The sequence below is a fragment of the Perognathus longimembris genome, chromosome 8 (genome assembly GCF_023159225.1).
Source record: "Perognathus longimembris pacificus isolate PPM17 chromosome 8, ASM2315922v1, whole genome shotgun sequence".
NCBI lineage: Eukaryota > Metazoa > Chordata > Mammalia > Rodentia > Heteromyidae > Perognathus > Perognathus longimembris.
In genome coordinates this window covers 53,907,754-54,051,932 of record NC_063168.1, presented here as the reverse complement: position 1 = coordinate 54,051,932, position 144,179 = coordinate 53,907,754, and the positions used below count along the sequence as shown (strand labels likewise).

General features: G+C 42.4%; 1 protein-coding gene across 1 annotated transcript; it reads left to right on the top strand.

Moving 5' to 3' along the window:
- The first annotated feature begins 42,198 nt into the window (after nt 1-42,198).
- Nucleotides 42,199-141,138, top strand: Vit (vitrin). Its single transcript, XM_048353594.1, has 13 exons — nt 42,199-42,221; nt 60,657-60,726; nt 68,031-68,096; nt 80,551-80,707; nt 84,875-85,008; nt 89,739-89,816; nt 97,375-97,566; nt 111,373-111,435; nt 117,100-117,247; nt 131,680-131,783; nt 133,688-133,914; nt 137,057-137,570; nt 140,530-141,138. Exons 2-13 carry the CDS (start codon nt 60,669-60,671, stop codon nt 140,706-140,708), a joined length of 1,920 nt encoding a protein of 639 aa, XP_048209551.1. The 5' UTR covers nt 42,199-42,221; nt 60,657-60,668; the 3' UTR covers nt 140,709-141,138.
- The last annotated feature ends 3,041 nt before the right edge of the window (nt 141,139-144,179 follow it).

The following is a 144,179-nucleotide window of genomic DNA, read 5'->3' as shown; positions in this document are numbered from 1 at the left end:
TTTTTTCTTTTTCACATCTCAGTCTCTTGAGTATCTAGTGTTACAGGTTTGAGCCATTGACATCCATTTTAATTTAGGAATGAAAAGTGTTACTAAGCTACCCATTACCTAAGCTAGTGTCATCGATATTCTTCAGACAAAAGTATGGACTGGTGGTTAGAACATATTAAAAGGCACTAGAACATATGTAATAAACTTGGACTTCCACCCTGAAGACATGATGTAGATACTGTATCTAAAGCTTGAAGATGCCAGCAATATCTTAATTTTTGTGTCAAGGCAAACCTATTCATACCAGGGACTCAGAGCTGCACACACTGCTCAGAAGTAGCAAGACATTCCTCATGGTTTCTTGATACACACCATCTGGTACGTGGCTACTGTAACTTCCACTTCCCTACTGCTCAAGAAAAATATCCAGACACACATTAAGCCTCGTTGCTCGACAGCAGACTTGGGCGTACACACCAAACCCATGCCAGAAGCATATCTTTGTGCAGTCTTTTGGGGTTTTTTTTGTTTTTTTGTTTGTTTGTTTGTTTGTTTTTGGCCAGTCCTGGGGCTTGGACTCAGGGCCTGAACACTGTCCCTGGCTTCTTTTTGCTCAAGGCTAGCACTCTGCCACTTGAGCCACAGCGCCACTTCTGGCCATTTTCTGCATATGTGGTGCTGGGGAATCGAACCCAGGGCCTCATGTATATGAGGCAGGCACTCTTGCCACTAGGCCATATCCCCAGCCCGCCTTTGTGCAGTCTTAAAGCGACAATGGTTTTTATATTTGTGAGACAAAGGAAAATACAAGACCCAGGCTATGACTGGCCTATGAAGCACAAAATAGTTTCTGTCTCCAGAAGGCTGATTCTTGTTCTAGAGTGTCAGGTTGCTAAGTATGATTTGGGGGGAAGAAAAGTTGTTGTTGTTGTTGTTTAATGAATAGTGGAGCACAGATAATGCTGAGCCCCATGGTTTGCCTTTTTGAAATGATCTGCATTACCATGGGTTTACTAACACAAGATGAATAAACTTGTACCCAAATGGAGAGACATAATGCTGCTAAGAAAAGCATAAAATCTCCATGTGAACTTGAATCTTGAATTACAAAAAAGGGAAAAATCTAAATAAGACTAATTTTCCTTGGACTCAGGGTCTGAGCACTGTCCCTGGCTTCTTTTCTTTTCTTTTTTTTTTTTTTTTTTTTGCTCAAGGCTAGCACTCTGCCACTTGAGCCACAGTGCCACTTCTGGCCGTTTTCTGTAAACGTGGTGCTGGGGAATCGAACACAGGGCTTCATGTATACGAGGCAAGCACTCTTGCCACTAGGCCATATCCCCAGCCTCCCTGGCTTCTTTTTGCTCAAGGCAAGCACTCTGCCACTTGAGCCACAGTGCCACTTCTGGCCTTTTCTTTGTATGTGGTGCTGGGAAATCAAACCCAGGGCTTCGTGTATGTATACAAGGCAAGCACTCTTGCCACTAGGCCATATTCCCAGACCAAAAAGATATTTTAAATAAGGTATATTTTCGTGAAACACCACCTCACACTTATTAGGGTAGCTATTATCAAGAAGATAAGAAATAACAAGTGTTGGTAAGGTCCTGGAGAAAAGGGAACTTTATATAGTGTTAGTGGGAATGTAAATCAATACGGCCATTATGGAAAACAGTATGGAGATCCCTCAAAATTAAAGCTAGAACTCTCACTTGTGAGCCTATGTCTGAAGGAAATGAAATCAAAACCCTGAGACATCGGTACTACATATTTGCTGCAGTATTGTTCTCAGTGGCCTACATTTGAGAGCAACTCAAAAAACACTGGTGGCAGCTGGGCACCAGTGGCTCACACCTGTCATCCTAGCTACTCGGGAGGTGAGATCTGAGAATGCCAGCGGAAAGCCGTCCCACGTAGACAAGTCTGTGAGACTCTTACCTCCAATTAACCATCCAAAAGCAGGAAGCAAGGCTGCGGTTCAAGTGGGAGAGCGCCAGCTGTGAGTGACAAAGCTCAGGGACAGTGACTAGCCCCTCCGTTCATCCCCCAAACCAGCACATGCACATGCACGCGCGCGCGTGCACACACACACACACACACACACACACACACACACACACACACACACACACACTGGAACATTATTCATCCATAAAAACAAAGACGTCTTGTTATTCTCAACAACATAAACGAATACAGAGGACATTAGGATAAATAGAATAAACCAGACATAGGAAGATAAACATCTTATTTTTGAAAACTCTCAAGTCAAAGATTTATATAACCCTATTGCGTTTTTAGGTGATGACTCTGGATGTTTTGAGGAAAAAGGAAGAAGGAGATTAATAGAGACAAATTGGCTATGATTTTTTTAAATTGGGAAATTATTGCAGTAAATCTTGGAGAACAACTTCTATACAACTCTGGGCTATGTGAGATCTCTGTTCTGTTCTAGTAATTTGGTTTCTAATGTTTAAAGTTATCTATACCAGTCTTGGTATAAGCAAACATTTTGATTTGTGGTTCAGTAACTTTTCTTTTTTCTTTTTTTTTTCTTTTTGCCAGTCCTGGGGCTTTGGACTCAGGGTCTGAGCACTGTCCCTGGCTTCTTTTTGCTCAAGGCTAGCACTCTACCACTTGAGCCACAGCACCACTTCTGGCCATTTTCTGTATATGTAGTGCTGGGGAATTGAACCCAGGGCTTCATGTATACGAGGCAAGCACTCTTTGCCACTAGGCCATATCCCCAGCCCCAGTAAGTTTTCTTATACTCCATCACTAACTCAAAATTTCTTAAATATTCTTGCATGTTTACTCTTCTTTTTGGCCTTTGTGATTATATTGAGAAATCTTGCAAATATTGATGGGATTTTTACTGGGATTGCATGAACTTTACAAATTAATTTGGAAAGTAATAATGTTTCTATACCACCAAATCCTCCTATCACTCTGAAAACAAAGCATATCTTTATATACATTCCTGTTTTCATTTCCAATCCTCCATAGTTAGTTGTAAACTAATTTTATTTAGGTCACTTCTGTACATTTCTTTTGAAGTTTCTAATTTTTGTTATTGTTATTACTTTAAGGACCATTTGGACTACGTTTTATAAAATAACTATTTCCTATTTCATTATATTTTTAGTGAAAAGGATACAGGTATTGGGGAGAAATGCTCCTACCAGTATCTAGTTTTAGAATTGAAAGTCAAGAGTTTGTAGCTTTTGTTACCTGATTTCATGACAGTTTCCCTTGGAGATACAGAGAGTCTCTGTCTCTAGACCGATTTTGGTTTTTGCTTTTTTTTCTTTGCCAGTCCTGAGGCTTGGACTCAGGGCCTGAGCACTGTCCCTGGCTTCTTTGTGCTCAAGGCTAGCACTCTGCCACTTGAGCCACAGCGCCACTTCTGGCCGTTTTCTGTATATGTGGTGCTGGGGAATTGAACCCAGGGCTTCATGTATGGGAGGCAAGCACTCTTGCCACTAGGCCATATTCCCAGCCCCTCTAGACCCATTTTGGAGGAATGATTGGGGGTGAAAAGAACAGTGAGAAAAAAAATAAGTAAACTTAAAGCTTCAAAATGTCACTCTACTATATTACATATCAATTATGCATATGTATACAAAAGCAATGTTAAACTGGACTTTGTTTCTTCCTATATTATCACCTCCAAGGATGCATATCCATATACTCAGTGAGACATACAGACATATTCTTAAAACTCACTGCAGTGTAACACACACCACACACACACACACACACACACACACACCACAGTACAAAAAATACAGAGAAAATTTTTAAAATTTTATTCACAGTACTCCTATGTATTTTTCAAATATTTGCCAGTGGATCGATTTTACTTGTGTATGATCAGAAAAGGATGTAAGTAACAAATTTAAGTGCACTTCAAATAAAGCAGGGAAAAGAGGTGACAGACTGCATTCTGTGATTAGATGTTCCCAACTTCCAAGTAATACTTGCATCTAAACACTGACGCATCTGACCATCATAAGATACTCTGTAATTCCAAAATGACTAAAGGAGAGAAGTGAGGGAAAGGAAGAGGATGAAAAGCGAAGAAACAAACTCTCCTTGTATCTCTACACAGAACTCTTTGATGGCTGCAAAAAACCAGGACTTTGTTGTCTCTTGTCTTTTAGTTACCGGAAACTTTTTCAAATGGAAAATACAGCCTTCAACAAGAGGCGTGGTGAAGGTAATATGCCAAATGACTTGATCCTGGGTTCAAATGACCAGAGTGCAGAAGCAACCTGTCAATGTCATACCAAAGCCACTTCAGGTAAGAGTAACAAGATCATGGATCATGGGAGGAATGTCCAAGGATGAAGACAGACAACACAGTCTGAACTTCAAAGAGGAGCACTAATTAGGCTATGAAAACAACAGATGGATGCTCATGATATTAACTTTGGGGAATCAAATATAGTTTGGATTATTAAAAAGTGGCTGAAATCGCTCCAAAGTGGTAGCATTTCAGCTTTGCAGTCCCTGGAAGACATAACTCTGGCTCTCTTTCTACCCATTAAATTCATGGTCGTTGGTAAATGTATCTGATATTCTTAAAGGAAAAGCTCCACTGTGCTCTGATGAGAAAGCAAAAGAATGATGATGGAGAACCTAGAATTCTGAGCCATACCAGCCCCCAGAAATGCAAATCCAGCCCCTGGCATTTCTTTAGGGGTTACCATGTGCCAGGATATAATGAGGTCTTATCTTTGGGATATTTGAGAAGGGAAGCTAAGTGCTTAGAGATCTTGTAGCTATAATAGTACTCACAGATTGAAACAAGGCAAAAATGACATATGACCTTTCAAGGCTAGTGAGGAAAGACTTTTTCAAAGTCTATTTAAAGAGGTGGTCCGGAAGGGCAAAGCATGGACCTTCTCTACGTGCAGGTATCACCAATCAACTGTCCTTCTTTCACGGATACTCTAGCTCCCTCTTTGCACAAGGAAAAATTAACTGTCACCTGAAGCCTCTTGTGTCCCCAAATAGCATATTTCCATAGGATAACTTGAAAATGGAGGAAGCCCTGGAAGCTTCTGGGAGGAGCTGAGACTTGATTGGGGACACAAACAGACCTAGAACATTATAACCTTAATGAGTTTTCCTCACCAAACAAAAGCCAAGCAAGTTGGGAAAGGAGTTTGTTACTAGATAAGCGCCTAAAGGAAATGTTCTGCTACAAAGACTTAATGACATACCATTAAAATTCTCATGCTTGCCAGGCCCCTGTGGCTCCTGCCTGTAATCCTAGATACTCTGGAGGTTGAGATTTGAGGATAATGGTTTGAAGCCAGCCCCAGCAGGAAAATAAATTAACCACCAAATTATCTCCAATTAGCAACCAAAATGCAGAAGTGGAGCTGTGGCTCAAGTGGTAGAGTGCTAGTCTTGAGCAAAAAAACTCAGGGATAATGCCCAGGCCCTGAGTTTAAGCCCCAAGGTGGCACAAAAAAAATCTCATGATTTAAAAAAATCACTGTACATACTAATAGCATCATCTGATATGTGGTGTTTTCCTCCTGACAATCTTAGTGAAAGAACACTAGGAGTGAAGAGATTACATTATATCAAACAGTCTTATGCTGGTTAAGGCTGTTGAATATGAAGCCAGAGAATTAAGTCTGAATCTAGTTCAGACATTTGATCTTGGCTCAAATTGGACACATTTTCTGAACATATAAATATGAAGTGCAAGTATTTCTTAAGATTAGAGAAAGGACTCTACTGGATTGTGCACATAAGTGCCTTAGGTAAACATATCGCATAGCACTTGGTAGACATGAATTATTATACTGTCTCATTACAAGGATCAAGTCCAAGCCAGGTGCTAGTGGCTCATGCCTATGGTCCTAGCTACTCAGGAGGCTGAGATCTGAGGACCATGGTTCAAAGCCAGCTTAGGCAGGGGAGTCCTTGAGACTCTTATCTCCAATTAACTTCTGAGGAACTGAACTATGGCTTAAAGTGGTAGAGAGTTAGTTTTGAGCACAAAAGCTCAGGAAGAGTACCCAGTCCCAGAGTTCAAGCCCCATATTACACACACACACACACACACACACACACACACACACACACACTTCACAAGTCCTAAAATTCTAACAAATAGTTCTTTTTTTCTGAACAATTATTTATTTATTGTCAAAGTGATGTACAGAGGGGTTACAGGTTCATACATAAGGCAGTGGGTACGTTTCTTGTAAATTTGTTACCTCCTCCCTCATTTCCCCCCTTTTCCTTCCCTGTTGGGGTCCAGTTCAGTTGGTTTACACCAAATGGTTTTGTAAGTATTGCTTTTGGAGTCGTTTGTAGTTTTTTCTACCAGCTTTAAGCAATTCAGTGTTGCCTAAAGGTGGTTTACTTGCTCTATTTTGCTTAAATCGCTTTCCCTTCTTCTGCATGTACAGACAGTGGAGGACTTGGGTTATGTGCACCTGGACCTTCATTATCTAATGAAGATCCTTTCTCTGATTGGGGAAAATGCCATGGTCCACTCTAAGGTAAATATCAGGAGTCAATTTCCTGCTACACTTGATGTGATGTGTAGCAGACACATGGGCAGCACCAAACTGACGTGATAAGCAAATTTCAGTTTAAAATAGGTGAAATGAAGGCACTGACTTCCACTCCTTGGAGCAAGGAGGATGGGAAGACATATTGGGATCTTTGAAGCAAGACTTGGTCCAGGCCTGCGGGTGACTGGCTTGAGCTGTACATGGCAGGGGGCCCAGGCCTTTTAGGTGTGCTGCAACCCTGGTAGTGGAGTTTTTACTGAAGCTGTGGGATAGAGTGCATTCTGGCTCTTGCTATAACTCCATGAGCATCCCAATATTCTCTCTCTCTCTCTTTAAAGTTTGTTGTGCTTAAGTTAACCAAAGTGCATTCTGTTATCCCATTTATTAACTTGCCTATTGCATTGACTCATGAATGAGCTCGCTGATCGTGGGGCACACCTTGACCTTGCCTTCTTATCCCCTGAGCTCATGATGTGTCAGCGAAGATGGTGAGGACTCATTGACTGTGATGTCGCATGTCATGGGAAAAGGACTTATGAAATATTTCTACTGTCTCTCACAATGTTAGATTTTTATTTGTATTTCTTCATTGTGTTCATCACTAGATGGGTGATTTTTGCCAAGAGGCAATGATAGATAGAACAAAACACCGCCAAAGTACCTGTCTACCCTCTTTGAAGCGCTATATAAGAATGAAAGCATGTTTGACCTAGTACAGGCTTTTCAAAATTGCTGTCTCATAGAACTGCTATTTCATCCAAAAAGAGACAAAAGCATACTTAAATACACTTATGAACTCAGTATAGACAAAATAATAACTTTGAGAGACAACAAAACCAATCACTTTATCATTTGGTCTATGCACACAAGACCAAAAACCCCAGTGCTATTTTCAATGAATTTATTGAACTCACTAGCTGCTTATACCCACATCATCTTAATCAAATCTGGAGTAAAGCATTGCATTAAAAGGAGTTGGGCACTGGTAGCTAATGCCTGTAATCCTAGCTACTCAGGAAACTGGGATCTGAAGATTGCTAATGGCCAGCCCAGGCAGCAAAGTCTGTGAGACTCTTATCTCCAATTAACCATCAGAAAACCAGAAGTGGTGCTGTGGCTCAAGTGGTAGAGTGCTAGCCTTGAGCTGACGAGCTTAGGAACAGGGCGCAGGCCCAGAGTTCAAGCCCAACAACAGACCAAAAAAAAAAAAAAAAAAGGAGTACAAATTAATGGGACTTTAGGCTTTCTTATATAAAAGTAATCCAATAATCCCCATATTCACAGATGCAAAGCCTACCATATTTGAAGATTTCTCTCTGTGGGTTCACCTTCTAAAGCATTCAAGTGTGATTGGCAGGTTGGCAATTTCTAGGCCACTGTGTCATTTGTGAAGTTAGATAATTCAAGTACATATACTCAGCCCTTTATTGAGGACTTGTTGTCTTTAACTAAGGAACAATAGAGATGGCACAATTCATTTATGAGAAATCAAAGCCTTACCTTCCACTGGCCTTTCCCCTTTCTGCCCCCTGAAAAGGCAACTTGCAAAAGTCAATAGTGCCCCGTTGTGGAAGTGGAGACAATTGCCACTTGATCCGGGCTTTACAGTGTAATTTCCATTTATCTTATAATGATTCCCTTGTCCTAGGATAAATATTCTCTACTTTAGAAACAATAACTATGTTTCATTAAGCATTGACAACTGCGAAGAACACCTCCAGGAGTGTATTAATAAAGGGTCCTAGAAACAGAACACCATTTGCATTCCTAACTTGCAGTATTAATCCAAAAAGTTAGGAGAAGATAAAAACTATGTGTGCAAAATCCTGTCTTATATTTTTCACACATGAAGTCCCAAAGGTAATTATATTTAAATCATAAAAAAGATTGTTAAGAGACATCACAGAAAAAAATCTCTTTTCTAAGGGCAAGGGAAAAATGGGCATAAAATATGACACTCAATGTCCAAGTTTCCTCTCATGATTAAATCAGTTAAACGTGAAGAGAATGTGTGTATGTAATAATTCACACACTCACTTTTATTCCCATTATGGAATATATATTACCCAGTTCCAAATGAAAGTAAAACCTGAGGTCTATACTTGAGATTTGTGCCTGATTCTTCAAGTCCTGTTGAAGTACTTCATCTACAATTTTACCTATTTGTTGTATGGGTCTGATTAATATTATCTTCTGCATATAAAATCTAGAACAACTGTGTGTTCACTCTCCAATGTTGTGGCTTAGATTTTTAAAAAAAATGATCCCAAAGATTTTGTTTATTAAAGCTTCAATCTGGTACTATGGAGAAGTGATTAGATTATAAGAGTGTTAAATTCAAAGGAGTTAATCCATGATAATAAATATTATACTGAATAGTCTATGAGTAGGGAGGTCTGAATGGATGACATGGGTTAAAAGGACTGCACCTTGGAACCTTATAACTTCTTGTTCTCTCTCTCTCTCTCTCTCACACACACACACACACGCACACACACACACACACACACACACTCTCTCTCTCTCTCTCTGTCTTTCTCTCTGTTTCTCTGTCTCTGTCTGTTTCTCTCCCTTCTCTCTGGCAGCCATGAGGTGAGCAGCTTTCTTCTGCCCTGCCCTTCTGCTGTAATGTCTCAGAGTAGAAAAGCTATGAAGTCAGCTGACCATGGACTGAAAACTCTGAAACTGTGAGAATAAACCTTCCTCCTTTGAGGTACTTTATGTCAAGTATTTTGTCACAGTGTTGCAAGGTTATCCCATTATCCCAATATTTGAGGACAACCTTTATAGCTTCACTGGGTCTTCTCTTTTCAGATAGCCCCATGATAAAGAAATACCTTTTTTTTTTCATGGTACTAGAGATTGAACTCAGACCTTGAATAATTGCTCTACCACTTGAATCATGCCTTCAATCCTTTTGGCTTATATTTGGATTTTTAGACAAATACTTGAAGTTTTGCCCAGGGCTTGCCTCAAAGATTTTTCTGCCTAGCTAGTATTACAAGTTCAGGCCACCATACATACCTTGTTGTGTTTTATTTGTTTGTTTGCTTGCTTTTTGAGACCAGATAACTTTTGCCTTAAACTATAATTCTCCCCACTCTACCTCCAAACTATCCAGGATTATAGGTGTGTACCACTAAGTCAAGCCCAACAGCAATACACTTTTTAAAAGGTATGAATGAAATTGCACTGTCTTTCAAAAGAATAAATAATACATGTTCAAGTGTGGTATACTGTGATGCCTGAAGAACATACAATCTTTGCAAACACTACAGAGACCAAAAGCAAGGGTGGAGCAGTAAAGAATCAGAAGAGCACTGCAAGACATGACAGCTAAGAAACTAATCAAGAGATGACCACAGTTAAAGAAAATTGAAAAATAAAAACTAAAAAGTACCTATAACTTCCGATCACAGGTATATTAGAAAAGTCTCAGAATGCTATCCAGGTATAAAACATACCAGGGAAATTTGAGAAAGACAAGGCCATAGCTGACACGGATCTCCTGGTTTAAAGGTTGGTTTCAGCATGTTATTCTTTAGCACATGAAAATAAACAACATTTAGTTCAAATTATAAACATTATTTAGTTCAAATAATCCTCATTGACATGCCCTTATCAGCACCATAGCTTCCACTAGGGGCGGAGTTTCAGTGCCAACAGAAAGAGCCAAGGAAAGAACATTAAAGATGGAAGGAAAAAGGCGTAAAGCTGAAGTTTCATTTTAGACCTTTGAAAAAATGAAGAATTTTATAGAAAACTACTTGGGAGAAGAAACAAATATTCTTTACTGATTTGCACACAACATAATGGATTTTTGAAATGGAGAGACAAAGGGTAAAAGGTTAACCAATGCAGCAACGATACTTACAAAACAATATACTGTAAACCAACTGTATAACTGGGGGGAAGGAATTTGGGAGAGGGGAAGGTGGGAGGAAAATGAACAAAGAGGTAACAAGTTTGATAAGAAATGTACTCACTGCCTTACACATGAGACTGTAACCCTTCTGTACATCACTTTGACAATAAATAAATCAGTTTTTTTAAATGATAGATTTTTGCTGTCACATGTGTAGCAGCATGCTTTGAACTTATTACACAACCCCATCACCTTCTCCTAGACCTCTTCCTTCCATCATTTAGGAAGAAACCAGTCTTGAATCTTCAAGGAATTTGATCTGCTCAGTAACCTGAGCAATCTGCATGGCTGACTTGTTCCCCAAAGCACACTTAAGTTTTCTTCTGCTTTCTTCAGCCAAGTGCCAGGAGCCTCATAGCTAGATTGTTGTTGTTTTTTTGTTAATTTCCCACCTTAGGGTTCCCTTGAACTCAGGCAGTACAAATTTGTGCCCCAAATGTACACGAGTTACAGGTTTCTGATTACAAACTCTCAAAATAGATTTCTTTTTTCTACCCAGAGACTAAACCAAGACAGAGTTGAATGTCACCTCTACTGCAGAGCAGAATTCTGAATTCACCCTCCACCTAACGTCACAGTCCTGCTATATGCTAGGGAACCAGTTACATTTAATAAACTCTACTTCTTATTTCCTGTTCCCATGTATGAAACCGTACATCCCTAGCTTACTGAAGCTCAGCCTTCTCCTGCCTCCATCTCCCCAGGACACCACTTCCTCCATTCACTACTCTGATTTTTCATTCTTCCACTCCCCTCATTCCCGCCTTTAAAAAAAATCTGGTCCCTGTAGATTTCCCATATGTTCTGCCTATTCAATGTATTTGTGCATCATTTAAAATAAGTCCACAATCATTATGTAGATGTCTCATAATTTCTCACCCTACTGAACTGCTTGCTGTTTTTATAATTACAAGTGACACTTGAATAAATATTTCCAGGCCTAAACTTTGTGGAAATATGCAAGTATTTTCATGGGCTATATCATTGAGTTGACTTTCTAGACATTCACTTCCACCACAGACAACATTCTTTACTGCTTTTCTTACTATATTTGCCTATTTCCTCTTTGTTTTATACTTCTTGATACGTTTAACTTGTATTACCTATGAGATTTTAATGATGCTCCGTAAGACCATTCGGTTCTGCTAATCTGAACAAAGCACTTACTAAAGATCTTTTGGCCTGAATTAAACCAAAATTAGTAATATTAATAATTTTAAATCGACATGAATGACCTTATCATTGAGTTCAATTATCATTTGAGTTTCAGCATAGAAAACTACTTCTCAATACAGGTTCTAACTTGCCAGGTTTGTGCTACATTTCCAGGGACAGGACTAGATGAAAGATTGAAAAATAAGACATTCACTTATAGAAGAGAAAGGGACAGAAAAAAAGGACTGACAACAAGTTTATTGGAAGTAAGAGTCTCCTGGACTTTCTTGGCCTGGCTGGCTTCCAACTGCGATCCTCAGATCTGTCTCCTGAGTAGCTAGGATTATAGGCCTGAGCCACTGGTGCCCGGATGTCTCACTTTTTTTTTTTTGTAAGACTCATGTCCCATTAATTACCATCCTCATGCATATTCAGATCTCTCTCATTGATTCAAGAATAGTCAGATACTTTCCTCCAAGTACTAAGAGATATACTCCCACTTCCTCCACCTCATTCTTTAAACTGCTGCTTACTTCAGCACTGTGTACCCATCCTTAGCTTTTATTCATTATTTTTTGATCATGCAGCTCTGCACTGTTTGCTCTGCAGAGAAATTTATTGCCATGTCCCTTAGACTTTCACTGTTGAACAGCCTTTTCTTTACACTGCCTGCCTCTTCACTAAAGTCTTTGAGAACAGGAAGACAAGGGGTGTTACTCTTTTATGGTGTATTCATAAACTTTTGCATATGCCCAAAGGTTATGCTTTGTCACAGAGTGTAGCTTTAAAACACACAACTTGGATGACAAATGTTAATGTGTGTACCATTTCTGAAACACTGATCTTACATAAGAAGCATTATTTCACTTAGTTACACTCAACCCCAAAGATATAATTGGTAAATAGTCATAACCAATCATTTGTTGGAGAATACAATTTTTAAAAAATAACCACGCAGATTTGGCCAGGTGCTGGTGATATACCCTGTAACCCTAGCTATTCAAAAGGCTGAGATCCTAAGGAATGAAGCTCAAAGCCATCCAGGGCAGAAAAAGCTGAGAAACTTCATCTCCAAAAATAACCAGCAAAAATCCAGACCTGAGGAATGGCTCAGGTGGTAGAGCACCAGTTGAGCAAGCAAACCAAGAGAATACAAGGCTCTAAGTTCAAACCCTGGACCAGTAAAAAAAAAAAAAAATGTAAAAAAAATAATAAAACAAAATAAACAAAAATTGCATTTTGATGGGATAGGGGACTTGGTCCTAAAAGGAACACAAAGTCCCAACAAACACAGTAAGTAGGCAAATACTCTACCTGAAAATATTGGTCCTAAACCATCCCTCACCTCCAGCATTCACTTCCATGGTGCTAGCCTTCCTAGTTCTCCTTAACTGAAGCTTCTAGCAAATCTCAAGGTGATATAAAATGATATCTGTTCTACTATATGATCATATCTTTCACGTGTGAGCACTTCCAAAGGAATCTCCCTGTTGGTTGGGTCAGATCTTGGAGGACAGGGAGTGTGAGCCTCTCTCCCTTGGCTTCAGCAGTGCCCTCCAGGGGAGGACAGTGGTAACTGCATGGAGATGAGCAAGGGGACAAAGAGCTGGAGAAAAAAGTGCAACCTGGATTTTGTGGAGCCTGGGAGTTTCAATGGAGAAATCTAGTTTTCTTTTTAAAAATCCTTACAAACCTATTCTTAGAAAGGCTATAAATTCAGCCAGCCTGCAAAGTGACTAGATTTAGTTTACTTTTTTCCCCAACCCCCTCTCACCCAGCCCTCTCTTCTGTTTTTCTGGGTTTATGTATGCACGTTGATATTGTTCTATGCCATATCACTGTTTTTTCTCAAGAATCTACTCTGAGCCATGAAGTATAATGACAGGAAATGTACATTTCTTCAAGATAGCCTAGAAGTGCTTCCCATTTTGGCACTACTTTGCCCATGAAGTTATTTTTCCTTTTTAGGTGTTTCCAACTACAAAATGAAGGGAAGAGGCAGAGCAGGCCACACACGAAGAAATCTGCTCTCTGGTTGACTTGAGTTCGCTTTTAAATTTAGAGCCAGGAAGCTTGAAAGTAAAACAAATGGAAAAAAATTGTGGCTGTATGTGGTAGGAAATGACCTTTCTGATGCAGAAATCATAAACCAATTTACCATAAGAAATCCTTCTTAATGATAAGTAATCATCTTTTCAAATAAATGTCTTATTTTTTTTGACTGGGTTTCCAAAGTGATGTCTCAAGACAGATCCTAATTTGTTAATTTGTAGTTGTGGTAGGGGAGAAAGAGACCAAAACTTAAACACCCCCAAACTGGGATCAGAAGTCTGTGGTTAGGTGAGAGATCCTCACATGTGGAAGAGAGGTTATTGGAGAACAGGTGAAGGGAAAACCATAGCTATAGGAAAGACATAAAATATAGAAGAAAGTCCCTATGAATGAGCCCTGGGCACACCAACAAAGAGGAAGCAAAGAAGGAAACACCAGCAGAAGAGACAAAGAAGCAGTCACCAGGGAGGCTGAGCAGCATCAGAGAGAGTACCACCAGCAGAGAGAATAAAATGGAAAGCTAAATGAACTCAAGCAGTGGGCAGTGGCCATTTGATAGGAGCACAGGGAGAATTAAAGCCCCATAACAAGAAGCAGAAGAGAAAATGAGGACATAGAGCCTGCATATAGAGAACATTCCCACAGTTGGTTTTGAAGAGGAGCAAGAATTTGAGCTATGGCTTGATAAGAATATTAAGTCATAGAAGAAAAACTTCTTTGGTGTCTTTTTCAAGACAAGAGATCCTAGAACATGCCAGTAAGTGAATGAAAATGTTCCAGAAGAGGAAAATGTGGTGCTGTCAGACGAAGAGGGTGTAATGCCAAGAGTAGAGTACCTAAGAAGAGCAGATGGCAGAAGAACAGATACAATTTTTGAGACAGAAAAGGAAAGGGAAGCTCTAAATGAAGATACTTTGTCGATCTCACTGTGAGAAGATAAAAGTCTCCCATGGAAGAAAATGTGAGGCAAAATCAACAGGTGCTAGTAGAGGTTGTGTGTACAGGGCAGGTGATGGGCACGGTTTAAGACGGAGTGGCAACTGTCAGAGTGTCTTCTTGAAGAGTGAAAAGGAAAATTCACCAGGGCAGAGGAGTTAGTCATCTGTAAGATGTGTGTTGCTAAATTTAGTAGGTCAGGGGCTGGGAATATGGTCTAGTGGCAAGAGTGCTTGCCTCGTATACATGAGGCCCTGGGTTCAATTCCTCAGCACCACATATACAGAAAGCAGCCAGAAGTGGCGCTGTGGCTGAAGTGGCAGAGTTCTAGCCTTGAGCGAAAAAGAAGCCAGGGAGAGTGCTCAGGCCCTGAGTTCAAGCGCCAGGACTGGCCAAAAAAAAAAAAAAAATTTAATAGGTCAAAGGCCAGAAGGTTGTGTGTTCTTCTTGGGCTACCTTCAGCAGTTGGGTAGTTGGGCTTAGTCAGTCTTGGAATTCAGCCAGATGATTTTAACGAGCAGGAGTGAACTGAGGAGTTTAGGATGCATGATCCTAGAATGCATTCATCGTAAGGACAAAAACGAAGGCATAGAGGTGGGAAGGGGAAAAAAGAAGAGTCAATGAGATTGAAACTGAAATTTTGAAAAAAAAATGAACATGGGTAATAGAGTAAGGAGGGAATGAGGGAGGAGGTAACAAACAGTACAAGAAATGTACCCAATGCCTAACATATCAAACTGAAACATCTCTGTACATCACTTTGACGATAAATAGAAAAATACAAAAAAAAGATAGAAGACTAAGGAAAAGAAGCTAGAGAATGGAAATGAAATGAGTGTTTAGAAATCTTACAGACAATGGTGAGATGATGGTCAAGTGCAGTTTGGAGAAAGAATCTTCTTGATTTCCACCACCCCTCCAGAAATGTGTCTATTTCCTGTCATGTCTCAGGACCATTCTCATCATCCAGACCACCACTCAATGACCTCGTCCTGGAGCCCGTGTGCTGCCTACCATACTGCTTTTACAACATCACATTTAAATTTCATTTTTAGGTGTTTTTTTTCTCTCTCTCAAGACCCAACTTACAAGAAACAAGACTTCCTTTTCTCCTGTCTGAGTCTCTGGCTAAAACAGAAATGTGGTAATGTGGCCATTCTCTTTTGTCACAGCATTATCACCAATGGGAACAGAGCCTGGTTCACAGTAGATATCCAATGAATATTTGTTGTGGGAGTGAGTAGGAAGGTCATATCTGATCCTAAAAGAAGATATGTCCAACCTTCAATATTAAATACTAAAACTGAGTCTCAAATGTCATTCTTTCAAATGACAACTTCTATTAAAATACAACTGCATGTAACATACCCACCCGGACATAGTTTCACCAATGCTAACAGAATTCCAGTAGAAAGTACGGCACCCAAGCTAATCTTCAGCAAAACTCAGGCAAACCTCATGTGAGAAATCTCTTGAGAGAGAGAGAGAGAGAGAGAGAGAGAGAGACAGAGACAGAGAGAGAGAGAGACAGAGAGAAACAGAGAGAGAGAGAAAGAGAGAGAGGGAGAGAGAGAGACAGAGAGACAGAGAGAGGGGGAGCATCTTGGAAGACGTGACCATTGTAAAAAGCCATAGAAAAGCTAGCAAAATGTTACAGATTTTTTTAAAGTGTGCTTGACAACAAAATGCAGTCCTTGACTCTGGCCTGCATCTTCACTGAAGAGGAGAATATTCCCAAGGACATAGCATATGGGTGGAAGGTTAGATTAAAACAGTGTGTCAATGTAAAATTACAAACCCACCATTATACGTTGATAAAGTACAAAACTATCACTATTCTACATGCCCTCAAATATTTAGGCTACATACATGATGTAGGTAGTTTACTTTCAAATAGTTCAGGACATATTCTACATAAATAGTTAAGGGTGACTGTGGATACGTAGATACAGGTAGAGCCCCAAAAACAAAGCACCTGGGATAAATGTGAACTATAGGTAAGTTTAGGTCAGAGGCACCTGGGTGGCATTGGCTTTCTTATTTCAGTGACCCAACATCTGTCAGAACAATTTGAAGGAGGTAGTACAAGCATGTGGTGGGGGAGGTTCTTCCTCTTGTGGCCACCAGGAAGCAGAAAGAGACAGAGAGATAAGCTGAGAACAAGTGACAAGCTCTAAGGACAGCCTCCTGGGACTTACTTCCTCCACCTAAGCTCTAGTTCCCCAAATTATTAGAGCCTCCAAAATAGGGCCAACAAGCCTTCGACACATGAACCTTTAGGGAACACTTTCACATTCAGCCTATAGCAGGAGTATTTGTACTACTTACCCCCGCCTTTTTTTTTTTTTTTTTTTTACTTTTTGCACGTTTGATGTTATTTTCAAATAAATAATTAAAGACAAATTCTATTAACAGTAAATAGTAACTACTTAAAAGGATAATTATAGAACCAGACAACAGAAGAATCTTCAGAGATTAAGTATCCAAATCTCCCCTTTTGCAGATAAGAAGACTAAGGCCAAAATGAAAGAACTGAAATTCATTTGTAAACTTAGACCCTGTAACCTAGCAATCCCATTTCCAGATATTTACTAATAGCATTAAAAATCCATGTGCACAAAATCCCTGGCCTAACAATGCAAACAGGAGCTCAAAGTTGTAATCAGCTCATGTAAGGACAGGCTGAGTCCCATACTTGGGATTCTGTCTCAATTGCTGAGTGTCCCTGCCAGGCTCAGACTCCAGTAACCGTAGGAGTCCTCCTTAGGACAGCAGAATACCTAAAGGCCAGGACCCCCTCCAGCCCATGCAGGACTGTCATGGCAGAGAGCAGTTAGAAGGCACTGAAATCCTACATCTCCTAGTGAGTAGAATCTGGCTTCCCACTTCATGAAGTCAGTGGCCTTTGAGGATGGGGCCACGCACTTCCGCCTGGAGGAGTGGGCTTTGCTTCAGAACGTGCTGTGTAGAGATGTATCACCTTCAACCACCTGGTAGCTATGGGTTGATGTTTGGGAATGAAAAAAATAATGAAAATCATGAAGATTTGAACACTGGAATAACTACAAAAGACACAAAGAAATCAGAGCCAATTTGTCCTCACAAGAGAAACCAATATCTCTCAACAGTCTTAGCATTGCAGGATTTAAAAACAAAAAAGATTGGGGGGGAAAAAAAGAGAGCTAATGACACAAGAGCCCCAACCCCAAGTTGACCTAATCTCAAAGGTAGTTCTCCAAAACTACATGAAGGCAGAGCCTCCATATTTGGGGGGAAAGGAGGGCAAGGTCATAGGAGTACAAGAATGAAAGGAGAAAGGGTACAAATTGCAGGCAAGAATTCATTGTATATAGCACAGAATTGAGAAAAATAAGGGAACAGGTGGGCTGAAGTGGGGGCGACGGTATTGAAGGGATAACACAATTATAAAGATGCATTGTACACACAAACTGCTTTGTTATATGGCAAAAAAAATTCAAACATAATCTGAAAATTATGAAAAGTGAGGGAAAGGGTGAGTTGGGAGGGTTGGGAGGGCTGAGAGTGGCATCGATCAAGAGGCACTCTATAAACTGTTTTCTTGAATGCCAACTTGCTTGTACAACTACTTAAAGATAATAAAGATTTTTTTTAAAAGGAAAGAAAATCTGAAATCCAAAAGTTTCAATACTGAAAATACTTGAGGTAGCATCATGATGCTACAAGTGACATATTCTGATGATTTACTAAACACAAACTGGGTTCCACAAATACAGTTGTCAAAAATGTTGCATTCAGGCTTTGGGTATTAAAGTGTGTATGAACGAATAATAAAGTTTTAGTTTAAACTGACACCAACTTCAAGATATCTCATTGTGTGTATACATATACATTATGTATATACAAATATTTTGAAATTCAAACATCTTCTATAAAAAATGTCCAACCGGATTTAAATATGGTATTGATATTCTGTCTTTATAGTTACCTTGGAAATGATTGTGAGAAACCAAACACACATACTACTGATTTATCACAGTCCTCAAGCCATCCTGTAGAGCCTCTATGGCATTTAAGTTCACAAGTTTTTATAGAACCTAAAACCAATACCTCTTGGTATTCATGAATATACAAAACTGTTGGGGTTCAGCTTTGGCCTTGAGGGGGAAGGGCAGAGGAGAGCGCTCCCGAGACGCCGCCCTTCCCCCAGCCCTGGGGGAATGCGGAAGCAGGTCACAATTCTCTGGGTCCGGAACCAGAAGAACTGGCTTTGCGCCCAGCCCCCCAACTTTCTCGCCAGCCCATGTGCTCCCCATCTTCGTGGGCTTTGCCCATGGGGTGGTGCTATCCAGGTGATGTTAGCTCATGAGGGGGTCTTATGACAAGCTCGCCAGCCTATTGCCAGCTCTTGGTCAATCACCCCTTTTCTCGTCACCCCTACTATATCAACTGCTAGCCCCTCCCTTATTAAATCAGATTTGCTCTTGAAGCGTCTCCGAGACCCGCGTACGCCTGGCTTCCTTCGTGGGTAAGGAGGGAGGACAAGGGATCTCGTATGGCTGCGTGCACCTGAGGTCTTTCCTGAGACCCCCACTCCACTCTGGCCTTACCTGTGGGTCAGGCGACCAGGGGAGAGGGTAAGAAAGGGAGCGATTAGAGTAGAGTAGAGCCTGACCCCCGTGCCAGGGGAGGCGACCCGAGCCCGGCACAAAACCCTTGTGATGTGTTGCTCATCTTGTACAGAAGTCAAGTGGTATAGAGACTTGGTGAACATCAAGAAGGTAGCCAGTAAGGTGGGAAAAAGAATCTTCAGCTGTTACTCGAAGCGATTACAGACAGAATAACTGCTCCTGGATTTAAGCCATGTGAAAGCCATGTGGGTATAGAAATCCTCATTGTTCATTATTTCCCTAAGTGTGTTTGTGTTCAGTTGTTTCAGACTGGAGACAAACAAAATGGGTATCAAAAGAAGGAATGTGGCAAACTCTTCATTATAGCTTATTTCAAAGACTTAAAAGAAAGTGACGCTGGATGTAAACAATAAGGAAAGCCTCCATTGATCACAGTTCCCTCCCAAAACACAAGATTCATGGTGCAGAGAAACCCTGCACCCTTACTTTCCTGGTTCTCTTCACACTGGAGAGAAATTTGATCCATGGATATGATGTGGGAAAACCTTCACTCATTCCAGTTCTCTCTGATAACATGAAGGGATTCACACTACAAAGATTCCATACACATAAAACCTGGAAGGAAATATGACCTGCCATTGCCAGGGGACAAGAGAGAACTCCTCTCATTATGAAGTATGTGACAAATCCTCTGGCCACCGTGGTTCAATTCAAGTTCACTCATTTCTAGTCACATGTCTTCAAGCTTATTCAAGTGCTGTGTCTTACTGAAAGGCTTATTCAAGTCTTTGCTAATCCCACTCCTCCATTTGTTATTTCAGATACTGGACTTTTCAGTTCAGTTCTTTGCTTTCAATGGTACCATTTTCACCTGGTCTGACATTTTACCTACATGTTTCTATAGATTCTTCAGCATATTTATCAGAGTTATTTTGGACTCTCCATCCACTTTTTTCCATCATCAGGCTGTCTGTCAGTCTATTGCTCGTAGCTGTTCACTACCACCTCCACCATGCTTCTTACCTGCAGACTGCATTTACGTATGGTGTTCATTTCTGTGCCATTATTTTATTCTATTTTTACTATCTTTAAGTAGTCGTACAAAGGAGTTACCATTTAACAAAGCAGTTTATGAATACAATATATCTTTTTTTCTATATTCAATCTTTATTTTTTATTTTAAGTTTTTATTGTCAAACTGAATTACAGAAAGGTTACAGTTTCATACATTAGGCATTGGATACATTTCTTGTACTGTTTGTTACCTCGTCCCTCATTCCCCCTCCCCCCTCCCCCTTTCCCTCCCCCCGCCATGAATTGTTCAGTTCATTTACACCAAACAGTTTTGCAAGTATTGCTTTTGTAGTTGTTTGTCTTTTTTTACCCTGTGTCTCTCAATTTTGGAATTCCCTTTCAATTTCCTAGTTATAATACCAGTATACACGGTTTCCAATATACTCAGATAAGATACAGAGATAGTACAGGTACAACCACAGGAAGGTGATACAAGATCATCAATAATAGAAGCTACAGTTACATATGGCATGTTGAAAGTAGTTACAACTGTGATATAACAATCATTTCCATAACATGGAGTTCATTTCACTTAGCATCATGTTATGTGTTCATAAGGGTATAGCTATTGGGCTCTTGTGATCCTCTGCTGTGACCTGCCTAAACCTGTGCTAATTATTCCCTATAAGGGAGACCATAGAGTCCATGTTTCTTTGGGTCTGGCTCACTTCACTTAGTATAACCTTTTCCAAGTCCTTCCATTTCCTTACAAATGGGGCAATGTCATTCTTTCTGATAGAGGCATAAAATTCCATTGTGTATATGTACCACATTTTCCTGATCCATTCGTCTACTGAGGGGCATCTGGGTTGGTTCCAGATTCTAGCTATGACAAATTGTGCTGCGATGAACATTGTTGTGCTGGTGCCTTTAGTGTGATTTTGTTTATTGTCTTTTGGATAGATACCCAAAAGTGGGACTGCTGGGTCCTAGGGGAGTTCTGTTTAGCCTTCTGAGGAATCTCCATAACACTTGCCAGAGTGGCTGAACCAGTTTACATTCCCACCAGCAATGAAGTAGGGTTCCCTTTTGGCCACATCCCCTCCAACAATTGTTACTGTTAGTTTTCTTGATATAGGACATTCTTACTGGGGTGAGATGGAATCTCAATGTTGTTTTGATTTGCATTTCTTTTATGGCCAATGATGTAGAGCACTTTTTCATGTGTCTCTTGGCCATTCTCATTTCCTCATCAGAGAAGTCTCTTTTTAAGTCTTTAGCCCACTTGATGAGGGGGCTATTGGTTCTTTGTGGTTTTGTTTTGTTTTGTTTTGTTTTGTTTTGTTTTGGCCAGTCCTGGGCCTTGGACTCAGGGCCTGAGCACTGTCCCTGGCTTCCTCCCGCTTAAGGCTAGCACTCTGCCACTTGAGCCACAGCGCCGCTTCTGGCCGTTTTCTGTATATGTGGTGCTGGGGAATTGAACCTAGGGCCTCGTGTATCCGAGGCAGGCACTCTTGCCACTAGGCTATATCCCCAGCCCTGTGGTTTTGTTGTGGAGGAAGGTAATTTTTTTAGTTCTGCATATATTTTAGATAAGAGGCCTTTTTCCATTGAATGGCCGGTAAAGATCTTCTCCCAATCTGTGGGCTTTCTGTTTATCTTGCGAGCTATGTCCTTTGCCTTGCAGAAGCTCTGCAGTTTGATGTAGTCCCACTTGTCCAACCTTTCTTTGATTTGCAGCCTTTCTGGGTCTTTGTTAAGGAAGTTCCGTCCTGTGCCAAAGAGCCCAAGTGTTTCTCCTACTCCTTCCTTTAGTGTTTTCAGGGTGTCTGTTTTGATTTCGAGGTCTTTGATCCATTTGGAATTGATTTTGGTGCAGGGTGATATATAAGGATCTAGTTTTAGTTTGTTGCCTGTGTTGAACCAGTTTTGCCAGCACCATTTGTTAAAGAGGCTATCTTTCTTCCAAACTATTGTTTTAGCTCCTTTATCAAAGATTAAGTAGGCGTAGTTCTGTGGGTTCATTTCTGGGTCTTCAATTCTGTTCCATTGGTCTTCAGGCCTGTTCCGGTGCCAAAACCAAGCTGTTTTTATTACTATAGATTTATAATACAGCTTGAAAGTTGGGTATTGTAATTCCTCCAGCACTGTTCTTTCTGTTTAGGATTGTTTTTGCTGTTCTAGATCTTTCATTGTTCCATATGAATTTCTGGATTGCTTCCTCTATTTCATTAAAAAATGGTGTTGGTATATTAATAGGTATTGCATTGAATTTGTAGATAAACTTTGGCAATATTGCCATTTTGATTATATTAATCCTCCCAATCCACAAGCATGGGAGGTTTTTCCATTTCCTTAGTTCTGCCTTAATTTCATTTTTCATGTTTTTAAAGTTCTCATCATAGAAGTCTTTCACTTCTTTGGTTAAGGTTATTCCTAGGTATTTTATGTTTTTTGAGGCTATTGCAAAAGGAGTTACTTTCCTGATTTCAGCCTCGGTCTTTGGGTCGTTAGCATAGAGAAAGTCCGTTGATTTTTGAGGGTTTATTTTATATCCTGCAACTTTGCCAAAGTTTTGGATCAGCTCTAGTAGCTTGGGGGTAGAGTCTATGGGGTTCTTTAGGTATAGGATCATGTCATCTGCGAAGACAGAAAGTTTAACTTCATCTTTTCCTATTTGGATCCCCTTTATATTCTCTTCTTGCCTAATTGCTCTGGCTAGGAATTCTAGTACTATGTTGAAGAGAAGGGGAGAGAGTGGACATCCCTGCCTTGTTCCTGATTTTGAAGGGAATGGTTTTAGTTTTTCACCATTTAGAGTTATGCTTGCTGTTGGTTTGTCATAAACTGCCTTGATTATATTCAGGAATGTTCCCTGGAATCCCAGTTTTTCCAGGGCTTTTAGCATAAATGGGTGCTGGATTTTATTGAATGCTTTTTCCATATCGAGTGATATAACCATGTGGTTCTTTACCTTGCTCCAGTTGATGTGGTGGATTACATTAATTGGCTTGTGTATATTGAACCAACTTTGCATCCCTTGGGTGAATCCAGTTTGATTGTGGTGTATGATTTTTTTGATGACCTGTTGAAGTCGATTGGCCAGGATTTTGTTGAGAATTTTTGCGTCTATGTTCATCAGGGAATTCGGTCTATAGTCCTCTTTTCATGATGAGTCCCTGCCTGGTTTTGGGATGAGGGTTATACTGGCTTCATAGAATGTGTCTGGTAGTGAACGTTCTCTTTCAATTTCATTGAAGAGTTTGAGAAATATTGGTGTGAGTTCTGTTTTGAAGGCCTTGTAGAATTCTACTGTGAATCCTTCTGGACCTGGGCTTTTCTTGGATGGGAGATCACTTATTGCCGTTTCTATTTCAATACGGGATATGGGTCTGTTTAGAAGGTTTAAATCTTCATGGTTGAGTTTGGGGATATGAATTTTTTCTAGGAAATCATCCATTTCTTCCAAGTTCTCGAATTTGTTGGCATAAAGGTTTGCAAAATAGTCCCATATTGTGTTCTGAATTTTGGTTGTTTCTGTGGTGATGTTACCTGTTTCATCTCTTATCTTGTTTATTTGAGTGTGCTGCCTTCGTTTTTTGGTCAGGTTTGCTAGTGGTCTGTCTATCTTGTTGATTTTTTCAAAGAACCAACTCTTTGTTTTGTTGATCCTTTCAATGTTTTTTTTCATCTCTAATTGATTTAATTCTGATTTGGTTTTAATTATTTGCTTCCATCTATTGACTTGGGGTTTGGCTTGTTGTTCTCTTTCAAGGAAATTAAGGTGCTTCCTTAAATTATTGAGTTGCTGTTTCTCCAGTTTGTTGGTGTATCCACTCAGAGATATAAATTTTCCTCTGAGTACTGCCTTTGCTGTGTCCCAAAGGAGCTGGTGCTTTGTGTCCTCATCTTGGTTGAATTCCATAAACATTTGAATTTCTGTTTTAATTTCTTCAATGACCCACTGATGGTTCAGCAGTGTATTGTTTAGTCTCCATGAATTGTAGGATTTTCTGTGGTGGCTGTTTGAGTTGAGCTCTAATTTTATTCCATTGTGGGCTGAGAGAATGCAGGGAATGGTTTTGATACTTCTGAATTTGTACAGATCTTCTTTGTGCCCTAAGATGTGATCTATTTTGGAGAATGTTCCATGTGCTGTGGAGAAGAATGTGTATTCTGTTGTTGCTGGGTGGAATATTCTGTAGATGTTGGTTAAGTCTAGTTGGTCTATGCAATTATTTAGTTCTGTGGTTTCTTTGTTCAGTTTTTGGTGTGTTGATCTGTCCAGAGGTGATAGTGGAGTGTGAAAGTGCCCAACTATCAATGTGTTTGGGTCTATGAGTGTTTTTAGAGTCAGTAGAGTTTGTGTGATGAAGTTGGGTGCTCCTGCATTTGGTGTGTAGATATTTAGAATGGTTATATCTTCCTGTAGGAGAGATCCCTTTACTAGTATGTAGTATCCTTCTTTGTCTCTTCTTACCTTTTTTAATTTGAAGTCAATTTTGTCTGATACTAGGATTGCAACTCCAGCCTGCTTATGGGGGGCAAATGATTGATAGATTTGATTCCAGCCTTTCACTTTTAGAAGATGTTTACTTTTGCTGGATAGACGTATCTATTGGAGGCAGCATAAAGATGGATCTTGATTTTTGATCCAACTTATGAGCCTATGTCGTTTGATTGGAGAATTAAGTCCATTAATGTTGAGAGTTAGGATTGAGAGCTGATCATGTTAGTTTCATTATCCCTATCCTGTTAAAAGCTGTGTCTTCCTATTTGTTGATCTGATATTCTGGTCTACTATTTAGTGTTCATTTCCCCGTCTGCACTGGGATCTTGATTATTTTCCCTGTATAGTACATCTTTGAGGATTTTCTGTAAAGCTGGTTTGTTTCAGTTTTTCCTTACTGTGGAAGACTTTTATTTGACCTTTGGCTATGAATGAGAGTTTAGCTGGGTACAGTATTCTTGGTTGGTAGTTATTTTTATTTAGGGTTTGGCATACCTCAGTTCAGGCTCTCCTTGCTTTCATGGTCTCTGTTGAGAAGTCTGGGGTAATTCTGATTGCTTTTCCTTTATTTGTGATTGTTTTCTTCTCCCTGACAGCTTTAAGGATTCTTTCCTTGGACTCTACTGATCCTGTTTTGATCACAATGTGTCGGTGGGATGTCCTATTCTGGTCTCGTCGGTTTGGAGTCGTAAATACTTCTTGTATCTGTATAGGCCTATCCTTCTGGATATTTGGAAAGTTCTCGGCTAATATTCTGTTAAATAGGTTGCCTATTCCATTAACTTCCTTCTCCAGGTTTTCCTCAATACCTATTTTCCTTAAATTGGGCTTCCTGATTGTGTCTTGAATCTCCTGGAACAATCTGTTTTGTCGATCGGATTGGTTTTATATTGATTTTATCTTTCTCCATAGATTCTAGGGAATCTTCAGCTCCTGAGATTTGATCCTCTGCTTCAGTTAGTCGGGACTGTATGCTAGCTACTTGATTTTGAATCTCTTTTCCTTCTGACTGGACTTTCCTGATGCTCTCCATGTCCTTGCTATACTTATCTATTAGGTCCTGCATGGACTTCTTTACTTCATTTACTTCATTAATTTGGTTTTGAGTGCTGTCTCTCAAATCTTTTAGCTGGGTAACTATCTTTTCGTTTGACTCTTGAAGTTCAATTATCTTTCTATTTGTGGAGGCCATGAAATTCTCCATTAATTTTTGCTTTGCCTCCTCATGCTCTAGAATAGTTGACTGAAGAGATTCAAACATTTCATTTATCATTTTTATCAGTAGACTTTGTAGAGCATTTTGAGGGTTCTCTTCTATGTCTTTGATTGGCTGCTCTGCTTCCTGCTTGTTTTGAGTGGGAGATGAGACTCCATTGTTTGCTATCTTTCTTGTGTTTCTTCCGCCCATTTGGATTGGGAATGCCAATCTACAAGCACTTGTGAGCACCATTTAAGACCCAAAGCAGACCTTACCAAGCACTGTTGTGTAAATCTTAGAAGTTCACAATTATATACAGATACCTTTTATACCTGTATATAAAATTAGATTTGGTGTTCCCAAAGAATACAATTTTGATATAACAACCACTTCTGAGCCCTGTATTTAGTAGTTACTTATTTACTGTTACAACCCTATGAGCAATCTTTGTTCTTATATTAAGTTCTTTTTGGACTGTATGGCTTTGTCTTTGAATCCCTTTGATTCACTCTGTTTGAGCAGAGATACCCTCTGTCCAATAACCAGGGGTCAATGGAATCTGGAGGTCCTGGAAGTAAGTCAGGAGGGAAAGTTAGAGACAGTAAAGAGAATAGAGTAAAGTGTATTAGGGGTGGGGTGATGATTTGGTTTCATTTCAGTGACGTGGAAATGTGAAGAAGAGTAGAATCAGTAGAATGAACAAGGTTAAAATGATAGTCAATGGAGTGTTAGCAGAAAAGAGTAGAGGTGATATTCATAGGAAAGTAAATTTTTAAAGAAAAAGAATGTGAATAGATAAATAAAGAAAAAATACTGGAAGACAAATTCACAAAATAGAGAAAAGTTATTTAAAAAAAGAAGAAAAAACAGTAAAATGAACAACCAAAAAAGAAAAAAAAAACTTGATAAAACAAACAGGTAAAAATGGAGAACCAAAAAACCAATGATGTTTCAGAAATGAAAAAAAAAATGCTTAAAAATGTTTTGAAAAGAAAAGAAAATGGAGTCTTCCTTGTTTGGGGGGGGAGGGCTTTCTACAGTCTCTGGTTTCCTTGCGATGGTCTGCAGTCTATTTTGCTGCTTGGCTGGTTTGACTTGCTTTCAGTTTGCAGGGTGTGGATCTGTTCTGACCTTCCTCCCCTGTTAGTGAAATCCTGGGGCTCTGTGGTTCACACAGCTAGCAGGTAGCCTTGGGCATCCACTGTAGATGGGGCACATGAACAGTTTTGGGAACCATGGCTACTCCCGTCTGCTGTGGGGCTGTTGCCTTCAACACCTGGCTTTGAATAGGCTGTGGACTCAGCAGGGCGTGGCACCTCTGGCCTGGTTTACCCGGCTGAGAGACACTTGCCTGGGGTATGTTGCTCCCTCCTGGACGGGGCGACCTCCTGGGCAGACCTGGCTATGGAATTCAGCTCTGTTTTGGCTTTGATATCAGGAACTGGCCTCGATATCAGGAATTGACAACAGGTGGTCACTTAGCACTGATGCAGGGGGTTAGTGCAGGGGGTAGAGCAAGTCACAAATTGGTTAAGCAAGCTGTTTACAGAAGCAGAATATGTGGTTAGGCTGACATAGTACCAACTTTATTTTAACAATTGCGACCATGTTTCCCCATGACCACTAAGCAAGCTTGAGCAGGCTAAAACAATCCAGTACTCAATCATAAGTAAACCAACCCAACAGTTACCATGGCATTTCTACTACTATTATGGTTATTTCTATAGTCTATGACTATGATCATTTTTTACTGTCTGTTACCATGGTTGCCACCCAGGTATAGAGGTGAACAAGTACTTCCTACATTTTTAAATGTCAAACTACAAGAAACTAGTCTCACAGGTGGGGGTGTAGCCCTCTATCATGGAGTCATCACCAGAGTTTAGAAGCTGTAATAATTTTAACACTAAAACTTATATTTAGTTACTCCAGTTTTCAGGTCAGCCCTTACAATTTGAGAGCTGCCTGTGAGTGAAATGGAGAGAAATGTATAGAGCTTTACTAATAATAAGTTGAATTCTAAGATCCATTTAGTTTATTGAAGTAATTTTCCAGGAGAGAATGAAAAAGACATAGGGAAAAGGAGAAAAATGATTTTGATAGATACCTTGACTTTTTTAAAAAAACTAAATCTTTGTTTATTTTCTGAACTTCTGAACTTACAATTTAACATGTCCATCTAAGTAGCCAATGCTTCTTGAAAAGCATCACCCTTTCTACTGCACCCATTCCTCCCTCAGAGTCATTTCCCATTTCCTTGATCACATATGTACATTGAATATTCTGACTGTATTTCCCATAGTCCTTTATTATGGACATTAGTATTCTGATGGTATTTCCCATAATCCTTTATTATGTACATAGAGTATTCTGACTGCATTTGTCCCTTTCCCTTTTTCATTCATCTCTCCCCCCAGCGCGCCCCCCCCCCCCCCCGTTTCACTAGATCTTGATGTTTGAGACCATCATGTTACTAAGGGAACTCGAAGCCATCTTTGGGAATCACATATATTGTGAACCTATTGGCAAAAAAAAGAATTAACTTTCACAATCCCATGATGAGAACTCCAAAAGGACATTCTAATGTGAATTCAGTAAACTCAGCAAACCCTACAAAATTGAAATGTTTTTAAAGTCCTTGTGAGATAATAAGCCCCCTCATGGGAGTTAAGCCCAGGTTCCAATAGATACTCATCACTCCAGTCAGGACCAGTCACTCAGGGCAAGGGACAAACTCTGTTCTGTCTTCTTGGATTTATGGTGTGGCAATATTCTCGGCTCGACCTTTTCAGTTATCCAAAGTTCATTGAGTGTGGTGTGAAAGGCATTTTGTGCTGTGAAATTAAAAAATGAGCTCTTTCCATGAACCAGTTATTTACAGAGATCCTTGAGCCATTAGTGTCAAGGTAAAATAGAGTGGTCAGCAGTTCATCGAGTAAATTTTTGATAAGTATACTAAGCCATTTGCAGGCAATAAAATATTGATCCATTTAAAGGTAGCTTTTCTATTTCTTATTTATCTCAGAATAGTTCAGTATTTGGTTACCTCCATTTTTATACAAGTACTCAGATAAAAATCTTCCAACTTTTTATTTCGTCCACTATCAGGAATATTTAAAATTTTACCTTTCTTTTCTATCCCTGATTATTTATTTATTTCAACATTTATCAGGTTCTTCCTGTATTTCAAGCTCCGTACTAGAACCCCAAAACTTAGCTCTGGGACTCCAGGAGTTAACAGAGATTCACAAATAATTAAAGCAAGTGATACATGCCCTCACAGAATTGTTTTCCAGATTTTGTGGAGACCCAGAGGAAATGGCATGTAAGTAGCAAAGGATGGAAGACTGTGCTCTGGGTCAGATCTGAGGGAGAACATTGCCACGAAAGGAACTCAACCTGCAGTATACAAAGGCGTTATCCCGCACCGGACAAGCAGAACAGCTAATCTCCAACATGCCAAGGGCACGAAAGCAGATCAGTGCAGCCATCTGAGAACGTGCTACCTCCAGGACTCTGATCTTCTTACTACCAGCAGTAGGAAGTCATTAGAAGATTTTAAGCAAGACAGGGTCCAATTTATACTTATTGACTCTTCTAAAGACAGTTGGAGAGGGTAAGACTCAAAGCAAAAGAACCTAATTGGGAATTTGTTGCCCAGGTAAGAGAAGATGGCAGTTGAATATTATTTGGCCTTAAAAAGAAATAAAGTACCGCTACAACAAAAACTCTTTGGCTAAAGAAAAGAGGCACCTGATCACAATGTATGTATCTTACATCACCACATTGACAGGAATGTCCAGAATTGACAAATTTATAGACAAAGAAAGCTGATTCATGATTGCTTAAGGCTAATGGCCAGAAGGGAATGAAACATGGATATAGGTTGTCGATTCTTTCTGAGATAACAAGAAAATTCTACAGTCAGTTGTGTTAATTATGCACAACCCTGAATATATGAGAAACCATTGGATTGCATACTTTAAAGAGGTGGATTTTATGACTACTTTTAAGAGAAGAAGAAATAATGAAGCCCGAGCAAGCGAGGCATCAGTAGTCCAGTTCTGGCCTACTACCTGAGTGGATGGGGCATGACCAAGCAGACCTGGGGAATGCACAGGGTAACAAGTCTCTGTGAATGTTAGCTGTGAGGTACCTGCGAAGTTCTATTAGTCAGCCCAAGTGCCATAACAAAAGATCATGGATCTGATAGCTTAAAGCCCAAGAATGTATGTTTTTTTCTACTTCTAAACGTCCACGTAAAGGTGCCTTCAGATCTGTTCCTAGTAAGAGTCCTGCTCCTAAAATATAAAGGGCTGCCTCACATATGAGAAAGAATGAAAGAGGAAGAGTGTTCTGGTCTCTCTTCCTATAAGGGCATTAATCACTTGGGGTCTTATCCTCATGAACTCCTAAAGCTAATTGTCTCCCAAATATCTATCTTAAAATACCATCACAATGAAAGCTAGGTCTGCAACACTTTGAGAATGACAGGAACATTCAATCCACAACAGAAATATTAAGATGATAGCAAGTCATGATGACAAGAACTTGCAAGACAAAGTCCAAAGATAAGAATTTGAAAGAACTCAACACATACTTTGTACTTAAAATTATGAAAGGGACTAAAACGAACAAAGGTGGGCAAACAGAGGGAAAAGAGAAAACTGAGGTAAGACCACTAGGGAAGAAACAGACAGAAGGGGTGTGTCCTTGGGGGGTGTGTGTGCAAAAAGAAGCTACCAAAAAGCCAAGAGGTAAATAAATAAATATACTCAAAACCATAGCCTGGTGGCTCACCTGTAATCCTAGCTACTAAAGGAGGCTGAGATCTGAGGGTTGTGGTTCAAAGCCAGCCTGGGCAGAAAAGTCTGCGAGACTCATATCTCCAATTAACCACCTGAAAACTGGAAGTGGAGCTGTGGTAGAGCACTAGAGCAAAACCAAAAAGAAAAGCTCAGAACAGTGTCCAAGCCTTGCATTCAAGCCCCATGACTGACAGACAGACAGACATGCATGCATGCATGCATGCATGCATACATTTAAAATTTTTTAAACATACACTCAAACCACCAAGTCCAATCATATCACTGTGTTTTGAAATAATTGGAACTGTTTCTAAACACTAATTTACTTACTTGGGGAAGTTCTGGTTCGTTGGCTCGTCCTGGAGTCTGTAAGACTGTCACCATGCAGTGAAAAGGGCCTCCAGCTAAGTGCTGATCAACAGGCTTTTGGGCTCTCAGGGAACACAGAGTCCTGCCTTTGCCAGCTTGTCCATGGCTGTGGCTGTGGCTGTATACAGGTTCATTCTCACTAATTTGCTAGTGGAGTAGTTGTGTGTAGCTATCAACCTAATTATGGCACACTTAGCTCTAGTGCTTTGTAATTAATCTCTTATGCTAATGATTCTCCATATTATATATTAATATATCACTAAACATGTGAAAGCAAAATATTTTCCTTACCAACAAATTGAATTAAGCTTCTTCAGTCTGAGAGCAGGATAGAAAGAGGAAATCACATCAGGTCATAGAACTCTGCTAAGAAATTGTCTCTCTGGTCTACATTAAAAATTTGCCCTTGGAAAAGAAGAAAATGCAAATTTATCCAAACCATATCTTTCCCACTCTTCTCAGGGAGGTATCCTTTTTCAATTAGCTTGTGGAAAAGAAGGAAGGAAGGAAGGGAGGAAAGGAGGAAGAGAAGGAGGGAGGGGGGAAGGGATAAAAAGAAAGGAAGGAGGATGTCTCATTAGCTATTTTCATATCTAGTTAGGACTTCTGCAGTGTGTGTGTGTGTGTGTGTGTGTGTGTGTGTGTGTGTGTGTGTGTGTGTGTGTGTTCACAGTCTTAGGGCTTAAACTCTAGGCCAAAGTGCTGTCTTCCTTAACTTTTCTGCTCATAGCTGTAGCTCAACACTTGAACTACTGCTGGACTTCCAGTTTTTTGGTGGTTAAGAAGAGATAAGAGTCTCATGGACGTTTTGCCTGGCCTGGGCTTGAATCATAATCCTCAGATCTCAGCCTTCTGAGTAGCTAGGGTTACAGCCTGAGCCACCAATGCTGGGCTCTTCATTTTAGTTTTAAATGGAGCAAAAGCGAATTCTGCCAAGGCAGAGTCTGAGGCCTGTGTCTTTTATTCTTATGGCCAAGGAGAAGACAGGCCTCATGTGTACACTCTAATTTATGATTTTAAAAAATAAATGTCGAGGGCTGGGGATATGGCCTAGTGGCAAGAGTGCTTGCCTTGTATACATGAGGCCCTGGGTTCAATTCCCCAGCACCACATGTACAGAAAACGGCCAGAAGTGGCGCTGTGGCTCAAGTGGCAGATTGCTAGCCTTGAGCAAAAAGAAGCCAGGGACAGTGCTCAGGCCCTGAGTCCAAGCCCCAGGACTGGCCAAAAATAAATAAATAAATAAATAAATAAATAAATCTCTTTTGTTGACTCCACCTGCCCTGGCCTTCCCAGTGATTCCCAGAATCAGGGGACAGTGTTTGTGGTCAAATCCTGACTTCGTTGTCCTAGCTGCTGTCACCAGCGTATTGCTTTGTCGTTCTGTTTATGTTTTCTCATTTCTAATGTTTGTGACTCATTAAGATTGCTGAGGATTCAATAAATTCTATAGACAAAATAACTAGGCCTTGCCAGGTGTAATAATAAATGTATGAATAATGCAATTACCGTGAATCCAGAGAGCAGAGGCACAGAAAGGAAAGCTGCTCAAGTCAGTGGCAGAAACATTTGGACTCTTGTCTCCCTCTGTTAACACTCAGGCTCTCCACCCTGCCACGGTGCCAGTAATCACCAGGGCTGTGCCACGCAACAGAAAACATACCACGGGTGTTAATTAGTAAAGTGCTGGACCAGCTCCTTCGCACTAACCTGTGTGAGAGGCAAGCTTGTGGTCACCAGGGTTAGAATTTCTGTTGGCTGCCTAACCTCTGGCTTGGGGATGCAGCCCGTGCTATGTGCTCCCTTGTGTTGTGCACACACACACTGTAACACACCTCTGGGTTTCCTGTGAGGATAGTGCTCTGGTTTAAAGCATCCTCCAGCAGCTTGTATTTGGAACTTAATTCTCAATGCAGCTGTGTTAAAATATGAAGCCTCTGGAAGGATCTTCCCTCAAGAAAACAGAATGCTGATGAAAAGTTCCTTCTATCAGCCTCTCTCAGACTCGCTCCTAGGCAGACTCCTTCACTTTGCTATTGGTCTTCCCAGATTCCAGAACTGTGAGAAATTAAGCAATTAATTTCTTTTAAAAAATAAAGTATCCAGACTGTGGTATTTTGTTACAGCTGCCCAAAGCTCTAACAACTTAGTCTGTAGACAAAGTCAGATTTCCAAAGACTAGGGTCAAAGATTACATTTTTCATTGAGGGGGTGGGGGGTGGGGAGAGTTCATAGTACACTTGCCAAACTGCTTTCTGGAGAGGTTTCTGTTAGCAATTTCTGCTGCTTGCTAGCCATGAGTAGTGCATGAAGGGACAAACCTAGACCTATTCTGGGGTTGGATAATTTTTAGAATTAATATTTTTTATTATTATATATCAATTATATTCTGGTCATATAGTAATTGTACCCAGTGTCAAATAGGCCAGATGAAAATGGTATGCACTGTCTTTATCATTTGTATTTCTTTCATGTTTAGATAGATGCTTGTGGCCGTCTTTTAGTGTGTGTGCGCATGTGTACGTACACACACACACTCATGTACTCATGCTATGTATGTATGTGAATTACTGCTTATGCTATTGGCCTACTTTTTCTCCTTGCTAGTTTTTGTAAGGGTTTCTTATTGACTTTAAGGATTTGTGTATTTAAGAATATTCACCCTTTCTCATATTTAATACAAATACATTCTCCCATTGGTCATTTGTCTTTCAATCTAAACAGTGCATGTGTAGATTTCTTCTTCGTTCAACTGTATTATAGGTTTATGCTAATGTTGTTCAGCTATTGTTCTTTTCTTTTGTGATTTCGTCTAAGACTTCCATGCAATTTCAGTCACGTTCTCTCCCAGACTGGGGCCCTTCCAAACAGAGGTCCTATTCATTGCACTCTGGATGGCATTCAGCCACGACTCTTCACAGTGTCACCACCACTGCCCCGGCCCCTCCGCCCAGACACAGGGGTCACCTGTGCATGTGGCTCCAAATGGCAAGCTGCCATTTTCTTCCCCTTCTATGAAGACTAACACATTAGGGTCTGTGTGACTCGGCTTTGAATCCTAACTATAATGAGACCCAGGCTTCTTTTGTGTCATTGAAAAGGCACTCCAGGCCTTCCATTCAGGCAGCCAAGGAGAGCTTGTTTTCCCTCAGATGCATCACATTCCATTGCTCCCCGCCAAGGAGAGCTGCCATTTGCTTCTCATTCATGTAAATTTACAAACCTGAAGAGCTGAATGATGTTGGAAATCATTAAAGTTTGTCATGAATTTCTCCTCTAAGCAGCAATATTTTCCTCTCTCCTTACCGTTCTTGAGCATATATCTCAAGGAGTATAAATCAATGTGCAAGGGAGATATTTGGAGATCGGTGTTCATTGCAGCTCTGTTCATAATAGTCAAACTCTGGGATCAGCCAAGGGCCTGACATTAGATGAATGGATAAAGAAAATATGAGACAGATGGATGATAGATATGTGTGTATGCACGTGTATATGTGTGTGTGTTTATATATGTGTGTGTATGTGTGTATACACATAATATTATTAAGTCAAAAAGAAAAAGGAAATTGTGTCATTTGTAGAAAAATGGATTGAATTGGAAATTATAATGATGAAGAGATTAATCAAGCTCCAAAGTCAAACCTATGTTCTCACTCATTTGTGAAGTATAGGCCTAAACAATGATGGTGGTGGTGGTGGTGGTGATGATGATAGAAGCAACAATGGTAGCGATGGAGTGTCAGTAAATATTAAGAAAAATATCTAATTCCTGAATACTCTGATCTTATCCAGAAAAGATATGTAAATTCATAAGCAATACGAAGAGTTGACACCACACTTACAGACAATAAGGTGTTTAACTTAAAGACTTTTACCCCATTTGATCAGAAGAGTCCAGCACATTATTTTTCTCCTTTTACAAATGAAGAAAACTTAGTGTGCAAAAGCCCAGGGACACAAATATGAACCTCCTAACACAAATCTAAAGTCATTTCTGCTTAAATTTGTTTTATTATTTCTGAAGCAATTTTCCACTCATGATGTTATCTTTTTTTTCCTTTTGCAATGTTTGTTTTTTTATGGGAATAATTTCAGAGTTATTCTCCCCCCCCAAAAGAAATTATAAAAAGTAGTACAAAGAGTTTCTGTATACTGCATACTTTTCACTAAATAATAACGTTTCTCATGCTTGTAATATAAACATCAAAGCAAAAATTTAACACTAATCTAACCTATAGACTTAATTTTTCTAGTCTATAGATTTGATTTGCATTTCACCAGTTGCTGGTCTTCAACTCTAAGATCCCATGTTGTGTTTTACTTGCCATACCTCTTTATACTTCTTTCATCTGTAAGATCTTTAGTCTTAGGCTTTCATGACTTTCCCAATATGGAAAACATTAGCTAGTTAGTTGGTAGATTGTTCCTCTATTTGAATTATTCTGGCATTTTCTCAATTATGGCAAGAACATCATAGAAAAGATGTTGCTTTCTTCTTAGTTTATCATGCTGGAGTTACATAATATCAATTTGTCCAATTACTCATGTTAACTCTACCCACTTGGCTACATGGTCTTTTCCAGGCTTCTCCACTATAAAGATATTATTTTCTCTACCTAACAAGTAGTTCTGGTGTGGTGGTACATGGCTATAACCCTAGTGCTTGAGAGGCTCATATGGGAAGATTATGAATTTGAGGCCAGCCTGAGCTATACAGCAAAACCCTGTTTGAAAAGAAAATAAGAAAAGTAAGAAATAAAAAATATGAATAAAATAGGAAAAACAAGGCTTTCTTGAGAGATATTTTCTTGAAAGATATTTTCTTACTGCATAAGACATATGTGTTATTCTTATCTTGTTTCTCATCAGATTTCACTTCCTGTTATGTTATTTGCTAAATACTAGTCTTCTATTTTTTGTTTTTTGGCCAATTTTTCTTTTTTACTATTTGGAATTCCCTTGTAAGGAAGAATTGTCACCATTCCTTATTCATTTAGCCATTTGTTTATCCCAGTATGGACCCATGTGATGTGTAATTTAATTAGTGTCACATTCAATTTGTTGTAAAATTGCCCTAGATTTGGCCATTGAGGATTTCCTTGAATTGGTGCCTACATCTTTCTGACATTTTTCAGCATTTTATTATTTTGTAGTGCAGCACCACAGCCAGCTTTTTTTTTTCTTCTGTCAAAGTGATGTACAGAGGGGTTACAGTTTGATATGTAAGGCTGTGAGGACATTTCTTATCAAACTTGTTAACTCTTCCCTCATTTTTCTCCCACCTTCCCCCCTCCTCAATTCCACCTCTCTCTAAGTTGTACAATTGGTTTACAGCATTTTGTCTTGTAAGTATTGCTGTTGCATTGGTTTGCCTTCTACCCTTTTCTCTCCGTTTTGATGTTCCCCTTCCCTTCCCTAGTTCTGATAAACGTATATACAATACCCAGGGTACCAAACTCAGTTACAGTAACATCAAGCACAACCATCTTTTTATTGGTTGAAATGAGAGTCTCACAGACTTTTTGCCTAGGCTTACCAAATCACAGCATTCCAGATCTACCTCCTGAATAGCTAGTTTGTGAATCAGCCAAACCTGGCCTGAATGAAACCTTACTGATTGCCCTCTTATAACTTTGCCATTGTCAAGAGAAGGTCTTCTCTTGCACAGCCACTGTCCAGTAGCATAGAAACTAAAACACTTGATCACAGATGTCCCTGACCAATATGCAAGAAGCAGAGCTGCCCAGCCTAGCCCAGCTGAGATCAGCAGAGCCCTAGCTGCCCAGTGTTCTGTGAGCCAATCTTTTATTTTAGACTTCATGTGCCTACTTGGCATAATAGGGAGCTCTAAGGCCTATAATCTCCTGCCCGCCATGTTGAACCCGTGTTTTGGACAAGGTACTTTTGTATTTTGCTAATCTGCCAGCTAGTGCTCTGTGAGGCTAGGATCTATGGGAGAACTGCAAATTCCTGCTATTATCCTTTAGGTCTTTCTGACTCTTTTATGCTCTTGCAATCACCTTGGCTTATTTGTATTTGTTTTGGTCAGTTTCATCTAAGAATATCTTTAGTGCTACCTACTACATGATACGGTAGTTCCAGTTTATTTGATTGGGGGGAAATTTGGGAGCATTCAATGTTTTCAACAGTCATCTTTAAAAAAAAAAAAAAAAAAGAACCTGAGGAAGAAAGTGAATTTACTAATCCACCATCCCTTTTCCTCCACTGAGTTTGGCTCTTATTCATAAATAATAGCCCTTAATATTTAATCATTTATCTCTCAGGTAGATATAGATATATAGGTGTATATAGAAGCACTGGGGTTTGAACTCAGGGTCTTATGCTTGCTAGGCAGGTATTTATTATTTAATCCATACTCCCAACCTGATATATTCTTAAGAACCTCTTCCTTATACTCTTGGGTGTTCTTACTTTGTTCCTATAATCTTCTTTGTTCATTCATTCTCTTTTCATTTGTAAGTTACCCATGCTTTCCATTTAAGTCTCACCATTCTTAGATACATTTTTCTTGTTGAAACCTCTTGATTACAGCAAATAATGATGATGCAAATTTACAAAAGGGTAATTTAGGTTGGTGAATTCCCCATTCACATGGACACAGCACGTGAAACATTTTCACTTAGCAATATTCAACAATATCCAGGGCAAAAGGGCAATAACATCTGATCATTACAGTCCGTTGCTTCCAAAGTACAGGAAGAGAAAGGGGAGGAAAAGTCTCAAAACTATTGTAGAGAAGTTCCAGGCAAATCATATTTCTATGAAAAATTGATGTAGCATCAAAGATAATATAGCCTGAGCTATTTCAGTAAGCTTATGTTATGAAGGTATAACTCTTGTGTTTTATGCCTGCACACGATAAAAGTATCAGGGGTGTCTGGAAAGGCTGCTTCATTACATAGAACCTGCATTTTAAAAAGTCACATAAAAGAATGGATTTGTGATATGAGGAGTGCATTGATTTCCCCACATTCTGTCTCTGGAGAAAAAACAAAAAAAATGAGGCAGTAATTTAAAGAACTATCAAGTTCAATGTTTATGACAGTAATAAAAAGTTTTAATAGAGAATGTTCTAAAAGAGATTTGAGTTTTTGTGCTAGATACAATATAAGACTAGAACACTGAGCTTAGGTTGTGACAGTCACTTGGGAAAGAACAGATGTTTTCAAGCAACAATGAGTGATTTATAAGCAAAACAGTCTCACATAGAGATAGCAGACACCATTACAATTTTTGTTCTCAAATAATCTACAAATAATAAGCTACAAATAATCTAGCTCAGTTAATGACAAGTAGCACATTCAAGGCCAGTCACTAGAAAGTAAGGGGGTTGTGTTATTGTTCTACCCTGAAGTGTTAAAAGATTCCCTAAAGATCATGAACTTAATTAATATTGTTGAAAGTGTTGTCACTGATGTCAGATCCTGTTCCATCATCCCAGGATGGCACAAGGTTCTAGAATTTTCTCTTTCCTCACTCTCATTCCCCTTTTCTGTAGGTATCATTTCTAATGTCATGCACTTAGTTAATAGATACGGTATTCCCAAGAATCCGTCCATGTGTTACACAGATGGAAATGACACACCTGAGCCCATAGTTAGTTTTAGTAGAGGATGTTCAATTTATTTAAATTAAGCAAGGAAAATTATTACATGCAGCTTTGATCAAGTATGGTAAAAAGAAATAAGGAATGTGTGGATGGATGGATGAATACTTCAAAAACAACAACAACAACAAAAACCTCCAACTCCCAGCATGCATTCCACCATTGAGTGGATGTGATGAGCTCTCAGTGAGGCCCATGCTATCACTTTGTCACTTGTTTTCCAGCCCTTAGTTCTATGACAGTATAGTTCCCCCCAAAAGCAAAATGATACCCCCAAAGCGGTGTTAAAGCTAGTGTGCTTAACCTGAGAGATAAAATAAAAATTCTAGATTTATTGAAAGGCAGCATATCTTCGGCAGAAGTTGCACTGTGGGAGAAATGAAATCAAGCATCTGCAAGGCAATACTGACCCGCGCGCATGCTGAACATCTGCAGTTTTCCCTCCTGCAGAGTTCCCTTGGAACCTTATACCCATATGGATACTGTACCTTGTTCTACTGTCTTATTAAAGGGTAATAACCACCTTGGAGGGAAAAGAAGAAAACAGAGAAAAAGAGGAACACTTGGGGACAGTGATGGGTGGACAGGAGAGGTCTCCTTCAGGAGGCAGCATCTAACCAGACTCCATGGTGAGCATGAGAGCCCAGCAGTTGCCAAGCCCCGGGCTTTTGCTTCTAGCCGCTGCAGCCTATTCGCATCTCCCATGCTTAGCTCATGAACTGTCCGGTATGGTCATCTCCAAGCCCTGTGTGAATTGTTCAGAAGAGAATACACTCCAGGAAGAGTTTGATGGGTGCTCAGGGTACACAGCAATTCAGTCATTACTTCTGGATCCTTCTCTAAAGTGGCCATCTTTATCTACCGTCACTAACCCAATGGGGCCACAGTATGTCTACCACAGGCCCTAGATCTCTAATTGTAGCAAATGTGTTTTCAATAAAACAATACTGCATTGCATTTAAAAGGAATTGTTCTTTCTTAGTGTTTTTATTATAGCATAAATATATAACATAAATTTGCTGAAGCGGAAGGGAGGGGGTGTTGTTACAGTACTGGGGCACTGTCCCTTAGCTTTGTTGCTCAAAGTTGATGCTCAACCACTTGAGCCACAGCTCCACTTTAGACTTCTTGATAATTTGAGATAAAAGTCTCATGGAATTTCCTGCCCAGGTTGGCTTTGAACCATGATCATCAGATCTCAGCCTCCTGAGTGGCTAGGATTATAGGTATGAACCATTGTCACCCTGCTAAGTTTGCCATTTTAATAGGCCATTAGTAGCATTAATTACTTCGTGCAGATGTCACTACTATTTACAAAACTTCTTATCATCATTTTTAAATTTACAGTATCTTCGAATACGTCTTCATATGCTTTTCTTTTTTTTTTTTTTTTTTTTTTTTGGCCAGTCCTGGGGCTTGGACTCAGGGCCTGAATACTGTCCCTGGCTTCTTTTTGCTCAAGGCTAGCACTCTGCCACTTGAGCCACAGCGCCACTTCTGGCCATTTTCTGTATATGTGGTGCTGGGGAATCGAACCCAGGGCCTCATGTATACGAGGCAGGCACTCTTGCCACTAGGCCATATCCCCAGCCCCTTCATATGCTTTTCAACACATTCATAGTCCATTGTTTTTATCTACCCAAAGCAAATTAAACCTGCAAAAGAAGAAGTTCTAATATGAATACAGCACTATTGATTTGGAGTCACAAAGCCTTGGATTTGAATCCTAGATCTTGATTGGGTGACTTTGGGAAAGTTGCTTATTCTCTCTGAGCCTCCGTTTCCTTATCTGTGGACTAGAGCTAATTAGTACTGACTCTTCTAGAGTCTTCTAAGAATTAAGTAGGATGATATACACAAAGGGAAATGAATAGTCCTAGTGAATGTGTCTGATGACCAGAAACTAGCATTTCTATAATTAATGTTAAAATGGTCAGTAGTCATGCTTACCTGCCATTTCATCTAAACTTCCCCTGACAGAAGAGTAGGACAAGCCAGTTTACAGGTGATACCATTGCCCTTGCTCTCAGGTAGGGTTTGGTGTTAATTTGGTGAGAGAAAAAAACAGGATTGAAGAATAATTTCAAAATTATAACAATTTCAATGCACAGAAAGAAGGAAAGAAAGAAGAGAGAAAGGAGGAGGAAAGGAAGGAAGGAAGGAAGGAAAGGAGGGAGGGAGGGAGGGAGGAAAGGAGGGATGGAGGGAGGGAGGGAGGGAGGGAGGGAGGGAGGGAGGGAGGGAGGGAGGAAGGAAAGCAAACTAGGAAAGATAAAAGAAAAAAGGAACGAAAGGAAAGGAAAGAAAAGGTTACATATGACCAACACAACCATCTTAAATCTGGGCCAATCCCAGTATCAGCAGATGAGGCAGAGGCACAGGAACAGAAGAAAGTCCCTCCCCACTGCCTGAGTGCGCACTCCCCAGCAGGAGGAGAAGTGGCTCTTTGCTACCCTCTGCCCTGCTGGGAAAAAGATGCTCTGTCATACAGAGTGACACTGAACCTCAAGGACTGCCCAATGTATTTGTGTGTGTGTGTGTGTGTGTGTGTGTGTGTGTGTGTGTGTGTGTGTGTGTGGCTTTAAAACAAATTATTTCAGAGAAAAACTCATGTACATTTTGGATTTGAATCTCTCCAATCCAATTGATGTCTCATATGTAAACAATGAAGACCATCAGGTTTTCCTGATGATGTCAGAGCCTCAGCAGTAGTTTTGCCTGAAATGAGTGAAGTTTGGCTTTCCAGTTTTGTCATATGGCATCTTGTTATCAAAAGCATTTGCTTCCATTATTTCAGAAAACTTGCCAAAACGTAGGAAGGACAGAAGCAAAGGCAGGCACTTTGCACGTACATGCAAGGAAAAGTCAGTATTCTCAAAGCAAGAGGGGCAGACAGCCTAGCACAATAAGCTGCACAATATTCTCAGTGTTCTGTCTTAATGTAGAAAAAAGTTTGAAATGTTTTTAAACTAATGTTTGAAAAGGAAAGAAAAAAAAACAGTTACCTCTGCTTAAGTAATACTTAAAGAGTACTTTTAAAAATTTTTTACCTATCTAACAACATGTCTTCTTTTCAGAATATCTAGTTGTAGAATTTGCTTGCTGGAAAATGTGTGCTTTGGGTTAGAAAAGAATATTTAGAAATGCCTTCCAAAAAAAAAAAAAAAAAAAGAAAGTGGGAGTGGAAATTTGAAAGAAGACCGCCTAATTCAGCACTAAAACCAGTGTGAGAAGCTGTGTGTGTGTGTGTGTGTGTGTGTGTGTGTGTGTGTGTGTGTGTGTTTTGCAAAATGAGCTTTTCAAAGGGCCGAGGAGAGGAATGTTTGCTTAGCTTCTGTGAGAAGAGAAAAGGTGGCTGGATCTCCTCTTGTTTCTTCTTTGGAATAATTTGGGTGGGATTTATGATGCAGAAAAGCCTAAAGAAAAAAGGATATCCATTCCGTGTGATGGAAAATTGAACAAAAAAAAATTGCTTTTTTCAACCAAGGTAAGTCTGACGCATTACTAAACTATGCATATAGTAGCTCTCCATTCATTATAATGAAAACATTGAAATTTATCATTACTGGAATGCATACCATAATCAACTAACTAATCAATCTGTGTACATTTCAGTTTAAAGAGAGTTAGGATAGAAGTGAGTGGTACTTTGGCATCTTCGCAAATATCTAGTTATAAATAGACATGTTGGTTATAAATAAATAATGCTAAGATATTAATGTTGAAACCAAGTCTTTACTGTTTCTTTAAGGCAACTTAGTTATGGTTAGAATGATTTGAGAAGTAAGACAGTTATGTAGAATTGTGAGGTAATTTACATCTTTTCTGCTTTGTTTTTCAACTCTGCTCCTATATGGAATACAAAGACAAAATAGCAACTTGTGGGGGAAAAAAAGCCAATGAGAAATGGGCACACTGATGCTAAATTAAAAGAGAAAATGTTGAATCTGAATCTCTCCTGTACTCTCTTGAGATGAATCTCAGTAGAATGTATCTAGATGTGTAGCTCTTCGGCTTGTTTACACTAGAAGTGTTTTCTTAGGCTGAATGGTCCTGTATGGATAAGCCCAAGGATGGGGCTGGGGCTAGCATTGTTGACTCTACCACTGTAGCTCCTCTTTGCCCAGGAAGACAGGATACATGTCTCTTTTAAGCCATGATTTGTGTCATACCAGTATAAACATGAAAAAGATGCCTCAAGCACAGGTTAAACAGAGAGGAGGATCCGATTGAATAATTAGACAGGCTCCTTTGCGTTCAACAAGCCACTGCAGTTCTGCTCCCCCCAAATCAAGTGGAATTCTGGATTTTCTTAAAGAGTTGATTGTAAAAACAAAAACCAGGCATTCTTAGCCATTGTGGTTGCTAAAAAAAAAAAAAAAAAGTGTGTGCTGAGGAAATAGTATGTTGCCATTACGTCGTGTTGTAATAAATTTGGAAGTTTTGGTGGTAGAGTTCTGAGTTTGTTTTTCCCTTGGTCTCTTGGAAGATTAAATGCCCTGCAGCAGGACCAAACATCAAACTGTCTGCTCTCTCTCTGTCTCTCTCTCTCTCTCTCTCTGTCTCTCTTTCTGTCTCTCCCCTCCCCCGTGTGTGAGTGTGAGTGTGTGTGTGTGTGTGTGTGCGTGCATGCTCTGCAAGTGGTAGCTACAGTCAGTAGGAAATCTAGAATTGCCCATCTTTTATTTATTGAATTAAAATACCCTCTTGAGTAAAAGGGCTTTAGACAAAGAATTATAAGATTATAACCTTGGTGTTTAATGGTAATATGCTGGTTTTCCAAATGAGACCCCATGTAAATATATCTCTCACCCCACTACTGAAAAGGAAACATTGGAAATGCTTAGTGTCTATGCTGAAATAGCATTTGTGGGTATCATTTAGAAGATCTAATTATTTTTCCAACAAGTTACTGATCCTATGAAGAATAGGTCCTTTCAGAGAAATTACAGCAGGATTGAGAATGGTTTATGAATAGCGCCATGCAAACAAAAATCCTTGTGCTGTTCTTGACTTTAATCCTGTAATGCTGAACGCCGGAAAGCACTGTGGTTTGACGCACTGTGCCAACCCAGGAGTCCTAAATTATAGGAGTGGCTCTGCCCCCCCGCCCCCTTAGCGAGGCTACCTTGGGAAAGGTATGGAGCATTTCTTGACTTTTGTTTTCCCCTTTGAAAAAGTAGAAATAGTAATGCCTGCACACCCTCCTTCCCACCAGTTATAAGAACCAAGCTCGATTCTCAGCTCCGTTCTCAGCTCAGTTTTGAAAAGTGGACATTTCTACAGAAATGCAGCTTGCTCCTATATTCAAAGAAAAATTATATTGTGAGGAGTGATTGGTCCTATAGTAAGTGCTTCCTACCCTTTGTGATGCTCTCATTAACGCATGCTTCCCCACACAACTTTTCCTGTGGCTCTTATCCAAAGATGTGAACGAGTGGGGCTACCATGGGGACAGGACAGAGCACAGGGGTCTGTCAGTAGGAGGGGGTTCCGCTCTGTGAGCTTCTCCATTGCCTCATAGGTGGAATGAAGAAGTTAGACAATACTGTCTCTAAGTCCTCTTCCCCATTCTATGAGTCTATGTACTGAGACATCTCCAATGTCAAGACTGGCCAGGACAATTTCATTGTTGAGACTGTGTGTTAAAAAACAAAAAAGAAGTAAGCCAGATACCAGATTATTAGCACACACGCATGCATGCACGTGCTTGCGCACGCACACACACACACACACACATATACATAAAAACAAGGGTAGAACCTATAATATAGATGATGCTCATGTAACTCTTAGAAACTAAGCACCTCTTCATCCAGAGGATCTGAGAAAATCAATGACTCAGCCAATAGTAAGCAAGAGAGGCAACTCCTGCAGTGGCTGTAATCTGAGAAAGCCCACTGTCCCCTCCCCACTGCCTTCAAGTGTGTCTCCCTGGGGCCTACAGAAGACAAGGAAATGCCTGACCTGGCCCTGAACACAGGAGCCCAGGAAAAGAGAGAGAGAGAGAGTGTGTAGTGGAAGCTGCTACTTTTCACAAATATGGCTGTCTTTAGGCAAGTGGCAGAACACAACTTCTGTTCCTGCACAAATTTAAGACACATTGTCAGAGGCGACCTTTTCATAGCTCTAGTTGTTACAGATTTCATTAAATAATACACATGCACCCATAAACACATTTAAATTGTCTGTGATGACTCAGGCCAACTCCTACTTGAAGATCAGAAGAGGAAGGGCTGAAAGGCAAGGAAAACTTCACAACATGTCCACAGTCACATGTTCACTATGAAGCAAAACCATTTCGGTTTTGTTTATTGCATTTTCCATGGTTACCTCATGCAAAAAACAAACAGTGGTGGATACTGGCCTTAGCGTTTGTTTTTAATCAGCTAGAAATCTCTCTGCTTCAATGGACTGCAAACTTTTCAGAAATCCTGGGAGATTAGCGAAATGCTCTGGGCTGCCTGCAGAGTGCAGGAGACAGGCATCAGATCATGCCTAAGCGAGGCCATCTATGCAAACTATACATCTATACAAACTATACAAAGCAGCGAAGGGCAAATCCACCCACCACAGATGTTGTGACTCGGCAGAAATCCATTGAGGCATTGCAGTGTTTATACCCCCAGGAACAAAGGAGCACCCATGCCAAAACCCTGTCCTGAATGAAAACTACAGGCCAGTCTTGCAACACAGAAACACTACTGTGCTTTTGACTGAACCTCAAGAATATGTTTATGGTTGTGTTTTAGTCTGATCTTATAGTTGAAGAAATATTGAAGTCCATGTCTAGTTCATTTTTTTCCTACTGGATCTATTTTTCAGTTCTTCTTGAGAATTGAATGCTAGATGTCCTTTTTTGTTTTGTCCATTTTATTGGTGAAATAGTATAATTGTGTAGATTTTTTTTTCTAAGAATGGGCTGAAGAGCCTTACAAATCCCTGAGTATAGAAAGGAGGAACAAAAATACAGCCAGGCGCTAGTGGCTCATGCCTGTAATCCTAACTTCTGAGATCTGAGAATCACAGTTCAAAGCCAGCCCAGGCAGGAAAGTCCATGAGACTCCTATCTCCAGTTAACTACCAGAAAACCTGAAGTGGAGCTGGGGCTCAAAGTTGTAGGGCACTAGCCTTGAGCAAAAGAATTCAGGGACGGCACCCAGGCCCCAAGTTCAAGTCCCACAACTGATGAAAAAGAAATAATACAGTATCACTCTCTTTGTAGGTATCTTAGTCAATTGGAGCTACTATAACAAAATGCCCCTAAACCAGATGGCCTCAACAACAGATACTGTCTCTCACCATTTGAGAGGCTGAGAAGTCTAAGACCGAGGTTCCTAGACAGCCATCATTTTGCTGTGTCCTCATATGTCAGAAAGAGAGTGAGAGGGATTTTTGGGGTCTCTTTATAAGGATATGATCCTATTTATCATGGTTCCCTCTATCAGCAATTTACTTACCAAAGGTCTCACCTCCAAATACTATCACACTGTGGGGACACAAACCTTCCAAGCACTATACTAGGACCATAGAAAGATTTAGCCAAATGGCTGTCATACACCCAATAGGATTCTATCTTACCCCATTTGGACTGTTGTACCAAAAATGTCAAAGATCAGGTGGTCTGTGAACCACCAAATTTGTTTCTACAGTTTCTACAGTTGCTAAGACTGGAGAAATCCAAATCAAGGCCACTGAAAGAGTCTATGTCTGGGGAAGGCCAAGCTTTAGGACTCTGTCCTCATGAACTAATCACTTTACAAAGGTTCTGCCTCCTAGTTCCATCCCCATGAGGGTTTGGATTTCAAAGTATCAATTTTGGGGAAACAAATATCTAAGCTATAGCAGTTTCCACTACCAAGAAGTCCACGAACCAAGACATTGCTAACCCTACAAGCATTTTATTGAAATATTCAGCTGTTTTCTCTTTTAGGTCCTACATTAGTGTTGACGTGAGCCATCCTTTACTAGACGCTGGTGGTGATGAAGATGAGGATGGTGGTGGTGGTGGTGGTGGAGGTTATAATCATGAACCATCATCCCAACAACCAAACTCTTAACACCCTTTCATATATTGACCCATTTAATTTTAACAATGAACATACATAGTGGATTGTGACTAGAGCCACACAAATTTAAAACAAAAAAGCTGGGGCATAAAGAAGCTACTTTAAACGTTATGGAAACAAGTGTTATATTATTGTTGTAATTATTTTCAACATGCTGTGTGAAACTGTACTTTTTTGGGGGTTTCTCTCATATTCCCTTCCTGTGGTGGTACCCCCGCTATAACTGTTTCTCATCTGAGTACCCTGGATACTGTATATACTGGTATTAGAACTAGGGAAGGGAAAGGGAATATCAAAATTGAGAGACAAAGATAAAAACACAAATGATTCCAGAAGCAATACTTATAAAATCTTTGGTGTAAACCAACTGTACAACTCATGAGGGGGAGAGGGAAAGGAGGAGGGGAGAGGCAGGGGAAAAATGAGGGAGGAGGCAACAAGTTGAACAAGGAATGTACTCACTGCCTTACATATGAAACTATAACCCCTCTGTACAGCACTTTGACAATAAAAGAAAAATAAATAAGTAAATAAAAGAAGATAGTTTAAGTTGTCTAAGGTCACGCTAGCTAGTAAGAGCTAGAGCCCAGATTCAAACCCAAGAAGCTTAATTCTAGGCTCATGTTCTTAACCTGCAAGGCAACCATAATGCTCTTGTGTTTTTCTATCCTGGCAGGGAATCCATCTTCACCATCCTAAAGACCGTAGTTTGCCAGCAAAGTGAAATTCCTTAGAACAATATTTGTTGCAAGTAGAGACACCTTAGTAATAATTATGGCAGAGGGTGGAGGCAGAAAACTCTCAGGAGGTGGTTTGCTGGGAAGAGAGAGATTTGCCATCTGTGGTTTTGAATAGCCTTTGCAGTTCAGAACCAATTTCCAGGTGTTTGAGATGAGCTGACACTGTGGGGCTCAAGTAGACTCCATCATGAAACCTGCTGATTAGCCTCCCCCGCCCCCAACACACAGAGGGTGAAGTTGGCAGATGAACACAGACAAACCACACTTCCTTAAGATTCACACTACTTCAGAAAACCACTCTCTCTGATAAGAGCCTCTACTTTGACAGGATTCCAGTAAAAATTTCTCAAATTCTTTTCCTCTGTTGAAAGAAAGCTAAGGTTTTGTGTGGACATGTAGCAAAAAGAAAGAAAGAAAGAAAGAAATTCATAAAAAGTGTGCTTCAGGCTATAGTGAGAAGGAACTTTACCTCTCTATTTTTTTCCTTCTCAGATTCAAAAGGGGGGTGGGCAGAGAAAAACCACTTCCATGAGCGGAGGGGGGCAGGGAACATATAGTTTCCAAAGGATCAGGTCACTGGCATCTTAGTGAGCTCCCTCTCCTCAGGGTTCCTTTGTCTCCCAGAGAGGGAAAACATGCTTTGGTTATAAAGATGCAAGTCAACTTGTCCAGACTGGCTTTGTTAGCACAGCACAGTGAACAAAACTGCACTCCAAGAGGTAAAAGGAAACAGAGACAATATGATTCGACAGCTACAGCCACTAATGTGTACTGAGCCATCTTCTCATGCCATTCACAATTCTACGTGCAGGAGAAGAGTGAACAAAATTGCTCCCACTTTCATAGAGTTACCAACTGGGGTTGTATACTAGAAAATATATGTATAGGCTACAAAATGATAAGAAAGCAGGATAAGGGGTCTACACAGAGCTGTAGGTGGGAGTCAGAGATCATTTGCATTGCATGACTAGATAGATTTCTGATAAAGCCGATAAAGAAAGACAGAGATGGAGGGAGAGAGAAAAGAGCAGAGGGAGGGAATGAGGGAGGGAGGGAGGAGGGGAGGCAAGGAGGAAACAGGAAATCAGGGAGCAACTTGTGTGGGTCACTAGAGAAAGCTCATTCCAGGCAGAAGGAGGAGCCGTTGTGAAAGCACTGAGAAGGGATGTGCTGAAATACTGCCGCCAGGTGAAATCCAGGGCTCGCTGTGGACAGACACACCCACTGCCTACTCCAACATTGCTTTTGTGGGGCAGCTCTTACATCTGTCCTGGATGAAATATGACCAGTTCCTGTAATTTTTCAGCCTATATTCAGAGTTTTTTAAGTGATCATGATCATATTCCAAGTCAAACCATCTCACCCCACTAAGCAATCTGAACGTGATCCTAGGCAACACTGAAAAATGCATTCAAAGTAAAGAGTTGGTTGTCCCACCTCCGTGCCCAGGTTTGCCCTCTATGGGTTGAGTCCTCTCTTTCTCTGCTTTAGTCTTTTACCTTTCTTCCCCTTGACCACTAGCAGTAGTCCTGTTGTGTCTGGAGTTGAAGTGGGTGCAGAAAAGCAAGAGACAGGAGACAGGAAGGCTTTACTAAGGGTGCTGCTCTTCTGAGCTGTCATCCTGCTTCCTCGAGCTTGCAGGGATTTGCAGCTGTTTCTGTTCCCATCATGCACTGCTGTGGATTCTTTAAAGATGGCCCACACATCCTCAGGGCTCTCCTACCTGTAGTTTCACTGGATGCTGCTGAATGAATCCGCTCAGACTTGAAGTCTGAAGTTCCTCCCTCAGCCCTGAGGCCCTGATGAGCCATGGTGAGATGGTTCCTATGAAGCCTCCTGACTCTGGCAGCATCTGAAGCAACCCTAGCAGGAGGAGAAGTCTCAGTAGCCACATGCTTTTCCCCACTTCAGTAGGTGACTGAATTGTGAGTGTGCCATCCACCCACAGTACTTCAATCCCCACCGACACAATCATGCAGTCACTTCCAATGGAGGTCTTGGGCATCCAAGTTCAGTTTCCAAAGGAGGCAACGAGAAATCAGTGTCCCAGGCTGACTCCCTTCTTCCAGACTATACAAAAACAAGAGGCTGTGAGACAAACTTAGCCCCTAGAAAACAAGACTTTCATTAAGGAAAGTTGTTGCTGGCATTTTCCTTCCTTCCTCTCCCTCTTCACAAGCAGGAGGGGAGCAGGAAGGCCCATTCCCACCCCACTGTGAAGAGTAATGAAAGGAACCTCAAGGAGATATTTCAGAACTTGGTAGTAGTAATTGGGAGCCATTGTCTTGAGACCTTAGCTGAAACCAAGACACTTTCCCATTTTAGCATGCCATGACAGTCAGTTACACACAGATGTTATTTAGATAGATGGATTATGCATGGTTAAACTTTTTTTTAATGCCTGAACATCATTTTAATCTTTGTGTGTGTGAGAGAGAGAACAACAGAGACAGAGAGATAGACAGAGACAGAGCAAGAGACACAGAGAGAGAGAGAGACTATGGTAACTTCAGACCTCAATGTGACTCTTGAAAAAACTTCTCTGCCCTTATACATAAGACAACTTTATCAGACAGCATGTAGTTAGAGATTGCAATTTAATTATTGTCAGCCAAGTGTTTCACAAACCCTAAATACATACATGAAGGAAAAAGGGAGCTGGAACTTTGCTTTGGAGTGGAAAGGAGATGCTGATGGGGTTAAAGAGGATCTCACACTGCAGTACATGGCATCACGTGAGCATTCAGTAAATGGTAGCTGCTACTAGAGTAGACTTGAAACTTCTTTCCACAAAGAGCTGGATAGAGTAGCACATGCCTATAGTTCCAAGGAAGCTGAGCTAGAAGGATCTCTTGAACCTAAGAGTTTAGAGGCCCTCCTGGGAAGCACAGTGAGACTGTCTCTAAACAAATCTGTAGATCAAAAACACGAACAGAAAAGAAACTTTCCAAAAGAAGATCAAAGGGACTGGTCCCACCTCATGGAATGGGCTATTATACAGCTGAGCCAAAATTGCCAGGAGAGACCCACAGGAGGGTGTGAAGGCTCCTTCGGGGCTGGGAATGGCCCAGCAAGGACTCTAGAGTGTGTGGCTGGGTGGCTCCCGTTGGTTACTTGCTTCTAAATGACTCTGTTTCCGTAGGTCCCTGGCAATTTGCAGGACTTACTCCTCCACAGCCTTCAATTCCTCAGCCGCAGTCACTCCTCCACACTTCTCCACACCCTCCATTCCCCGCCAAGCCTCTAGTTGCTGCGATTGAAGAATGTACTTTGACCCCCTAGCCCAATCAATACCAGTCTCTCTGGAGCTGGGAGAAAGCCCGACCTCCATCCTCTGAAAAGAGTCCATTCTTTACCAAGAGGTAGACACCAGGAAAGCACAGATCACACAGACACAGCCGCATCCTATCCCATCTGGTAAATGGAGCATTTCTTTTTTATTTTTGTGCCTCAGAATTGAAAGCAGATGAAAACACACAGAGTGTTCATGCTGAAGGGATGACAGTTGAATTCCAGCTCCCCAACTCCAAAGTCACAGTGGCTAGCCTTTAGCCATCACAAGCCAGCATGCCTCGGGAGTAGAACTCCCTGCAAAGTGGCAGTTGATCCATGGCATCAAACACATTAGGTAAGGAAGTTGCTGGTGAGAGACATTCATCTTCCAAAGCGCCAAGAGAACCTTTTCCACCACAAATGATTTCCACAGTAACACCGAGTAGGAATCCTGGTCCATGCCCCTCTGGGAAGGCCTCCTCTCCTCCCCCAGATTTCCGACTTTCTTTGCCTCTTCCTTTCCTCAGGATGAATAGCTCTTGGGAGGAGTTCTGTAGAGCTCATTTGGGGGCATGCCTGCAAACCAGTATTTCTTCCCACTGGCAATAGAAGATCTAAACTACCACTTCAGAAATGTAATTATTGTTTGCAGTCTCCCTAGAAATCACTATTGGTCGAAGCCTTTGTGGATGTGGTAAGCATTACCATATGTCAGGTTCTTAACGAGGTACAAAATGATGGTCTGAAACACACACACCAAAAAAGGCTTTCCCTTTTTGGGTTTTCTGACATGTCCAAACATGCCACATGGATGAATAGCACAGGCATAGATCCATCACCGGACACATGGATGAACTCTAACCCAATGAATAGCTGTGAGATACAGTACTCACCTTTGTTGTAGACTTTTCTAACTACAGGCAGTAATCAAACACCATCCTGGAGAAAGAAATAAATCCTGGAGTAATTCACACCCTAGTCATCTGAAAAAGACATGATATTTATGAAACATTCTAGATCAGAACATCAGTAGGCCTAATGTTCTCACCAACACATTGGGAAGTAAACATTTCACAAATCAGAGTTGTAAAACTCTGGTGCTGTGGGTGTGGGAGACGGGGCAATTCTGTGTTGTGAGGGCCTGAATTGTGCACTGTGGGATGCTGAGACACATGCCTGGCCTCTACCCATTCCAAGCCAGGAGCATCAGGACTCCCCTACCCCACCCAAGCTGTACAGACCAAAAATCATCAGATGTTTCCTGGTTGTATAGCACTGCCATAAAACACAGTGGGGAAAGTCCACAGCAGCATTCTAACAGCACAGTGTCAAGGTCACTTCCACATCTTTATTCCCAAATCGTCCCTGACTGGTTAATGGCGGCCACAGCTCACAGGATCCCTTACCACACTTCCTCCCAGAGTCTAGATCCAGCCTCTCTAGGGAATCCCTGTTTTGAAAAAGACAACCACATGCATCCTTTTCATTTTATGTGTTTTCATTTTACTGGTCATCATTTCAGGGAAATGGGACCTAACTAAAATAACAAACAAGAACATGGTTTTAATCAGAGCTGCAAGGACTAGAAACCAGATCAAACTTGGCTCAAGTAAAAGGGTCCAGAACCCTCTATGTCTTGTACAGGAGACTGGGTCCAATTGGACCTCATTCAGTATGGAAGGAAACGAAAGCATCCTTCTTCCTGCTTTTTCCAGGGCCATGTGCGCTGTCCCCTCCCTCTTTTAGCCCTTATTTTATACATCTTATTCCAGGTTCCATAAGGTCATAGCTTGGCACTGAGTTTCCAAGGCTCTCAGAGTCCCAATTCTAAAAAATCCCAAAGGAGATACTGATTGGCCTAAGGTGTCTTTTCTTGCTAGATTATGGGCTTTGAGTAGCTGAGTCACCTAAACTTGAGTACGTAGTCTTTGCATTTGTGTTTGAGTTGCTTGCAAGCTTCGGAGATCTTGTGAGACTCAAATTTTAGATGTAATTAGACTTGGAAAAGTTAAAAAAGAAATTGCTCTCCCAATAAGATAGAATTCTTGTAAAAATATTAAGTTATAAAATAGTTTAAAATGTAAAGTCATGGTGAGGTAAAAAGCTTCCCATAATTAAAACACGCATACAATCATAAGATGAAGAAGGTCGTGGCTGGATGACTCTGAGAAGTTGCTTTACTATTCAGAATTCTAAGAATTATAATGTTGATTTTATTTCCTCATGGAGCCCTTTGATGGTTCATATAAGAAACACACAGGTGGTTTTTGGGAAAACACTCTGCAGATTTTGGAATAATCTAGATTATTAGAACCCAGAGACACAAAGAAACATACATTGCATGGTTTCCCTCATTTGCAGTAATCAGAATGTGACTATAAATCTACAAGTAAACATAATGGACATGATAAATTAAAACAGAACTCTAGATATTCACTTAGTGAGACAAAAGGAGGATATTCTCAAGAGAGGATCACAAAGGCTCAATAGCTATGTGCATATGATTGCATAAACTGATGTTTATTGAAATGAACTCCAAGAAACAGAAATGAAAGGGTTTTTTTTGTTATTGTGCTTTTTTCTCTTGTCTTTGGTGCTGTTTTTGATTTATGTTCATTTTGTCTTGTGTGTAAGCTCATCTGATTTGGGGAGGGGCGGGGGGGCACAGAAATGGAGGGACAAGGAGTAAACAAATGCAGCAGTAATACTCACTAGACACTATTTGAAAATGAACTCTACAACTTGTAGGGGAGGGGGTCAGGAGGGGAAAAAATGGGAGAAAATGAGGGGAGAGGTGACACTGTTCAAAAAGAAATGCACTCCTTGCCTGACCTGTGTAACTGTAACCCCTCTGTACATCACCTTTACAATAACAACAATAAAAAGAGTCTTTCCGTTCAAAGGAACTGAAATGTAATACATAGTTCAGAGCTGGGTCCAGGCTCCAGGCACAAATTCAGACCCTTCACTCTATTTTTCTGTGAGCTTCTAGGCTGCCTTCCTCCTTCTAGTGTTAGCTTTTTCCTCACATGACTGTGTTCATAGGCACAAGACAGCTGCCAGCAAACCTGGAACTACCTGCTCCCTGTTCACATACAACAAGAGAGAAGCATGGCATATAACTCAGGTCACAACCTACCTGGCCTAGTAATTGGGGTTTTGATTTCTTTTCCTGGGCCTACTTGGAGTGTTATCCTCCTATTTACACTTCCCCCATAGCTGGGATGACTGGTATGTGCCATTTTTATTGGTGGAGATGGGAGACTTGTGAACTTTTTGCCCTGGATGGCATTGAACCCCGTCTTCTGGATCCCACCTCTCCCAATAGTTAGAAACACAGGCATAAGCCACCTGGACTGGCTGTGGTGAGGTATCTTTGGGATGGAATTCAAGTCTATAGTTGAAAGTTCAGGTTTCATGAACATGTTGTAAATAGCCTGAGGATGATTTTATGTAATACCTTCTAATAGTTTTGTGCCTAAGACAAAGTTTCATAGTGTGGAATTTTCCACTTGGGGAGTCACATAAATACTCAAGTTTCGGATATCAGAGGATGTGGATTTTGGGTTTTTTGAATCAGAGATGCTCAATCTGTCATGATTACCTGACAGGGCTCTTGGCTGAGGAATGATTCCAAGCCTGGGTCCTAAAGCCATCATCAGCAAGGGTCTCACCAACTTGACTTAGACTCCAAAGTGGGGTCCGCCCAAAGACCTGAGAATCGGCCACTTTCCTCTGAGTCCCCTTGCTGTCTTTATTTCTATTACCAAGTTGACAGCCAATGGTATTTAGAAAGTTCAATGGGAAGGGGAGGGATGGTTGCTCTGGGCTGGTAATAACAAGCCTACTCCATGTAGCCTGACTCAGCACAGCTTCAAGTGGCCTTGCGCTTCCTTGGGCAACCTGTGCCTTCCCTGCCGATTTGACTTGCGCTTCTCTGTCAGCATTTCATGATGTCAGAGTTCTCAGTTCTTCAATTCTATGTTTTCCCTTTCTCTCTCTCTCTCTCTCTCTAAAGCTCTCTCTCTCTAAAGCTCTCCCTTTATCTCTTTTCTCCCTCTCTTTCTCTCTCTCCCTCCCCTCTTTCTTCTCTCCCTCCCGCCCTATTACACAGAATCCTAGAGCTGTGTAATGATAGTGACCTCAAGGTGCCCACTGGAATCAGGGTAACAAGCAATGCAGCATTTCTCTTTCCACAGAGCAACCTAACCTGTGTAAAGGTCTGTGTACAGATGGAGGCCATCTCTGCATTGCCAAGGACCCTATAGTGTCAGCTTCCTTGTGCCAGCCTCCTGTGTCCATCCACAGCAGATAAAACCCCCATCCCACCCCCCAGGGGTGGAGGTTTTACAGACAGGCTGAGATGGAGTGAGCAAAGCTGCAGATGTGGCCTCTCCCCACGCACAGACGTCTGTCCTCAAGGGAGTTTTGGCATGTTGGAAATAGAGCACAACCTCCTCATAATATTAAATGTTTCCAGATGGATGCTGGCTCTTCCCACCTCGTGGACAAAGAGTTCTGTTGGGTGCTCCCCCATGCTGCATCCTAGATCAGACAAACACCAACATTACATCAATCTCCACATCTACCAGGGCAGATTTTTTTTTCCAAGTGACTGACTCAAGTAGGCCTCGAGGGGGCTTATTAAAAATGATGAATGCAAAAATCTTGTTCTTAAGCTTTCCATGTCTCCCTAGTGCCTAAAAGATCAATCTTAACATTCTTCAGGCATGACATCCAAAGCCCTTTCCTTCCTCTCCACGCCTGACTGAGCAATTCCCAGTCCCCGAAGCTCCTCTGTCCCTGGGTCCTAGCCTTTCTTCACCCCTCTGACATCATTTTCCAACCTGCGAGTTCAATAACTTCAAGTCCCATCCATTTTCTACACCCGAGTCCCTACATCATCTGTCCTTGATGCATTCCTGGTACCCTGGACAAGAGATGGTCTCAGTCCTGGCTGCACCAAGTCTTGATAGCAACTCAGGCCAATTGATTCCCAATGGAGAAAGTGCATGTGTTTATGGGGGAAGAGCTGTGGCCAGTGGAGAAAGGCAGGGCTTCTGAATTGGGATGGAGCTTTGAGTTCAGCCTGTGATCTGGGCCAAGTCCTTGGCCTCTGTGTGCTTCCAATTCATTACCTCTAAATTAAGGCAAGAAATCGTTTTTTCCTTGTCAGGATGTCATGGAGAACAGGTGAGTTCATATATTGCTGACATTCAGAATCTATACATTTTCCCTAGTATAAATGCATGTCAACCTCCTTCTAGAAGACTTGAAGCAACTTCATGTTAGGAACCAGATCCTGATTTCTCTGCCTGGCACACAGAACACACTCACACACATATACTTTTAAAAGATGACTAATAGGTATATGAAGGAAGATATGTGCGAGGTCTGGGACTTGAACTCAAGGCTTGGATGTTGTCCATGAGCTTTTCTTGCTCAGGGCTAGTGCTTTACCACTTGAGCCACAGCTCTACTTCCATCTTTTGAGTCATTAATTGGAGATAAGAGTGTCACTGACTTTCCTGCCCATACTAGACTTTGAACCATGACTCTCAGATATCAGCTTCCTGAGTAGCTAGAATTACAGATGTGAAGCACCCAGGCCCAGCTAGGATACATTTTAGTTTAGGAAATAAGGCTTACATAAAAGGAGTGGCTCATAGACTGACCCTTGAGGGATGGCTAGACTTGTGAGAGGCAGTTGAGGGGTAGTGAGATAATCTAAACAGATCAATAATATGATCAAGAGCCATACTACTAATGTCCAGTGTATACAGAAATGATCAAAGCCTGTGGAAATTGGGGCCGGAGGAGAGATTTGGGGAGGAAAATTGCAGTTTGATGGCATTAAGCATCAGGCCAGGTCAAGTTTATGTTCCTTCTAAGGAAGCTGGACTTTCTTTTGTAGAAAATTTATAGGTTGTGGAGAATTCTGAACAGGTAAACATATGACAGGTAAAAGTGAAACAGGTAAATGTGCTTTAGGAAGGTGGTTCATTCTAGAGGCAAGCAAGGACAAGAAGGAACCAGGAGGTGACCGCGGCTCCTCTGACATGGACATTATCTGTATGTGTTAGGTCTTCCCAACAGAGTGTGTCTGTGGCCTCTACCCAGTCAATGCTCATTGAATCAATTAAATTTGGTAACAGAAGCAATGGGAGTAACCACAATTCCTCCTAAGAGTTTCTGCTGTTGAGAAGTTTTATCAATGTTTTGTTTTTCCTGTTGATTTCTGACTTGTTGTCATACATGAACAAGGTACATATTTGAATAGGAAGAAATGATGTATCTCCCACATCTTGAGCAAGTAACTCTATACTTTATTTGCACCTTCTGTCCTCCACCTTTGACAAAGGTTATTTTTCCCCTATGTCTTTAACTGAGGAGCAAATTGCCTTCTTATCTGGAAACTTCAAGCATTCTAATAAGGAGAATTAAGAAGAAAATCCATTTTTGTTGCATCTCAATGAAAAGTTCAGTATATATTAGGGGTTGAAATGAAGACAGAACCAGAAGCCAAGAAATCTGACCATAAACTTAGGTATACAACTGTAAACAAGTCATTCACCTAGGGCAGACCTCAATTACCTTACTGTTAAAACGTGAATTACGATGCAAGTCCCTGGCTCCTACGCAAGTTTACTGTGGAGTCGCCTGTATTTACTGATTTCTCAGTCATATTATGGCCCCCCAGGCCAAACAATAGCCCAGAATTTGGAGAATACATAGTAAAGAACAACTAGCAACAACAAAATGATAACTGGAGCTCATGCTGTAAAAATGTACATCACGTTTCTTTACTTAAAAAAAATATGGAAGAACATATGAAGTGCTATTATTATTTACTACCAGCTTGCTCCTTCTAACTCTGGGCAATGAGTCTAATTAAATTGATTATGCTAATGTACTCATACTCTTAAATTTGTAGGATGTATCTGAGAACACTCCTCCCTGTTCTCTGTCTCCACTTTGGGTTTATGTTCAGTTATCAATAACGTGTGTGTGTGTGTGTGTGTGTGTGATGGTACTTAAGATTGAACTCACGACCTTATGATTGCTAGGCACTCTAACACCTGAGCCATTCACTCAGACCTTCTTTTCTGCGTGTTTATTTCTTTTTCAGATAGGTCTCGTGCCCCTACTACCAGCCTTTGATCTCAATCCTCCCACTTCCACCTCCTGAGTAGATAAGATTAGAGGTAAAAGCTCCCATGCCCAGTGCCATGGTATAACACTATATTAACTAATTTTTATTAAATATAGTGCACAGACCATAAGATGCCATATTTAACGTATATTATTTAATAGTTTTTAGCGTTTTTATGAGATTTTCTTCCCTTTCTTATCTTTAAATTTTCTAGTACAAAGGGACAGCCCGCAGGGACTCACAGATAGATCCAGTAAGTATTCATTAAGCACCTAAATTTTTCACATTTAAATTCCTCCCCTCTGGTGCTGGGAATATGGCTTAGTGGTAGAATGCTTGCCTTGCATGCATGAAGCCCTGGGTTCGAGTCCTCAGCACCACATACAGAAAAGGCTGGAAGTAGAGCTGTGGTTCAAGTGGTAGCCTTGAGCAAAAAGAAAGCCAGGGACAGTGCTTAGGCTCTGAGTCCAAGCCCCAGCACGGGCAAAAAAAAAAAAAACCTGCCGTTCTGGAATTAGTATTCTAGTAGAGAACCCAACAACGAATGAATGTGTAAACCAGAGTACTTTTAAATTATAAGTGTTTCAGGAGTAGTAAGTGACATGGAGAGAAAGTAAGAACAGAGTAGGGTATGCTCATTGGTGGGAGGCAGGAAGATCATGACTTTAAGTTGATAGTCGAATAATATCTCATTAAAAGACAATACTCCATTGACTATTAGAAAGAATACTTAAATTTATTATTATTATTATTATAAAGGTGATGTACAAAGGAGTTACAGTTGCCTAAGTCAGGCAAAGAGTACATTTCTTTTTGGACAATGTCACCTCTTCCCTTGTTCTCTCTGTTTTTCCTTCTCATCTCTCCCCACAAGTTAGTTCATAGTGTCCAGTGAGCACAACTGCTGCATTTTTCCACTTTTTACCCCTCCATTTCTATGCTTCCTTTACTCTCCCAAAAGACATATAAACATGCAAGACAAAAAGAAAAGAAAACAAACACAGCAACAAAGAAAAAAACCTCTTTTTTCCATTTTCTGGAGTTCATTTTAATAAATATTACTTTATATGATCAGATGTACATAGGCATTGTGCCTTTGTGTTCCTCCCATAGAAGTATCCTCCTTTGATTTCACTGTTTGTCAATACCCAGAGTCCTGTATCATTTATGGTGTTCCCATCCATGTATTTTAGTTTCCACTTCCACATATGAGAGAAAAGATGGGCCATTTGTCTCTCTGAGCTTTGTTTACCTCACTTAACATTTTTTATAGATCCATCCATTTCCCTACAAATAACATAATATTAATCTAGAAAGAATAGTTTAGAAAATCATATACTCATCTTGGGGAAGAGCATTCAGGCAGAGCAAATAATAGTAGTACACAGAAACCCTGAGGTGAGAAGTATGTTAAAGAAACAGCCAAGAGGCAAAGTGATTGCTGAATAGAAGGGGGTAAATAATGAAAAATAACATCAGAAAGGTCAATGGTGGTCAGATCAAGAAGCATCGTAAGTCACCTGTAAAGACTGACTCCTCAATAAGGTGAGAAGCCATTCTCATGCTCTGAGCAAAGTCATGAACTGATGTAATGTTTAACAGCAGGACCATGTTGGCAGCTGTGCAGACTGGAGTGGGCAAAGGAAAGATAAGCCTAATTAAGAGGTTAACTGCTCCAATAAATGGAAACAAACAAACAAACAAAAAGCTAACTGGAGCTGGGCACTGGTGGCTCACGCGTATAATCCCAGCTGCTGCAGAGGCTGAGATCTGACAGTTAGGGTTCAAAGCCAGAACAGTCAAGAAAGTCCATGAAATTCTTACCTCCAATTAACCACCTAAAGGCCAGAAGTGACACTGTGGCTTAAGTGGTAAAGCTTTGGGGAAAAAAAAAACAAAAAACACAGGGACAGCACTCAGGCTCTGAAGCCCTATTCAAAACTGCTGTTTCTTGAACTTGATGGCTGTCTGGAATTGTCTGAGGAGTTTCAACAAAGCTTAATACCACCCTACCCTCAAAAGATTCTGCTTCTATGCGTCTGGATACAGCTGAACATCAGGATTTGCAAAATGCCAAATGATACTTATATACAGCAAAACATAAGAGCCACTGCTTTTTCAATTTCCCTGTCCACCCCCTTAGAGGTCCTAAAGCTTTCTTATCCTTTAATGTGGTTATTTGTGTCCCTGTGTTTCCCACCTCTGTTAAATTCTATGTCTTTTAAGAGTAAGAACTGGTTTTTAATTCAAATCTTTTATCACCTTTTTCCTAACAAAGCTTAGCCATAAAAGAGCTCAATGAATGTTTATTGAATGGAGGATGAATAAGTGGTTTATTTGTAATCTCAAAATGTTCTCTTAAAACTACAAATGCGGCTATTATCCAAATCTGAAGACTAGCTGGACATATTCTCAAAACTGTAGATTGTTAACCTCTTCAGTTCTAAAGCCAAACCTCTGAAAACTCAGAGGCTGGTGACTAGAGCGGGTTTTCTAACTGAGAATAGAGAGTCTGGGTATCCATTCTCTGCCATTCTCTGCCATTTTCATGGACTCCTTATAGAAAGTTAAAGCCTAGAATGCAAAGACTCCAGAGGCCAATACAAAAGGAAGCCACACATAATTCTTGAGGCTGATTCAGAATTGCTGGCTGAAGCGTGATGGTAGCATTGTGTCTTTCTCTCCAGGGTGCCATTTAGATGTTTATGGAGATTGCTGTCGTCACTATGAAGGCATCCATTATTGAAATGTTCCTTGGTAAGTACTTTTATATGAGTATCTGAATACTCCTTTAACATTTTCTTTTTTTTTTTTCCATAGAATCCCTTAACATTTTCTTAAACTCCAAAGTTTTAAACTGAGATGGAGCTCAGAATCAATAATGATGTATCTTTTTGTGATAAATATTTTGTAGTCTAAGTGAGAAGCTTAATGCAAATCAAATTCAGGATGCCTATGCAAATATACTTTTAAATAAGACAAATATATGTCTCCAAATATTACACATAACACACATATGCACATCTTTGAGTGTATTTTTCAGCAAACATTTGAGATACCAAATATTTATAAGATTCTGAAATTAGGAATCTTGTTTTCTTAATTTATAAAAAAAAAAGAAATTTTTATCACTGACATGCATTTGATTACTTGCACTATTGGTGACTGTTTTAGAGATAAAGCACTCTATGTGAATCTATTTATCACTAGAGAATGTAATTTGGGGTAAATCCTTGAAGAGCAGCAGTTGACGGCTAAGGGTAGAAAGCTCTCAAGACTAAACCAAAAATCTGTTATAATAAATGAATTCAATAACATTACAGGACACAGAGTCAACATACAAAAGTTCAGTACACGCATAATAAACTATCTGAAAAAGAAACTTTTATGTATTCTTATTTGCAATATCAGCAACAAAGCAAAACTGAAGAATAAAGTTAATCATGAGATGAAAGATCTGTACACCAAAAAGTACAAAGCATTGCAGAAAGGAATTGCAGAATGTACAAATAGAAAGATAACCCTTATTCATGATTTGGAGGAATTGACGCTATTAAAATATTCCTATTATCATAATGAATCTTAGATTCCATCTAATCATTATCAATATCCCAATGGTATTTTTCACTGAAATAGAAAAAAAAAACACTAAAGTTTCTATGGATCCACAAAGAATCCTAATAACCAAAGTTATTTTGGGCAAAAGTATGAAGCTGAAGGTATCACAATACCTGATGTCAAAATATACATTACAGACATAGTATTAAAAGCTACAGACATAGTAATAAAAGCATCAGACTAGCATTAAAGAAAAAGACTTGTGAACAAACCAATGGCATAAAGCTTAGAAACAAATTTATGCACTTAGATTCAATTGATCTTTAACAAGGATGCCAGGAATGCACAGTAGGGAAAGTAAAATTTCCTAAATAAATGGTGTGAGGAAAATGGGATACCCACATGCGGAAGAATAAAATTAGATCCTTATCTAGACTAAACACAAATATCTACTTAAAGATGACTAAAGACTTAAACACAAGACTGGAACTATAAAACTACTAAAAAAAATAGAGATCTTAATATTGGCCTAGACAATGACTCTTTGGATGTGACCCCAAAAGCAAGGCAACAATAGCAAAAACAGACAACTTAAGTCTCCTAAAACTTATACTATTGCTCAGCAACAGAAACAAGAAATAGAGTACAAAGACAAGCAATGGAATGGGAGAAAATACTTGCAAGTCGTATATTGGGTAAGGGACTAATATCCAAAAATACAGAAGGATCTTAAATAACTGAATAGCCAAACAATCTAATTTTAAAAACAGGCAAAGGACCTGAATAGTCATTTCTGAAAAGAAGATGCATACAGATATTGAGCAGATACATTGAAACAACAACAGAAAGCTCAGCATGACTCATAGTGAGGAAATGAATAACAAAACCACTGAGGTGTCACCTAACACTCCTTAGGATGGCTGTTACAAAACTGAAAATCAGCAAGTGCTGGTGATATTCTGCAGGAGAAGCCCTCCCATACTGATGGTAGGAATGTAAAATAGTGTGGAAATCTGTAAGAGATTCCTCCAAAAAGTGAAAAATAAAACTATCATGTAGTATCATGTAATCTAGCAATCATACTCCTGGAGATTGATAGACAGATTTGGGGAGAGAGAGAGAGAGAGAGAGAGATTCATTCTCCAAAATAAATAAAATCAGTACATTGAAGAAACAACTCTGGTCTCTCATGCCCCACACTGCTGGTGTCTCCACTTATTCTCTACCATGGCCTGGCTCATGTCCCTAAAGCCCCTCATGTGATAACTTTCTTGATTAACTCCTCAGTTGGATTCCTTTTGCCTTTAAGATGGAGCCCAAGTGATGTGTCTTACATAGGAGGCCTTCCTGAGGTGACTCTAGCTGTCTACCCCACCCTCCTCTCTCACTACAGCCCCCATCCTGCCACTGAATTCTCATTTGCCTGAGAGCTGCAGCAGTTCTCATTTCCAAGCCTTTGAGCATGCCTCTTCCCCCCACTCCTTACATCTTCAAAAGTCCCATTGGGTCCTTCAGGAAGCTTCTCTCTGTCATTCCTCCCCCCCCCCCACACCCATTACATAGCCACTTTCCTTTGTGTTTCCTGGATGTATGAAGTTATTCTCATCTTGGCTGCATTGTATTTTCCTCATCAATAATCTGCTCCCCAGCAAAAACAGTAAAAATCGCTGAGGACACAAGTTGTTTCTTATCCCTTGTGTATTTCCAGTACTTTCTACAAATCCAAGACCAACATTACATATATATATATATATATATATATATATATATATATATATATATATATACACATATATATATGTATGTATGTATGTATCTATGTATTTATCAGCATGTTTATTTTAAATACCTTTAAATACACCATACAGCCTTGTGTCAACAGATTGTTTGTGAAGACTCAGGCATGATCAGTTTGTGCAGATGCAATGAAGAGGCCAAGACTGTTGCTAGCAAACTTACACTCTGATTCTAAGCTCTCCCCTGAGATAACTAAAGATTTAGCCAAGGTGTTGACTTTGATCTTGTTCTTCTTCCCATGAAATAAAGGGACAACCTCCAAGGCTCCTCCCAGGCTTAATACCCTATGAGTTGGAGCCTGTTTTTATGTCTCATGTGATTGTAGCAAGGTTAACAGTCATATCTTTGTTAAAAGCTCGGATAATGCCACGATGGTATCTATAACACTGGAGATATACAGGAGAAAATATGTTTATATATAAACATATATATATATATATATATATATATATGAAAGTGGGAAATACAGACAGTATAAAACAGAAACATGATTCCATCAGTATTAACATTTTGGTACATTGTTCCAGTTAGTTCTCTGTGCATATTTTAACTGTCAGAATCATTCTTAAGGTTAGACCTGAGCACTTCACAGGTAATTTCATATTCCTCTACACACCATTTGTAATAAAAGCTTAGGACTTCCCTATGGTTGGGACATTTCCAACATTTCATTATTTCCAGATTGCCATTTGAAATGCTAAATGGGATTTTTTTTTTACATAAATCTTTCTGGTTAGTAATGATTATAACTTGGGATCTATTCCTAGAAGTCTACTTTCTTAGTTGAAAGATATAATTTTTAAGGCTCTTGAAACTATTATTGAATTGTTTCCCAGAATGGCTCTATCTGCTTAGACTTCAGCAATAGGAACAATTCACCAGCACCCAGGCCCTGCCAGGACCAGTGTGCCACATTTATCACCAGGGTCGCAGGAAATCTCACCTCATTTTGTGTTAACTTTAAAGTCATTAATTACAATAAACATTGCTTTAAGTATATTCATTTGCCTACTTCTCCATTTGTCAATTATCTGTATGATCAGTGTTTTAGACTGGATTTTAAAAAATTATGCCTCAGATACGTGTTTTTGCTTTTGATGGCACTGTGGACTGAACTTATGGTAGAGATCCTACTTAAAAACTAACCAATACAAAAAGGGACTGGAAGTGTGGTTCAAGTTGTGAAGCACCTACCTAGCAAGCTCAAGGCTCTGAACAAAATCCCACCAATACAAATATGTATATGTACATATGTGTGTACATATATATGTACACACACATATACACATATGCATATATACACATATATGTATATACATGACAAATGTACATAATCTTTTAAGCTTTGATTTTGAGCTTATAAGCACTATTAAGGATGAGAGCTTTTCATGTTAGTCAAAAGTGGAACAATGGGATTTTTTTAAACTGAGAAGTATATGTTGCAAAGTTGGCAAATCATAATTGCCTTGAAATGATAATTCTAGACTTCATTTCCTTGAAATTTTTCGATAGGAATGGCCTCCCTGTCAGATCACTAACTACTTCTAGGAAAAGGAGACACTCTCTGCCTGCTGCTTTGTGTGGGGATGGGCCATCAGCCCTCCATCCTGGTACTCTGCTAGGCTTCCTAGGAAAATAAATACTAAATGGATTTCCCTCTCCCCAAGTTCAACATGCAATTCACCATCTCAAACACATCAGGAGAGGTCTTGCTGATAGATCATGAAGACTTGTTCCAAGACATAAGCACACAAGCAGGCCCAGAATTGACTAGTACCTCTCCGGGAGGAGTGGTTGGAGGGAAGCTTTAATTAAGAAGCATATAAACCGAGGTAACCCGCGGACAACACTGGCCTTATTAACACTGCTGGTAAACTCAACAAGCAAGACATATGTTCAGCCTGGTGGGTTGTGGGTGGTCAAATAAGTGATAGAGTGGTATTCCTAAGATATTTGTAGCTCAAGGTGATCTCAGGACTTATCAACCATTTGTCAGAGCCCCACAGGCCCACAAGGACAGTGTTTGGGCTTTCCCAAGAATTGCCACTCCAACTTATTATTTCACTCACTCCATCTACTTTATTTGCTTAACTTTCCCCCCAGCTACATAGTGCTTGTTTTTAAGAACTATCCTAGGATTCTAGATGGGTTTTTTGTACATAAAATGGAACTGTGGTCTTTGTACAGAGCTAAATGGCACAGAGACTACTGTAAAAGTCAGACCTCCAGCATACACACACACACCCAAACCCCAGAAGTAAATAACACCTTAAAAATGTCCTTTTTCATTCTCCTTCACTGGACTCTTGGCTCTCCCTTGATTTGCTCTGAGTTCTCTTTCATGTGTCCCCTCTCATAGGACATGGCATGTCACCCGCCCACACCTCAACAAGTCAAAATTGAGGATCATTTAGTGGCTGCATGGTTGGCACAGATTAGCTAGTGTCTTAGGGCTGTTCAGGAAGCCCTACACAACTGCCAGAAAGTGGGTGGCTCAAGAAAAACAGAAAGTTGTTTCTCAGAATTCTGGAGGCAGGAAAGACCAAGGCATTAGCACATTCACTGTCTGGGGAGAACCAGCTGCCTAGCTCATAGACAGATACATCCTCCCTATGTCCTCATATGACAGAAAGGACAAGAGTGTGTCTGTGGCATCTTTTATCAGAGTACTAACTCCATCCATGACTGCTGTATCTTTTTTGGATCTACTGGCCTACCATAAGCTCTACATTCTCATATGATCATTTTTAATGCTAAAATTTCAACATAAATTTTATTGGAGATATGCATTCACTGTAGAGCAGCAAGATAAACATGAGTTTTCTTAAGCACTTGGTTTTACATGATGTGACTACCTTTTCCTTCAAAAGTGTTTTTATAGCTAAATTGAGCATCTGTGTTCTGTTAAAAACAAGCACACAAACTAAAAGGCCAAATGCTTACTTGGATTCCATATTTCTCTCCATCTATTGGCTCTAGTTCTTCCCACCTCATCTTCATCCGGGAAGTGAGTTTCTCTGAAAAGTGGCTATCGAGAAGGTTTGGTAAAGCATGCCACCCAAGGGTAGGAAGGAGAATTCATGGAGAGGAAAAAAAAGGATAGAGAATTTTCTAGTGTCTTAAAAGGAAAACACTACTTTTTACCTCTAAATCCAACTAGAAATGGAGAAGCCATTGTTTATGTGTATTGCAATTAAAAAATCTCCAAGAGAAATTGTTGTAATATGTGTCAAAATTTTACTTTACATAAATTATATTTGGAAAATTATTTTAAGGAACTAATAATGGATTGGTGTAAAGTCCAAGCTATTTATATTAAATGAAGGATGGGCTAAGTCATAATACATTCATATAGTATAATACTTCACAGGCTATTAAAATTATTGTGGGAAGAACATTTAATGACAAGAAAAAAATGTCAGTATCTATTCCTAAGTCTAAATAAGTGATAAAACATAGTAAACATTATATGATCCAATGTTTCTTTTAAAAGCACTCATGTGAATACATATATACATGCAATAAAGGCCTGGAAAATTAAACTTTAGGGTTCATATTTTCTGTGCTGTTTTTATGCTTTTGCATTTTTCTAGAAGGAGAATGAGTTTGTTTTGCAATAAGAAAGAAAATAGTGAGCATTAGCGTTCTTTAAACACAAGTTGGTGTGCTTGGAAAGGAGCTGGGGCTGTGAGCGTCACTAAAAGGATAAAGGAGACCTCCTTCTTTTTTTTTGGCCAGTCCTGGGCCTTGGACTCAGGGCCTGAGCACTGTCCCTGGCTTCTTCCCGCTCAAGGCTAGCACTCTGCCACTTGAGCCACAGCGCCGCTTCTGGCCGTTTTCTGCATATGTGGTGCTGGGGAATCGAACCTAGGGCCTCCTGTATCCGAGGCAGGCACTCTTGCCACTAGGCTATATCCCCAGCCTGAGACCTCCTTCTTGAACCATGGAAAGGCTGACATTGGTCAAGACGCCTTGTATTCTCAAACTTGCATGTTGAAGAGTTCCTCCTTCTTGCCCTGTCTCTATACTTCCTGAAAGGGGCCAGTGTCTCAATGCTGCTTCAGGTTTTGTTCCTGTTTTGAAGGTGGGCATAAAACCAGGGCTGTTAGGGTATACCACTCAAACCCTCAAACCACTCCTCAGATTTCTCTTTCCCACCTCAATCTTATGTGTCCTCTTTTCTAAGATTTTTTTTATGTAATGCCATGCACTCAGCTTCCTTCAGTCACACTTGCACATACACACTGAAACATAATTGTGTGCACATGCACACATGAACACTAACCTATAAGCACAGTTCTCTTGCTGTAGGGAAATTGGCCATTTGGGGCACAAGAGGGATTTGGGTGCTTATCCTACCCCATCTCTCGTTCCTGAGACCAAGGAAACTACTAGACTTTTCCAGGCTATATTCCCTTGTTTTAAAAATGGATTTTGTAGGATTGGTGTACTAGAATATAAACAAATATTCCAGAGGTGTTTTTCAGCAGGGATTGAGAAAGAAACACAAACCATACATATTTCCCAATCTTCACTTAGCCAAAAGGCAGAGAAGTGACCTCCCCAATCTTAATATATGGGAAAATTACTTCTGCCAGTGAGAATACATTAGGCATTATCAAAGCAGGTATTAGAGTCCAAAGAGAGAAAACACTTAGGTAAAATGATTTTGATTCTTGTATAAATCTTTTATTTTCTTCATGTAGTTTTACTGGTGACTGGAATCCATTCAAATAAAGAAATGACCAAGAAGATTAAAAGGCCCAAAAACAGTAAGTAAAATCGCAGTTTCAGTTATCTGACTTGTATAATTGGACTTCCTCTATAGAGGGTTGTTACACTTATTTCCAAGGCTATAGAGGTTCTACTTTGGGTTGGGTTGGGCTGAGTTGGGTTTTTGTCTATCTCAGTTGCTTTGCTCACAGACTAAATAATGATGAGTCTTAGTCATTGTCTGTCTCACACCATCTCACCTCCTGACCAGAAAGCATTTGAATTAAGAGTCCTTACTTTATAGTAATAGATATGTGGATCTACTGTACTAGATAAATTCAAAAATAAAATACAAAGACCAGGCAACACTGAGAATCTATGGCTATTCTAAAAGAGGTTCCTTCCTGCCTTGAAATGCTGTCTCCATGCCCCATAAGGCAAAAAGTCCAGTCCTGAGATCAGAAGGTAAATCTCACAGAACAACCTATAAGGTTTCATACTTAATCAGTAGAAAGAGGAAAAAACAGATTTTTCTTTGGGGTGCCATATCATCTAAGTTTAGAAGATAGGAAATGGAAAAGAATTGGGACTTTTATAAGTCTAAAGTTTCTTTGACTATGTTCTAGAAGCATAGTCAGCCTGTAGTTTTAAGATGCTCCATAATCTTCAACTTCCTTGTCATTCTGTTGTTCTCAACGGGCCTCCCAGTGCCCTGTCCAAAATGGCTGCCCATGTCCATCCTTCATTCCATTCAGTTAGAAAAGGGACAGAGGAAGGATACCAATTCCTTCTAAAGATATCTGAGGAAGGAGAACACTACTTCTGCTTAAATACCACCAATACACATGCCTCACTAAAAGTAAAGGATTCTATTACTAGGAAAGAAAGGAAAAAATAGATATTGAGAAATAACTTGCAGACAGAACACAGATGGTAAATCTCACATGTGAATCATGAGCACATTGGGCCATCTGCATCCAAATTTGTAGGCTTGTTGGAAGCTTGGGTTAAGGTGTGCTAATAAAGGACCATAAAATAATAAGGCTTTAGAGATAGTGTTCTGTACTCTCCACAACTGAAGCTTTCTTTATAGGCACTAAATGTACATGTCTTGAAATCAGCAACATTAATAAGATTTGCCTGACACAACCACCCTTTTCCCCCCTCTGTTCTTTTCAACTTCCCATGTGGGATTTGCTGTTGGGCTTAGACCAAAAGGGCAGCCACCCACAGCCTTGTAGGCTGACACACTAAAAAGGAATCAGCTGTTTATTTATTCCTGTCAGGACCCAGAGCCAAAAGGACTGGCCCTGGGCAGATGTGTGTTGAAAACAATGATTGGGTTAATATGGAGACAAATGCACACCCAAGTGTGAATTCCATTGGGTTGTTTCCAGTATCTTCATTAACTCCTATACTGAAATCATGAAAGATTCCACGATTACCATGACAACAGTTTTCTGTGACTATGAAAGTCTATGCTAAATGACCCAAGGGCAAACCCTTTTGAGAGATCTCACAGATGGATTGAATTTCTGATATGCTAAATTCCAGTCTTATTCTCAAAATCTCCCTAGTGATGCAGCACATTAGAATCAATAAATGCCTGAGGTATTTTCTCTAATTAGAAACTCTGGCACAATCATTAAATAAAGAGGGGAGGGAAAGGATACAATGGAAGTAATAGGATATTCCCAAACCAGGGAGATATTGTATTCTTTAAGAGTAATTCCAAATCACAGTGAATAGCTTGAGGCCAGAGTAATTTTCATTTTTCCCATCCAACATTGTCTGCAGCTGGGGTAGGTGACTGATGGCAGGCAAAGGACAACATGGTACATTCAACAAGTAGTCATTAGGTGCCAGCTAAGTAGTAGGCATGGAGTTAGACACCTAGATAGAACAGCAATTAAGGAGAAAAGGAATTAAAAGTACCTGCAAAAGATGGAGAAGGCATTGCATCTGGGAGGACTTCCAAGAGTAAACAACAAAACTCCATTGATAACGCCCAATAAAGAGTCATGGTACAAAAAGGAAAAAAAATACATCATGCCCAAGCCCTGAAGAATAGAAAGAGCTCAAAATAACTCACCCAATTTGGATGAAACCTAGAGCCTGAAGGTAAGGTGCTGAGGAGGGCAATGGAGAGTGAGCAGGCACAGATTATGAAGTCTCTTACTACCGTGCTTGGGAATCTGGACTCCATCATGAGCCATTGGGGAGCATCTCAGTGCAGGTAATTTGAGTTGCAATTAGCAGAAATCCAAGCTCAATGTGCTGAAGCAGACAAGGAGACTTGGAGTCATTTGCAGAAACCAAGGCAGGAAAGACAGCTGGGATTGATCCCTAGATGGAAAGGTTGCAAGAACCAACACCTCTGCTTCTCTCTGCACATCTGCATTGCTCTCACTCTCTTTCTCCGGATCCCAAAATCCTAGGAGAAAGAAAGTAATTGCATCAGCCGAGGTTGGCCAGAGTCCATCCCTGGGAGGGAGGAAAGTGGCTAGAATTGCATTGGGGGGGGGGGGGGGCGGCGCGGGAAGGCACAATCTTGCCAACAACAACAACCAAAAAAGCTAAGTACTAGTATATAAAAAGAGAAGATAGAGGAGGCTATTGGTGAATAAGAAGCATTAGAGGCTTACCTGCATGGGAAATAGCAGGTAAGTGACTAAAAAATCTGGACAGTGTGTCACAAATGTATTAGGGAGAGTGGGAGATGGCCTCTCCACCTCTGTTACCCTGAGAGGGAGACCTAGGGACTTTGTGCTTATCTTATATACATCACAGACCCTTGAGCTCATCCTAGAGATAAGAATTTAGGGGTCAAAAGAAACAAGGAGACCTTGTACTAGAAAACCAAAAGGTCAGCTTACTATTGCCTTATAGTATCTTGCAGGAGACACCCCAAAAAAAGAGAGAGGGGATCCATCTTTTCTTATCACCAAACAAAGAAAGCCTGGCTTTCTCTTACAGTTGTGACCTCAAAATCTCTCTCTGTGTGTATGCACGCACGCGTGTGTGTGTCTATATATAGTACACCTGTACTAGAACTTGCTCTATGGCCACACCTCCACTTCCGGCTTTTTGCTGGTTCATGGGAGATGAGTCTCACATACTTAGAGTCTCACAGAGTTTCCTGCCTAGCAGGCTTCAAACCCCAATCCTCAGATCTCAGCCTCCTGAGTAGCTAGGATTACAGGCCTGAGCCACTAGTGCCTGACTCAAAAATCTATCTTATAGGGAGTTATGAATGAATTTTAAACATAATGTAAAATTATTTTATTTCTGTCTCATCACGCTTTGGGCTGGAAGAGTCCGATCCTCCAAGTACGAGGATCATATGGTTCCTAAAGCCCGGAAGGAAAGACAATTATCTTCAGGCCACTTTGACCTCTGCCCTATAACCTTAAACTCCAGAGGTCAGAGAACACAAAAACCTCACTATCCTCTTAGAATACTAAAAGGAAAACAATTCAGTGAGAACTAACATGTTAAAGACTTTAGAAAATTAATCTGCTGTGCAGTCTAAGGTACAGTTTCCTATACCATAGCAATGAGAGTTTTGTCATTTTATTTTTTGAGATGACTTTTTCAAGGCTCTCATTTTCCTGATACCTCTCAGCCCCATAAATCCAACTCCAGCCAGAAGCATCTTCCAGGTGGGCTGAGTCAGCATAAACCTATCAAAGCAGTTTCAAACAAATTGCCAAAACATGGCTGCCTTGTTTTCTTGATGGTTTAAAGCTACAAATGATGATGGAAGGGTATAGATTGTTAAGGATGAACTGCATTTATGGGGAGATTACACCTTCAAAATGGGCCTACTCTTCAATTCAAGAGGCTCTCAGACCATCCTGTAATAAACACATCCTACACATTTGAAATGATACATAACACATTCTAGAATATGCTCTGCCTGACAGAGAGTTTGTGCTGGAGGGAGAAAAGACCTTAAGTTGTAAAATCTCATCAATGGTTTTTCCACACATGAATAAACCCCAGAGCAATGGCTTTAGTCCACAACAGACTAGGAGAGACCACGACACAGGTGGCTGTCTCAATGAGCACTGACTCTATGCAAGTTATGTCTAGAGGCCCATCTAAAAGTCTCCGAGTTTAGTAAACATCCAATTTTATATAAGATAAAATAAACACTTCCCCCTCCCCCCCAAAACAGTGTGCAAACCTTCAATGACCTCTCTCTCCAACACACACAAAACTACACCAGATACCTTTGGTATGTGCTGTACTTCCTCAAAATCTTAAACATGTGATTGAGTGTTTTGATGTCTTCCTAATATGAACTTGTTAGGTAGCTCTCTAGATTGATGGACAAAAAAAAAAACAGTATAAAATAAAGCAAAATGTGGCCAAGTGCTACATAATAATAACAAATGACAATAATAATAATAATAATAAAAAGAATAATGAGGCCAGGCACCAGTGTCTCACACCTATACTCAGGAGGCTGAGATTTGAGGATCATGGTTTGAAACTAGCCTGGGCAGAAAAGTCCCCAAGAGACTCATATCTCCAATTAACCACTCAAAAACCAGAGTGGAGCTATGGCTCCAAATGGTAGAGTGCTAGCCTTGACCATAAGAATTCAAGGACACAACCCAGATTCTGAGTTCAAGCCCTACTAGCAACACACAGAGAGAGAGAGAGAGAGAGAGAGAGAGAGAGAGAGAGAGAGAGAGAGGCTCACAATGTAATTCATATTGGTTGTGTTGAAATAGACATGAGTGGAAAGGGCCCCATCGCTACACCTGAGACATCCTAGCTATAACAAGCACCCTGGGCTCATGATTAACTAGCAGAGGACCTCACAATGGAGCAACATGTGTGTATGCCTTTCTTGTTTACACAGAGTTAATGGTGAGCACAATAGTTCAGTCTAATAAATTACTTCACCACATAGCAGAACCAAAGGATCTAAACAAGGATCACTCAGGACAGCCTGGTCCTTACTGCAACTGCTCACCTCATACTTGAGTTCTACTGTCACGTTAGGCAGCTGGACTTTTAAAACTACTTCTCCACATCTTTCTTCAGCAGGCAATCCTTTCTAGTTTAAAAAAAAAAAAAAGCCTTTCTTTTCACAGTAAAATTCTCTTTCTCTTTCTGTACAGTCCTACACTTACTTATTCCTCTTTTCTCCTCATACTGTTCTAATTTTAAACACTGTAGCCAAAAGACCCAAGCTTATTACAATGCCACCACACCCATGGGCCACTGAAACAAGTAACACTTTCGTAAAAGAAGTTGAAAACAAGACGGGAGGAAGTGCGTGTGAAGGCACACATCGATAATCCCAGCACTCAGGAGGCCGAGGCAGGAGGATCATGAGTTTGAGGCCAGCTTTGTGTTTTCGAGCAAGACCCCATTTCAGAAAACCAAAGAACAAAAGGCAGAATTTCACAGTCAGAGGTAGATATGAAGTCTTTCTAGCTAGACTGAGCCTAAATTTCACAGGAGTGTGTGAAGGCCAGGAAACAGTGCGATTGATATGGTAGTAATGCAGTGCAGAGTCCTGGGAGATGGAAAAGAGGGTTAGGACCCACAGGACCCACAGATCTGAGAGACAGCTTCCTCTACCACAGTGAAAGGGTGGAGGTTCTGAGCAGGAAATATACACAATGGAGGCCACAATCAGTAAACTGAACAAGATGTTCTCCACAGGCAGTAACTCTGTGTTCTGAAACATTTCCCATTACATCGGTGTCTGTTGAAACAGGCTTAACTTGAGGTCAAATGTACAACCTTTCATTCACATAATTCTCTCCAACAACTTAACCTTAATACCTTCTATGGAATGGAAAGATTTTTGCAATCAACCTTGAGAGGGTAGATGATTCCCACACGTACTGACGAGGGCATGCAGAGGTTATTGTTCTGGAACTTGGTGATTTAGTGCCTTGGACACGGGTGAAGAAAATACAGCTCCGTGGTTGGAGTATTTGGTATAGGATATGCATAGCTTCTTGGACAATTTCACCTGCAGCAATTCATATGTATAGTACTCTCCAATGTTCCATCCACTTCTTAGACACCTATGCCAACACCAACCAGTGTTTTATCTAGATTGTAATTTATTTTTTTGTCTGTTGTAGAGCTTGAACTCAGGGCCTGGGCACTGTCCTTGAGCCTCTTTGGTCTCAAGGCTAGTGCTTTACCACTTGAGCCACAGAGTCACTTCTGTTTTTTGAGTGATTAATTGGAGATAAGAGTCTCACAGGGACTTTTCTGCACCGGGGTGGTTTCAAACCACGATCCTCAGATCTCAGCCTCCTGAGTAGCTAGGATTACAGGAGTGAGCCACTGGCACCCATCCATTAAAACAACTTTTTTAGGCCTTCTTCTGATATGTGGATGGATGAAAAGCAGATTTTCCCAGTATTGCAGATTTTCAGTTGAATGAAATCACCCTGTCTCTTCTTCTATCTTGTGTCCCTCCTTCCTTCTCTATAGAGCAAGCCCATTCCACAGCTGGTTTCCTGCCTCTCTAGACAGTCCAGCCTACACATAGGCCCTTGGCAGGTCAAAGCATTTGATCATAAAGATTTTTTTTTCTTTTCTTTTCCAGTACTGTGGGGATTGAATCTAGGTTGTTGCACTTGCTAGACAAGCTACATCCCAGCCCAAGGCATGTTTTCTAAAATGACTATTACACACTCCTAGAAAAAATTCTAGTTTAAAAAAATATCATAGTGGGATACTGGTCTAGTTTCCATTTGATCTGCTCATCTCCAACACCCCTTCATGACCTCTTTTCCCTTTCACTCACTATGTACCACGTACTACTGAGTCCATTTCGACATCAAGGTTTTTTCCCTGGTTGTTCCTTACTCCAGGCCCTTGGTGACAAGCACCTTGTCATTGGCCATGTAACCATAGCAGATGTTAGGAAGAGGAAAAAGCAAAAACAAAGTCTCCATGGCCTTATAGACCATCTGAAGGAGTTTAGACATTGTTCTAAAGGGACTGGGAAGTCAGGGCCTATCTTGGAACTAACTACCATGAATAAAGGATTGGAGGAATGACTCAGAGCTAGAGCAACTGCCTAGCCAAACCCAAGGCTCTGAGTTCAAACCCAAAGCCAAAAAAAGAAAAGTAGAGGTAAGGGTGTGATTCAAGTGGTAGAGAATGTGTACATGACCCTGGGTTCAATTCCAATGCTACAAAATCAAAAATAGAAAGCATACACAAAGGCAGTAGCAGGAGAATGTTGACAAGCCAGGGGTTTGGTAGAAGGGACTATGGAAGGGTTGTAAGTGTTTGTGAACCTTTCTGTAAAAGCCCTAAAGGTTTTTGAGCAAAGACTTAGGAAAATCAGGCTGTTCAACAAAAAATGAAAAAGAATGTTTTGTGAAAGTTGTTATCCAGGAAGAATTTCTGTATGACCTGTTCACTGGATGTCAGAACCAAGGACTCATTCCTCTTCAAATTAGCAATCATTTTTATTTCATTAAGCTAAATAACGTCTTGCATAATTCTCTTAAAAAAATAAGATTTTTATACCCGTTGCATATCACAGCCCAACAGCATCAAACTTAATATATCAAAACTTTTCATGCATAAGTGCTTTTTATCTTATAATAATTCTTCTTCATTAACTGCCATAAGGCAAGCTTCCAAAGCCGTTCTCTAATTAATCATAGACAAGTTTTCTCAGAAGCAGTGTGCTTTGCCTGTGATCATCGGAAAGATGAATGGTACAGGGAGAGGATACACCGGGACTTGCCTGGCTCACACCTGGCATGTTTATGTGGGGCCCCGAAATATTTGTAGTTCTGCTCTGAGATTCTAATTGTGCTTTTAAGTACTGGCCCAGTCTCTGTGTTTTCTGTTCTGAGATGGGACCTGTAAGATTAATACACCTGGCCATGGAGACCAGCAGCTAAGATCACCCCACAATTCTACTTATTCGCTTTGGTTCTTCTCTTCTTCCCTGTGGCTAATTCCAAGAGTCTCAGAGAAGGAATCCCTGGTAGATGTTCTGATATGAAAGGGACAGGGACTGAAATAAAAGGAGACAATCTTATGAACGATGGGCAGGAACAGGTGAGGGCCCAAAGGGAGAAGCAGCGCAGACTGCCAGGCCTCTGAGCACAGGCTTCTGGGTAAAGGTTCCACTAAGGCTGGTCTGGGCTCCCAGGGTCCTCAGTGACTTCACCCTGGGGTTTGTTTCCCTCACTATCACAAGCAACTGTCCATTTACAAGTGGGCAGAGGAGGCTTTTGTTTGTCTCACAGTGTTCTTGAATAGATTTTTTCTAGAACTTCTAAGTAAGTATCCACCTAAGGGCAATGATGAGACATAGCTTTCCCCTCTGGATGACTGCTGCTCCCTACACGCCTGAGAGGGACTGCCTTGACCTTGACTTGTCCTCTTAGAAAATCTGCTTTTCTATGTTGGGGATAAAATCCAGAGAAGGGAGTGGGGAAATGCGACGTTGAATTGGAGGAGAAGGAAGAGGAGGAGAGACAGAAAGACCAAGAGAGACAAAGACAGAGAGATAGAGGGAGACAGGGAGAAAGACAGACACAGAGACAAAAATAGAAAGAACTGAGAGGAAGGGGACAGAGAGAGAGACAGAGAGACAGAGAGACAGAGACAGAGAGAGAGAGACACAGAGAGAGAGAGAGAGAGAGAGAGAGAGAGAGAGAGAGTCCTAAACACTGAATTATTCAAAAACATTCCAAGGAAATGTAAAGATAAACCATTTCATCAGGCCTGAAATAAAGCTATGGAAGATTCTTGATGGTTACAAGAATACAAACTGCTTCACAAATAACCCAGACAATGCTACAAAGAAATCGACTATGGTTTCATATATTTAAAGAATTACTGCCAGAAAGATATAAATTGTTTGTTTTTTCTTGGCTAGACAAAGAGTGTACTTTCCAATAATTTGGGCAATTACTCTACAAAACTTAATTAGTTTGCTCTCTCAAACTTAATTATCTGTACAAATTCAACAAACATTTGACCTTTAGCCACACTTCGCCACTGCTCCCGGGGAGCATATGGGCGTGGCCTCATGTCTTTCACCCCTGTGGGACAAATTCATGAATGAGTTCATCCACCAACTTTGCTAATCCTCTTTGTTGCCGATAAAGCAAAAATTGTACTTGAAATGCATGGCAGGCCCTTAGAAAAGAAAGAAAACAGATCAACAAATAAACAAAAAACAACTGTCACGCCAAGAAAGAGAACAAACAGAGTAGCAGGATGCAAAACATTTCCATGAGGCATTTTCCCTTGTCTCTTAGACCAGTTACTTCACAGAAATGCTTATTGCATAGGCTGTGTGTACCCTGAGCTTCCAGATTGTTTACTCAAACCCAGAAGGCATGGTTGACCTGTCAGAAGATCCAGTATCTCAATGTACCAATGTCTGATCAAACTGTTACCCTCGAGCTTGGCATCTTCTATTCCAAAGAATTAAGACTCCCAAAAGAAGTCTTTGGTTTTCCTCACCTCTAACAGAGGAGGCGGATTTGTGAATGTATTAGTCATTTGTGGAAGAAAGGAAACGTGGATACAGTCTTATTCAGAAACAGAGCAAGGAACTCTTTTGAGAGGAGACAACACTGGCATCTTCAGCCTCAAAACTGTCTTTAAAAAAGTGAACTTTCGGGGCTGGGGATATAGCCTAGTGGCAAGAGTGCCTGCCTCGGATACACGAGGCCCTATGTTCGATTCCCCAGCACCACATATACAGAAAACGGCCAGAAGCGGCTCTGTGGCTCAAGTGGCAGAGTGCTAGCCTTGAGCAGGAAGAAGCCAGGGACAGTGCTCAGGCCCTGAGTCCCAGGCCCAGGACTGGCCAAAAAAAAAAAGTGAACTTTGAAGCTGGGCACCAGTGGCTCATGCCTATTCAGGAGGCTGAGATCTGAGGATCGCGGTTCAAAGCCATCCCGGGTAAGGAAAGTATGTGAGACTCTTATCTCCAATTTACCACCAGAAAACCAGAAGTGACGCTGTGGCTCAAAGTAGTAGAACATTAGCCTTGAGCTGAAGAGCTCGGGGACAGTACCCAGGCCCAGAGTTCAAGCCCCACAACCAACAAACAACAACAAAAAGAGGACTTGGGGCTGAGGTAGTACCTCCACTAGTACAGTGCTTGCCTAGCAAGCATGAGGCCCTGGTTCAATACCCAGTTCCACACTGTATGTATATATGTATGTATGTATGTATGTACATCTGTATGATGTATGTGTGTATGTATGTAAATGTCACAATGAAATCTCCCTTGTACAACTAATACATTCTAATAAAAATAATCTTTGGGGAAAAAAAAACACCACCTCATCAGGTACCCAAGGCTCATGCCTATAATACTAGCTACTCAAGAGGCTGAGAATTACAGCTCAAAGCCAGCCTGGGCAGGAAAATCTGTAAGACTCTTAACTCCAATTAACCACCAAGAGGCCAGAAGAAGAACTGTGGCTCAAATGGTAGAGTGTCACCCTTAAACAACAACAAAGAAAGCTCAGGGGCAGCACCTAGGCCTTTAGTTCAAGCCCCAGTACTGGCACAAAAAACCTCCAAGGTTCAAAGTAGTAATAGTAGTAAATATAATCATTCGATATCAGAGTTTAAAAGAACAAAAGGTAAAAAGGAAATACCGTCAGTGCGTGAAGAGCATGAAACCAACAGTTTTAAGCCTAGCTCTGCTTCTTAATGCACACCACAAATTGCTCAAGCCTGTGATTAAACCTACCCCTTCTCCCAGGAGGAGCATCATGCTGGTTTAGCCCTGAGTGGCAAACCTTGTGTGGGAGGGGTAAGTAAGAAAAGAACAGGAGTTCTAACTTCCCTTTTTTCCAGCCTGAAGGAAATGAAACTTGCTTTTCTGGGTATGTAAGGGTTAAGAAAGAGAGTACATGCATTTGGGGTACAGCTGGAATCCATTAACAGCTCTGAGACCATGTTGGTAACTCAGTTAGAGGGTGGGTGGCCTGGCAGAGCTCCTGGATCCATGTGTAATCACAGACCCTTAGCACGGGAGGGGTTTCATTTCTACCTCCCGCCCCGTGGACAAATCCCCTCTTCAGCTATTCTGCTTGCATTCTTCCACCATCGGCTCATTCACTGCTTCACGAGACAGCCCATTCCCTATCGAGGCAACAGCAATTCCTAGAAAGTTCTTGGCACAATGTGCTTCTATGGAAAGTTTACCCTTGAAGATCCCCTTGGGTCCCCTGGTATTATAGCACACACAGTCCTGCTTGTAAAGACAGCTGTCACTTGCCTTGGGATCTGTGTCTCCTCAGGGAACAATGACCCTCTGCCATGCCAGGCCTCCTATTTAGTGGCTCGCAGCCCCTCCTGTCACTCTCAACTGTGTTTCATAGTTCCCTCTGCAAAACGGAACCCTGGACTGAATACATTCCTGCTAACAGTGTCGTTCAGGGTCATCAAGGGAATGACACTTTTTTCTTTTCTGTTTGTTTGTTGAGACAAGGTTTTTCTATGTGGCCCAGGCCGGCCTCAAACTTCAAATCTTCCTGATTCAGTCTCCTGTGTACTAGGATTGCAGGCATCGCACGACTAGGCTCTGCTGAGACCTTTCCTTTGTGAGGGTAAATCTTGGCAAGGGAGATACAGTCCCACTATGTTTAGATTTTGTTGGAGCCTGTTCTCCACATTATCCTCAGCTCTAGAAGGCTGTCTATGGCAGAAGACGAACACGCCAGTGCCTTGACAAAGCCAAAAGGGAGAGATGGCAAAGCAAAAGGGGAGAGAGAGGAGGCTAAAGGGTGTTCCCAACCTTCCACTCAACATGGTGGCAGTTGAGAACGGTTGGCTCCCATAACGACCCAACATCTAAGCTGAAAGGATCCTTTAGGACCAACAAAAAGGTCACCCTCATTACATCTCCCCCAGTCCAGTCTTCCACATATCTCACATGCTGCCCAGATCACAAGAGCTCAAGCCCTCTGGGTCTGGCCCCGTCCAGCTCATCTACCTTCCTCCCACCAGGCTCCTGCCCACAGCCTTGTTCCAGTCATGCCGTGCCTCCAAGGGCTATGTTCTCCTGGTTTGCCCTTCCCAGGGTATCTTTCCCCTTCCTCCAAAACTGAGAGTTTTGTCTTCCTTGGGTAATAAAAGCACCTGAAAAAACAGTACCCTTCTGCCATTGACTCAAGATTATATTTCACCAAGGTAGTTGTTATACACACACACACACACACACACACACACACACACACACACACATCCAGTTCTCCCATTCAAATAATTCATGGTTCAAATAAGCATCAGGAGAGTCCATCACTCGATTATGCTCAGAGCAGGTTAAATGCATTGGCGGATCATTGTTCTTTTGGTCTGAGGAATGACTTCATGATACCTTTGCCTTCATTATAAGGAAGGGATGCAGGGTCAGCACCAGCTCTGACTTTTAAAGATTAAGTAAATGAATACTCGAGGCCAAATGGAGTCACCTCATACAGAAGCTGGCATCGCAAGGGTAATTGCGGCCTTGTTTTGTGTTCTCAGCTGTGCCTCAGATCAGCTGTGACACCAAAGCAGGAAAGATCATCAATCCTGAGTTCATTGTGAAATGTCCAGCCGGATGCCAAGACCCCAAGTACCACGTTTACGGCACAGGCATCTACGCGTCATACTCCAGTGTGTGTGGTGCAGGGGTGCACAGGTAGGTAGTTCTGGGTTACATCATAATAAGCAACAAAAGTGCTGCTAGCTAGACTTGAAGCAGGGCTGCTGATATTAGAAAGGTCATGTACAAATTCAATGGATTCTGCTTTTTTTTTTTTCTCATCAGTGGAGGGCTTGAACTCAAGACCTAGGCCCTGTCCCTGAGCTCTTTTGCTCAAGGCCAGCACTCTACCACCTTGAGCCATTATTCTACTTCCAGTTTTCTGGTGGCTAATTGGATATTAGAATCTCACTGACTTTCCTACCTGGGCTGGCTTTGAACTGTGATCTTCAGATTTCAGCCTCCTGAGTAGCTAGGATTTCAGGTATGTATGTGCTGAGTAGGGAAATGATAGCCATGTGTCCAGGAGTGCCTAGATGTTTGGAAGAAAACTTCTCACAGCTATGGTGACAACCTGAAAAGAAGTGGGGAAGGACAGGGAGAAGGAGGAGGACAGGTGGGATCCCTGGGCCTGCTGTCAGCGGGAAGGCCTAAACATGCTTCAGACTAAGGAACTGCCTAAATGAAGAGAGGCAAAGTGACCTTCACCTACAGAGCCTTTCCTTACATCAAAGCACAGAAGGACATGCTTCCTTAATATCTTCAGTGACAAGGCCTAAAACATATATTCCCGTGTTTACTTGTGGATTCTTCACAGTTCTCCTGTGTGGCTTCTGCTCCTGTTAGATGCTCCTGTTAAAGATAAAGATAGGCCAGGTGCTGGTGCCTCACACCTGTAATCCTTGCTACTGAAGAAGCTGAGATATGATGATCACAGTTCAAAGCCAGCCCAGCAGAGAAGTCTGTGACACACTTTTATTAATAAGTGTGAGGCTGGGACCAGAGCTGAGGCCCAGTTGTCTTGCAGTGCCCGTGTTCTAACTGCTGACACAAAGCTCCGGATGTGGCTCCCAAGTTTATACTCCGATACTGGATGGATATACCAGAAATCTGGTATCTTTTGCCTCTCTCTCTCTCTTTTTTTTTTTTAATGCTTGTACAGTGGCTTGAAGTTGGGACCTAATACTCTTGCTTGGCTTTTTTGCTCAAAGCTGGCACTCTACCACTTGAGGCACAACTCCGTTTCTGGCTTTTTTGTCAGTTAATTGGAGGTAAGCGTCTCATGGATTTGTCTACTTGGGCTGGCTTTGAACTGCAATCAGGTCCTCGCCTCCAGAGCAGTGAGGATTGCAGGCATGAGCCTCTAGGGTATAACTTCCTTTTCCTTATTTACACAGAAGCTAGTTAGTTGTTCCATCTCATCTCTTCCAGATGGAGAAGAGCTGTAAAATTCATCCCTTTCCAGGTAGCTAGCTAGTCAGTACTCTGAAATGTTTTAGAATAACTAAGGAAAAACCTGCATAAGAAATAGTTGGAAAATGACTAGTAGTTTTAATTAAGCACATTCCTCTTTAACCCACTGCTGCTGCAAAGCGGTGATGAGATCAGTGTGGTTTCAATGGCAGCAGGACTACCAATAGGGGAATATTAAAGAAAAACACCAAGCACGGTTTCATCACTGGAATACAGGTGTTTTTTTTTTACCCTGAAAGAAGCATGGAAGTCTGCATCCACACGTGTGCACAAATACACGTGCAGTCTGTGTAGACAATGGCAGAGCCTGACCTAAGGTACCTATCTGCATTTCCCCACTTGTAATCCTACAGGGTTGGTACTTCACTGTGTCTGACATTTCCTCGTTCTCCTGTCCCTGTCTGTTTCTTAAGACAAGGGAGCTGCAATAATACATTGGGATTTCACCAAAAGTGGTATCAAAATGACAGGAAATTCTTCACAGTATGGTGCTCTTCTAGCTTTGTTTCAATCCTAGGAGACTATGGTAGCATCTCCATTTATTAGGAGAAGAACTTGGGCACAGAGAAGTTAATTAAATTGCTCATTAGTTTCACATTGAAGATTAGAACTCCTGTCCCTGGACTTCTACCAGAGACACATTTACATAAGAACTGGAGAGGCCTAGCACCACTTAGTGGACAAATTAAGGACTAGAGGGAAATAAAGACTTCACAGGAATCAGAGTTAGAAAGGGCTTTAGGAAGGACAGACTCCCCCTTGAGAGACAAATAGGAAAGGTGTTCACTTGCAATTCTAGCACTGAGAAAAGAATACAGATGAGGGTAGAGGAAAAGAACTTGAATGCTTTAAAAAAAAAAAAAAAACAAGCTGGCTGCAGGAGCAACTGAATGCCATTGTGGCTTCTTGGACCAGGGACTGAGAGGGTAGAAAACACATTTGGGAAGGGGGATCACTATCCATTGGGAAGGGAATCGAAATTCTGAGGGAAAAACAAGGATTTGGAGGTGCTATGAGTTTTGTTTGTCATCAGAAGAGCAGGTCTGTTTTGAGAAGGTGAGACTGAAGACATGCAAGGCAGGAGTATTAAGCATGTGCAGGACCTACAGTCACTATCCTGCCACAATCTCCCACTGCCAGGAAACTGGAGGGCACTCAGAGAGATCAGAGAGAGCTTGGGTTTAGACATGCAGGTTCATTTGAACTCAAGAATTCAACATTCATCTGCTACATCATGCTCAGATGTTTTCTCACAAGCCAGCTCCATGATTCCTTCAAACCAAAGGGGATAATAAATAAGATTTGAGACATGGTATTTTGGCACAGTCTTCTCATAAGCTAATTTCTGTGTTTAATGTGTTATAAGGTAAACTATCAGAGAAGCTACATACCGAAGGATCGAATCTCGGAGTCTTTATTAGAACATGAGTAGTAGGCAGGCAGCTGATTGCCACAAAGGCCTGCAGCCCGCAAATACACTTAACTCTGTCAGAAAGCAAGCCAGAGAGGAAAGAAAGAATAAAAACCATACCAAGAAACCAATTCAGCCCCAATGGAGAGCTTTTGGATGCCATGATGACCCAAGATAAGCCAGGAGACAGGATACAGGACATGAACGCAGAGACATGTGGCATGACATCATGGAGCCTGAGCTCCTCTGACCTAAATAGGGTCAGGTTAGGGAGCAGGGTCATAGGAAGCTCCCAGTCCCAAGCACAGGTTGAGTAACCTATGGGCCAAGTGCCCAACCCTGTCTCCAGAGACTCAGGGACACCCATCCCCCAGGGGGGTGGGACTTCCCTTCCTCTAGGAATTCAGGTACACCCATGAAGGCAAGATGCCAGATCCTACAATTCCCCTGTGGCCAAGATGGCGCTGGCCAGACCTGACCTCCTTACTCCAAGAGGTGGCTCACACCTATAATTCTAGCTATTCAGAGTCAGATTTGAGGCCAATGAGACCTAGGTTCAAATCTGTCTGTGACAAACTATCGAGTGAATCACTCCTAGGGACAGCCGATTTCTATGAGACAGAAATAAAAGCATTCCCTCCACTCCCCAGCCCAGGAGTTTGCTGGAAGGATCCAGTGAGACACTATGTATGACACATTTTAAAGCCATCCAGGGTTTCACATGTCAAGAATTATTGCCATTTTTCTTTCCTTCTGAGCCTCTGGGAAGTTGAGTGTTGAAAGTTGTTGTTGACTCCTCTGAAGAGGGGCAGGAAAATTCCTGGTGGGAAGGACAGGTGTGGAGGGAACACTACACATACTTTCCAAACATTCCTGTGTGATAAATTACAGCAATCCAAAGTAGTCATGTGAGGAGCTGGGGCAAGGAAATGACTGTAGGTAAAAGTGCTATTGAGAAACTTGCTTGACAGAGAAGGGAAAACCCTGATAGATAGTCACTCTCAAGTCAGAACCTGGTAGAATGCTAAGAATGTCTTCTTGTCTGACCCAACTTGGAAATTTCCAGGAACAAATTGTTCCTCAAAGAACTAGTAGAAAGCCAGGTGTGGTGGGGCATGGCTGTACTCTTAAGTCACTCAGGAGACCAAGGCAAGAGGATCACTTGAGCCCAAGAGTCAAAGTCAACTGGGAATGAGAAACAGGGGAGGGGGCGGATTTTAGACATGGTGACAAGGAGAAATTTCTGACTGACAGAACTATCCGTTGCTGTAGGGAAATTGAGATGTCAGGCTGAGTGAAGAAGCAGCAACCTTGATGTTTGGGCTGCAGGCCGAGGTGAACTTTTCCTTAACCTCCCTGTTTCTGTGTGGATAGAGGCTGATTCAATAGTGTGTTGACATTAAACCATACTTCTGTATTTTCTTCACTGTTTTTAATAGTGGTGTGCTCGATAATTCAGGAGGAAAAATACTTGTTCGGAAAGTTGCTGGACAGTCCGGTTACAAAGGGACTTACTCCAATGGTGTCCAATCACTGTCCTTACCACGATGGAGAGAATCCTTCATTGTCTCAGGTACGACCTCACCTTGGAGAGTGACTGCCTATCACAGGCACTTGGGACAGACCAATCTCCCAGCGTGAAATAGTCTCATTTCAGTTGCTATCCATTTTGGGTGTTGCTTTGGTTTTCTTTATGGTCCACTTCATTTCATAAAGCAGTTTTTCACCAGGAAAAGACATTTGACATTTGACTGTCTTTGCACCATCATGACCTTCCTTCCCACCATTTTCTATTTTGATGGATTTCCTCAATCCGACCATTCATTCTGAAAGTGTTTACATTTACAGAACAGGGGCTGGGAATATGGCCTAGTGGTAGAGTGCTTGCCTCGCATACATGAAGCCCTGATTTCGATTCCTCAACACCACATATCTAGAAAAAGCCAGAAGTGGTGCAGTGGCTAAAGTAGTAGATTGCTAGACTTGAGCAAAAAAAAAAAAAAAAAAAAAAAAAAAGCCAGGGACAGTGCTCAGGCCCTGAGTTCAAGCCCCAGGACTGGCAAAAAAAAAAAAAAAATACAGAACAATAATAAGAATAGTACAATGAATCCACACATGCCTTCACCTAAATTTGCTCTCAATCTTTTTGCCACACTGTTTTCCTACTTACCTGTCTTCTACCATTTACTGACATATAATTTGTTCTGAAAATAAGCAATAAGCATCATGCCGTTATACTTGTAAGTTCTCCTGTACTCATCTTACAGGAATAAGAATATTTTTCTAAGCAACAACACCAATGCCATTGATACAGAAGCATTACCTAATAAAGAGGTCTTATTTGATTATCTCCAATAATAATAATTATTTATAACAATTATTTATAATAATTTAATAATATTTTAATTTTATAATTTAATTTAGTAATATTTTAATTATAATAATATTTATATAATTATTTATAATAATTTCTTACCTTTTGTGAGGGAAAGGAGAAGAGGCTCCTTCATCAGATCAGAGATTATGCATTGTACTTAGTCATCACCCTTGTTCAGTCCCCTTTAATGCCCCACCTCAGTGCCTCCTTGTATCTTGAATGGCATGGAAATCTATGAAGTCCAGATGCTTATCGCATACCGTGTCCTATGGTGTGGACCCAAAACAAGGCCACTTATAGCCTTGTGACTGAATTCAGGCTACATATTTTTTAAGGGGTAAATAATGTCACAACCTCATCATTCTGGGATACTGCAATGGCCATATGAAGAGATTACTATTCTAATGGTTAGTGAGGCTGAGTTTCATCATTTGGATAATTTGCCATATTTCTCTCCAGGACAGAGATATTCGCAATTGATACCCACCCTATAGGGCAATCCTTTAAAACAGCTTGAGTAACTTGTTCCCCCAATCATTTCCATGCAACTGTTCTAACATCTGGTGCTCATGATTCTGTAGCATCAGTACATTAGCCCCTTTATGTTATGGGATGTTCGTTCCAGGCCCCCTCTAGATGCCACATTTTGTAGGAAGCTCAAGCCTCTTACATACAGTACCGTCCTATTTTGTGTAACCTAAGCATATTCTCTCCAATTCCTTTTATCCTATCTAGATTGCTTGCTTTCTTTGGGTAGCTCAACAGAGATAAGAGTATCAGGGACTTTCCTGCCCAGGTTTGCTTCAAACTACAGTCCTCAGATCTCACTGTCCTGAGCAGCTAAGCTTATAGCCATGAGTTATGGGCAGCCCAGCCCCATGACATTTTAGAATATAGCAAACTTTTCTGGCATCCCAGCAAGACTAGATGCCATGAGTTTGCTCTGAGACGGAGCTGTCAGATCTCACTGTCCTGAGCAGCTAAGCTTATAGCCATGAGTTATGGGCAGCCCAGCCCCATGACATTTTAGAATATAGCAAACTTTTCTGGCATCCCAGCAAGACTAGATGCCATGAGTTTGCTCTGAGACGGAGCTGTCTATGGAAAGCGAATGGAGGCCAGGAAGGAAATGTCTCACATCACACAGTAGGTCTTACAGTCAGAGTGGTTTCTGATTAGGCATCCAATGCTCCTTGCCCTTCTGTCCTCCATCCAGTTGTACTAACTGTACTCCACAGTTGTACTAAAACTAAAAGTAGAACTTTTTTAAGCCTCTCTTCAAATTGAGTAATTCCCATTTCCCTTTGCCTGCCAAATTCTGCACACTTAAGGTTCAAATTAGACTGGTTTCAAATTAGACTAGCTGAAGTTGAAAGACATCAACTACAATGCTGTGGGTAATGACCTTGCCCCAAGGTATTGAGAACAGAAGCTATAGGAAAATGCTACTGTCTACAGTTCAAGTATATTGAAATGGAGAGAAATATAATCTCCACATAGGTTTTTACCAAATAACTCCTGGCTAAATAAAAGCTTTTCCACCTTACAAGCTCCATCTCTCCTTATTCCACCTTGTGACATTTCACAGAAAATGTGCTTTGCCAGTGATAATAAGCACTTTTGCCTCTGCCATGCTAGAAAGCCTCTTTCAAATGGATGCATTCAGAAGCATCCTAGCACATTAAGTCTGCAGCCAAGGAACACCCCATTATTCAGTGGTTCATGGCCAACAAGCTTAACTGCCTTGTGTTAGAATTCTCCTTGGAAGATTCAAATGCCGCTGTGGCTTTTCCTCTAGGTTTTATTTCTCATTTTCACAAATTGCTGTGCTCCACTAATTAATTTGCTTTGGGAAGCTGGAAGGGTTGAGTGGAGAGGGAGAAGGAGCATTGTTTGGTCAACATTTGGGGACAATACAGGGATGTGAGAGAGGTCAGCCAGGAAGCCCCTCATGCTGTCCAGTTGTTCTTTGTTGTAGAAAGCCAGCTGATGCTCCTTTGTCTTCTCAAAAGAAACAAGATGAAGCATTGGGTTTTAGTTGTGAGAGTAGCAAACAGAGCAAGACATGTCTCTGCTTCACTTTCTGTTGACAAAATGTGGTCCACAGTTGGGGGCCCCTCTCAGGGTCTGTTTGGAGCAAGCCCAAACAAGGCAGAGAACTTGAAAATGCCAGAATTCTGTTCCCAAGGTGATTTGACAATTGCCAAAAAGCCCAAAGAGCCGCCTCATTTCACCTCTGAGTGTCATTCATAGGTAATACTAGAATCAATTTTCACAAGTTTTTGCAATAACATTTCAAAAACATTTTCCCTGCTTTTTTTCCCCAATAGTTTCCCTACAACTTTGTGAAGTAAGTCATGGCCATATCACAATTCCCATTTCTAAGTGTAAAAAAATAGTCTTGGAGATTACTAAGCAGAAAAGGGAAAAACAGGACTGGAGATGTAGTTCAGTGCTATAGTGTGTACCTAGCACATACAAGGCTGTGGCTTTGATCCTCAGGAAAGAAGGAAGGAAGGAAGGGGAGGGAGGGAGAGAGGGAGAGAGGGAGGGAGGGAGGGAGAAAAGGAGGGAGGGAGGAAGAAAGGGAGGGAGGGAGGAAGAAAGGGAGTGAAGGACAATGGGAGGGAGGGGAGGGAAAGAGAAATCTAACTTTTCTTATTCCCAGACCCAGGCCTTCCTGAGACCCCACAGTCCTGCATTATCCCGATTCGCTCACCTCAGCTCTCCCAGCAGCACCCCTCCCAATTCTCTACAAGTTTTCCTTCAGGTTGAGAGCTGTAGTGATTTCACCATGCTGTATAACTATAGATAACAAGTGACAAGCCTCCTAACAGAGGCCCAGGCATTAAGATACTCCTTGGCAGAATAATGACGTCTTGAGTCCTGACTCCATGTCAGACATGTCTTGGGGCCCTGGAAATTCATCAGGGACCAACGCAGGCAAATTACCTGCCTTTGGGGTGCTTGCTGCATTCCACTGGTACTTTCCGTTTAATTGCAGAACAAAGCTCCAGGGTGGAATGTCAGGCACTTTCGCAAGATCAGAAGAAGACTTTTGCCTACAAAAGACAATTTCAGTGCTGGAGGCTGGTTGCCTACACCCGGCTCCCATCACCTGATCCCTTTCCCTTATATGCCTTCACTGTTTCCCTACCACACTTCCCTGGGTGACACTAAATGGTTCCTTCCAAGGTGGATCCCTATTTGCCTAGTTCCAAGTAGGCACTCTTGGTGAAATTCCAGTGGATCCTACAGTGTCTGTGGTAGCAAGGGGAGGTGGTCTCCCCACAGTCAGCTCGGGTGTGAGACCTCCATCACCTGACAGCAGCTACACCATGTTCTCATACTCACTCCAATTAAATATCCCCAGCCACTTATATGAAAACCAGTTTAGCTGGGTTGCAGTGGCTCACACCTGTAATCCTAGCTACTCAGAAGGCTGAGATATGAGGATCACAGTTCAAAGCCAGTCCAGCAGGGAAGTCTATGCGACTCTTATCTCTAATTAACCACCAAAAAGCCAGAAGTAAAGGTGTAGTTCAAGTGGTAGAGGGCTAGCTTTGGACAAGAAAAGCTCAGAGGCCATGCCCAGGTCCTGGATTCAAGCCCCACAACCAACACACACAAAAATAAATAAATAAAAAGGATAGCTAACTAATATTAAACAACTTTGAGTTATAAAGATTTTATTGCTCACATCCTAATATTAATAAAACAGAATCTATACAGAAAAACAACAACATGCCACTTGACTTTTTTATTGTAATCAACAACTCAGCAAAGGGATTTTATTGAACTCAAGAGAGAGAAATTAGGGAGGAGGAACCCACTTATCAGTACAGAACCATCTAAAACCTCCAGCCCTAGCAATAAATTTCTCTTTCGTTTCTTCTTCCTTTTTTTTTTTTTTTGTCTTTTTGCAGAAAGTAAACCCCAAAGGGGTGTAACCTACCCATCGGCTCTTACATATTCATCATCGAAAAGTCCAGCTGCTAAAGCAGGCAAGTGTTCACGCATGGTTTAATCTAAACCTTCAGAGTTCATCAACACCAAATACCGTGCCTTAGGAGATGGTGTAGAAATTAACATCTTAACCAGTCAAGCCCCGCCAATTCTGATCATTTCTCGGATGCCAGGAACATGGCACAAAAATCAATGCACTCAGACAGCCGTAGCTGAGGAGTGAAGGCTTTATTTTTATTTATTTATTTTGTTTTCACGATGTGAGATTGTCTCTATATTTGTCATTCTCCTCCATAATGACAGTTACCCTGAATTTTCTCATACTGTTACTTTAGAAGATGACATGACATTCTGTCTGGAAATGTTCCTGGATCGACTTAGGTACATACAATGAAGGGAAGCAAGGAGAACAGTGTGTGGCTTTTTGAGATAAGAGCAAGCAGCTAATCTGAGTCAGCCAGGCTGAGTCCAGTGTGCTGACCCGGCTTGCATAGGAACCACAATAGCCCTCAAGCCAAGAAGTGTTTCTTTCTTGGTATCTGTGCTGAGTAAAGAACTATGTTGTGCATGATTGTGTCTTAGGAGGTACACCGATTTCCCACGTAGTCAAAGAAAGCTTCTGTGACTCACTGCGGGCTTGAACTTGGGGCTTCAGACTCTCCCTTGGCTTCTTCACTCAATGCTAGCACATGACCATTTGAGCCACAGCTCTACCCCTGGCTGATTGGTGGCTCACTGGAGATAAGAATTTCACAGACTTTCCTGCCTGGGCTGGCTTCTAATGATACCATCCTTAGATCTCAGCCTCCTGAGTAGCCAGGATGATAGGCCGGAACCACCCACACTTGGCTTGTAAGCTGCTTTTTAATAGGATTGGCATTTGCTTCTAGAAACTTGCTGGGCTAGCAGATTCAGCTAGACTTGTGTTCATGGATAAATGTAAGACAAACACGGCTTAAGCACAGCGAGAGAAGCTAGCTTGACAGCATTTGCTGTGTGCCAGGTGCTGTTTCAAGATCTTTACCTAATCATTGCCTTTAGTCACCACTAGGATACCATCTGTATGCGGTGCTCTTAGCCCTAATGTATGGCACAAGGAAAATACAGCCCAAAGCAGTTGAGTAACTTCCCTTTGCCAAACAGCTAGGAAGTGGCAGAGCTGCGAGCCAAACCCAGTCTAACTCCAGAAACTACTCACTGAATCACTGTGCTAGGTCTTTCTATGCTAACATCAGTGCACAGCACATACCAATTTCAGGAGCCTTGATACACAACTAGGGAATGTTGGGGTTTTTTAAATTGTTCTTTCCCCTACTGGCTGCCTCATCTATATCTTCAATGAGTTTTTAATTAGTGCTGTGATATAGATGTGTTTGTTTAATTGTGAAGATGCAGCTGTTCCCCTGCCCACCCACAAGCTGGTAGTGGGTGGTCATGCCTTAAAGCCAGCCTCTGAGCTATCACCAGTCCTCCTTTGCTGTGGACACAAGAAGAGACATAGCAATAGACTCCTCCAAACGTGTCTCCGTTTCTTCTAGCCTAGTGGCCTCTGCTCATGCAGTGGTTTGTCTTTTTCTTTTTCCTTCTTCTTTCTTTCTTTCTTTCTTTTTTTTTTTGTGGTGCTATACTGGGGCTTGAACTCAAGACCTCCTGCTCTCAGTTTTTGTCACTCCAGGCCAAGGCTCTACCACTTGAGCCACACCTTCACTTCTGACTTTGTGCTGATTCGCTGGAGGTAAGCGTCTCTTGGACTTGTTGGCTGGGGCTGGCTTCGACTATGATCCTCAGGGCTCAACCTCCTAAGTAGCTAGGATTACAGAGGTGAGCTACCGGCACCGGGCTCATACAGTGACTTCTGAGGGAGGGAATTGTGTGGATAACTGGGTTTGCTTTTCTCCTAACTCCCTCTTACTGGGCCCCCCCACCCCTTTCTCCCATCCCTAGCATCCTTTATCTGGATGCAGCACCCCCCTGTGCAGCCCCTGTTCATAGGATCATAACAACCACTCGGGTTCTCGTTCACCCCCTCTGTGAGGTAGATACATCTTCTTTTAGCTGAGGATAGCTGGCCAGGGCCATTCCTGTTCACCCCCTCCCCTCTTCTCAAAGATGCTGAGGGGAGAGAAACACCCCCCCCCACCTCGCTCAAGTCAACTTTCCAAATTTATGGACCATGTGTCATGCCCTTCTTTTTACTCTGAGGGGCGGCGTATGCCTAGACTCTCAGAACTCAGGGATCGCTGCTCCTTCAGGGCACCGTGAACTGGGAAGGCTCTGTCACCTCCCTCTTCCTCAGGTTTTGTGTCTTGATGAACGGCTCTTGCCGGCACCTTCCTCTGTCTTGGGGAGGAGAAACTTTGAAGGAAAGGAAACCACGGAACAGGACCCTTCCCATAGTGTGGCTCCTGACCCCTCCTTTCTGGTCCTTTCCTTCTTCTCACTGGCCTGGGAGAAAGGGAGCTGATGACTGCGGGTTCTCCCATGCATGGCGAGCTCAGTGGCTCCTCTCCGCATGTAGATAGAACCCTTGGTTCTTTCTGGTGTCGGCTCCCAGCCTGAATCTGGACAGCAGGAAGGGTCCCACGCAGCCTCCCATGACCATATGTATCTTCTGAGCACTTTCTTAGGTGCCAGGCCACCATCACTCCAAGACCAACTGCCAGATTGCCCCTTCTTTAGACACAACAGCTGACCCTAGAGAGGTTTAGTAAATTACCCAAGGCTAACCACCTTGTACAGGACTCACTATGACGGGGGAGAAAGGTCAGAGAATCTATAGCCAAATAAAGCCTTAGATTATTTTTTTTTAATCCATTTGGTTATGACCTCATAGGTAGTGGCAATCTTTTCCAGAGCTTCTCTATGTGCTCCAGCATGAGGTCAAAGCTTAACTCCAGCCTCTCCCACTTGCCCTCTAGGAGTCCAAACACCAGCATCCAGAAGTGTGTGTGTAGGGGGGGGGGGAGTTGAGGGCAGGATGCTTTTGTTTAAAAATTACTATTATCTAAATCCATAAATTAGCACAATAAAAACTACAATTAAGATACAATCATTACTGAAATCACTTGTCCCCTTTACCAAAGCACCTCAAAACCTGCTACAGGAGTAGCAGCTTCTTGTTACTAGATCACTGGTTGTCAGCATCTGAAAAATCCAATCGTTCATTCATTCATTCGATGAGTAACCACATTTTGTGAACCTCCTCTGAGCCAGACCTTGAGGTACACTGAAAAGCATTCTAACGCCAAGATAAAAGAACTCCTGTCTTTAAAACTCCTATGACGGCCATGGGTTGAGTTGTCACCAATTCAAATAAAAAACACCAGTGAGAACCCTGAGAGTACCCGCCCCCCCACACACACACACCTCCATTGCTACTCTTCCTGAGGTGATTAGACTCCTTTAGAAATTGAATGAAGCAGAAGAGACAGAGGTGCAGGAATGGTCTTTGTTCAAGTTTCGGCAAGCCTGCCTAAAATAATTCTTAGTCTCTCCAAGAATGTGCTCTGACAGGTAAATCGGGTTAAGATGACCCCCCAAAGCATAACAACCCTCTTCATGGAAAATGAGCTCACTTGAAAAATAGAAGGCATCTTGATTTGCCTTGTGCAGCTCACACGGAGGATAAAGATTACCTGAGATTTAAGCCAGGCTCCCCTGGGCAAGTAGCAGACATTAGGCTGGCAGCTGGTCCTTGCCCAGAGCCTTCCAGCTACTCCAAGCTAAATAGAAACAGGTAATGGTTAATGCGTAGAAGTACACACACACACACACACACACACACATACACACCATTGGGCAGGCACAGTCCTGGTACCATAGCTAGAGAAGAGTCCATGGAAGAGAATCAAGCTAAAGCTTTCAGCTGTAAGTCTGGCTTCCTAGAAAACTCTTGTCCTAAAAGGCTGAACCCACCATGGCCAAACCCAAGCTCTCTTTCAAGCAAGATGGCGGCGCTTTAACAAGGTCTCCAGAGACATTGGACCACTGTCTAATAAGAACGGCATTCAAGAATCCTGAAGCCCCTCAAGATTTGCTTCCCACACTATTCCACTTTTGTTCAGGGGGAAAAAAAGCAAAAATGCATGTATCTGGATCAAATACCTATGAATCCAAATCTTGACTCTGCTACCTGTTTCCTTGTGACCTTGAGCTTGGGTTTTGACCTTTTGGAACAATTATTCCTAACCCCTAAACTGAGATACATGGATTGATTTCTGGGATTGTGATAAGTATTAAATAGGTATGCTTATATTATTTAAAAAAAAAACAACAACAACAACTTTCATGCCAGGTGCCAGTGGCTTATGTCTGTTATCCTAGCTACTCAGGAGACTGAGATCTGTGGATCGTGGTTCAAAGCCAGCCTCAGCAGGAACGTCCTTGAGACATTTATCTCCAATAAATTAACAAACAACCTGGACATGGAGCTATGGCTTCATTGGTAGAGCACTAACTTTGAGGAAAAGAAGCTCAGGGACCCTGATTTCAAGCCTCATGACCAGAGGGGGGAAAAAGCCTTCAAAGTGCCTGCATGTAGTAGGTGTTCAGTGAACATAAGATTTCCTACCTGAGGCTATGAGCAGTACAGTAGGGTTTGCTTTTCTAGCACCTTTGCTGTGACTCTAATGAAGAACCTCAAGTAGGGAGTTCGGAGGCTCCCCGCTGCCCCTGAGAAGGCAGTGTGGGAACTTCTTTCTCATCTAAAACAATGATATGCTTAGAACCTAAGAAAAGGTTTGAAATGCTTTCCCATGAGGATCTTTGAGAAGACCTAACTTCCATGTATCAGAGATTGTTAGAAGAAACTTCCATTGGTTTCATTTAAATTGCTCAGGAAGAATCTGTTTCCATGAAGAATTCACTGTGGGTCAGATCAAAAGTGTGATATCCAGTTAGGAACTGAGAGCAATTGGGATAGGGACATTATATTCTCTGTCCTTACCCTTATCCCCAATTTTCAACTTCATTTCTGTTCTAATCTATGAGGGAGACTAGAGAAAGCAGCCCATGGAAGATCAGAGAATATTCCATTCATTTGAAAACATCTGGGTCCTGGAACAAGGAATGCAATAGTTGTTCTCAGATTATTTAACTCCCGTCTAACAAAACTGAGTTAGCAAATTGGTAAGGCTAGGCTTGTCAGGAGTGTTGGAATTGCCCAATCGTTTGAGAAGAAAAAAGATATTTCAGATGTTCAATGCCTCCTAAGTTTCAGGTAGCAAAAATGTTTAGAATTTGCTAGTCCTTTTATTTTTAATACACTGTGGCTTAATAAGAATCTGCAAGTTCTATCACTTAAGTATTTCTCTCTGAATTAATATGTGCATACTCTTTTCTAAAACAGCTAAATGATTTTGTTAAGTAGCTTTGCGGTAGATGAATGCTCACCTTATCTGGGCCCACTAGTGTGCATGGTTAATGTCTGCCAGAAGATGAAACAGAGGAACATTCTGGAGAAACCGGGCACTTCCTAGGATTTGTTACAAAAGCATGCTCCCTGTAAAGTAAAGGGAATGTCATAAATCAGGGCTTAGTTTTGCCTGGGGTTGGCACAAAGACTGGCTGAACCCCGGAGTCTGCCACCAGCTCTTTAGTAATTTTTCTGGCTGAGTCTACAGCCAGATATGTAGTGATCAGCTATCAGCCAGCAACAGGGTTACTGAGAGATCTGCTTCCTTCCTCCACCAACCTGCAGGGCCAGGCAAGATGGCTGAATTCCAACCCAAGTCCAGGCTTACTCTTTGATGACTTGCCATCCCTAGTCATTGCTTGGATTCCCACCAGGGGGCGCCAGTGTGCCCATGAGCAGGTGCCAGTGCTGTGCTTTGGATCTGGACACCCACCATACATGTCTGTCAATAAGACCATGGCTCTGACACACACTCTCTCTCCGATGCTGGACATTGTATCATGCTATGCAGTGTCAAAGAGGAGGAGGATGGGTCTCACAAAGAGGGCGGTGCCTACTTGTTCTGTGTACCTAAATGACATCAGCTTAAGCAGAGTCACACCTAGAGCAGGGACACTGTAGCTCAAAATGCTCTTCCAAAAGGTACGCCATTTCTAGTACCTATGTCTTCATCACTAGAACCTGTGGATGGTTCCTTATTGGGAAAGTTGGGAACAGGGCTAATGTAATTAATGATCTTGAGATAGAGAAAACATCCTGGATGGAATAGGAAATCACATACCACACATGTAGATGAAAAGTTCCCATGGAGACAGAGCAGAAAGGTAACCCAGGCCTTAAAGATGGCCAAAAGCCAAAAGCAGTGCCAGCAGCCCATTGAAACTGGATGAGGCAAAATTCACATCCTCCCTGAGGGGTCTCCCTGAGGGAGCCCAACACTGCCAAAGCCTTGAATTTGGCCTGGTGATTCTGAGTTTGGACTTCCAGCATCTAGAACTGTGAGATTATAAACTTCTGTTGCTTCAAGGTACCATGTTGTGTTGGCAGTACTTAGTTCTCAGGTCATGAGATGTGCAGGCAGCTATTCCAGGACTGACTGAGATACAACTCACCTGGGGATGCAGCACGTGTCTCCCTCTAGCACAGACCCAAGGTCATCTAGAAACCCCCAGGCCCCAGTGGGTATCCTCTTGCCCCTTCCCCTTGCCCTAAGCCTTCAGGGATACTCTGTGAACAGAGTTCATACATTCGGATTCACTTTGCAAGGAAGCTGCTACAGCAAAGTTCAAAATTGGGGAATCAATCAAAGTCATCCCACGTGAATGAGAGCACAGCTTAGATGAATCTTGGATGATCTTTACCATGTATCTGTTCCATTGCCCATTAGACAGATGAGGCAATTTGGGTTCAGAGGCATTAACGGCATGAACCAACCTCAACTAGAACAGCTAGGCTGTGTTCTCTAAGACTAATCACAGCGAGAGCCAAAAGTACCATGTGAAAAGAAAGGAGAGAAGGAAGGAGGGAGGGACAAATTATGGCTTATGGTGCCCGGCAGATAAATTTGGCAAATACTCATGTTCTACCTTGTCTTTTCTGCTGACATTCTGAAACTGTCAAATACATTTTGATTTGTTGATGAGCTTTTTGTTCTGAGATTATACATGTTTATATCTCCCAGTACTGGGGTTTGAATTCAGAGCTTCCAACTTACTAGGAAGGCACTTTACCACTTGAGCTATGCTCCAGCCCTTTACCTGCTTTAGTTTTCAGGTAGGATCTTATGCTTTTGTCTGGACTGGACCGGATCACAATCCTCCTACCTACAACCTCCCACATACCTGGGCTCACAAATGTGAACTACCACATGCCCCTTATTGATGGAGTTGGGAAGGGTGTCCCATTAGCTTTTTGGTGGGGCCAGGTGGCCTCAAACTGAAATCCCTCTGCCTCCCACCCTCTAAGGAGCAGAGATACAGGTGTGAGCCATTATACCTAGTCATACATTGCTTTAAGCAAGAATCATTTCTCTAGATAGACTCTTTACCTAGCTACCATACTCCACTGTACAGGTGGGTCTCTGCTCACAGTGAGAATTCAGTAGACATTTACTTGATTTCTAGTTCTATTAAATGCCTATAAGGCTACTTTGTAGACCTTGATGGAATTCCATTTCCTTATAGGTGAGACCACGAAAGTCTATGAAAACCCATTTGTTCCAGAGACAACCTCACAGCCAGGCGCCCCAATACAGGCTCTGACCATCTCAGCAATCGAGGCTACCCACACCACCTTGCCAAAGCCATCCCCATCTGTAATCCCTGCTACCAGCAGCCCCAGACCACAGCCCGTGGGCCACCGGAGCCAGGAGCCAGGTGAGTAGGTAGCCCATGTTTGCTATTGGCCCCAAGAGTAGTGGGTGGAGTCTTGAGAGTCTGAACTCTGTCTGAATCTCAGTGTGTTGTGTCCAGTCTACTCCTGAGCCAAACAGGGGGAAGCACCTGAGACCTGCGCCAGGTTGTACCGCCTCATGTGCCAGGAAACCTGAGAAAAATCAACCTAGGAAAGATTACATCTGTAATTCTGAAAATATTAGACACAAAACCAAATAAACCCTTTAGGAAAAGCCAAATAGTTAAAAGTCTGTTCCTTTCCTGATTGCTTTCTGTCTGATCACTTCTAGCCTCTTCTTAAATTATGTTGTAGGTTTTATCAATGTCCAGCTTATGAAATTAGTCTTGATACAACCAGCATCTAACAGGGCCTTAAGAACCATCTGCTAAATCAGCCTTGAGTTTCTACACGAGCCCAGCTATCTACCTATCCAGGGGGTGCTGAGATCTGAGGAACATGGTTCCAAGCCAACCTAAGCAGACAAATCCAATAGACTCTTATCTTCAATTAACTAGCAAAAAGCTAGAGCTGTTGTTCAAGTGACAGAGCGCCAGCTTTGAGGGGAGAGCACAAGGACCTGAGTTCAAGCCCCAGTACCAGCATGAAAAGAAAGGAAGGGAGGGAGGGGAGAGAAGGAAGGAAGAAAGCAAGCAGACAGTCCTTACATTCTGTGGGCCAGTTATAAGGCATGCATTATTTTAACCTTCTCAACAACTTTATAAATTAGGGACTATTATTATTCCATTTCATAGACAACTCATAGATGAAGTTGTGATATAAATTTCCCAAATCAGGAAATCAAAAAAAAATTTTGAGGGGGGCTGGGGATATAGCCTAGTGGCAAGAGTGCCTGCCTCGGATACACGAGGCCCTAGGTTCGATTCCCCAGCACCACATATACAGAAAACGGCCAGAAGCGGCGCTGTGGCTCAAGTGGCAGAGTGCTAGCCTTGAGCGGGAAGAAGCCAGGGACAGTGCTCAGGCCCTGAGTCCAAGGCCCAGGACTGGCCAAAAAAAAAAAAAAATTTTTTTTTTGAGGAATTTTTTTGTAGAAGTAGAGATCAAGTGCAAGACATCATATTTGATTGGCAAGCACTTTACCGCCTAAGCCGTGTTTCTACCCTCTAGCTTTTAGTTTGGTTTTTAGATGGGGTCTGCCACTCTTTGCCTTTTTGAACCTCAACCCTCCTAACCTCTGCCTTCCAAGAAGCTAGCTGTGTACCACTGTGTCCAGCTTTTTTGAAAGTTTCAAATACATCATACACTCCCTCCTCCATTTTACTTGTGTTTAACTACAGCTAATCCTACCTCGGGCACACAATACCTGATGGAAAAAGAAAAGGCCCAGGGTTCTGCCTAGCCAGGGTTTATAGAGGTCCTCAAGCCAGAAGTTTTTCTTTATTAAATTTCAACCTCTTACCCTTACAGTCCTTAAACCTTCAAACTCTATTGGACTATCTTGAGTCCGTTGTTTTCCCCATCTTCGGTGTTTCCTAGAAGACCTGGATCCTTACATAACAAAGATAATGAAATATGTGGTGTATTTATTTGGCCTCACTGGGCACTTGGAAATCCTGTTGCCAGTTGGACTGTGCTTGTGGAAAGCCTGAAGAAACCTAAGGCAGTGGGGCCCAACCTGGCGCGGCATCATTTTTCCTGGCTCAAGGACAGGGAACTTGGCCGAGAGCCTCCCGGCCCATCGGGGCTCCTTCATCCCTGTCCGACCCCGCTGCCATGTGACCCACACTCTTGTGAGCAAATCCCACAGTGAGGACCCTGGGCACCAGGCACCATAGCTGTTAAGACAGATGCCAAACTGGGGAGGCAGGGAGAGGGGGCTTAAAAAAATCACACTGCACACCCAAAGGATGTTCCTTAAGCAAGAAAAGTCAAAGTAGATGTCTAAATGACTATCTTTCCCCATATCATACAACACACCCACTTAAAGAACAAAGTTAACCGGGTGCTGGTGGCTCACTACTATAATCCTAACTATTCAGAAAGGCTGAGATACATGGATTGCAGGGAAGTCCATGAGATTCTTATCTCCAATTAACCAGGAAAAAGCCAGAAGTAGAGTTGTGGCTCAATTGATTTCTTAAGTGTAAAAGCTGACAGCACCAGGGCCCTAAATTCAAGACCTAGTAATAGCACGTGCGCGCGCATGCGCACGCACACATATACACACACAGAGCAGACAGTGTTCTAGGCCAAAGTGGCCTCTAAGACAGGTCATAAAAACAGGGAGGAAGGTCAATGGAGAATAAGACTTGGAAGCAGACAAAGACAAAGTCCTCCCAGCCTATGGGGAAACTGGAGAAATAGTAGGACTCCAAGAAGGTAGGGTGGGAACCATGATCTTTTACTGGGCCATGAATATGCAAGCCATAAAGACAGGAACAAGTCAAGGCTGGGAGTAAGATTGCCGAGAACCAGGACAACAAAGACTACTACTCACCAGGACAGGGGTGAGGCTGTTTATGAGAGAGGCCAAGCATGACATTGGTATTTCCAAGAGACAGAGGGAGCCACCCAGAGAGCAAGATCCATAGATGTGATGCAGAAAGTTCTAGAAAAGATGGAAAATCCCTTCAGACCCTGCTGTATATCAGGCTTTGAAGGTGGAGTGACTCACCCAGCATTGTTTTCCTCATTCCAAATCTGATCTAACATTAAAAGTGTCTACAATCAGATAGACCAGAGGGAGAGAAGTGCGCTGCTAAATGGCAAGTAATGTTAGTGAATGACTGTTCAACTACTCTTCACCCTCTAGCCAAGAGCCAGGCAAGGAGAGGAAGCAATGGGAGTTGAAGGTAGCTTCCTCCTGCCATTTCCCTTCTCGCCACATTTCTCTCATATATAAACAGAATATTTTCCTTAAAACATAGTCTTATAAGAGTAAGAAGCATTTCAAGCATAGATAGAGGTGTTGTTCATAATAAAAAAAAAAATCAGTGGAGACAATTAGTTGCCCATCATTAGAAGAACAATTGACGTTACCATGTAGGTGTTGAAAAGCTGATTCATTGAGCCCATTGGGGTGCTACAAAGTAGCGTAGGCCCCATCCCACCCTTAGAGATATGTGCTATATATGAGAATGTATGCATAGAAAAAGGAATACAACTCATCCTACCAAAATTAGATACCCATCACTGAAAAACAGAGGCTAAAAGGTGATTATTTGTTACTATACATAGTGCATAATTGTTTATAGGGACCCTTATCACCAGTAGGACTCAACAGAAAATAAAAGTACTTTGAATTCATATCAAATAATTGGAGCAAACACAAAAGGAACCTAAAGTTGATTGTGCATAGATCCAGTTCTAAGAGAAATTGATATTTTCCTGTGGCCTCTTATTGCTTCCTTTCCCTTCTATTTATGGAGCTTGCTTTCCCTAAGCTTACTCTTAGTAGGCCTTAATTGGATTGTGCAATTCTCTTGATAGACTATTCCATTTCCTCTCTCCCATTCCCCCGCCCCCTTTTCTTTTTGCCAGTACTGGGGCTTGAACTGAAGGCCTCATGCTTGTGCTTAGCTTTTTTCCCTCAAGGCTAGAGGCTCTCCCACTTGAGCCCAGCTCTACTTTTGGCTGGTTAATCAGAGATAAGAGTCTCACAGACTTTTCTTCTCTGGGCTGGCTATGAACCATGGTCCTCAGATCTTAGCCTTCTAAGTAGCTAGGATTATAGGTGTGAGCCACCAGCACTCAGCTACCCTGTTCCCTTTTAAAACTTTGCTTCAGAGAAATTGCCCAATCAGTAATGAATGCTGAGTATATTTGATTCTCTAGCAGTATAATTAAGGATAAGCCATTGTGTAACTATAAAAATGCTAGAGACTAATGCTATTTGCATGAACGCTGTGTTAACACAGTATAGGTAAATTGCTAAATACAAAGTGACATTTCTAACTGAAGGATTACTTAAACCTCCCCATGAGTGTCACAGCTGAGCAGAATGATTTTAAGAATAATGAACTGCAAAGAAATATGACACTTTCATAAAAGAAACTTACTCTGACAATTGTGAAATCCGCGGGTGATTAGTACCTGGAATTTTCCAGTCAGTGTTATGAAATCAATCCTTTTTCTCTCCCGCCCCCATTTCAATACCTCCTCCAGAGCAGGTTCAGACGGCCCAGAGGCAAAGCTGTACCTGGGTACAACCTTGGTAATGTCTTACTAGGTTAGATCATGGGAAGAATGTGAACAGTTAGATTGCAATTCGTGCTCTGACCAGTCCAATGTGATTTCTGATGCCTGATCCAGCACCACCTATACAAGCAGTGGTAGCAGCCCAAGTGCCCCCAGTCCGGGCAAGAGCCAGAGCTGTCCTCCTTGCTGCTTCCTACATGAAGTTCTTAGTTTCCAAATCCTAGTCTTTTGATTTTGAGTTGAAGAGAACACCAGTTTTCCCAACAGAAGCTAGTTCCTCAGCTTATAAGGCAACTTGTTAGGAAAGTAGAAATTATTCAGTATGCAAGGCCTTTGCCCAATTTTTAGTCAGTGGAGGTAACTTTTTCTGTAGGCTGTGGTAGATTCCTAAGGATTCTGCAACCAGGCTCTTCTAACCTCGAAAGAAGATTCTCTCAGAGGAGCAGACATGAGGGACTGGGTGGGAAGAGTGAGGGGAATTTTTATTATCTCCAAGGAAAGGACAGTGCTAACGCTGCTTGGGGATTTCTCTCCTCCAGGAATGCATCTCTAAAATTGGGACACCCAGAGCTCACTTCTCTTCATTTCCATGCCCCCCTTCAGGGTCTGGCCCTAGAACTGGGGATGCAGCAAATTCTTTCCCTTGCCACACTCTTGAGGCCAGCAAAGATTATGCAAAGGGAAATGGAGCAGAGACAGAGAAGGGGAGAAAGAAAGATAGCTTCCTGAACGCTGCTCCAGGCCCCCTCTCTGAGCTGCCTGCCTGCATAGAAACACACCATTGCTCCTGCAGCCCCAGACAAGGAGCAGAAGCCAGGCCTGCCCGGGAGCCATGTTCAGATCTTTTTCCCTGGGGGAGGGGAGGGTCAAGGAGGAGGAGGAGGAGAATACTCATTAGCCCTCCACATATTAGAAGTGGTAGCTTCTGTTTTGCTTTGCCATCAAATCAAAGCAAACTCCTGCCTCCATGAGTTTCACCGTGGCACCATTGCCAATGTATACTCGATTATCTTGAACAAAAAACGGCTTAAGATTCAGAACACTGGCCAGAGAAAAGACTCCAAGACCACCTCAGGTGTCCCTGGGCCCCTGGGCTAGGAAGAACGCCAAGCCTGGGCTGCTCTCTCCTCTCATCCCTGTGGCTAGGAGATTCCTGCCTCCCCTACAATCCCTGGAACTAGAAGCAAACACAGGGCGAGCTCAGCCCAGTCCAAAGAAAATCTTAACTAGGGTCACTTTCACCAGGGGACAGCAAGAAGGAAAGCAGTTGCCGGTGGTTTGTAAATCAGCTGACCCTGTGTACTCCCTCAGGAATCCATCCAAGCTGCCTTCCAGAATCCTGTAGAAGCAGATGGCAGCCTGGGGTAAACTGCTTGCTGCTTACCATCCGGCTCCCGGGGGTAGCAATGGGCTTTGTGGCATTTGTATGTATGGACAGCGCTCTCTCATTCTCTCTCTCTCTCTCTCTCTCTCTCTCTCTCTCTCTCTCTCTCTCTCTCACACACACACACACACACACACACATCATTGACACACTCACCCTTAGTCTCTGCCATTCAACTCTGGGTCACCAGAGTGTTATCTGAAGCTCCAGAAAATATCTTGGCTTGGTCTGTTCTCAGTAAGATAGAGAAAATATTCCCTAAGGCTCAGAAGCCCTGCCACCCCCATTACCCTATGTTCTCTCACAATGTCCCCACCTATGAAGCCTCTGCCCCCACAAATCCCATCCGCAGGCTGGCATCTGAGATAGAGTGCACATGTTTGGTCACACCCATGATCAGACATGACACAATAATGATCTCCACTTCCTAATCTTTACTGTCTGATGGCCTCGGGCTTCTTTTTGGGTTGCACACGGCCAGGTGCACCTGGACTCAGGCAGTTTTGTCTCCCCTGTCCGTCCCCTAATTGTTTAGTTATCTGTGAGTGTTCCTTCATTCTTCCAATAATTGCAGCCTGCCCCATTCACCCACAAAGATGTTCCTAGCTCCTCACCCCTTTTTTTCTTGCTGCCAATTCTAAGGCCTGAACACAGGACCTGGGATTTCTTTTTGCTCAAGGCTAGCATTTTACCACTTGAACTACAGCTCCACTTTCAGCTTTTTCTTTTTTCTTAGTGGGGGGCTCCTTGGAGATAAGAGTCTCATAAATTTCCTTGCCCAGGATAGCTTTGAACTTCCATCCTCAGATCTCAGTTTCCTGAATAGCTAGGATTACAAGCATAAGCCACCAGTGCCTGGCTTCCTATCTCTATTTTAGCCTTCGACTCCTTCCTTTCTGCTATTCTTCTCCTCGCCAAGATCCTGCAAACCACTCTGCACACCCCAGTCTTCCATGAATTCTCTTAGCCCCACCTAGATAATCATGGCATCCCATAATGACTCTTGCCAAGGAGGAAACCATTTACATACCTACCCCAAGTGAAAGCAGGTAAGAATATTGGGGTGCTTAGAGATCCTTCAACCAGCATTCACCTCAGATCTAGCCCTGTATTCCAAGGCAAGTTTCCCAGTTCCTTTGCTATACAATGACCGGATCATGGACTTGTAAAGAATTGCATAGAATACATCTGGCCCAATTTCCTACCCCCAAAAATTCAATAAATCCTTTCTGGAATGCAAGACCAAAGCGTTTCTCCTCTATCAAGTAGCCTCACGTGGTGGGAATTTCCCAGCTTCTCTCGGAGGATGGGATGGTGAAATATAATTACAAGCAACTCACTTCCTTGTCCCTAACCTGTCTAAGCCAGTTGGTCTGCAAGTGCGGCCCAGGCCCCTATCTTTCAGGAATTCCATGGGGTCACACATTGGCTACATCAGCACAAGGACAGATCCTCTCTGTGTCCTCAACAACAAAACAGATCCCAACCACTGCTGTCTAAGCTCCCCATCTTCCCTTAGGACAGACACTGGAGACACGTCCCCCTCTTCTCATTGAACGCTTCTGTTGGGGAAAGTAATCTTTTTTTTTTTTTACTAAAAATAAAGGCGTGTGTTAAAACATAATTGGTATATTATTTTAAATGAATGAGCATTTAAGTAAAGTGCTAGTTAGTATTATTTCTACTGAGAAAATGCTTAAAGTCTATTCTTTTTTAAATTTTTTGAGTGCATATATATATATGTATATATATACATATATATACATATATATATATGCCAGTCCTGGGGCTTGAACTCAGGTCTGGGTGCTCTCCCTGAGCTTTTTGTGCTCAAGGTTAATACTCCATCACTTGAGCCACAGCTCCATTTCAGACTTTTTCAGTGGTTAATTGGACTTTCCAGTCAGGGCTGGCTTCAAATCATGATCCTCAGATCTCAGCCTCCTGAGTAGCTATGACTACAGGCGTGAACTAGCAACACCTGGCTCTTTTTTTCAAGTAGTTGTACAAAGGGGTTTCAATTCCACAGGTCATATTATGAGTACAGTGCATCTTGACCAATGTCACTCCTTCCATCATTCTCCCACAGCTTTCCCCATTTAAATTCTATTCTTGTTTGTTTGCTTAATGGATTTTTTATTAATTAAATTTTGTTGACAAGGTGTTGTGCAAAAGGGGTACAGTTACATAATAAGGCAGTGAGTACATTTCTTGTGATATCTTACTTACACCCTTGTTTTTCTTTCCCTTCCCTAGATCAGGTAGGGATATATACAATACCCAGTGTACCAAAATCATATGTAGTAGCCACATAGCATACGTCAAAGGAAATTCACCTAGAACTTTAAATGTAACGTCAACAATAGAATTCTCCTGTGTCCTTCTCTTGGAGTTATTTTTGCTTATCCTCATCTTATATGATCATGTGTACGTAGCTGTTGAGCTACTGTGATCCACTGATAGGTCTAGTCTAGACCTTTTTATGTTTAGTAGTTGTTTGGTTTTAGATACATAATGTAAGGTCACTGACCGAAACATGTGCAAACACCATTTGAAAAGAAGTTTGTTGTTTTGCAGACCTGGTTTCTACTGGTTTAATGCAGACCTGGTTTAGTGGATTTTTAAGCTAGGGTTTTACTACATAGTTCAGGATTTTCTGGAACTTTCTATGTAGCCTAAACTGGCCTCAAATTTGAAATCCCTATGCCTCCACATCCCAAGTACAAGAGTGACAGGTGTGTGCCACCGTATCCAACCCCATACTTTTCCATTCTAAATAACAACCAAATATAGCACTGCCCAGAAGCTCTTCAATAATTTTAATAGCATAGATATAATTTTAATAATAAATATAATAATTTTAAGAACATAAAGTAGGCTGGGACTCTAAGGGGCTGTCAAATTTGAGAACTTTTTCAGTCTGTGAATCTCAGTTCTATGCCTACATTTGTGTTACTTTTTTTCCCAGAAGGAATTGTTCCTCTCCCTCCAAGCCCTTACCTAGCTTGGCAGTACACAGTCTAGCTATGCTTCCAATCATGTTCATGGAACAGCACCCCAAGAACATCATGATCCTAGCTGAGAAAAGCTCGGCCTCACCATTGGCTCATCATCCCTGGGATCTATCCCCTGTACTGCTGCTATGTAGAAAGCAGGCCACTCCAACCCCATCTATGTGTATGAGTTGATGGACAGCCGAAATCCCACACACAATACCACCGGCAGTGTCTGAGTCACATACGTTTCACAGACCTGGAAACTCAAGCCTGGGATTAATGTTGTTTCCATGAGAAAAGACTTCCAGGTCCCAAATAAACATCCCACACTGAGATGTGGAGGGTAACTCCAATAGAAACCTAGGGCTGGTGCTACATTGCTGGTGTGAAGGCTCCCACCCAGCCAGGGGCTGCTAGGGTGGCGATGCCTTGGGCACAGCTGCAGGGCTCTGTTCTCAGTGCTTCTCTGGTTTGTAGCACCAAAGGAAGTGCTTTAAAGGAAAGTGTACCACCCTAGGGACAGGGAGCCAGGAGAAGAGAGGAAGGCTGGCTGAGTCCCTCAGCGCCTGAGGCCCGCTACACTTGCAAAATGTCACTTCCTCCTCGCAACTGCTCCCCAAGGCAACCTCGGAACTGAGGGCTACCTGGGCTCTTTTCCCATAAAACTGAAATGTAAGGCCCTGAGGGTCATGTGTCCCAGCTTCCGCTTGGGCCCTGTGCCTTTCAGAAGGGTCTGAAAGCAGTGGAAGGATCAGTCGCTGAGGTCTCGAAGGCAGCCATGGTCCTAGGTTACATGGGCAAGAGTTACAGGAATCTGTGTCTGGCCTTGCTCTTCCATGGCCTGCGTGCCCTGAGCTGCTAAAGTGACAATGACACCTTACCTACAACACACAGGACAGGCTCTGGAGTCTGCCCATCTAGCCACAAAGCTCAGCTCTGCCACTCCCAGTGTGTCGGTTTTCTTAGCTATAAAATGGGGTCATGCTGGTCCTGACTCGGAGTTATTGTGACCTAAGGTTTCCAGGCACTGACACCTGACACTGAGCAAACCCTAGATGCATATTAACTGCTCCTACAAGGAAGTAACTCCAAGCCCATGTTCTCTTCAAACTAGCTGACTCATTTGTGACATAGCCAGGCAAAGAATGCCACAAACATCATTCCTTGCTTTTTCAGGAAGGCTATGCTTTTTTCCGTGAATGGATTCACGTATACTTCTGCTTTACACAGGAGCTCGCTGCAGGGGAGCTGGGAGAAGGTGGAGATCAGAGCCCTCTAGCCTGGCGCTCCCTGCCCTGGCATGGTGGCCCCAGGGTCCAGCTTTGACTCCCCCCTTCCCCCCATACCTCCAGATTCCTCTCTGACTCTAGAACACAAACATCTTTACTGCTCATGATGACCAAGACACAAAGTCCTAGATGTCCAAATATTTTCAAGCCCTTGGCTTTTCGGTAGATACGAATTGATTCAAACATGTCCCACATAAAAGCAACATTAATAAGACAGGGTTGGGAATCTCTGATGTCAGCAGACTGTTTATAGGAGACTGACAGACAATGACCTACACGGCAGTCAAGGGCACTTGGTGGCCTCTGTTGGGAAGAGGGTGGTAGGGAAGGGGTTTGGGGGACAAGAACTGCATCTTTTTTTTTCCCTAGGAAAAGAACCAAGTGCTTACTTTCTCCAGTAGGTGGCAGTAGAGTAGTAAGGCTAGACAAGCAGTATGTTAAATGATTCAAAAATATAACTATTTTGAATGTGGAGCCCACCAAACTCGATCTACTAATGTTATTTATTAGGAAGTCAAAGTGCTCTGAGAGTACATGACTTGTTCAAGGTCACACACCTCAACAAAAGCTGAGTCAAGTAAAAATCAGTGTTGCCATTGAGCCAGAATGTGGGGGAGCCTGAATTGCCTTTTCAAAGTGTCCAGTGACTTAATTACATGCAGGAAAAAATATCGCTTGAGTATGCTAATGATTTCATCTGGCAGCAAAGCAAACAGCCTGTAGGAAATGAAATAGTGGACCCTGCTCTCAGCCTTCTGAAAGGGAAGAAAAGGAGTCAGAGAAAGAAAAAAGGTCCTTTGTGTGTATAAGTTATGAGACTTTCTGACATGTGTGTGCTGCTTTTGAGTCCCTCTCAGTGTCAATTCCCCCAAAAAAGATCAGGGGTTATTGGGCCAGGGGCTCCCTCCCCAGAACCCTGTCCAGGTGTCACATTGCTTTATTTGCTTAAGCTGCAGTGTATGAAGCAGGACCTTGGAAAAATAATGAATAAATCTAAAGGTTAGATTTGTCCTGAACAATGCCAGTGAAGATGACTCAAACATAAAGCAGGGACAAATATGCCTAAAATGGTACTATGAAATATTGAGTTATTAATAAGAATAAATGGGTATGTGGGTAGAGAGATGAATGGAGGAAAATTTAGATCCAAATAGTTTATATCCCTACAAGAAAATTTTCTCATAGTTTCAATAATCAAAAAAAAAGGGCTGGGGATATGGCCTAGTGGCAAGAGTGCTTGCCTCGTATACATAAAGCCCTGGCTTCCATTCCTCAGTACCACATATATAGAAAAGGCCAGAGGTGGCGCTGTGGCTCAAGTGGCAGAGTGCTAGCCTTGAGCAAAAAGAAGCCAGGGACAGTGCTCAGGCCCTGAGTCCAAGGCCCAGGACTGGCAAAAAAGAAATAAAATTTAAAAAAAAATGAGCATACATGCTACTCTGGTTGGATAGATCATAAATCCTGTGTCTCTGGAGTTTTTCAAGCACCAACCAGCCATTCACTTGGCAAGGAAGTTGAAGAAAAAGGACAGAGATATTTTATACAATATGAGCCTCTTAAGAATTTTAGCATATGTATTATTGCATAATTCTTTTTTTTTTTTTTTTTTTTTTGGCCAGTCCTGGGCCTTGGACTCAGGGCCTGAGCACTGTCCCTGGCTTCTTTTTGCTCAAGGCTAGCACTCTGCCACTTGAGCCACAGCGCCACCTCTGGCCTTTTCTATATATGTGATGCTGAGGAATCGAAGCCAGGGCAAGCACTCTTGCCACTAGGCCATATCCCCAGCCCTGCATAATTCTTGATACTTAAGAAAGAAGCAGGCAAAGATGCCTATCCATCCGACTTGAAGAGCTTTAGATGAGAAGCCACACAGATTACATGTGTGTCATCTAAAATCTTAGTCCCCTGCTCCTTTCCTGAACTTCTGCCACAATCAGGAAACATCACCCCAGGGAGCATCACTCTCTAGGAAGCTTTTTCTTCTTTGCATTTAAGTAACCCGTTTGTTTCTTTTTCATTTTGAAAATCAGAAGAATTGGATTTGTGGCAGCCTGGGTCCGTCCTTTTCAATGCAGAAATTCCACAGCCTAGCTTCTCAGTGGCAAGGGCAGGAAGACAAGCCAGGCTGCAGAATTAAGAGGGTCAGAACAATCTGGATACAGAGCAGCCTTTCTCAGGGCTTCCTACTGAGACCTCTCCACCCTGCAGAAGGCACCTTGAAGCTTCCTTAGGGGCAGCACTGAATTAACAAAAGGGAGGAAGAAAGTGTGGAGGAAGCTAGAGCTCAGCCCTATCCGTAGGTTTAGACCCTCACTCTGGCTTCAGTACAAGCGCATGCTTTTTCCCCTTCCTTCTGTTCAAAAATGGTATTCCTGCATCTCTGTACACCACCCCCCTGCTGTTCTCTGTTTACTAAACTGAATGTTTGAAACTCCAACAACAGAGCCTTCCAGCCCTTGGTACCAAGAAAGATTTTGTAAGTGGGGAAAACATGCAGGACAGGAGGACGTGACCCCTACACTTTGTTTCCTCTCCCCCGTTCAACTGGAGCTTTGGGGTGTTTTCCTGAGAGACTTCTGATTGAGAAATGCTGCTAAAGACCCAAAACAATTTTTTAAATGATGTGAGGAAGTGGGGCAAGCTAGCTGACCTTTAGTGGGGAGATGAAATCATGTGCTTTGCAAACTGGAAAAAATAACAAGGCAGGAAAAAGCTGACTGCAGCTAAGGAGAACAGACATCCGCACCTTTCTCCACCACCCATAATGGGACAGTCCAGGAACTTACCTGCACCCTAAAGCACCCATGGTCAGTGCGACACTTTGGTTCTGCTTGAGAAACCCATGGATTGGTCTTACAGAGTTTCCAAAAGTTCTCGTTTATTAGGTGCTGATGGCCCATGCCTATAAATCCTAGGTGTTCAGGTGGCTGAGGTCTGATGATCACAGTTCAAAGCCAGCCTGGGCAAGAAAGTCCTCGAGACTCTTGTCTCCAATTAGCCAAGTGGTTCAAGTGGTAGAGTACCACCCTTGTGAGAAAAAGCCAAAGGACCATCTCCAGGCCTTGAGTTCAAGTCCTGGCACCAGTACACACACATTTTTTTTTAAATCCCATTTGTTGCATTCATTCTTTAAGTAGCTCACAGGCCAATAGTTCTAAATTAAAGCCCCCATCTTTGCCATACTAAAATACACCTCACACACCAACTCTCCCAGCATGAATGTTTTACTTGAGTCACTTTTTATTTTGTCTTTGTATATGTGCTTGAACTCAGGGCCAAGGTGCTCTTGCTGGGCTTTTTTGTCATTCCAACTAGCACTCTACCACTTGAGCCACACCTCCATTTCTGGCGTTTTGCTGGTTAATTGGAGATCATGAGTCTACATACTTTTCTGCCTGAGGTGGCTTCAAATATCAAACTTCAGATCTCAGCCTCTTAAGTAGCTAGGGTTACAGGCGTGAGTCACCTAGCGCCTAGTCTCTAGTCACTTCTCTTAGCTCTTCTCCCCCTGGTCTTCCTCAAGCCCTCATTAGATTATCCTCCGAGTGGCTTTACTCCTCCATCCATGGCCTCATGTGGATGGCTTGTACCAGCTAGATACCATTTCCCGATGTCAGGATGATCAGAATTCTACACAGGGCCAATGTACATGGGCAAAGTTCTTCATGTTTTCAGCCGAGGAAACTCAGGCTTAGTTCAAATACGTTCAAATGAGAAACAGCACTCAAATCTGATTTCAAATGGTCCTAAACACCCTCTCGGGGCCCGGTGCTTAGTAGGCTGTTCGGATGAATTAATGCATTCTTACGTTTCTCCCCGTGGATGAGGGTGGTGTGGATTCGCCTGAGCTCCGAGCCAGGTCCCTGAGCTGGGCGTGAAGCTCTCTGTCCTCTTCCCTGGGGTAAAGGCCAGATGCTTCCTGTGCTTACAAGTCACCAAACGTTTTACTGCTCTTTCCAGGATTTGTTCCAAAAGAAGAATTAAGTACACAGTCTTTGGAGCCAGTATCCCTGGGAGACCCAAGTAAGTTAATTGACAACTAGAATCCCGTGGCGGTTTTGACATCAGATCTGTTCTCAGTCTTCCCTACCCATTCGCTCCCACACACACCCAACGACATCTCCCACCCTGGATCTGTTTATCTCCTCTCTCCTGTTACTTTGTTCTAAGGAGAAAAGGGAGCTTTTGAGGGATTTAAATGGTGTGCATAGGAGGATGAGGTTTTGTTTTTTTAAAATATCACTATGGCAACAGGGTGAAGAATGGAAGAAGATGGGGGAGACATGGGTGGGAAAGCCTGTGATACCATACAGGTGATGGTAGCTAGAGCTTGGAATTGGAGGTAAAAATGGAGAGACCTAAGTAGATTCAAGAGCTATAGAAAAGGGGGAATCTTTTCAGTTGAGGTGGAGGTAGAGGAAGAGGAACAATTTAAAATGTTTTGAGGGGCTGGGGATATAGCCTAGTGGCAAGAGTGCCTGCCTCGGATACACGAGGCCCTGGGTTCGATTCCCCAGCACCACATATACAGAAAATGTCCAGAAGCGGCGCTGTGGCTCAAGTGGCAGAGTGCTAGCCTTGAGCGGGAAGAAGCCAGGGACAGTGCTCAGGCCCTGAGTCCAAGGCCCAGGACTGGCCAAAAAAAAAATTTGAGCATCTAGGCAGTACAGCTGGTGTGAAGGTAGAAAGACCATATATGTCTTTCATCTCCCTTAACACACTGCATCTAATAGAGTAGCGACTACTCAGGCCTGAGAGTCAGATGGAACAACCCAGGCAGAAATGTATGCAAGATGACAGCTAAGAACCTCTAGTGGTCATCTTCCCATGGACACTGCAACACCACACACACACACACACACACACACACACACACACTTGTTTTCACAGCAGCTAAGAAAAACATTGCCTGCCACACAATCTTGTCCTTTCTTGATTAAAAATAAATAATAAACCTAAATAGATATTAAAACACAAGAGAATTTAAAAAAACAAATTTACAATTGAAAGACAATGAAAGCTGAGGATCTGGAACATAAAAATGTGATGCCAGGAATAAGGTAGGATAAAAAGAAATCCAGGACTTAGACCTGAAGAAACACACTGGGTAGAAGAGATATCACCTTGGAACTACAAGAAAGGAGAGAATACTAGAGAAAGCAATGAAACTCAGAAATGCCCATGTTCTACAAACTGCAGGAAGAATTCACTTGTAAAAATCCTCTTATGAAGTTCCTCCGCGCCAGTCAACAATGAGCTGTGAGTCTCAGCTCTACTTCATGGGAGAATGGCTGGAAGACATTTTTACAATTAAAGACACCTACTTCTTGCCTCACACCTGCTGTATTACACTCTCCCTGGACCTTGCAAATCTCAGTGTGGTCTGAACATCACCAGCAGCCTCCCCTGAGAGCTTGCAATAAATGGAGGTTGCATCTGAGGATTTACCGCAGACCTACTGATTCCACAAGGAACCCTTAGAATTGAGTCCTTCTTATATTACCCCTTGAGGAGTACTACCACTTAAGCAACCCTAATATGTACATAACTCTCATAGAAAGCCAGGGTTTGAAGAAATACTAACTCGATGTGTTGGACAAGACTTTGTGTGTTACTCCATAGAACCATACCATCTTAATTAGGAAAATGGGCCCCAGAGCTTATCTTGACTCCCTCATCCTCTAACCTCTATCCTGTGGCCATAAAATATCACTCACACTGAACATTTCATAGCTCAATTTTACCTAGAAGTGTCGAAGCCATCTTCAGATCATCATGTTTTCGTTCCGTTCCAAAACATTGGGCCTTAACTGTAATACACCAGACATCATGGAGCAAAGGAAGCTAAGCAAACAGAAGCCCCTCAATTTCATAACACTTTTCTTGTGGTTTTGTCCATACTTTCAGCAAACTGTAGGTGTTGGTGGGTGGCAAGCCGTGAAGAACATGACTGCCACCTGCTGGAAACAATTCACTTTGCAAGGCCAGACCTAGAAAAACATGACTTTGGCCCTGTTTGGAGACAAAACCACAAGAGAAGCCAGACAGCAATTATTCCCATCTTCTGCTATATTCCAGGCTTTCGGGGTATCTTTAAACTCCACTTAGGGATTTTATTTTCTTCTTTCAACTTTTATCTAAGGGTAAGTCTTACATATGGGCAGTTTGGGAAGTATCAGATGAATAGAAAAGATTGAACTGAACATCTACTTTTTTTTTTCTTGCCAGTCCTGGGGCTTGAACTCAACACTGGAACACTGTCCTTGGCTTCATTTTGCTCAAGGCTAGCACTCTACCACTTGAGCCACAGTGCCACTTCCAGCTTTTTCTGTTTATGTAGTACTGAGGAATCGAACTCAGGGCTTCATGTTTGTGAGGCAAGCACTCTACCACTAAGCCATATTCCCAGCCTCTGAACATTCAATCTAGAAAATGACTAGAGGCCCCATTCATAAAGAAATCGAAAGACTTGGAAAACATTATATTAAACAAAATAAGCCAGACCCAAAGAAACATAGGCTGCATGGTTTCCCTCATTTATAATGACTAAATTATGTCTATAAATCTACAAGTTAATCCAATGGATGGTAAAGCAAATAATTACACCTGGACATAATTAATTAAACAGCACTCTAAGCATCACGCAGTGAGAACAAAGGAGGATATTCTTAGGAGAGGATCACAAGGGCTCAATAGCTATGTGCATCTGACCATATAACAAGATACTTATTGAAATGAGCTCCAAGAAATAGGAACAAGAGGTTTTTTAAATTGTACTGTTTTCACTTATTTATTTTTTCTTTCTTTTATTTCCTTTGGTTTATTCCCTATTTGTCACTGATTTTTTTTATTTCTGCACCCTTTGTCTTGTATGTAAGTTTTTCTGATATGGGGAAGGGAAGGGGAATCACAGAAACGGTGGGACAACAGGTGAATGAATTCTACAGTGATACTCACTAGACAGTATGTTGGAAACTTGGAAAAGAAGGGGGATGGTGGGAAGTGGGAGAAAATGAGGGAGGAAGTAACACTGTTAGACAAGAAATGTACTCATTACCTTACTTATATAGCTGTAATCCCTCTGTACATCACCTTTACAATAAAATCTAAATTTAAAAATAAAAAATACTATATATAAAAGCTTTGATTGGGATGGGAATGTGGCTTAGCAGTAGAGTACTTGCCTAGCATGCATGATGCCCTGAGTTCAATTTCTCAGCACCAAAAAACAGAAGTGGCCATGTGGTTCAAGAGGTAGAGTAGCCTTGAGCAAAAAGAAGCCAGGGGCAGCACCCAGACCCTAAGTCCCAAGCCCTTGGACTGCCAAAAAAAAAAAAAAAAAAGCTTTGATCAAGATATATTGTAGTCAGGCATGGGTGGCTCACATCTGTAATCCTAACTACTCAGAAGGCTGCACTCTGAGGATTGCAGTTCAAAGCCAGCCTGGGCAGGAAAGTCAGTGAGACTCTTATCTTCAGTTAACCACCAGAAAACCAAAAGTGGTGCTGTGGCCTAAATTGGTAGAGCGCTAGCCTTGAACAAAAGAGGTCAGGGACAACGTGTGTGTGTGTGTGTGTGTGTGTGTGTGTGTGTAAGTGTACTAAACTGCTTTGTTCAATGGCAACTCCCTTGTACAACTACTTAAAGATAACAATTTTTTAAGAAGATAACAAAAGCAACACTTTGAGATTCACTGATGAGCCTGGGGCACAGTCCAGTGCCCTGCTTCCACATGGAGCAGAGGCTGATAGACTCAAGAGGCCCCTGTCATCTCCACAAAACCATCTCCTCTGCTTTAATCCCCATACATGGCTACTAAGTAATACAGCATATTCTCAGATACAACGTTGCTGCTTCATCCATCAATTCTTCAATGTCACTCAGTAAATATCTCTCCCCAATTCTCTTGCCTAAAACTTTGTCATCATATGTCCAGTTATTATTACTTTTACTGAAAATAGCAGCAGCAACAACAACCCTCCTTGCCTATAGAGCCTGTTTCCTGGAGAGGCCAAACTCCTTCCCCCAGGAAGCAATGCCACATAGAGAACATGCTGATTCTGCCCACTCTAGGAGATGTGTGCTTGTCTGTGTAGCGCTCCCCTACCCACAAGGGCAGCACCATCCCCTTGTATCTTCTTGAATACCCAGCCCCAGAATTCCTTACTTTCCTTTGTCTTTTATTCTGCATGGAAATTGGTATTCTATTCTGTCTCCCAAACTACAAACTGTTTAATAATTAATTCTTAAATTTTTTGGTCAGTCCTGGGGCTCAAATTCTGGGCCTGAATGCTGTCCCTGAGCTCTTCAGCTCAAGGTTAGCCCTCTACCACTTTGAGTCACAATACCACTTCTAGTTTTTCTGGTATTGAAAATAAGAGTCTCAAGTACTTTCGTGCCAAGGCTGGCTTTGAACCTCAATCTTCAGATCTCAGCTTCCTGAGTAACGAGGATTATAGGCATGAGGCACCTGTGCTTAGCTCATTCTTAATTTTTTATTAATCTCAAGAATGCATGGCTCTCAAGAAGAACCTATGATTGGCACTGAATGATCAACTTTATCCTGCTTAGATGAGCCTATTGTGTGGAGAGCAACAAAAACGTTCATTTCTGTCCATTTAGGTGGTTTGTCACTAATTCTGATTAGCATTTAGAAGGTTGAAAGGAGCTTCCAGTCACCATTCCCCTCTCTTCTGTCACTGTTTTTTTTTTTCACAACTTCAGTTACCCATCATAATCCACGATCTGAAAATATTAAGTGGAAGACTCTGGAAATGAACAGTTTCTGAATTTTCAAATAACTTTTGTTGTCTTATAGTGTTGTAATTGCTCTACTTTGTTATTAGTTTACAAACTGTTAACAATGTTTAATCTCTTGTCATGTCTAATTTGTAAACTGAACTTTATTGTAGGTATGTGTATCTAGGGAAAAAAATACAGTACACAGAGTGTCTGGTTCTATCTGTGGTTTTAGGTCTTGGGTCTTATTTGTTGGGCCTCAGGATTTAAGTCTTAGAATACGTTCTCTATGGGCAAAGGAGAGCTACTATATTCCCTTAGAAATCCTAAGCCAGAACAATGATCCTCGTCTTTTCATAACTGAAAGCTTGCGGGGGGGGGGGGGGGCGGGGGGAGAAGCAAGCCGACACAGCCACAAACAAGCATCGATACCATATAGATACCTAGGGAAGTGAAGACAATTGGTATCCAGTTCTTGTTCTACAATTCCTGCCCTGCTCTCAGGAATGGCCTTGAAAGTTTTTCATACTTTTATGAAGACCTAGCCTATATTTCTAGAAAGGATGAGAGCAAAAGGCCCAAAATTTCTTAAGACTCAGTCTTGGTGAATTTCTGTCCTTCCATGGTAGGAGCTTGGGAATCTGTTCTCAGAATCTCTTCAAACTGTCCTGGGTATTACTCACTTCTGAAATGTATCATGGTGGCCAAATTCACAGACTTCTAAAATAAATATGGAAACAAGATGGTACCCAAGTGTCCAGCGCCTTGGCACTCAGGGGAACTTTGTTGGGCTCTAAGTAGATGGATGTACCCAGCTATACCAGCTCTTGTTTTTCACTTACTTCTCGTTGGAATCTCAGGGGATGGTTAACAAAAACAAGCAAGGAACAAGCTGTCCAGGTACACAGTGAGAGAAAAACAGAATAACAGGGATTTTCTATTCCTCAGACTGTAAAGTTGATTTGGCCTTCTTGATGGATGGGAGTTCCAGCATTGGCAAACGTCGATTTCGAATCCAGAAGCAGTTCCTGGCTGATGTTGCCCAGGCTCTTGACATCGGCCCTGCTGGTCCCCTGATGGGGGTTGTACAGTATGGGTAAGTGCAGTCCCAACCCCTCAAGCAAATGTAAATGAAATGCAAGTAAGTTGGCTGCCATTTAAGGAATCTGAGCCTTCCTGAAAGCAAGGATAGGTTAATACACACCTGTAAGTAAATTCCCTTTGCATTCTTGATTAGTACAGATAGGGTACATGTCTTAGCTCAGTCATTAATAGTCTGGCCATTTTCTAGGCTTTCTCCACTCTGTTGTCAGTTCTCTTATCTGTAAAGAAGGGCCAAGTGTCCTTTCAACCTTGACTTATTTGGAGGGCTCCACCTTGAGCTACAAGTTACCCTTATATTGGAAGCCTACACAACACTGTGCCTTAGGGGGTGCTTTTCTCTTTGTTTTAAATAGCATTGTTCCCTGCACTGGTACCAGAGACATCTTACCAGGTAGTGGGGAAAGACAGGCATAGAGATGGCCCCCCAACTAGGTATCTGAACTCTGAAGTGGCTCTACTCAATTCACTTCATTCTTGTACTTCAGATGAGAATTAACATTCCAAACCAAACCTTCTTTTCTCTTTTTGTAGTGAAATAAGTCATATTCCAGATACAAAAATGGGATCCCCTCACACACACACTCAAAAAACCAAAGTTCATGGATAGTGTCAGATAATAAATAGTCAAAAAACAGAACATGCATAAGTCTCATATGTATGCATACGTATCATACAGGTGGTCTTCTTGTTCAATAAATATTGGGTGCAGGAGAATTACAATGCCATCATCAGAAGGACATTCATTAGCAGATGAAGTCCACCCTCCCACAAAGCTACGGATTCACCCTTGAAAATAGCAACCAACAGAGACCTCTGTGCCTCTTGCTCCAAAGCTGTAGCCCCACACTACTCCTGAAATATGAAAGGTTCATTCATGATATTTCAGCCCCTCTGAGCTTCCCAGAATAGAATTTGTTTATTTACGCGCGCGCGCGCGTGTGTGTGTGTGTGTGTGTGTGTGTGTGTGTGTGTGTGTGTGTGTGTGTGTTGGTATAAAGCTTAAATTCAGAGCCTGGGAGCTATCCCTTAGCTATCTAATGCTCTATCACTTGATCCCCATCTCCACTTCTGGGTTTTTGGTGGTTAATTAGGGATAAGAATTTCACAGACTTTGCTGCCCTGGCTGGCTTTGAACCTCGATCCTCAGATCTCAGCCTTTTGAGCAGTTAGAATTACAGGTGTGAGATGCCAGCACCCAGCTTCCCTAGCTGCATTGAAACTAGCATTTAAACCAGGTTGTTAAACTGAAGACACTAGAAATCCATTTTTGACTTATCAAGATAAGTAAATGAAAACTGCTTTATTAAAAAAAAAAAAACCTATTAGAGTTACATTTCTATGGTATATTTAGTTCTAGCTTCTATTCCTATGAGGAAAAAAGAATAAATTAGTTAGCTATCATATACATTAGTCAAAGATGATTATATTAAAAAAAAGAGTTGTCATAAATGCCATCTCTGGAACCAAATAGTCTTTACTTAAAATGAGAAAAAATGTGGTTTTTTTCTTTTTGGTTATTTGTTTTCTTGTCTATAAAATGTCAACCCATTTTCATTCCTGGGTTGCTTTTTAAGATAGCAAATGAATAGCAGGCTTTCCACAGGGAAAAAAAAAAAAGTAAGTATTTTAGTGCCAGATGCCCTCCAATCAATGTTATCTTGCATTAAAAATAGCTGCTTTAAAAGCTCATGTGTACCAAGGCTTATAGGATGATATGAAAATAAGGTGATGAATATGTCTAGAAAAAGAAAAATGGCATAAAATAGTATATGGATTGAAGAATAAAGGTAGCAGGAAAGGAAAACCAATAAAAGCGTCCTTCTTCCAGTTGTGGCTTCAATGTGTCACTCCCAAGTTATGCATTGGGAAGTTATTTCCCAATACAACAGTGTCGGAAGGCGGGACCCAGAAGAGGTGATTAGGAATAAATAAATATCTTTACCAGGGAAGTGGGATAGATACCACGAAGATGGGTTTGATAAGAAGATGAATCTGGCCCCTGCTTGCTTTTGCTCTTGCTGGCTTGAGTTCCCCGGCCCTTCCATCTCTGGCCATGATGACAGACACATCAGGAAAGCCCTCGCCAGGTGCATGCTTCTTAACATTACACCTGGCCTCCAGAACCGGAAGAATTTCCCCCCAACAATGACCCCATCTAGTAGCCCATGAGAGCAAGGCAGAATGAACTAAGCCCTCCAGAAATGCCTCCTTTCTTTTCCTAATGGGATCATTTTTTGCAAGAAAGAGTTGACCTCCTTGCTTTCCACATTCCCTTTCTAAACCTTTCTTGTTATCTGCCTTTTGTCTAGCCAGGATTCTTAATTAATTTACAGCACTTCAGGAGAGGTTGCACGTTTCCCTCTGTTTTAGGCCCACATACGCTAATCCATCATCTTCACCTTGCTTTAGCCACGGGGAGGAGAGGAAGGCACAATCAACTGCTGACGAGCATCTGAATTCCGACCTTAGTCCTGCTGGGTGACCTAAGCAAGTCACTTAACCTCTCCAGGGAAGCGCTGCCGCCTGCCAGCACTGGGGGTCCGCTGGTGATTTATTAAGCCTCTGCCAGCTCTGGCATCCTATAACACAGTGACTGGCTCTGTAATCAAAAGATACTACTGAATAAGTGACTGTTGGACTAACAGATGAGTGAGCTGCTTCCCACTTCCTTCCAGTTGGGGCCCTGAGGAGGTGGGGTGATCCCTGGTGAGATGCGGAGTCCCACTGGGGCTGTTTTCCCATCTATGGAACCTGAGAGACGAGTGGGAGGGCGGCCGGATGAGGCAGCAAGGGAGCACGCTTAGCCAGATGCAATTTCTCTTGATGGCAGGTACCCGGATTTCTCATGGAGGCAGCGCCCTCCATCCTTTCTCCATCCAATAGTATTAGTGCCTACAAAGGAAGGCATAGGGCAAGAAAGGGTAAAAGGAAGAAGTGGCTCCAGGAACTGTTTCTGAGAAGGGAAAAGCTAGCCCCATTGGGAACCTGAATCCCCTCATAGCATCTTAGGTTCTCACCAGACTCCTTAGTCCTCTGTATTAATCAGGGATCTGCAGAGGAAACAAACCAATCTAATAGGTGTGCTGATGGGGTGACTGGTTGAGATTGACTGATGCAATCTGAGACCAGCTAAGACCACAATGGCCACCTGCAAGCTGAAAGGCCAGGGAAGCTGGCTGACAGCCTCCTAACAAGAGGGACTGTTGATGCAGCCCTGATCCAATGGCAAAGGCTTAAGGCCTACGCTCTTCTGGAGAGCTGTTGGTGCAAGTCTCTGAGTAAAGGCTGAGGAAGCTGGAGTCCCATGCCCAGGAGAAATAGCTGCTCAAGGAGAGCAGACGGCACATTCTTCCTTTCTGCTTTTTCATTCCATCTGACTCTTTAGTGAATGGTGATTCAGGGTATGTCTCCTCCAATCAAGTCAATGATCCACACACCAATCATCACTGGAAGCTTCTTCCCAAGATACTCTCAGAACTATGACTTTCTAGGCACCCATTCCAGTTTGCAGCAAGCATGAGCCATCATACCTACCCCCCACCCCCCAATTCAGCATCACGTCTTGTCTTGACATCACAGAGCCCTGAGACCTCGGAGAGCGCCTGGCTCTGCCACCTCATGCTACAGAGTGACAAAAGGCCCTACAAAAGGAGGAGTGAGGAGCGCGGAGTATGCATAGGACTGACAAGTCATCCGTCATCGCCCTCCTCCTCCCCAGCATCTTCTGTGACTCCAGTCTGTCCATTCTACTTGCCTTCCACAGGCCAGGAGATGGCCAGGATCCTCCAGCGTTTCTCCTTCCACTGGCTGACTTCTGTACTTCTGACTTCATTTCAGCTTCAGTTCCCAAAGTCTCCACACCATGGAACCTGTGTGCTTCCTCTCACATGCTCCCACCCTCAAGCCACCATCACGAGGACCTGTCAGCCACCAGCATTCCCACCACAATCACTGTACATCTATAATGAGAGCGGCGGTGTTGGATACGAACTCAGAGATGTCAACTGACTTTCCCAAGAACCCCAGCAGAATGCACAACCCACAGTGAATCTTGGGTTAAATCTTCAAATGTCAAACTAAATTGACTTCAGAGGGAACATGCTGCTCATCTGCCAGGAAAATTGCTGATAATTGACTTTTCCACCGCTCAGAGACTGACACAAGGTGCCGAGCTGTGCCAAGGATCAAGCTTCTATCTTTCTCAGGCATATTAAGTTAAAATTATATAACCAACAGGCTTGCCACTGCACTTAATACCAGCAGGAACACTGAAAGAACAGCCAGAGCTAGGCACTGTTGGGTGGCTAGCCTCTATCAAGCAGAATGAATGCAACCTAGACCCATGGGTGTCTCATGCATTCTTGAGCTTCCATGTGATTTGGTTTGATGCCCCGATTTCTCTATTAATGGAAGAGAATCGAACACAGTCTTTTGAACCTCATCAGTCACAATAGGATATCAAAAGCAGAAAATAGTTTTGGAATAAAACAAAATGTGGGGTTTTCTTCATCTAAAAACAAAACCGACTTTTCTTTGACCTTCAGCCTATGACCGTTCCCTTCTGTGGGGAGGAGGAGTCTCTGACTAGGGCTGCATCTCTTACACATTCTAATTTCTCAGCCCTCCAACCCCAGGCCCTGGATTGCAGGATGGAAGTCTGGTACTGGGCTGAGTAGAAGGTTCCTGCCGATCAGATGCGCCGCATAGCACAGGGTAGAATGGATGGAAGGGGCTAATGATCACACCTTTTGTGCCTGGCAGAATCATGACCCAGAAAACTGTCTATGTCCACATCCTTGGATCTGTGAACAAAAGAGGACTTGCTGAGATAATTCAAGAAAGTGCCCTGAGATGGGCAGATGGTCATCTGCTTGTCCCTGTCTAATCACTTGTCTATATAAATAGACAATGTTTCCCAAGAAGAGACAGTGAGATGAAAGAAGAGACTCTGCACAAGGGACCCAGACATCCCAAGGAGCCAGAGAAAGGAAATCATTTCAAGCCAGGAGCTGGTGGCTCATGTCTATAATTTTAGTTACTGAGGAGGCTGAGATCTGGAAGATCACAATTCAAAGCCAGCCTGAGCAGGAAGTCTATAAGACTCTTATCTCCACTTAACCACCAAAAAGCTAGAAGTGGCACTGTGACTCAATTGGTAGAGCGCTAGCCTTCAAATGGCAGAGCGCTAGCCTTGAGCACAAAAAGCTCAGGAACAGCATCCAAGCCCTGAGTTCAAGCCTCAGGACAGGCACAGAAAAAAAAAAAAAAGCTTCTTCCTGGATACTTCTGAAAGCCACACAACCCTGCCAAAAGGTTTTCCTGGAATAATTCCATTAAGACTTGAATCAGACTTCAGACTTCCTATTTTAACTCTGCATTTATAATCATCAGTTTCGGCAGCAACAGAAAACAAATACAGCTACATTCCCCGAATAAGCAGCAAGGAAGGAATGGAAGGGGGTAGGACAGGAGACACGTCTCCATTGGGGCTGCAGAGGGGAATCATAGCACCCCCAGGGGGCTTCTGAGCATGAAATAACCAACTGGGCCCTGATTTCACATTCGCTTTATAGAAGTAGCTTTGAAAAGGTTCTAGTACCTGGACCACACCCTAGACCTATAAAAGCAGAATAAGTAGATATCTGAATGTTTTACTCCAATCTATGTGCAAGGTGGAGAATCAACTTCTCCCCAAGGAGAGAAAGCCTAGCTCAGCTTCCAAGTTCAGAGTGACAGCAACCTGTCTGAGCCCAGCTCTCAGCTCTGTCCTCAGCTCTTTTATCTCCTCAGTGTTGGTGACTTTCCAGAAATGAACAAGATTTCCCAACAGTCGCCCTCCCTCCACCTGCCTGGGCTAATTTTCTTGGGTGCTTGGATCCTTGCAAAGATCCCACCCTGTCTAAGAGACAGGCAGACAAGCATACTCCTGAGAAAGACAGCATGATCTGTAAATATAGCCTGCACACCATGCACACGGGCCGTGGCTTTTTCTACCCCATGCCTCTCTCTAGGGGTACATACAAAATGACAGCACTTGACTCTGACCAGCCATTCTTCTTGAACTCCCAGCACATATTTGCTGGGCTATGCAGGGCTCCCCTGAGAGTATTCTCCCCCTTGAGAATCCAACGGCTAGCCTGATGGGTATAAGAACTGCCCAGGGAGCTCTTAAAAATCCCAAGGTCCCGACCAAACCTCAAATCAATAAAATCAGAATTCCAGTGTGCAGATCCCAAATGTCATCATTATAATATCTTCTTTAGAGCTCCCCAGGTGATTCTATTGTGTAGCCAGAGTTAAGGCATGAATACACTCATAGGCCTGTGCAGTCCATGCTCCTGGCCACTCCTATCTCTCCTCAAGTAACCAATTAAAAAACTGCATCAGTCCATGCCCCCCCCCCATTTCCTCTCTGTCTTCCTTCTCTAGACTTCTTATTCCTCTTGATTTTTCTTAGTTTTTAAAGCATCCACGAAAGCATTGCTCCCGGAAGTGGGATCTACAGTGTCAGCTGGGAGATTGTTCAGAGATACAGAGCCTCAGGCCTCATTCTGGTCCCACAGCAGCAGAGTCTACATCCTATCGGGAGCCCAAGGTGATTGGATGAACTTGTCTCGGCTTGGCAAGCTCCATTGCTAAGACATCATAGCCCTATAGCACAGCGGGAGATTAGCAGCTGGTGAACCAGTTGGCTCTGGAGCAAAGCTCAGATCAGCAGAATGAGCATCCATGTTTTCCAGCAGGGACAGGTGAACATGGGTTCATCTTCTACTCTTTTTTTGATGGATAGGTAGAACTATTGCCACTAATTACAAAACTACCCCCCTAAAAGCTCCTTCCTCTCTTTCTCTGATGCTAGGAGATATGTAAAAGGCCAGTGTCTATTCACGGGAGATGGTTCAAAGTCCCCTAACACGTGGGCCTATGACATGCACCTGGTTATAGCTGCTCCCCCAGAAGGAATGAGAGCAGCATTTTCAGTCTGAGCCAGTGAATGTCCTCAAGGAGACAAATCTGCTAACGCCCCTGCAGGCTCTGGAATGTTCTGGAATGTCCCCTGGAGCCTCTTCCTGAGGTCACCAGCATGCCTCATCTGTAAATCACCACATTTTAGCCAGTATCAAAAGTTAGTTGATTAAGTATAGATTATTTTACTATGACCTTTAAGTAATGCCTTACCGGAGGAAAAGGCCTTACTGGAGAGACTATTAGTTAATATTTCTCTACTGACAAAAAGAAATTCTTTTGAGAGCCTCATGTCACAGGACGAAAAGGTCACTGGTAAGCTAGTGGACCCTGGGACTTTAGCAGAATTACACTGCCAGGACCAAAATGGCTTCAGAGGCCCTCTAGAACCCAGGACTCAACAAACTTCCTGGAAATAAGAATAATCTAGGGCTGGAAATGTGGCTTAGTGGTACAGTGCTTGCCTAGCATGCATGAGGCCCTGGGTTCAATTCCTCGGTATCACATAAATGAAATAAGTAAATTGTTATTTTTAAAAAGGAAGTATCTGGATTCCTTATCTCAACATTTTCCATGCCTCCTGAAATACATTACTTCTGTGAATGAAGAGAGCAAAAGGAAACTTGTTGAAGATTGTTGAATAATGAAGGGCAAGGGGCAGATGGGGAAAAGGAAAGGAGGTGAGGGGGTCAGTCTGATTAAAATGCTGTAGCTGCATATGGGACATCCATTTGGATAATTAACGTGCACTAAACAGAAGAATGATAGGAATCTACAGCAAGTCTGTGGGCGTATGGATATGAGTAGGGGAGGGTAAAGGAGGTGAATATGGTCAAATTACTTCATGTTCATGTGTGAAAATGGAGCAGTGAAGCTCACTGGCCTGGGAAGGGGACATGGAAGCTGAGAGACAGTGATGAAGAATGATTAAAAACAAAACAAAAATTCCAGAAACGTATTGGGTTTCTTCAGACAGAAGCCTGGTAACCTATACATTTAATAAGTGCCCTAGTGAGTTGTGCCCATGTTTACCTCTGCCCGTCTCTGGCAGGTGTCCTTGATTTTTAAAAACTTACCAAGTAGCTATTTCCTGTCACACATATAACCCATTTCTAGGTATGGCCAACTTCTGGCTCACTTATTTCTTTTCATGAAGCCAAGTTCTTCCCAACATAGGACACTTTTGTATTTTCTCGTGGGAATTATAAAACTTTTTTCTTCTTATTTTCAGAGGAACTCTTTGACACTGCCAAAAGGGAACTGCAGCTTCTTTTCAAAAATTGTTTACATAAAAAAATTAGTGGAATATCTCTTTGAATGTTTCAATCATATCCATCTTATTCTATTTTCTGTTGCTTAACAAAACACCTGAGTTGGGTACTTTATTAAGAAAAGAGTTTAGTTCAAAGTTTAGGAGGCTCAAGCACATGGTACAAGCTTCTGCTTAGCTCATAGCAGATAGCATCACAGTGGTAGAGATGCTTTCAAGAGCAGATGAAGTGCATGCAAGATACATTCAAAAGAAGATCTCAGCCGCCACTGGTGGCTTTCACCTGAAAGCCTAGCTCCTCAGGAGGCTGAGATCTGAGGACCATGGTTCAAAGTCCCCTGTCCAATTAACCACTCAAAAACAGGAAGTACACTGTGGCTCAAGTGGTAGAGTGCTAGCCTTGAGCACAAAGAGGTTCAGGAAAGTACTCAGGCCCTGAGTTCAAGCCCCACAACTAACAAAAAGAAAGAAAGAAAGAAAGAAAGAAAGAAAGAAAGAAAGAAAGAAAGAAGGAAGGAAGGAAGGAAGGAAGGAAGGAAGGAAGGAAGGAAGGAAGGAAGGAAGGAAGGAAGGAAGGAAGGAAGGAAGGAAGAAGAAAGAAAGAAAGAAAGAGAGAAAGAAAGAAAGGAGAAAGAAAGAAAGAAGAAAGAAAGAAAGAAAGAAAGAAAGAAAGAAAGAAGGAAAGAGAGAGAGAGAGGGAGGGAGGGAGGGAGGGAGGGAGGAAGGAAGGAAGGAAGGAAGGAAGGAAGGAAGGAAGGAAGGAAGGAAGGAAGGAAGGAAGGAAGGAAGGGAGAAAATAGAAGGCCTCAAGGGAAGTGCCAAGTAGTCTTATAACAACCCAGTCTTGGAGGAACTAATCCAGTCCTAAGACCTTCATTAATCCCTTCTTAAGATGATGACCTCACAACCTGATTACTTCCCTTAGGCCTGCCTTTTAAAGATTAAATCATTCAACACCAACACACTGGAGATTAATCCTCCATTATGTGGACTATTGGAGAATATACCACATAACAAACCATTCCAGGCTTGGTAGCTGGAAAGTAACCAGGCTCACATGCCTGGCCACGAGCCTATCCATCCTAAAAAAGGACAAATGGATGCATGTGCTCCTGTGTCCTGTTTCCAAGAACTGCTACACTCTTCAGGCCAACTACTTATGCAGCTCCATAATTTACTTAGCATGGAATTTAACAAAGATGTATTAAGTGTTTGACACAGTCAGTCTAAGGTATTCTGCACTATATTATTTGCAGTGGCGACTGATGTAAAAATCCATCCACATAGTTCGGTTACATTTGCCTTTGAGACCCTCATCAAGGATGAGTTCCATGCTCATAATCATAATCGTAATCGTTGCTCATAATCATAATAATCACCAATGTAGCCTTTAGGAAAGGGTTCAGAGTCCCCTGAAACAGTCCTCCTCCATCCACTAAGCACATAAAGAAGTGTGACAGAGGTTCTGTTCTTCAGGACTGCACAATCTTGTTAAGGAGGTGATACTTTCTTAAAGAAATGACATTAAGTGAAATGAAAAGGACCTTTTTACTAGATGTATAAATAGCTCAACTGTATGTCTGTGAGGATGAGCTTGTCCCTAAGCCATGATGTAACAGAGGCAGTGTTCATCTGTACTGGAAAGGAGATGAGACAAGAGGACATTCAGCTTGCTTGCCTTTACCGATGTATTCACGGTTACCTCTTACCTCCTGCGTGCTCCCCGGAAGGAATCAAAAGCCAGGAGGGCCACCTCAACTAGGCTACAGTGGATAACCAAGATTTGTGCATCTGCTCATTTGCTAATTGGCCAAGCCAGGGGGTATGGCTCAACCTACCAAGTTCACCTATTCACTAAACACAAAGGTGTGTGACACCAATTTTGTAACTCAGGGCACTTTCACCATCATTACTAGACATGTGTGGAGGTGGGAACAATGTTTGAGTTACTGATGCACCCATTTCCAGCCATGGTCAGATAAGGTAAGACTTTGCTTCTTGTTTGGCCATTTTAAAGGATCCTTTTCACATTCAATTTAAGTGTTTATCTGTGTGTGTGTGTGTGTGTGTGTGTGTGTGTGTGTGTGTGTGCTTTTGTACTTTGCTCTGGTGACTTCACTATTTCAAATATCCTCCAAATGTAGCACTGTAATGCTTCCTGGTGGTCTGAGTGATAAAGCAAAGTAAACTAAAGTGGTAAGGTGCTTACCTAGCATTTGTGAAGCCCCGGGTTCAATCCCCAGCACCACCATAACTAAATAAACAAATAAACGCCTTTACAGAGAAACTAAAGGTCAAAGAAATCTACAGCCACATTATCCAAAATCAGGAAAGTGTTCAGTGTATTGCAGTTCAAGTTTTATTACAACAAAATATTAGGTATAATTAATTATTCATAAGAAACACGAACTTTGCTGTCTTCAAAGATAAACCTATATAAAACAAGGTTATGTTTTACTCTGAGGTGACCAACAGCTGAGAGGAGCCATACCCTGTGTTTCTCCTTTGAGTGACTTCTTGTGCCCTATTTCAGTGCTCTTGGTGATCACAGAGCGTAATCACCACGTGCGCAGAATGTGGGAAACGATGGGTAAGTAGCAATCACTGGCTGAGGCGGAGCTCCGGGAGCTAGCCTAGCCCCCCAGAGCGTGCTCTTCCACAGCACTGAAAACAAAAACCTACAAAGTGGTCAGCACTGAATGATCAATTAGGTCAGAAGTCTCCTAAAATCCACTTTTTCCAAAATCCTTGAAAGTCTAGGGCTGGGGATATAGCCTAGTGGCAAGAGTGCCTGCCTCGGATACACGAGGCCCTAGGTTCGATTCCCCAGCACCACATATACAGAAAAACGGCCAGAAGCGGCGCTGTGGCTCAAGTGGCAGAGTGCTAGCCTTGAGCGGGAAGAAGCCAGGGACAGTGCTCAGGCCCTGAGTCCAAGGCCCAGGACTGGCCAAAAAAAACAAAAAACAAAAACAAAAATCCTTGAAAGTCTGATTTTCATGCTCTTTAAAATTATTTGTGATCAACAATTTAACCATTGGCCCTGACTTCATGACAATCTTCAGACACACTCTGGAAAGCTTATCAACGAAGATAAACTCATTTGGAAGTGCCCACATGTAATTAAAAATTTCAAATGTAAGTCAATTTTTATGAATTAATTTTTTTACAATTAGTATGTGTAGTGTTGTCTGTGGTGGACAATTATATAATTCTAAATGTCAATATTGACTTTGTATATTTTTATAAGAACATGGTCATTTTTACAGTCTATAAAAGTTCCTAATCCTTAGTTACTAGGAGCAAGATCCAGACCTGCGAGACTTTGTAGAGTTTTGTGGCTTTCTAAGATAAAAAGCACGAGTTAGGTGCGAAGCATCTGTCTGTAGTGCCAGATAATTGGGAGGTTGTTTGAGATCAAGCTAGGCAACATAGTAAGATCCCCATCTCAAAGTTTTCAAAAGCAAGGAAAGGAAAGAAAGGACACAAAATTCTCACTATAAAAGCCATTGAAAGCAGCACCATTCGCTTCCTAGTGAATCACAGACACTTGAGGCCAATTGGGTGAGACTACCACTCAAGTGGTTATGTTGGTCTAAGCTGACAAAATGCTACAGAGAAACCACTTGAAGGATGAAGGGTTTCTTTGGATTCACTGTTTTGAAAGAGTTAATCCACAGTTGCTTGTCCCTCTTGCTTTAGCCCCAAGGCCTAACACCTCAGCAGGGAGTGTGTGCTGAAGAAAGGCTGCACACTCCATGATGGCCAGGAAGAAGAAGGGAGTGAAAAAGAGGCCCTACCTTTTAAAGGTTCCATCATCGCTCAGCACTGCCACAGAAGGGATCAAGCTCCCATAAACACTATTGAAACCATAGCAGGGAGCTTTCTGATGACTCCTTATTGTTTTTATTGTTGTTGCTGCTGTGGCTGCTACTGGGGATGACACCCAGGGCACATGCTAAGCAGACTCTCAACCATGGTGAGAGTCAAACTTTGATGGTTTTTCAACAGAGGAATTTTTTTTTTTTTTTTTTTTGGCCAGTCCTGGGCCTTGGACTCAGAGCCTGAGCACTGTCCCTGGCTTCTTTTTGCTCAAGGCTAGCACTCTGCCACTTGAGCCACAGCGCCACTTCTGGCCATTTTCTGTATATGTGGAGCTGAGGAATCGAACCCAGGGCCTCATGTATACGAGGCAAGCACTCTTGCCACTAGGCCATATTCCCAGCCCCCAACAGAGGAATTTTACAGTCAGGCTTGAAACAGAACTGGAGGACGAGTTCTGGAGCAGGCATGCTATCACTAGCATTGCAGAGACTAGAATCAACCAGAAGTAAGGGGACTTGAATGTGGGAGGGGTCATCCTAAAGATACAGAGGCAGAAATAAAAGTTAAGGCATCTAATAGAATAGTCAGCCTGGAGGTTGGGGACCTAGAGGTTCTGTTAGCAGGTCCAGGGAGTGAATGCAACAGTTACTGGATTGTTCTGTAAGATTACAACCAGAGAAGGCCTAGGACTCTCTCACTGTGTGGCTCCCTCCACTGATGTTCAGCCTCAGGATCATGCCCTTCATGCTCAGTTCTGAGGCCCATGTTTCCTCCACTCTGCCTGTTGCTTTGTTTGTTTGTTCCTATTTGTTGAATCCTTGGTTTGTTTCTTTCCCAATGCCCCATCTTGAATGAAGATATGTAGCCCTCCCGGTGTGCCATCACCTGCCATTTAGATAACTCAGGTCAGCCTGGAAAGGAAAGGAAAGGGAGGAAGGGAGGGAGGGAGGGAGGGAGGGAGGGAGGGAGGGAATGTCTATTTCAGTTCTTTATTTGGGTCTTTGGTAAGAGCACTGCCTGGCTCACTAAGAATCCCCTGCAGTCTCCTTGGAGTTGCTACCTGCCATGGCCCGTACACTGAGAACAGCGTGCCTGCTTCTGGTGTCTGTGGCAAAGCCACTTTTACAACTCTCCATCACACTTTTTGGGGATGTAGTGGCTGGCTGACTACTAATCTGGTAGTCAGAAACGATGAAGAATTTCAAGATGATAGCAGCAGAGTATTAAAACAAGTGTGGGTGCTTTTGAAGGGTGAGGGTCTGGGTGACCATGCAGGTTGAATGTGTACAGAGAAGGTTCTGTCTGTTTTGCTGTCAACTCTTCATGAGATGTGGCCTCACCACACATACTCACTGGAGCCCAGCTGTGGGTCCACACACACCTAACAGTTCTCATCCCTCCAGCACATCATAAAAGGTCTTCTATACCCTCTGCTCAACCGTTTCCAAGCCTATTCTCATGGCTTATCCACAGAGTTTCATCTTGTGAGAAAAAGCCTTATCCTGCCTCTCACTGAACATCGTTTTAGCCTTTGGAGAATGCATGGGTCACTGGAGCCATGAGATGAGAAGGGTAGAGTGGCCTCCATTCCACCACTCCCATGCAGCTCCAGTGCTGGGATGGGGGCCCGCATGGCCCAGGGGTCAGCCAGCAGCAGGCTCTCTCTTCTCTCTCTCTCTCTCTCTCTCTCTCTCTCTCTCTCTCTCTCTCTCCCTGAGTCTGGGGTAGCCTGGGGACAGGCTGCTCTATGGGTGAGATCCTTATTTTCACAGGATCCCTCTGGACAGTGGTTCTGTTCGTCAGCAATATGGATTCGATGGCGGTGTTTTTAATCTCTGTGAGGAAGGCAAAAGCCTGGAGAAGTTAGGTGATTTCTCAAGATTTCTCAACAGCTGGGCAATGCAACTGTCAAAAGGAGAACTCATACTTTCTGAGTTCTGAAACCGCCCAATTTTCCTTTTCTTTCTTTCTTAACTTTTTTTTTTTTGGGGGGGGGGGCCCATCCTGGGGCTTGAACTTAGGGTCTGGACACTGTTTCTGAGCTTCTTTTTGCTCAAGGCCAGCATTCCACCACTTGAGCCACAGTGCCATTTCCAACTTTTTCTGTTTATGTAGTACTGAGGAATCATACCCAGGGTTCCATGCATGCTAGGCAAGCACTCGCCCACTAAGCCACATTTCCAGCCCTGAAACAGCATGATCATCTTCACACATACTACAAGCATGCCACCCTCCTTTCATCATCCGTCCACAGTGGGGTATTGGATACAGCTCCATGCCACGGATCCACCATGATTCTGTCTTCTCCCAAAGGGAATGACTTTCCAACTCACTATTTTTTCTTTCTTATTCTGATTCTTCAGAGACAATCCTGCCACCCAGTTCAACCTGAAAACTCACATGAATTCTCAAGATCTGAAGACAGCTATAGAGAAAATTACCCAAAGGGGAGGGCTTTCTAATGTAGGTATGTGACCCAGATTCAGATCATTTCTATCTGGTTACCATGGCTCTCTTTCTCCTTGCTTGTCTTCTATCTTTCTATATAGAAGTAAGAAAAAAATAACCCATTAAGAAATGACTCATATAACCTTAGTACCTTTTCTAAAGTATTATGAGTTCAAGAGGCAAAAATTGGCAAAATCTATTGCTGGGAATTCCAGCCTGCTTGGTTCTTCAGGAGACATCAATCCTCGGATGAGCAGGATTGATAGTGTGACTGTTTCCTGATTGGTCAAAAGTCTCCCATCCCTTGACACTAAATTCTGTGACCAATGCCATTCCAGAAGCCCCTGAGAGCTCTTTGGGCATCTTGTTCCTGTCAGATACTGTCATTCTAATGCCGGTGCTGAGAAAATTATGTCTTCTATTTCAAAACTAGTAGGGTGAAGGGTCACTTGAATCCAAGGTCTAGTCTTTAGAGGGAGAGATTCACCCCAAGATGAATGGACATCAGGAAACAGCTCCAGACAAACTAGACTGCAGGACTGTGAAAGAGTCCATGTCAATGTATTATATTCTTTCATAAATGGTAGTCTGGGACATTGGGTAGAGGTTGCTTGTCTGCTTTTCATAAAAACTCTTCCTACTTCCAAATTCCAAAGGAATGGAGACATGAGCCACAGTGACTTGGCCTAGAACATGCAGAAGGAGTAGAATAGTGTTTTAGGCACATCCTTGGAGTGTCCCCAACTCTGTGAACATCTCTCTAATGACTCAGGCATTATTATCTGGGAAATACAGACACTAGCAGTTAGCGCCCCCAAATCTATACAACCCTCATCACAAGCATGACAGAGTGGATTTCTGATTTGTTTTCAACGTAATATTTACATTAACAAAATGCCAATGAGAAAAAAACTTAAGAAGACAACCTATTTTTCTGGTAGGAGCAGAGAGGTGTCTTACCAATTGGCATACCTTTCTTTCCAGTTGATGACATGTTCTAACTCTGCCTCTGTATCATTCGGGGCTTGAGTTCAGAGACAACAATGCATCTAACTGACTGAAGCACAAAGTGACATATTTCAGAAGGAAGCAGACTATAGGCTGAGCTTTCAGAGCTGACTTCTCTAGGCCTTTTGTAGAACCGGCTTCCAAACTCTTTCAAGATCAAGAATGTTTTCTGAACACTGTCCCCAGCTTCTTCAGGAACCTGACACATTCAGGAAGTCGCATGACCTAGGCTCCCTCCAAACCCCACTTTCACCCCCACAAAGGATGCTTCACCTCCATCCATCTCAACACCATCAAAACCAGCCACTCACTCTGCCCTACTATGTAACTGTACCTATTTTGCACAACACCTTGTCAAAAAAAATTAATAAATAAATAAACCAGCAACTCAACACAGCACCTCTGCTAACAGGGCCCTGGTGAAGCCCAGTACCCTACAAAACCTTGTCAGCAGAAATAGCAAAAACAGAAGGATAGCCTCACTTTTATCTTCTAAATCCCATAAAAATTCATGGAGCTAAAACAAAGCTGGGAATTTAGATCCAAGGGAATGTGAACAATGAAGCTTGCAGACTGCCAGCCTTTGGCTCCCAGGGGCCCTTTCATTCCAGTGAAAGTTTGTCTCTACTACTTGCTGATCCCTAAAACTTTTTTCACAGCAAGAGACAATTGGAAGCTACAAGTTCAACATGAAACTAGTTGCACGACATTGTGACTGTGCTAAATGCCACTGAATTGTTTGCCTAAAACTGCCACTGAATTATCTACCTAAAAAGAATTAGGATGATTTAAAAACAGAAAGTAGGGGCGGGGGATGAGCACTTTTTGTTTTGCACCGCTTTGTGCTGCTATGATCTATTCTTGTAGTCCTAATTGCCACCATCATTCTATGTACTGATATTCTTTTTCTTCCAGGTCGGGCCATCTCCATTGCGACCAAGAACTTCTTTTCCAAAGCTAATGGAAACAGAGGTGGTGCTCCAAACGTGGTAGTGGTGATGGTGGATGGTTGGCCCACAGACAAGGTGGAAGAGACCTCCAGACTCGCGAGAGAGTCAGGAATCAACATTTTCTTCATCACCATCGAGGGTGCTGTTGAAAATGAGAAGCAGTACGTGATGGAGCCCAACTTTGCAAACAAGGTAGAGAACTAGCCGAGAAGTGGCCCTGTGCTCTCAAGTGATAGTAAGCGCTGCCTATGCCAGAGAATCTTGAGTTACCTCCTCAAAGCAAAGCCCTATGTCCAGCCCTAGGCCAGCAGCTTGGCGGCAGAGGGGAAGAGCAGTGCTCCCCAGGTCTCACTTGAGGCTTTCCTATAGCTCCAAGGAATTCTGATCAGGGAGGTTTCAACACAGCACACGAGCAAGCACACATGTGTGCACACCCACACAAACACACATACACTGTCTCACAAATACCAACCACAAACAAATCTACCCAATAAATGAGAGAAGTGTGTGACAGGTCCTGGAGGCTAGGTTTCAGTGGATCTCTTGGTTCCCGTGGACAGGCCTGGCAGATGGGCCAGAACTGGCAGGTGGGATCCTGGCACGTGGGCCTCCTGCTCCCATTCCTCCAAAGTCATCTTAATGTGTCATACAGTGGACTCCCTGGAAGCCTTCCTCCAAACACAATGCTCCAACTAGAAAGAAAGGAAAAAGGGGGTAGGGGGAGCAAGAGGGAGAAAGGGAAGGAGGGAGCCAGCCAGCTAGACCTGGAAGGCTCTGTCTTTGGTGCTCCTCTGACTTCAATGTTCTGTGTGTTCAAGGCTAACCCCAGGGTACTGTGTATCAAACTGCCAACTATTTCTGGATCCCTGGATCTTGCTCTGTTTCAAATCCTTTCCCTGTTCATTTTTCTATCTTGTACCCTTCACCCTCCTTTCTTAGGATGCTTTCTCCCTCCAGCATCTCCCCTAAAATCCATTTTTCCTCTGTCTCTTGAGCTCTATAGCATCTCTGCCAAGATGACTGATCTTCCTCCCCTTTTGATGTCCTGTGAGAGCCTGAAATCCAACCAGCAACATGCCAAGTCCATTGCCTTTTCCATACAAACTGCCTCCTTGTATCTTAACTACTTCACACCCATCCCGAGGGCAGCATTGTCCCAGTGCCTCCTGGGCTCATTGCCTATCTCACCTCCCTGTTCTTTCCATACCCAGAACCACCTGTCTGGTGACATCTGGTCTATTTCCTTACTGGATGTGCCTAGCTCTGTGTAGATTTCACAATGAGGCCCATCTTGTGTTTACAAAGTGCTCCTACAATCCTGTGGGGTCTTGGTGCCAGATCTTTACTGCTCCCCATTGCTACTGAGGCCTTCTGGAGTGGGAAGCCAGCATGCCTCTGACCCCCACACGGGCCCTGGTCAACTGGGCTCCTGTCGGTGCCAGCGCCATCTCTCTCTCCTGCATGCAGGAGTCCTTTGCAGGGACTTCACCATCCTTTGGCCGGAACTCAGCTCAGTCCCAGCACTTGGCCCAGTCCCAACACTCCGCTTGGTCCCAGCACTCAGCTAGCCCATGGAAAATTCTGTGAAGCCTGTTTAGATTTTCATAAGCCAATTAGAAAACATTTCCTAGGAAACATCAAGCTAGTTCCTGTTTCCAAGCAACTTTTGGATACTCGCTTTATGGAGACTAGTCCAGTCACTTCCGAGAGCATACCAACCAGTTTGGTTAATGTTTATTAGTAGTTGCCTTCACTTTTCTCTCGAGTGTGCATAGGCACAATTGAACAAATACTCATTTGCCCGGATGCCGGGTTGTCTGGAGGGCAGAGCTTGGGTTTGGAAGGCCAACAACTTTGTCTTCCAGTCTCAGGAGCTCAGATTGTCCTTTTGCAGTCAGCTTTCGGTGTGTTCCCTCAAGACTGGAAGTTGTCACTCCACTTTGTAGGCAAGGGGGGGATTTGATGTGAAAATCTCCCCCAAGAGCTGCTAGTGGGAGGCTGTGAGTCTTCCTACCAGGGGCATGGCTGCTCTAGAGATGGCGCTTCCTTCCATTCCTTCTTGTGTGCCTCTGCTTTCCCCTTTCAAATAAAAGCTTTTTTTTTAATTTTTACTTAATTTTATTGTAAAGGTGGTGTACAGAGGGATTACATAAGTAAGGTAATGAGTACACTTCTTGCATACAGTGTTACTTCCTCCCTCAGTTTCTCCCACTTTCTCTCCCCTTTGCTCCCCTCCCCCCATTGTAAAGTTTATTTCCAACATAGTGTGTTATGAGTATCACTGTTGCATTGGTTCACCCTTTGTCTCGCCATTTTATTATTCCTCTTCCCTTCCCCAAATCAGATAAATGTATTTATACAAGTCACAGGGTACCAAAATTTAAAAAAACAGCGACAACAGGGAATAACCCAAAAGGAAAAAGAGAAAGAACTTCACACAGTACATTAAAAAACAAAACCACAAAAAAAATTGGGGGCTGGGAATATGGCCTAGTGGCAAGAGTGCTTGCCTCATATACATGAGGCCCTGGGTTCGATTCCTCAGCACCACATATACAGAAAATGGCCAGAAGTGGCGCTGTGGCTCCAGTGGCAGAGTGCTAGCCTTGAGCAAAAAAGAAGCCAGGGACAGTGCTCAGGCCCTGAGTTCACGGCCCAGGACTGGCCAAAAAAAAAAAAAAAAAATTGTTTCCATATCTTGAAGTTCATTTTGATTAGCATCATTTTATATGGTCATACTTACATAGCTATTGAGCTATTGTGATACTCCTCTAGGACTATCCTAGACATATACTAATGGATCAAGAAAATGTGGTATAATGACACAATGAAAGTCTATGTTTCCTTCAGAAAGAATGACATCTCTCCATTCCTAAGAAAATGAAGAGACTTGGAAAATAATCATATTAAATGAGGCAAGCCAGACCCAAAGAAACATAGGCTCCATGGTTTCCCTCATTTGTAATAATTAGTAAAGCATTTTTTAATCTTGTAATGCAATAGTGCCCACCAAAGCCATTTACTTTGAGGCTGCCCTGCGGCACAAACGAACTGAGGACCCTGGAGAGGCAGAAATACAAAGCTGGGTGCCTTTCCCTCTCCCTGCACAGATTGCGTTCTGCCAGGACGGGGACCCAGCTGAAGGGTGAGATGGAGCATGATGTTGCTGGCAGGGTCTTGGCCTTTGGCAGTGCCCAGGCAGATGAGCTAGGTGCACAGAAAGGATTGGAGAAGGACTCGCACAGGATGCAAGAGCCCGTTAGCTTCTTCACTAGAGCGATGGTTGGAGGACTTGCCCCCTGATCTGCAAGTGTTCCCCCGCTTTGTCTCGCAGGCTGTGTGCAGAACGAACGGCTTCTACTCGTTCCATGTGCAGAGCTGGTTCGGCCTCCACAAAACTGTGCAGCCCCTGGTGAAGCGGGTGTGTGACACGGAGCGCCTGGCCTGCAGCAAGACCTGCTTAAACTCGGCCGACCTAGGCTTCGTCATCGACGGCTCCAGCAGCGTGGGGACCGGCAACTTCCGCACCGTGCTGCAGTTCGTGGCCAACATCACAAAGGAGTTTGAGATTTCCGACACCGACACCCGCATCGGGGTGGTCCAGTACACCTACGAGCAGCGGCTGGAGTTTGCATTTGACAAGTACAACACCAAAGCCGACATCCTCAATGCCATCAAGCGGGTGGGGTACTGGAGCGGGGGCACCAGCACAGGGGCCGCCATCCACTACGCCCTGGAACAGCTCTTCAAGAAGTCCAAGCCCAACAAGAGAAAGCTCATGATCCTCATCACCGATGGCAGGTCCTACGATGACGTGCGGATTCCTGCCATGGCTGCCCATCACAAGGGTGAGGGGGTTCTGCTGCCCAGCAGGGTGCTGCGTTCTCCTCTCTGGGCTTCAGGGGCCAGTGTCTTTTAAGCAAGGGGGCTTTTGGACTCTAGGTTTTTATCTTCGACTTAAAATTTATGACTGGAGCTGGGCAGTGGTGGCTCCAGCCTGTAATCCTTGCTACTCAGGAAGAGATCTGAGGAGCACAGGTTTGAAGCCAGCCCAGGCAGGAAAGTCCATGAGATTATTATCTCCAATGAACCACCAAGAGCCAGAAGTAGAGCTGTGGCTCAAGTGGTAGACCGCTAGCCTTGAACATAAAAAGCTCAGGAACAGTGCCCAGGCCTTGAGTTCAAGCCCCAGGACCACCACCCCCCCCCCCCGGCCCGGCAAACACACACACACACACACACACACACACACACACACTAAAAAAAACTGCATTTATGACTGGGCATGGTGTTACACACTGTAATCCTAGTACTTGGAAGGATGACAGAACAACTGCAAGTTCAAGGCCATCCTGGCCTACAAAGAAAAGCAAAAATCAAACAACAACAAGAGAGAGAGAGAGAGAGAATGTGTGTGTGTGTGTGTGTGTGTGTGTGTGTGTCTGAGTAGTGAAAAGAAGGAAGAGGTAGCAGGTGATTCCCCAAGTGCCCTTGCAAATAAACAGCCGTGGATCATGGGAAACTACAGTAAGACTCTTATACCTAAAGCTTTTCCCATAGAGGCCTGGTACTGTCATTGAGAAGTTGATTTGTTACTTTATGAAGGACACCCAGTCTCTAACCTCTGTTAAAGACCTTAAATTGTGCTAGTGCCTTTTAAGCAACAACAATACTTTTAAAGAAAAGTACTGATTTGTTAAACAACTGCTACCTGATCTTGATAGTTGAGGGTAAGCCTCAAAGAAAATTTGACTCCAAATAGGTAACTAAGTATTTCCATGCCAAAATTTCTAAGAAGTCAATGGAAAGTGTAAAGGCATGAAGCATGAGCAAAATATTCTGGTCAGTGTTTAGAAAGTCAGTCAGTCTCTGTTGTAGGACCATTTTTGAAAAGTACCATGAAATATCATGACTATGTAAACAGCCTGAAGAAAACCTTGAGAGATAATCATGATAGTAATAATAATAAAAGTTAACTTGCCAGGCCATAGTGTCTCAAGCCTGTAATCACAGTTATCCTGAGGTCAGCTCAATGGCGGAGCACAGTGATCCTGCCTGTAATCCCAGCTGAGATTGGCTCAGTAGCCACACACCTACTGTTCCAGCAACATGGAGAAGTCTAAAAAGGAGGATCACAGCCCAGGCTGGCCCAGACATAAACCAAGATCCTACCTTGAAAGTAGCCAATGCAAAAAGGGGGTTTGGAGGAGTAGCTTAAGTGGTAGAGTGCCTGCCTGGCAAGAGCAAGGCTCTCGTACCCTCCTCCCCACCCCACACACTACAAAAGTAAACTGAGCCAGGCACCGGTGGCTTGTGCCTGTAGCTACTCAGGAGGCTGAGATCTGAGGATTGAGGTTCAAAGCCAACTGGGGCAGAAAAGTCCCCTGAGATTCTTATCTCCAATTAACCACTGGAAAATGGAAAGTAGTGCTGTGGCTCAAGTGGCAGAAGACTAGCTTTGAGCACAGAGAGGCTCAGGGAGAGTGCCCAGACCCTGAGTTCAAACCCCACAACTGATTAAAAAAAAAAGTAAACCGAGTAAGTGGTGAACACCAGAACTCAGTCTGTTTGGGGAGTAGTTGTTTTTCATTTTCCATGCCTACGTAATTTGGGTTGTGTTGCAGTGTTTTCTGTACTGTCAAAAGTTCAATTCCTTCCTTAAACAAATCTTAATGAAGGATAGGTACAGAATCTGGAAACTACAAGTTCCCAGAGAACATTTCCAGACAAATTCTTCTCAGTGATTTACCCTTTGGGGACCCTGTGGGGGTACACTTCTAGTGTCAGGATGGTTGGTCACCTAACTGTCACATGGTCCCTCAGGCTTGTATCAGCAGAGCGAGGGTTTCAAACACAGAAGCTATTCAGTGTCCCAAAGCAAGTGGACAAGGGTGAATGGAACAGCATTTAGCCACAGCCATGGACTCTCTTGCTCTCTCCAAACATCATCCATGTCACGGTCAGCTTCACTGTCACTTACTACCCCACATGTACCCGTGGATTCACCCAGCCATCCTCCTAAACTTGTTCGACAGAACACAAGGCTAAGATCAATGGGAACTTAACAGGATATCATATTCTGGGCAGCTTTAAAGAACTGCCACAGATCGATGCAAGGGACATAAAGGCAAGTTCCTAATTTCCTGGTCTTATGGCCTCACTGTAAGCTGTGCTAGAAAATGTAAGGAGTCTTGTGTCCTTGGAAATGCTGAAATCCGTGCATGCTAAGCAATCGCTCTACCAGTGACATCCAGCCCTTGAATTAGCTTTTGATACACTTAAGACTCTCTGAGATTTGCCTATCAGCTTGAGATATATACCATGTGGTATCACCTGCAGAGCAGCAAAAGTTTCACTTGTTCCAAAATATCTTCCTATTACTTGCTACTGGACATTTTAAACTTAAAAAAATTATTAGCATATACTAATTATGTGTAATAATAGGTTTCATTTGATCTTAGCCTCCCATGCCTATTCCTTCCTCCAGCTGGTTCCTTTCCTCTTCCCAAATTACGGGACATGCAATTCTTCACAGTACGTACTCGATTTTGTCTATTTCGGTGGTAAACTCATAACAGCTCTGATTTTATTACTGGGAACAGAGAAAATGTTCAAAAGACTCAAATGAATGAATGAATGGATGATTTGGTTTAATATGAACTATGAAACTGACAGGCCCAAAGGGTTATGTTCTTTGGCCCATTTCTGGCTTGGAATTGGTTGTGCTAAAAGGCAACATGAGGGAAAGGCACCTTGGCAGGACTTTTTCTTAGGGACACCCACTTCATCTGCTCTCTGTCTCCACAGGAGTGATCACCTATGCCATAGGCGTCGCATGGGCTGCCCAAGAAGAGCTGGAGATCATTGCCACTCACCCCGCCAGGGACCATTCCTTCTTTGTGGATGAGTTTGACCACCTCTACACATCAGTCCCCAGGATCATCAGGAACATCTGCACAGAGTTCAACTCACAGCCTCGGAACTGAATGATTGATTGGTTGATTCTAGGGCCATCTCCCTCTCTTCCCAGGCTTGGGGAAGGCTTGAGGAAACAAAGGCCTTGTTATTCTTTTCTTTTTGCCAGTGTGGTGTTCATACTTGGAGTTAGAAGGTGATTATCCATTTGTAGAGTGAACTGACACAACACGTCATTTTGAGGACACTGAGGAGTTAACATTCTAACAGTTTCAAAACACAGATTGAGAGTGTGGCTCTTTGGGTAGACTTAAGTGGAGCTTCTGTGAACATTTTTCATTTTCACTGGAATTCTCGAACCCTCATTTTTGTCACAGTAATGTAGGAGTTGTTGCTTAATTAAAAGCTCAGAAGGATGCCATGCAGCCTTCCTGATTGGGTAGTGTGGACTGTTTCTGGGGCTTGTGGTGGGGGTGGGGGGATGGGGAGATGGGACACTACGTACTGCTCTCCTCAACCCAAGGTGACAGCACTTTCACCAGGAAGTAGAGACATGGCATGGCACACAGCAGTACCTGCTACACCGCCCCCTCCCTCGCTGTTACCTGCGTCCCTGAAACAAATTGTATCAGGGCAGTCATGGTACATTAGACTACTCATTGCAATCACTTGGGAGGGAAAATGCCCCTTTCCAGGTTTATCCTTCCCAGGGAAATCTGAGTCTCTGGGATTGGAATCTGAACAGGTGTTAAACAGCTCCCTGACAATTCTCTCCCCACCCCCACCCCCACCCCCCCTTTTTTTTGCTAGTCCTGGGGCTTGAACTCAGGGCCTGAACACTATCCCTGGTTTCTTTTTGTTCAAGGCTAGCACTCTGCCACTTGAGCCACAGCACTATTTCTGGCTTTTTCTGTTTATGTGGTGCTGAGGAATCGAACCTAGGGCTTCATGTATACGAGGCAAGTACTCTTGCCACTAGGCCATATTCCCAGCCCTAGATAGGTATTTTTTTAAAGTTAGCCTTCTCAGTATGAGGTTGGTTGAATTTGTGGAAAGGTCAACAATATTTTATGCTTAATTTTTTTTTTGCCAGACCTGGGGCTTGAGCTCAGGGCCTGAGTATTGTCCCTGGTTTCTTTTTACTCAAGGCTAGCACTCTACCACTTGAGCCATGGAGCCACTTCCAGCTTTTTCTGTTTATGTGGTACTGAGGAATCGAATCCAGAGCTTCATGAATGCTAGGCCAGCATTCTACAGCTAAGCCACATTTCCAGCCCTATACTTAATATTTTATACTTCAAGTTTAAAATGATTTGCCACCAATAAGCAATTATTTCTAAGAATAGTGCTATTTTTAAATATTCTGGAGTCCTCTGTCATGCACAAGACTGATCTAGTTTAGAAAATTAATTACATGGCTACTGTAGAGATCATGTAATCTGGAAGACGAAGGAAACTCTCCCAACGTCCCAACATGTGACCAGCAAATATTCTCGAGTGTCCTGGGTAGAGGCAAGGTTCCACAGGTGAGGTGGTTGAGCTGCAAAAGACTACCATGTCCTTGGAATTGTCTGTATGGCTGCTCAAGTGACCAGAGACAGTGACAAGAGTTGAGATAGAGGAACAAAACAGTAAGTCAATCTCTGGTATCGTCCGCTAATAACTGAGAGACTGGCAGAGGACCACAGAGACAGAATGAGGACAGACCCTAGCCCGAGGCTAGAAGGTCACAAGAGGGGGTTTGTGGGAAATGACACTCATGCAGAGTAGTCCTATCCTCATTCCAGGACTGAAGGACAAAAGCTAAGCGACATCTAACCGGTCGGTGCCCCTGAGGAAGCTGAAAGACAATCAAGTTCCGGGTGCGTAAGTGAGAAGGTGAAGATGCTGATGTTTCTGAGTTTGCTGATGAGAGAGAGGAGTCCCCTGAGTCCCAGTGGGAAGGCTGGGGTGAAGCGCAGGGCTAGGGAATTTGAGTTTGCACAGACATTCAGGTCCTAGAGCTGATGGATGGTGTAGAAAGTTTGGCTTCTGCTGCTGCTCGCTGCTCAGCAACCTAAGCTATGTCCAATGCTGCTGCTGCACATCCTTAGAGACTGTGTCAGCCTCTCAGATAGCAAAGGAGGAAACACAGGTTGCACAGACAAGGAGGAGTAGAACTAATCCAGATGTGTCAGAGTGGCTCTTGATCACCTTTTGTGGGGGTCAGAATATCCACCCCCAACCTTCCCCACCCTACCTTGTTCTACACACTCCTGGGCATTGGTCTGGCCTTTGCAGAGCTCTCTGAATACTGTGGACACTGGACCAAAGTCTCCTAAGGCAACCCTGTCTTGCATTCTGTGGTCTCAATAGACACATCTTCTCAAAGTCAGCCACCACAAGTAGACAAGAGACATTGAGCCACCATCTCCAGAGACACACGCTCTTTCAACTTCATTCTGCCCCATCTCCCCACATCTCATAAATTAAGGCCCTTTGACATTTCTTTGCTAAGGGACAAAGCTTTGCAATATTAAAAAAATTTCTGGCCAACATGACAAAGTTCATGTATTTCTTGCTTCTCTGGGGCTCTTTAAATAAACCTTCTTGAACAGGGCAAAATCTGCATAAAGCAACTTTCCCATTCATTGTCTCCGAGGGCAGCATAAATTTATAGACAATGTTCCTGTGACCAAGGATTTTTCAGCCAGATCATGATGATGATGATGATATTTTCAGTCAAAATCCTAAGAGAAGGTCTCCCCTTAGGTTACAATACATAAGCATTGGTAAAAGTAGAAATATGCTTGAAAATATAAATTGCTTTGGAGAATAACATTGCCTTTTAGGAATTCACAGTCTGGTGGGAAACCACAAGAAATGAAGAATTAAAATGATATAATGACTATCATGGGAATGCCCAAAGTGTATAACTCGTCATTGCAAGCATCCTCAGGAGAAATAGAATGGTAATGATGCCTAAACTCTGAGTGTTTGTCAAAGACTGAACATTGCCATAGGTTTCATACATCTTAACTCATCTCCATGATTGGCTGAAGTATTTTTTTATTCCCATTTCACAGATCATGCATCTGAAGGCATTGGGAGGAAGGGTAACTTTCTCCAGGCCATAGAGTTGGTGGGAGACTATTCTGAAAATGAATCCCAGCGTCTATATACTAATCCAGTTTTCTTCTCATAAAAAGACTGCACCAGATAACCAAAATGGTTGTCTAGGGAATTCTCTGGTAAGCTTGAAAACTTATAATGCACATTCCACAAAGTATGCCCAGCATCTGTTAATACAATTCACATATAATGTGAACAGAACTTGAGAGATATCCAGTGTAAACTCTACGTTCCCCATGACTTACACTGATTCCCTGGAGAGCCGTCCTGCTGTCATTGAGCATGGGTGATTTTCATCTGCAGTCCACAAACCCCCTTCATGGATTTCTACACATATGGGACTCCTCCAATCATCCTGGTAATATACTCATCCTCCAACCATTCTCTGACTTGCCCAGATAAATTTAGGCTCTCTGGCTATGGAGTTCTAG

Excerpts from the sequence above, each read along its gene's own strand:
- Vit (XM_048353594.1), top strand. The coding sequence starts at position 60,669 with ATGTTTATGGAGATTGCTGTCGTCACTATGAAGGCATCCATTATTGAA. Across the intron at positions 133,915-137,056 it reads AGCCCAACTTTGCAAACAAG|GCTGTGTGCAGAACGAACGG; the intron begins GTAGAGAACTAG and ends TTTGTCTCGCAG. Across the intron at positions 137,571-140,529 it reads CATGGCTGCCCATCACAAGG|GAGTGATCACCTATGCCATA; the intron begins GTGAGGGGGTTC and ends CTGTCTCCACAG.